The sequence below is a fragment of the Taudactylus pleione genome, unplaced genomic scaffold, assembly GCF_031769625.1.
Source record: "Taudactylus pleione unplaced genomic scaffold, aTauple2 ptg000207l, whole genome shotgun sequence".
Classification (NCBI taxonomy): domain Eukaryota; kingdom Metazoa; phylum Chordata; class Amphibia; order Anura; family Myobatrachidae; genus Taudactylus; species Taudactylus pleione.
In genome coordinates, this window is record NW_028284609.1 from 5,470,167 (window position 1) to 5,614,345 (window position 144,179).

The 144,179-nt window shown below is 44.1% G+C and overlaps 1 protein-coding gene across 1 annotated transcript; it reads right to left on the reverse strand.

Annotated features, from left to right (window-relative positions):
* Nucleotides 1–29,117: 29,117 nt before the first annotated feature.
* Nucleotides 29,118–112,222, reverse strand: LOC148517859 (CD276 antigen homolog). Its single transcript, XM_088478133.1, has 5 exons — nucleotides 112,105–112,222; nucleotides 96,265–96,336; nucleotides 76,406–76,741; nucleotides 39,164–39,289; nucleotides 29,118–31,041 (listed from the first exon to the last, which is right to left on the reverse strand). The coding sequence occupies exons 1-5, from the start codon at nucleotides 112,115–112,117 to the stop codon at nucleotides 30,995–30,997; spliced, it is 594 nt and encodes a 197-aa protein (XP_088334259.1). The 5' UTR covers nucleotides 112,118–112,222; the 3' UTR covers nucleotides 29,118–30,994.
* Between the last annotated feature and the right edge of the window lie 31,957 nt (nucleotides 112,223–144,179).

Sequence of the window (144,179 nt, forward strand, 5' to 3'; positions counted from 1 at the left end):
GTTTAGGTGCGGACGTAGATTTCACAAAATTTGCTAATAATCTACCAGGGCGGTTGCCCCATCTAAAATATTTATTGTTATGGTAGGTGAGGTCTAGTCGGGCCTGTTCCTCACATAAAGTGTCATAGACAGCTTTGGCGTCTTTGTAGGATAGTCTATTGGATTCCGAGGGGTTTATCAAAAGGGCAGAGTATTTAGCAGTTACTATTGTAGAAGCTTGGAAAATCTTTGCTGTAATTGTTTATTTTTGGACGCAACATATGAAATCAAATGACCCCTTAGGACCGGTTTTGATGCCTGCCAAAAGAGATTTATATCTTCAATATGTACCTGGTTGTCAGTGGTATAATTAAGAAATATCTGCTGTATATAGTTTTGGAAATCCACTGAGGAACCCAAGTAGTCAGGAAAGCGCCAGTTATAGGATGAAAGCTTTGGGACATCTAATTGTAGCCGTAGATTTATGGGTGTGTGATCAGAAATTAGTATATCTTCAATAGTTGCGTCCACTACTCTGTGTAATAAAGTATTTGATGTTAACCAATAGTCCAATAAATAATACTATTTTATCTTTAGGATAAAGCCCATTTGTCATACTATACTTTACTGAACAAATTTACATGCACACAAACACGCCATCAACATGTACCAATGACCTTATTAGTTGTTTGTGGCTACTTACTCTGACCTCCTTAACAGGAGTGGTGCTGGCTGTCTTTCAGTTTGTCCAAGTCTTGTGGTAGCTCTACATCTGACAGTGAATGACTGTCTCATTGTGTGCCGATTCTGTTGGTGACCTGGCTGCTCAGTTATAAACAAAGTTCTGTGAACTTGTGAACCAATCACTAGTCATAACCAATACCTGCTGCTTCACCACTCACAAGTTACAACCAATACCTGCTTCAGTGAAGGTGCCTTAGCACTTGCTACATTAAATGTGATAAAGCTATCTTAGGTGACAGCTGCGGAGTTAAGTACTGAGTCATTCATTACACAGATGTGACACTAGTGCTAGTTGGCAGTGTTAATCAGAGCCAATATATATTGGTGACCTGGGCGAGAGAGAGCATCGGCACCCCCGATATTTTTTGTATTAGTGATAGCTAGCAACACTGTAGCTGTAGCACTGTGGCTAGACACTCCATGTATTATTTAAGGGTAGCTACAAATGAAGAGGCATGTGGAGGGATCAGTTGGCATATCAGGGTCACCTGCAGGTGACTTAAGGTACATAATAGGCATGTGGACGGGTCTGAGGTCACATAAGGGTCATCTGGTGGTGATATAGGTCACATAACAGGTATTTGGAGTGGTCTGATGCACATAAGGGTCATCTGGAGGTGACTAATGGCTCTATTTACTACAATCTGCATTTAAAATGCGGTTGTAGTGTGATATTTCCATCTAACTTATCACAATGGATGTACCAACATTTGCATGCAGGGAGAGAGCTTGCGATAAATCTCTGTTCCTGCGAATCCCCTGCACATACTTTGCACTGTATGTTTCCGCAAAAAAAAAACCAGTATGTGTCTGCACTACCGCTTCTACACCCCCAGCGATACCACCTCTGTTCCTGCGAATACCCTGGACATACTTTGCACTGTATGTTTCCGCAAAAAAAAAACTATGTGTCCGCACTACCGCTTCTACACCCCTAGCGATACTACCACCGCCAGCCACTTCTACACCCCCAGCGATTGCCCCCCACAAAATTGAACACACACCCCCCCCAACCCCCCTTTCTCCCAGCTTACACTAACCCCTGGTGATGTCCTCTAGGGCTTCGGTCATCTGGTCTCCCGGCTCCTGCACTGTGACCCCGGTCAGCTGTTTTATGCAGCAGCTGACCAGGGTCACAGTACAGGAGACCAGCTGGCCGGAGCCCCAGAGGACCTTACTGGAGCACCAATCACTGGCCGTCAACAGGTGTTTTTGGGGGGGGGGGTTTATTTTTATTTTTTTGCAGTGATCAGCTTGTGGTCTATTTAGAACACACAACTGATCACTGGGGCTCGGCTACCGTCTCTGCTCTGCCTGGTCTGGGAACCGAGTGAAACCCTGGATAACGCCATCTCCAGGTGGCGTTGTTAATATGGGAACATTTCTGGACTGCACACCCTGAATATATATATATATATAGTGGGAGGTGCTACCTGATGAGACTAATTGCAGGCACAAAAACAGACAAATCTCAGGTGCACAACTCCAAATTATTAATAATATATAAATGCAATAAAATTTTGCAATCAATAGAGGTTTTTGGCATAATCTTGGCCAAGGTTACGGGCCTACCCACCATATCCAGGTAACCTCTGTAGGGTAGGTCCCTAACATACTACGATTCAAATCCAGAGCGCAGGACACCCCCAAACTAGCCCAGCTAAGCCGCCCCAGGGCACCGCCATATTGAGAAAAGTGCAGTGTGAAAGAGATAGTTAGGAGCAGCTACTGCTGCATATAAAGAATGAAAATGAAAAGTGAGATACATATATAATAAACAAACAGTGAAGGGTTGAAATGTGGGATTAGCACCCCTACCTTATTGGTTTAAAAGCATGGAGTCTTGTAATGAATATGCACACTAGTATTAGGCACAATTCTAGGTAAGTCCTACAAGTTTTTTATACTGTAGTGCAACTTTGGTTCATTTTTGGGGCGTGGGTCCCCCTGGATTGCCTTTGTTGATCTGTTTCAGGGCACCGCATTATAACACATTTTTCTTTTATAACACATTTTAACCCTTCACTGTTTGTTTATTATATATGTACCTCACTTTTCATTTTCATTCTTTATATGCAGCAGTAGCTGCTCCTAACTATCTCTTTCACACTGCACTTTTCTCAATATGGCGGTGCCCTGGGGCGGCTTAGCTGGGCTAGTTTGGGGGTGTCCTGCGCTCTGGATTAGAATCATAGTATGTTAGGGACCTACCCTACAGAGGTTACCTGGATATGTTGGGTAGGCCTGTAACCTTGGCCAAGATTATGCCAAAAACCTCTATTGATTGCAAAATTTTATTGCATTTATATATTATTAATAATTTGGAGTTGTGCACCTGAGATTTGTCTGTTTTTGTGCCTGCAATTAGTCTCATCAGGTAGCACCTCCCACTATATATATTCAGGGTGTGCAGTCCAGAAATGTTCCCGTATACTCCATTTAATGTGCTTTATTGCACACCTGAGGGAAAGGAGACGCCCTCAGTCTGGATTAGCACCCCTACCTTATTGGTTTAAAAGCATGGAGTCTTGTAATGAATATGCACACTAGTATTAGGCACAATTCTAGGTAAGTCCTACAAGTTTTATATACTGTAGTGCAACTTTGGTTCATTTTTGCGGTGTGGGTCCCCCTGGATTGCCTTTGTTGATCTGTTTCAGGGCACCGCATTATAACACATTTTTCTTTTATAACACATTTTAACCCTTCACTGTTTGTTTATTATATATGTACCTCACTTTTCATTTTCATTCTTTATATGCAGCAGTAGCTGCTCCTAACTATCTCTTTCACACTGCACCTTTCTCAATATGGCGGTGCCCTGGGGCGGCTTAGCTGGGCTAGTTTGAGGGTGTCCTGCGCTCTGGATTTGAATCATAGTATGTTAGGGACCTACCCTACAGAGGTTACCTGGATATGGTGGGTAGGCCCGTAACCTTGGCCAAGATTATGCCAAAAACCTCTATTGATTGCAAAATTTTATTGCATTTATATATTATTAATAATTTGGAGTTGTGCACCTGAGATTTGTCTGTTTTTGTGCCTGCAATTAGTCTCATCAGGTAGCACCTCCCACTATATATATATATATTCAGGGTGTGCAGTCCAGAAATGTTCCCGTATACTCCATTTAATGTGCTTTATTGCACACCTGAGGGAAAGGAGACGCCCTCAGTCTGGATTAGCACCCCTACCTTATTGGTTTAAAAGCATGGAGTCTTGTAATGAATATGCACACTAGTATTAGGCACAATTCTAGGTAAGTCCTAAAAGTTTTATATACTGTAGTGCAACTTTGGTTCATTTTTGGGGCGTGGGTCCCCCTGGATTGCCTTTGTTGATCTGTTTCAGGGCACCGCATTATAACACATTTTTCTTTTATAACACATTTTAACCCTTCACTGTTTGTTTATTATATATGTACCTCACTTTTCATTTTCATTCTTTATATGCAGCAGTATCTGCTCCTAACTATCTCTTTCACACTGCACTTTTCTCAATATGGCGGTGCCCTGGGGCGGCTTAGCTGGGCTAGTTTGGGGGTGTCCTGCGCTCTGGATTTGAATCATAGTATGTTAGGGACCTACCCTACAGAGGTTACCTGGATATGGTGGGTAGGCCCGTAACCTTGGCCAAGATTATGCCAAAAACCTATATTGATTGCAAAATTTTATTGCATTTATATATTATTAATAATTTGGAGTTGTGCACCAGAGATTTGTCTGTTTTTGGCGTTGTTAATATCACAGGGACACATCCTAGCTGAGTCATTCTGATGTTTTCTGGCAAACTCCAGACATTACGACATGGCTTATTTCTAGGGGTGAGCGGGTTTGGATTTCTGAAATCTGAACCCCCCCGAGCCCTCCCGATCCGAGGCCGATCCGTGTCAGGCTCGACTTTTCCCGCCTGACTCGGATCTGAAATCGAGGCAAAACGTCGTCATCCCGCCTTCCGGGTCTCGCGGGTTTTGGATCCTATATAAGGTACCCGCGTCGGCGCCATTTTCTCACTCGGCTGTGGACAGTGAAGAGGGAGGGTGGGAGTTAGGGCTAGCTGGGCTGTATAGTGTAGTGTAGTGTTGTAGTGTAGTGTAGTGTAGTGTAGTGCAGTGTAGTGTTGTGCTGTGCTGCTGTTGTCCATAGGGACTGTGTCCACTACTTCAAAGTCCATAGGGGCTGGCTGGACTGTGTTGTGCAGTCAGTTGTCCATAGGGGCTGTGCCACTCCAAAGTCCTGTGCAGTGTCCCAGTCCTAAAGGGGTGCTGTAGTGTTGTCCAGGGGGTGCTGTGTCCATCAGGGGTGCTCCCCCCAAGTGCTAAAAAAATATATATTTTTTTCTGTGTTTGTGAATTGTGTGCACTGTGGCTGCACGTGCATCAATAAAGGAGCAGCGCCAAGTGTGCGCCTGTGTACCATAAGTAAAAGGCCGGCTGGCTTGTCCGTTAAAGGGTGTTGTAACCCCCAAAGGGCACTCCAAACAAAATAAAAAAATATATTTTTTTGTGTTTGTGAATTGTGTGCGCAGTAGCCGCACGTGCATCAACAAAGTAGTGCCAAGCCGGCACCTGTGTCATAAGTAAAGGGCTAGCTGGCTTGTCCGTTAAAGGGTGCTGTAACCCCCAAAGGGCACTCCAAACAAAATAAAAAAATATATATTTTTTGTGTTTGTGAATTGTGCGCGCAGTAGCTGCATGTGCATCAACAAAGTAGTGCCAAGCGTGCGCCTGTGTCCCATAAATAAAGGGCCGGCTTGATTGACCGCTAAAGGGTGCTGTAACCCCCAAAGGGCACTCCAAACAAAATGAAAAAAAAATTTCTGTGTCTGTGAATTGTGTGCACTGTGGCTGCACGTCGAAAGCACAGATAGACAGGCGCTAAAGATACTAATATTTAATAAGAAGACCACAGTAAATAGTAAATTAGACACTCAAAAAATTAATAAAAATACATATAGGATAGGAAATGCTAAAATGACATAATAATGGGATAATGAAAATAAAAATAAAAAATAAAGAATAAAAATATATATATAAATAAATTAGAGAATTGCTTCAACTAAGACAATAAAAAATGAATAGGAAAATAAAAGCAATACTTGTTGTAATTGCATACAATCTGCATCAAGCAGAGAATAATAAACCTGCAAGATAAATTGTAAATATGTAGCAACAATGGCAGTGTATAGTGGCTTGCATATAAACAATCACAAATAACATTAAAGGTGTTGATGTTTACATAGCTCTTAGATGGTCCGTGTAGACATATATATATTAATGTCTCTCACACATCTGAGACTGTAGGAGAATGTTAATTAGTACACCATAATAAAGGTATTCCAGCCTATGTGGCACAACGGATTTTTAGGGGGACTGTTGATGTCCAGTGATATTCTGAAAAAAAGTTAGAATATAGATTGAGCCCTTAGGAGCTGGGCTTATAGATTGTTCATCTAGTAGCATTGGCTGTTTCTACCATTTGAAGCCACTCCTAATACGTGTAGACCGCACAGCTGCAGACAGCTCTGTTCAATATATCAGAGAATAAAAATGTAAAAATTTTTTTTAGAATAGTGCACATTCAAGCATGCATGCTTTATAGGGTCTGTCACTCACGATCCAGTTGTGACCATAAGTCATACCGTACTCCCCACTTATCTTTCACATGCAGTGGCCTCACAGTAATCCACGGAGGAGAGGGATCGGCTCCGGTGCAATCACCCGTCGGTGTGCAGCGTGCAGCGTTATTGTTCTTCCTCCGTGTAAAGTGGTCAGTGTAGAGTGGTCAGTGACTCACTTGCCCGGCTTGCGGTCTCACGTCCCGTCCTTCTCTCTACGCGTTTCTCCGCCTTAGAAACATCGGCGGCTTCTTCAGGAGACAGAGTACTATGGTACTGATGTAGTTCCGTTTATATCAGCATAGCTCTAATTTGCTCAGCTGATTGTTAATTAGAGACATTATTCAGATGTCGGGTGTGTCAGCTACTGCTGCATTGCAAGCCAGATTTTTCTGACATAGATTTCAATCTTTTCTATGTCTAGATATATTCGGAACAAATAGCTATTTAGCCATTTTTATACATTGTATTAAATATATAGTTACAACAATTTAACACTTTTAACATATATCTTTTGGGACACAAGATATCAGGTGGTTTAGAGCCTATAAATACTGGATATTTGTAATGATGATTATCAACATACTTATTCCATCGTATCCAGCCCATATATATTTCTATTTAAAGACCAATACACAACCTGATATCAATATAAATCCCACTAATCATTACAATCATCAACCCATTTTAGATGTATATATATAATTCAAATAACAGGTATTTGACACTCTTTAAAATATCAATCAAAAATTCCTTAAACAACATATCACACAGTTATTTTACTAATCCTTGCTATTTTCCCCTCTTCACCTACTATAATAATTTAGGTCATTATTTTCCCTATAGCTATTACATAGAGCTTGAGTTGCTACAAAATGACCGCCTATCTAGTCTGCTTAATCTAGATCTTCTGCAGACTTCAACCACAAAATATAATGCTCCACCTAACAGAACAGCATACTAAAAATCTGTTCTATTTCAACATATGTATTGTAATGATGACACTAACAATACTAAGTGATAAATATACATGAATTACAATAACAAAGAAAGAAGAGATGAGGCAGAGAAAAAGAAAATGTCCATATCAAAATATACGTTCCAGAGACACGAAGAGGGACATCATTCTAACCCTAGTCGTATACCTCATTGATACAGCCTAAAATCCAAAATGCTGTTGGATATACAGTCTAACCATACAGCAAACATAACACCACAGACTGTGAGTATTTTGACCACCTGACCTATATATATTCCCAACCAATGGGGACAAATAGCCTCCTCTACCTCACTAGGGGAGGGGGCTATTGAAAATACTCATTCTAGGGTTGATCTATCTATATTTAACTATTTTACATCACTCGGACATTTAATAGATATTATTTAGTTCAACTGTATTGTTTAGTCCCTGAGGGTATAGAGTTTGTAATCGGAAAATCCAATATGCTTCACGTTTACATAAAACATTAAATCTATCTCCTCCTCTTTTGGTCGGTTTTATAAAATCTATAGCTATCACTGTAATCCCCTGCATACCTCCCCCTTGGCAGTGTCCCACGTGTCTAGATAAAGTGTGTGTTTTTAATTGGTTACTTATGTTTATTTTATGCTCCATAAACCGAACATGCAGGGTTCTTGTAGTGCGGCCCACATATTGCAGGCCGCATCTACACTCAATCACATAGATCAAAAATGTCGATCTACAATTCAAAAAATCTCTAATTTGAAATGTTACCCCTGAGGTGATGGACTTAAATTGTACTGTTTTCCTCTCTGTATATTTACATGTGATACACGCATCTTTGCCACATCTGTGGAAACCCAATGGTTTGGGAGGGAGCCAGGTATTACATATTTCTGTATATTTTTTGTCCCTTTTAAAATGACTAGGTGCTAAATTTAATTTTAAATTGGCTGCTTTTCTAAAAACTATTGATTTGTGAGGTACAATGAATGGACCAATATGATAATCTAATTTAAGAATAGGTAAATTCTTTTTAAGTACTTTTTTTATTTCATATGAATATGAATTAAACTGTGTCACAAAAACACAGGATCTATCCTCATTTTCTTTTTCTCTCTTTTTACCATGCATCAATTGCTTCCTATCTAAATTAGCTACTCCATTATAGGCATCATCTAACACCTGTTGGGGATATCCCTGTTCCAAGAAAGAGCCAAAAAGGGCCAAGGCTTGTTTCTCATAGGTCTTACCCTCTGAGCAATTCCTTTTTAACCTAAGTAGCTGCCCTTTTGGAATATTTTCTTTCCATCTACATAGATGGCTACTTCCATAGTTTAGATATCTATTTTGATCAACCTCTTTCATATAGGTCTGTGTGTGAATCTTAAGGTCATCACCTATTGTTAACGCAATGTCTAAGAAATTTATCGAGAGCGGATTGGTGATATTAGTGAACTTTAACCCAAAATTATTGTGATTAAAACTCTCCAAAAAAGTGTTAAGTGATAATGCGTCCCCATCCCAGATAAAAAACAAATCATCTATGTACATGCCATAGAGAACCAGGTCCGCCCCAAGCCCCCTACCCCACACATACTCCTCCTCGAACCTACCCATGTAAAGGTTAGCGAAGCTTGGGGCGAACCTGGTTCCCATGGCAGTACCAAGTGTCTGTAAAAAAAATTTGGAATCAAAGGTGAAATAATTGTGTTCAAGAATAAATTTAATAGATGCCAAAATAAAATTCCTAAGTACCACAGTCATGCTTGAATCTCCCTCGAGATAGTATTCTACAGATTTTATTCCCTTATCATGTGGAATGTTGGAATATAATGATTCCACATCACAGGTTGCAAAAATATAGCTTTCTTTCCATTCGATATTTTGAATTAACCTCAAGAAATGGGAGGTATCCTTAATGTATGACTGAAGCATTTGGACATGTTTCTGTAAAAAAGTGTCAACAAAGTAAGATAAATTATTCGTGAGTGACCCTACACCAGAAATAATAGGTCTCCCTGGTGGAAAAGAAAGTGTTTTGTGAATCTTTGGTAAATAAAAAAAAGTGGGGACAACCGGATGTGTGACATTCAAAAAATGAAAAGTGTCTTTATTTATTACACCATCCTTCAACATATCACATAACAATAGATGTAGTTTTTTCTGAAAAAGGGCGGTGGGATTTCCAGGCATAAGTTGATAGTGCATACCATCATTAAGTTGACGGTATGCCTCTTTGATGTAATCATCGGTATCCTGTATTACAATCCCACCGCCCTTATCTGCTGGTTTGATAGTGATTGTGGGATCCGATCTCAATTCTATTAGAGCATTGCGTTCATTCCTTGTAAGGTTATCTCTCAGAGGTTCTCTTTCTGCTTTTTCACATAAGGTTCTTAAGCCTTCCAATGTAGATTTATAAAAACTCTCAATATAGGGGCCCCTATGTTTGAGAGGATAAAAATCTGATTTATTTTTAAACCTTTTTTTAGTAATAGGCTCCCTATTCATATCATACACACAGACACTTTCAGGGCTATTCCCAACATCTAGTGATTCTATATTTAATGATTCTAGGATGTTCAGTGCATCCTCATCAAATTCATCTAACACTATAGGAGTGCCATCCATATTTTGATGGTTCAATGATTTAATTGCAAAAAATCTCTTTCTACTCAAATTACGCACATATCTATTTAAATCTACAAAAAGATTAAACAGATTTGGTTTTGATGCGGGAGCAAAGTTCATTCCTTTGCCTAATAATTGGGACTCTGCATCTTTAAGAGCTCTTGAGGATAGATTATATACCCCATTATGACCTAATCTGTACGTAGGTTTTTGGTTGGATTTTCTCCTACCTCCTCTTTTTCCCCTTCTTCTCTTTCTCGGCCTCTTTTTGTCATCCATGTAGACCTTTGGTTTCTTCTGGGATTGTCTCGAAACCTGTGGCCGTCCCCAAAAAAACTCTGTTGGGTCATACGTGGTGGACTGGAGTAATCTCTGTTTTTTCTACTCATCTGGTTGATCCTCCAGTTTGGAGTTTCATTCCAGGCAGAGGTTTCCTCCTCATTATGAAGAGCATCAAATTTGTTTGTATATATTATACCATCTGACCTCTCTTCCTGCTGTTTCCAGCTAGTCTTTCTCCACGGATATATATGATGTTTATTACCTTGTAGTGGATAAGTCCTGGATTGTTCTAATTTAGACTGTGGTTGATAGTTCCTAAATTTAACTGCTTTATGTCTATCATTAGACCTACTTCTATGCCTAGAGCCAGACTCGTTTCTTCTTTGTCTATTAAAAGACCTAATTTGCCCTCTTGCATAGTCAGATCTATCTCTGCTTAATTTATCGTCTTTTTGTTGTATTAGTGATTGCTCAAATTCTTCTACTTTTTTATTAACTTTTTGATCTCGTGTTGAGAAATTTGGATCATCTGAAAAGACTTTCAAGAGATCAGTGGTCTTTTCAATTTCGTTCTGTATCTCATATACTTTTGCTTCTCTATGTTTAATAAGAAGTCTCATTAGGTTTTTTGAACAACTATCCAAAATTAAGTTCCATTCCTCTGTAAATTTGTCATCTTCTTTAAAAGCAGATGTTTTCAAAATCCTGAGTCCTCGTGGGATCATATCCCCATCCAGATATTCTGGAGGGATATCTGGTCCCACCAGTGTCTCGTCTCTGCCATGCATAGGCTTTCTAGTTTATTGAACAGCCTCTGCATGTCCACACTCTCATTATTCTCTACTAACTCTCCTGTATGAGTCGTCCCTCTTAGATATAGGTTTCTTCTTTCTAGACGTTCTGTCACACATTTTAATGAGGATGACATATCTAGACAGTCCTGCAGCCTACCACCAGTATTCCACAGTAGACACACACACAGACAAAAAATAGGCGCTGGACTATAACCACCTCAGTGGACCAGGATAAATGTAGGGAGTGTGTAGAGGACCAGGGGATTAATTAGTATAAAGCAGCCATCATAGAGGTGGAGGAATCTGGACCCTCCCAACAATTACCAAGAAATCGAAAGCACAGATAGACAGGCGCTAAAGATACTAATATTTAATAAGATGCACGTGCATCAACAAAGGAGCAGCGCCAAGCGTGCGCCTGTGTCCCATAAGTAAAGGGCCGGCTGGCTAATTTCTTAAAGGGTGGTGTAACCCACAAAGTGCACTAGTCTTAAACAAAAATAAAAAATTATTTTCTGTGTTTGTGTGCACCTTAGCCGCACGTATATATCAATATAACATAAATGGAGGACCAAACTTTCTCCGATAAAAATAAAATAGGGAAAGATCTTGAACCACTTCCTCCTAGTGCTGAAGCTGCTGCCACTAGTCATGACATAGACGATAACATGCCATCAACGTCGTCTGCCAAGGCCAATGCCCAATGTCATAGTAGAGGGCACATACAATCCCAAATGACAAAGTTCAGGAAAACGACCTTGAAAAAAACATTTAAATCATCTGAAGAGAAACGTAAACTTGCCAATATGCCATTTACGACACGGAGTGGCAAGGAATGGCTAAGGTCTTTCCCTATGTTCATGACTAGTGGTTCAGCTTCGCATGACGATGGAAGCCCTCCTCCCGCTAAAAAAATCAAGCGAGTTAAGCTGGCAAAAGCACAGCGAAGAACTGTGCGTTCTAAGAAGATATCACAAATCCCCAAGGAGAGTCCAAGTGTGGTGGCGGTTGCGATGCCTGACCTTCCCAGCACTGGACGGAAAGAGGTGGCTCTTTCCACCATTTGCACGCCCCCTGCAAGTGCTGAAAGGAGCACCCACAGTCCACTTGCTGATATGCAAATTGAAGATGTCACTGTTGAAGTACAACAGGATGAGGATACTGGTGTAGCTGGCACTGAGGAGGAAGTTGGCGAGGAGGATTCTGATGGTGATGTGGTTTGTTTAAATAACGCTCCGGGGGAGACAGTTGTTGTCCGTGGGATGAAAAAGCCCATCACGGTCATGCCTGGGCAGAAGACCAAACATTCCACCTCTTTGGTCCGGCAATATTTCTATCCAAATCCGGACAACAACTGTCTTGCCATATGTACCATATGTAAAGGTGAAATAAGTAGGGGTAGGGACGTTAACCACCTAGGAACATCCTCCCTTGTACGGCACCTGCAGCACGTTCATAAAAAGTTACTGTCAAGTTCAGAAACTTTGGCTAAGACCGTAAGCAGTCCAGGGACACCTAAATCCCTTTTTCCTGTTTTATCCAAGGAATCAGTGGATGAGGAGGATGAGGACGACATCTTGCCTCCGTAGAGCCAGTTTGTGCAGGGACACATTAATTGCCAGCTTGTTTTGTGGGGGCCCAAATGAACCAATCATTTCAGCCACAGTCATGTGGCAGACCCTGGCGCTGAAATGATTGGTTTGTTAAAGTGTGCATGTCCTATTTATACAACATAAGGGTGGGTGGGAGGGCCCAAGGACAATTCCATCTTGCACCTCTTTTTTTTCTTTGCAGTATGTACTGTTTGGGGCCTAGTTTTTCAAACTGCCATCCTGTCTGCCACTGCAGTGTCACTCCTAGATGGGCCACGTGTTTGTGCCGCCCACTCGTGTCGCTTAGCATAGTCATCCAGCTACCTCGGTGCAATCTTTTGGCCATCAAAACAATATTGTGAGGTGTTCAGAATAGACTGGAAATGAGTGGAAATGAAGGTTATTGAGGTTAATAATTGCATAGGAGCAGAAAAACCCACACATTCTGTGATTTTAGCTGTTTTTATGCTTTTTTTAAAAAAAATACAGATCCAAAACACAAAACCCAGAACCCAAAACACGGAAGGGTGGTTTTGGCAAAACCAATCCAGATCCAAAACACGAAGAAAGATCCAGATCCAAAACCAAAACACAAAACACGAAAAGTGGCCGGTGCACACCCTTACTTATTTCTAGCCACCCTAACCTACAGGCATTTGTGGCACAAATTTTGGTTACATCCCTTATTTGGAAAACCCTCATTCTATAACATTCTTGATGATAGATCACTTTACTGTACATATTAATGTCAGACTATTTTAGTTATTTTTCATCTGGTTACGTAACATGTAATTGCTTTCTATAACAAAACATAAGTAATATAAACAGTGAAGGAGTTTCACAATCATTACTAAGAATTACAATTAAGGAGTTTCACAATCATTGCTAAATATTACAATGATGCCGGTGTTTAAAAGACGATAAATGTTCTATATAAACCTCTCTCGTGTACGACCTAAATGATTTTAGTAATTGTTTCCCTACAAGCAGTTAGGTTTACGTCTTAATGACTTAGCAAATTGTACAGAATCAGCAGATTGGCAATTCTGAAATAAAGTAAAAGGACCCAATTGCATCTTTATTAAATATGCTAATTATTACATTTTATGCTTTTTATGATTCTCAGCATGAGAGAAGTATAAATTACAATATTTCCATTCTAAGCATCTATAAAGTTTTGGAATAAGATTATAGCTTTTATTTACGTGATACTAACAGAAGATAGTATAATCAGTGCTGATATATACTATTAAAATATGCAAATATTACAGCAAGCTTAATAAAAATTGATGGAATGTAGAATATTATGTAAAGCTACTATAAAAGAGTAAATTTCCCTATGCCTTAGCTTTCCGCATTGTACAGTTTGTGCATCTTCTTAAAGCAAAATGCATATTCTGTGATGTTATTGTATTGAACAAATTTTGTATATCTCAATAATTGTAATTTATGTTGAAGTGTCTGTAAACACTAACCTGTCTATATTTCCAATTTTCTGCAAGTCCTACAATAGCATACATACTGAGAAAGTTCTTGGTGACCCTCAAGGTGCTGGGAACTGACGGAAAGAAATACAGAACACACGTATGGTTTCAGTATCTTTTCAACTTTTTTTTTTTTTAAATTGAGTTTATTTATAAAACTTTTTTTTTCCATAACAAAACACAATACAAGAAACAGATTCCCCCCACCACTAAAAGACCCGAAAGACAAAAAAAAAAATCATAATAATAACCAACCATTAACATATAATCTCATTAATACAAATACACAGTCAAATCCGATATATACATTATACAGAACAAAAATATCTGCACAAAATAAAGCTCAGCCATTCAAATTAACAGAAAGATCACAAACAAAAACTCAGAATATCAACACAGGTCGCCAACCCATCAGCGTCTGAAATCTCCCCCCCTCCAGTAACATAATGGGAAGAAAAAATCCATGGGCCCCAAATACGCTCATATTTGAGAATACAATTACACTAAGCACATAAAAATCGTTCATGCCCCACCACTTCATCAACCCACACCATTCAGCAAAAGTAGGGCCCCTAGATGCCATCCAAGTGTGGGCAGTACAAACCTTTGCATTACTCACATATTGGACCATTAAACAATTAGCCCTGTCCAAGAGACCCAAACCAAAGATACACATTTTAGGGAACAAAAGGGGGATACCACATTCCGTGTTGGTGACACAGTTGGTAACTTGGGACCAAAACACCTGGACAGCAGAACACTCCCAGAGGAGATGCCAAAATGAGCACTAGGGAGTAGAGCATTTAGGACACCTATCAGAAGCACCAGATTCAAATCTAGTCAGTAATAGGGAGGTAAGATACACCCTGTGTAATAAAAAAAATTGTATCTGTTGAAATCGTACTACAGAGGTGGCACTTATGACTATTCAACATCACAGACCACTCTTCATCATCTAATGGACCCACCCATTTAAGTCTAAGTGGTGCTAGAGTGTTATCAAAATTAACGGTTAGGAGGTAGGAATAAATTTGGGAAATCAATCTCCTACCACTAGTCGCTTGCAGCACAGCCCTAACAGGATCAGGAGTAAATTGCGGAGGTCCAGTAGAAAACTGGACGGATAGGGCATCTCCAAGCTGTAAATAGCGGAAAAACATAGAATTCAGGACCCCAAATTCAGTCCTAACAGTGTCAAAGGTTTTGAAGACCCCATCACTATACAACTGTCCGAGGGAGAATACCCCCCTCCTGGACCACAAAGAGCTACAATCTAATAGGGCCAGCTCTCCAAGAGCAGAAGAATGCCATAAAGACATATCAGGATCAATATTTTCTGCCCCCACTAAAGCACGGGTCTGTTTCCCCAATGTATGAGCCCATGTGACCAATGGAGCTCCCCCCGAAGGGCACCTATCATCAAGTAAGAGTTGCAAAGGGGAACACCTTCTAGAAACAGTATGTACCAAGAAAGTAGGCAAATCCTGGCTCTCCTCACCCAAAATCCACCCGCGCAGATGAACCAATTGAGAGGCCAAATAATAAAGGCGGAAATTCGGCAGTGCGAGGCCACCCAACACTCTAGGTCTATATAGGATCTTAAGTTTTATTCGAGGACGTTTATCTGCCCAGACTAAAGAGGAGATATAACTATCAGTCGAAATATACGAGGAGAGATATAAACAGGGGCCTGCTGAAAAACATACAAAAATTTGGGGAGAACAACCATTTTTACCAAATTCACCCGACCTGTAACGGTCAAGGGAAGTTTATTCCAGACGTTCAACTTGGATTTCAGGGAGTCAACTTGTGGCTGGACATTAAGCGGGACAAAGTCCGACATAGATGACGTTACCCAAATTCCCAAATATTTAAACCTGGAGGTCCATTCCAAGGGAGTATTCACAGCCCCAACAGGAGTGGAAGGACCTTGAACAGGAAGAAGGCAAGATTTGTTCCAGTTAATGTGCAGCCCAGAAAACCGTCCAAAAGAATCCACCACGGAGAGAAGGGTGATCAAAGACTCCGGTGCATCACAAGAATAACAGCATGTCATCCGCATAGAGAGCCACCTTGTCAACCCTTTGCTGTATCTGAATCCCCCGTATTCTGGGGTGACTTCTGATAAGACATGCCAAAGGCTCGATGGCCAGGGCAAAGAGAGTCGGAGAAAGAGGACAGCCCTGTCTAGTACCTCTAGAGAGGCGAAAAGAAGGAGAAACATATCCATTAGTACAGACCTGCCCTAAAGAGGAAGAATAAAGTAATTTAACGCAAGCTATAAATCTAGGTCCCAGCCCAATCTCTTCAACTTTAATGTCCCAACCGCTCACATATTTATACTCTTTCAAGTTGCTTAGGCAACACATCTGTTCAGAATACATGTTAAGCCATCAGCTATTCACAGAGAGGCCCATCATTCATTAACAGCAGAGTACCTTAATATAGTATTCAGGGCTGCCATCAGAAATTGTGGGGCCCGGGACTGACAAATAGGCAGGGCCCCCCAGCCCCCATTATATATAGCACAATGAGAAAATGGAGGCATACTAAAAATAGCTGGAGCCAAAGGAGTGGACCATCACAGCACATCACATCACAACACTGGCTTCAGTAATCTCCTCACAGCAAGTCCCCCCTTCAATAATCACCTCATAGCAACCCCCCCCCCAACACACCAAAGATACAGACACCAAAGACAACTCACCTCCTAGTATGTATATGCATCACTGTGCCCCCCTCCTAGTATGTATATGCATCACTGTGCCCCCCTCCTAGTGTGTATATGCATCACTGTGCCCCCCTCCTAGTGTGTATATGCATCACTGTGAGCCCCTCCACTCTGTATATCAAATGTGCTCCCCCTCACCTCCTAGTCTGCAAAGATATCATTGTGCCCCCCTCCTAGTGTGTACAGAGTACAGACATCAATGTGCTCCCCTCCCATCCAAGTGTGTAAATGCATTATTGTGCCCCTACTCCCCACCTTCCATCTCTGTTTTGTAGTTTTCTTCCTGTTCCAGTAGTTAACTTACCTGCTCTTTTCTCTTGCAAGTTGCACCTCTCTGTAGCTCGGCTCCACCCTTTCAATCTCTGTCTGCAGCAGCGGTTCCCTCTGCTGTCTCCACTAACTGACAGCCATCAGCCAACCTACCCTGAGCTCTGAAGATCCTCCGGCTCTTCAAGTTTGCGCTGGTAAGGCAAGTCACGTATGATGTCATGCCATCAACATCCGCTACTATTGGGTACCGTGTCTGCAAATAATGCTTCGCGACAGCAGGGATCCAGGGGCCAGTCAGGAATAGCTGCTGCTGGGTCCGCCCCCAGGGCTGTCGTGTGCAGACGCGGTGGTGCTCTTGTGGGGCTTTGAGCCCTAGGTTACTGTCCTGAGTACACCTTTGTTATGGTCCTGACCTTTTGTGGTCAGGAAAGCAGACACCTCCCCCCATTACCCTGGTCTCAGATTACCGCAGCGCCGGGGTTGATGACAGGAATCTGGCTGCGGGGGTGGGTGAGAGGAGACATAGGGAATAGTAGTGGGCGCAGGCAGCCACTGTGCACTGGTAGGAGTGGCCGAACCTGTCAGTGACAGTAACTTTGGCTGGGGGCAAGTAGTGTGTGAGCGGGCCCCCTGAGTGTCCGGGCCCGGGACTCCAGGCCCGGCAGTCCCCCCCTGATGGCGGCCCTGATAGTATTTGAATAAACATTCCTTATCACATAACCTTGTGTGTAGATGTCACATTTTCCGAGCTCAAAGACAAAAACTCTATTTAGAATTGAAATGAAAAAAGACTATTTAGAACAAGATGGTTTCCATACTATTACAATACCCAACACACCATTACATTTATTATATGCTAGTGTAGGAACTTGCCCAGAATTGTGGTCCCTTGATGACAAGCTGCAAGCTTAAATGTGTTGATCAAAATATAAACAATATCCCCATTCTTTTATTTGCTAGATACACAAAGCTTTGCAGTATGTTATTGTTAGTGCCGATAGCTGTTTTGTATACATACATGGCATTAATACCGCCACACAGTTGGTACCATGTACAATATGTATAAAACTGGTCGAATGGTCCTGCGGTTCTGTATAGTTTCTTTTTTTATCTCTCCTTATTATTGCAATATTTGTATCCTGATTATATGTATGGTATTCACGTTCTGTACCTTATCTTTGTGATTGCTATGCCACCTACTGGAGGTTTTGGAAATTACTTCATATTCACTAATTATTGGATATTTTTTTGGGGGATGTGTTGCCTTCTATATTTATGTGCCTTCGTTTTATTATAATTGTTATATTACAGGCTAGGATTGCCTCTATAAATACTGTTTTCAGATAATATAGCCGCAGCAGGCTAGGAGCACCTAGCCATTATTTCATTTTATATTGTTAATTGTTTATACCCATTTTGGAAACCTTTACCAAAGTGGAAATGAAGGCCCAGTTGCCTATGGTTTCTTGGCCTCATTGGTACTTTTATGGGGTTTTTTGTTTTTTATTTTATGTGTATTTTGTGACTGTAATTTCCTGCTTTCTGTTGATTTTTTTACTTTTTATTTCCCTTTCCCGAGGGTTGGGTCCATTAGGTGTGCTGTTATTTTCTGGCTACATGCTAGATCACTGTATTATTATTGGGGCCTATTAATTTATTTTCTCCTTGTGTATTTTCGTAAATGGTCTCTTTGAAAATAGGTTTGTGGAATATAGGAGTTAATTCACCGGTAAAAAGGAAGCGTATTTTCACTTATCTTACAAAGTTGCAGATTGATGTGGCCCTGCCACAAGACACCCATCTCACCCCTATAGACTGCTAAGCTCAATATGGGCAACAAAATTGTGCTTGATCCTGCTTCCTTTAATTTTAAAGCTAGGAGTTGTAATCCTTTTAAATAAATCTCTCCCATATGTGATTCACTCCTCCGATGCTGACCCGAATGTCACTCTGTCTTCCATTTGGTATGTTATTTGTAATTTATATGCCCCAAATGTGTACTCTAAGCGGTTATTTAAACGGCTCTTAGCCAAACTTTCTGCAATATCTTCACCTAATTTAATTGTTGGTGGTGATTTCAATATAATCTCTTCTAAGATTATGGACAAATAATCAGCGGGTAGTAGACGACATTCCCCCCCCCCTAAACTTTGCTCAACAGTTTCTGCTTGTTTGGAGGGTTCAACATCCATTAGACTGGAAATTCACTTGACTTTCTGCTGCGCATGGTACATTGTCTGGTATAGACTACCTACTCTTAGTTACACATTTACTACCTAGAGTCTCTGCTTCGGCTATTTAACCAATCTGTATTTCAGACTATGCAGTATGGTTTACGCTTACTCCCACTGTAGATCGAGGTCCTTATCGTCAGTGGCGATTTCCTACTAACCTTATTAATTCTTTGACATTTAGAAACATGGTGGAAGCAACATGGCAGTCATATCTACATGATAATATGGAACATTCGCAGCAGAATCCTCAGGTGTTTTGGCAAGGCTCCAAGCCAGTGCTCCGTGTGGCCATTATGTCCTTTGTCAAACATTATTATTTAGATGTAAATGCTTCTTATGTTGCAGTTCAAAAAACCCTTACAACAGCATATGAGGCATATAAACAGCTTCCTAACCCTTCAACTCGAGAGGTTTATCTACACTCTAAACTGGAGTTTGATACTGTTCTATCTCAAGTTTGGGATAGCTTTGCTTTTCAGCTTAATTTTCATTTCCATAGACATGGTAATAAGGCGGGCCATTTGGTCTCCAATTTGTTAAGGGGACATTTATTCACCTTCTGTAGTTATATCTTTAAAAACTGCGGATGGTACTCACGTTCATGCTGGAAAACAAATCAGACATATTCCGAGATATTTATACTCGGATATATGCCGCTGACACCATTAACATAGACCTTAAAAAAGCTTTCTGGGATGACTTATCCCTCCCTCAAGTAGTTTCTGCAGATCAAGCAACAGCTTTACTGGTCTAATATCTTTAGAGGATGTTACAGATTTTATAAAATCTCTAAAAATCAAAGCCCCTGGCCCTGACGGGTTTTCGCTAACGATATGCTTTTATATTTAAGCAACCCTGTTCTATCTGTCCTGTCTGTAATTGAAGTTTTAACTTGTTTTGGCTCTTTTGCGGGATATAGGGTTAATTTTCATGAATCAGTATATATATATATATATATATATATATATATATATTAGGTTCTCCTGTTTTTAACCCTTCCCCTTTCCAGGCGGCTCAGCTTTCTAAGGTGGGTGCAACCATGAAATATTTAAGTATTGCCATTACTCCCCATTTATATGACCTATGTAAGACCAGTTTTATACCTATGCTCTCTAAAATCGAACATTTATTAGATAGCTGGCAATTGCTCCACCTATCAGTGACGGGACGTGTTGCAGTGCTTTTTCCCTAAGCTTTCATATTTAATGCATGTTACCTTTGAGCTTTTCAAAAAATGACCATAAGCTCTGTTTGAAATTATTTTTCAGAGGTATCGTTAGCGAAACTACAACTCCCCCATACTCTAGGTGGATTAGGGGTTCCTGATTTGATTACCTTTAATAGAACAGTTGTTTCGTTATATTTTAGATTGGATATATAGACGTAGCTCTTATACTATGGGTATTGTTGCTATTCGCAACATTTTTGATCCAGGTGGTTCTTTGCTTTCTTTTCAAGACCTTAAAGAAAGATATAATATTCCTAATGATCATTTTTTTAAGTATTTGCAAGTCCGTAATTTTGCATGCCCCCCTTCCTCCTCTTATGAATGATCAAATGTTATTGATCACTTGGCTTCTTTGATTACTTCTTCTGCCTCTTTGACTTTAGAAGTAGGAGGCTTCAATATTACTTCAACGTTGTTCAAAATCTTTTTGGGCTTCTACAGTTTATAGTTGGAAATACTTATCATGACCCTCTTATTAAATATTATGACACTTCGCTATGTGGCACTAATCTTATGGCAAATGGGAGTTTGGAATATTCAATGTTAACTTTATTTTTTAATTCTCAGTTTTTGTTACACAGAAATAACAAATCTTCTAAAGCTGGCCATACACGCTACAATTATCGGGGCGATCCGCCTGATATCGGCGGATCGCCCTGATAATTGTAGCGTGTGGGGGGCGACCGAGGGTTAAATATTGCTCGGTCGGGCATGCCGGATTGTCCATCATGCCCGTCCGATGCGATATTTACCGGTAAACTGTCGGCCGCATCGGGCAGTGTATGCCCAGCGCAGCCGACAGAAAGAAATTTCTTGTGTTCCTTCCTACGGAAGGAACAGGGAAATGTCTCCTCCCCCGGGGGCGGAGTGCAAATGTCGGACTGATACACTGTGAGAGAAATCTCACAGTGTATGCCGGCAACATCTGCGGCTGGCAGCTGCCAGATAAAATGTCTGTCGGTCTGACAGACATTTTATCTGGCCGTGTATGCCCAGCATAAGTGACTGGTTTGTTCTTTCCAGACCATTAGATCTGAAAAAAAACCCATTATTCTTGTTCCCCTTCATCCATTACGCATACTTACATAGCACGTTAAACAGCAGATATGTTGTGTCCAACTTTATCTTCACCACCCACATGGTAGCTAAAATAAACTAAGCTTGCAATAGCTTCTGCGTGACTGGCCATTGTGATTGGCCATTGTGACTTCACTGTAAATTGTCCATAAATATAGAAAAAACTTTTTGGTGAATTTATATATGCTCCATTTAAAAATATTTCACAAAACAAATACCACACTCAAATTAGACAACATGCCACTGCAGCTAATAAACCAAAACTATCTCCTAAAGTAAATGTTTGCATTGTATTTGGTTCAAATGTAGACAAATTGAGATCCACTTAACACAGATAGGGCTGGGTCAAAATATTAAGTTATTAAGTTATTTCACATAACAAATATAAACTGGAAATAAAATGTAATTTTTATAAATAAATTCAACAAGAAGGGCCCATAGATTGATTACGAAGGGCATTGTTCATTTTGAAGCATTTTCAAGTGTTAGATGTGATAGAACATATTAGTGTCATATTCTGAATCAGCACTTACAAGTTAACAAAAAACGACAGTTTTCATCAATCGTGCTGAAACCTTGATGACTAGTGTAAATGCATATAGAAAATCATTCTCAGTATTGATAAATGGCCATTCAACCTGGTCATTAAAGCATAAAACAGCAAGCTAGTGAAACTTTATAAATTAAGAAATTATAAAAAATAATAAAATGGCACATGCATTTCAGTGCTTATTTTATATGTTCACATAGCATTTTGATATTTCTGTAAGTATTTGTATAATTATCATGTTCTGAGTTGAAATACATCAATTGTATATTGATGCTCTCTGCCTCTAAGTTTGTATTACAGGTTGAGTCTCCCATATCCAAAATGCTTGGAACCAGGGGTATTTTGGATAACGGAATATTCTGTATTTTGGAATAATTGCATATCATAATGAAATATCTTGGGAATGGGACCCCAATATACACACAGAATGCATTTATGTGTTATATACACCTTATACACACAGCCTGCAGCTCATTTTATACAATATTTTCAATAATTTTGTGGCTCAAGCAAAGTTTGTGTACATACATGAAATAAATTTATGTTTCATTTACACCCTATACACACAGCCTGAAGGTAATTTTATACCATATTTTTAATAATTTGTGCCTTAGACAAAGTTTGTGTACATTGAACCATCAAAAATCAAAGGTTTTATTATCTCAGTCATGCCAAAATTATTCCGTAATTCGGAATATTACGTATTTCGGAATATTTGGATATGGGAGACTCAACCTGTATTTCCACTTTGTATCTTTTCCCTTTTTCTCTTAGTTTTTTCTCCATTATCCCCTCTCTATTGGCTCTTTTAATTTTTTGTTTATCTGCAGCTCTGATGTTTCTTGCTATTTATCTATCCCCTTGACGTTCCTCCTTTCACACTTCCTATTTCATACCTCTGCTGTTTCCTTCTTCATTTTACTGCTTACCTGCAACACTTAGCAAGACCTGACAAACACACCAAATGATAACGTCCAGCGGCCCCAATGGTGACATAGGTGGAGGTCACCGGGAGGTGTGAAGTCTGTGGTTAGCAGCTTTAAGTTAAATTGCTAACTGTATGGGCATTTATATTACTGATCGTGCAACCAGGGGCGAGGTGGGAGAGATCCAGACATCAGACGTGGGAAATTGAGGAGAGTGAGATATTATCAGCAGAGATGGAGAGGGCAGTATGATACAGAAAGTACATATCCATACCAAAATATATCATTTGGAAAAAAAATATGAGCAGTATTCTAGTCACACATGGATTTTTTTTCCATTTTGGAGTGGGCTATCAATTTATTTGTTGTGTTTTTTTCTGTTGGGTAAACACAGCATCTGGCAATAGTGTGTAATACAAAATTATTATTTATTTATTAACATTTACTTACATAGCACCAGTATATTCTGGTGAGCTTTACAAATGGGAACAAAACAGTAATAAAATAACACTGGGTAATAACTAGGGGTGAGCGGGTTCGGATTTCAGAAATCCGAACCCCCCCGAGCCCTCCCGATCCGAGTCCGATCCGAGTCAGGCTCGACTTTTCCCGCCTGACTCGGATCTGAAATCGAGGCAAAACGTCATCATCCCGCCTTCCGAGTCTACCGGGTTTTGGATCCTATATAAGGTACCAGCGTTGGCGCCATTTTCTCACTCGGCTGTGGACAGTGAAGAGGGAGGGTGGGAGTTAGGGCTGTGTAGTGTAGTGTAGTGCTGCTGTTGTCCACTACTTCAAAGTCCATAGGGGCTGGCTGTGTTGTGCTGTGCTGCTGTTGTTAATAGGGGCTGTGTCCACTACTTCAAAGTCCATAGGGGCTGGCTGGACTGTGTTGTGCAGTCAGTTCTCCATAGGGGCTGTGTCCACTCCAAAGTCCTGTGCAGTGTCCCAGTCCTAAAGGGGTGCTGTAGTGTTGTCCAGGGGGTGCTCTGTCCATCAGGGGTGCTCCCCCCAAGTGCTAAAAAAATAATATATTTTCTGTGTTTGTGAATTGTGTGCGCAGTAGCCGCACGTGCATCAACAAAGTAGTGCCAAGCGTACGCCTGTGTCATAAGTAAAGGGTCAGCTGGCTTGACCTTTAAAGGGTGCTGTAACCCCCAAAGTACACTCCAGTCCAAACTAAAAAAAAAAATATTTTCTGTGTTTGTGAATTGTGTGCGCAGTAGCCGCACGTGCATCAACAAAGTAGTGCCAAGCGTGCGCCTGTGTCATAAGTAAAGGGCCGGCTGGCTTGACCATTAAGGGTGCTGTAACCCCCGAAAGTACACTCCAGTCCAAACCCAAAAAAAAATTATTTTCTGTGTTTGTGAATTGTGTGCGCAGTAGCCGCACGTGCATCAACAAAGTAGTGCCAAGTGTGCGCCTGTGTCATAAGTAAAGGGCCGGCTGGCTTGACCGTTAAAGGGTGCTATAACCCCCAAAGTACACTCCAGTCCAAACCAAAAAAAAAATATTTTCTGTGTGTTTGTGAATTGTGTGCGCAGTAGCCGCACGTGCATCAACAAAGTAGTGCCAAGCGTGCGCCTGTGTCATAAGTAAAGGGCCGGCTGGCTTGACCGTTAAAGGGTGCTGTAACCCCCAAAGTACACTCCAGTCCAAACCAAAAAAATATATATTTTCTGTGTTTGTGAATTGTGTGCGCAGTAGCCGCACGTGCATCAACAAAGTAGTGCCAAGCGTGCGCCTGTGTCATAAGTAAAGGGCCGGCTGGCTTGACCGTTAAAGGGTGCTGTTACCCCCAAAGTACACTCCAGTCCAAACCAAAAAAAAAATTATTTTCTGTGTTTGTGAATTGTGTGTGCAGTAGCCGCACGTGCATCAACAAAGGAGCAGCGCCAAGCGTGCGCCTGTGTCCCATAAGTAAAGAGCCGGCTGGCTCATTTCTGAAAGGCTGGTGTAACCCACAAAGTGCACTACTCTCCAGCAAAAATAAAGAAATATTTTCTGTGTTTAGCCGCACGTATATATCAAATCGATATAACATAAATGGAGGACCAAACTTTCTCCGATAAAAATAAAATAGAGAAAGATCAAGAACCACTTCCTCCTAGTGCTGAAGCTGCTGCCACTAGTCATGACATAGACGATAACATGCCATCAACGTCGTCTGCCAAGGCCGATGCCCAATGTCATAATAGAGGGCACATACAATCCCAAATGACAAAGTTCAGGAAAATGACCTTGAAAAAAACATTTAAATCAGCAGAAGAGAAGCGTAAACTTGCCAATAAGCCATTTACGACACGGAGTGGCAAGGAACGGCTAAGGTCGATCCCTAGTATGTTCATGACTAGTGGTTCAGCTTCACATGACGATGGAAGCCCTCCTCTCACTAAAAAAATCAAAAGAGTTAAGCTGGCAAAAGCACAGCGAAGAACTGTGCTTTCTAAGAAGATATCACAAATCCCCAAGGAGAGTCCAAGTGTGGTGGTGGTTGCGATGCCTGACCTTCCCAGCACTGGACGGGAAGAGGTGGCTCTTTCCACCATTTGCACGCCCCCTGCAAGTGCTGAAAGGAGCACCCACAGTCCACTTGCTGATATGCAAATTGAAGATGTCACTGTTGAAGTACAACAGGATGAGGATACTGGTGTAGCTGGCGCTGAGGAGGAAGTTGGCGAGGAGGATTCTGATGGTGATTTGGTTTGTTTAAATCAGGCTCCGGGGGAGACAGTTGTTGTCCGTGGGATGAAAAAGCCCATCGCGGTCATGCCTGGGCAGAAGACCAAACATTCCACCTCTTTGGTCTGGCAATATTTCTATCCAAATCCGGACAACTACTGTCTTGCCATATGTACCATATGTAAAGGTGAAATAAGTAGGGGTAGGGACTTCAACCACCTAGGAACATCCTCCCTTATACGGCACCTGCAGCGTGTTCATAAAAAGTTACTGTCAAGTTCAGAAACTTTGGCTAAGACCGTAAGCAGTCCAGGGACACCTAAATCCCGTTGTCCTGTTGTATCCAAGCGCCTGCAAACCACACCGTCAACTCCCTCCTCGTCAATTTCCTCCATAGTCAGGATCTGAAGTAGTCCTGCAGGCCATGTCACTGGCATGACTGACTCTCCTATCCGGGATCCTCCGGAGGATCCTGCATTGCTACGCCTACTGCTGCCGCTGCTGCTGTTGCTGCTGCTGGGAGTCGTTCATCATCCTAGAGAGGAAGTAGGAACACCACTACTTTTACTAAACAATTGACCCTCCAACAGTCCTTAGCGAGGAGGATGAAGTACGACAGCAGTCATCCTGAAGCAAAACGTATAACTGAGGCCTTGACTGCTATGTTGGTGTTAGACGTGCGTCCGGTATCCGCCATTGGTGCAGTGGGATTTAGACAATTGATGGAGGTAGTGTGTCCCCGGTTCCAAATCCCGTCTAGATTCCACTTCACTAGGCAGGCGATACCGAGACTGTACAGAAACGTCAGAAAAAGTGTCCTCAGTGTCCTGAAAAATGCCGTTGTACACAATGTCCACTTAACCACGGACATGTGGACAAGTGGAACAGGGCAGACTAAGGACTATATGACTGTGACAGCCCACTGGGTAGATGTATCACCTTACGCAGCAACAGCAGCAGCGTCACCAGTAGCAGCATCTCAGAAACGCCAGCTCGTTACAAGGCAGGCTACGCTGTGTATCCCCGGTTTCAGTAAGAGGCACACCGCCGACAACCTCTTAGAGAAACTGAGGGAAATCATCGCCCAGTGGCTTACCCCACTTAGACTCTCCTGGGGATTTGTGATATCTGACAACGCCACCAATATTGTGCGGGCATTACATCTGGGCAAATTCCAGCACGTCCCATGTTTTGCTCACACAATAAACTTGGTGGTGCAGAATTTTCTGAAAAGCGACAGGGGCGTGCAGGAGACGCTTTGGGTGGGCCGAAAAATTTCTGGCCACTTTCGCCATTCAGCGACTGCGTGCCGAAGACTGGAGCGCCAGCAAACACTCTTGAACCTGCCCCGCCATCACCTGAAGCAAGAGGTTGTGACGCGGTGGAACTCAACCCTCTATATGCTTCAGAGGATGGAGGAGCAGCAAAAGGCCATACAAGCCTATACATCCACCTATGACATAGGCAAAGGAGGGGGTATGCACCTGACTCAAGCGCAGTGGAGAATGATTTCTGTGTTGTGCAAGGTTCTCCAGCCCTTCGAACTTGCCACACGTGAAGTCAGTTCGGACACTGCCAGCTTGAGTCAGGTCATTCCCCTCATCAGGCTTTTGCAGAAGCAGCTGGAGAAAGTGAAGGAGGATCTAAGATGGAGCGATTCCGCTCGGCATGTGGGACTTGTGGATGAAGCCCTTTATTCGCTTTGCCAGGATTCCAGGGTGGTCAATCTGTTGAAATCAGACCACTACATTTTGGCCACCGTGCTCGATCCTAGGTTTAAAGCCTATGTGGTGTCTCTCTTTCCGGCCGACACAAGCCTGCAGAGGTGCAAAGACCTGCTGGTGAACACACTGTCAGCTGAAGCGGAACGTGACACGTCAACAGCTCCTTCTTCATTTTCTCCCGCAACTGGGGCTGCCAGGAAAAAACTTAGGTATCCTAAGCAACCCGCTGGTGGTGATGCAGGGCAGGCAGGACCAAGTTTGGACATCTGGTCTGGACTGAAGGACCTGGCAACAATTTCTGACATGTCTACTGTCACTGCATATGATACTGTCACCATTGACAGAATGGTGGAGGATTACATCGGTGACAGCATCCAAGTAGGCATGTCAGACAGTCCATACCTGTACTGGCAGGAAAAAGAGGCAATTTGGAGGCCCCTGTACAAACTGGCTCTATTTTACCTGAGTTGCCCCCCATCCAGTGTGTACTCCGAAAGAGTGTTTAGTGCAGCCGAGAACCTTGTCAGCGAAAGGCGTAGGAGGTTGCTTCCACAGAATGTGGAGAAGATGATGTTCATCAAAATTAATTATCAGCTCTTCCAGGGAGACCAGCCTCCAGAACGTACAGAGGGACCTGTGGTGGTGGATTCAAGTGGGGACGAGTTAATACTTTGTGAGGATGAGGATGTACACACTGAAGAGGGTGAGGAATCGGTGGATGAGGAGGATGAGGATGACATCTTGCCTCCGTAGAGCCAGTTTGTGCAGGGACACATTAATTGCCAGCTTGTTTTGTGGGGGCCCAAACGAGCCAATCATTTCAGCCACAGTTGTGTGGCAGACCCTGGCGCTGAAATGATTGGTTTGTTAAAGTGTGCATGTCCTGTTTATACAACATAAGGGTGGGTGGGAGGGCCCAAGGACAATTCCATCTTGCACCTCTTTTTTTTCTTTGCATTATGTACAGTTTGGGGCCTAGTTTTTCAAACTGCCATCCTGTCTGCCACTGCAGTACCACGCCTAGATGGGTCACGTGTTTGTGCTGCCCACTCGTGTCGCTTAGCATAGTCATCCAGCTACCTCGGTGCAACCTTTTGGACATAAAAACACTATTGTGAGGTGTGAGGTGTTCAGAATAGACTGGAAATGAGTGGAAATTAAGGCTATTGAGGTTAATAATAGCATAGGAGCAGAAAAACCTACACATTCTGTGATTTTAGCTGTTTTTATGCTTTTTTTCAAAAAAATACAGATCCAAAACACAAAACCCAGAACCCAAAACACAGAAGGGTGGTTTTGGCAAAACCAATCCAGATCCAAAACACGAAGAAAGATCCAGATCCAAAATCAAAACACGAAAAGTGGCCAGTGCACACCCCTAGTAATAACAGACAAAGAGATTAGAGGGCCCTGCTCACAAGCTTACAATCTATAAAGAAATAGGCTGTAGAATGCACAAGGACAGGTGCTACATATTGCAAATTGGTCCAGCCAGATTGCAGAGGTTCTTGGTGAATTATATGCCCCAGTCACACAGTAATGCTGGCCTTTGGGATGTTGAAAGTTTTGTGTGGACTGTGTAGAAGGGAGGTAATTAGTATAGGAGCTTATGAAAGTTTTGTGGGTGGTTTTGATAAGCTTGTCTGTAGAGGTGGGTTTCAGGGAACGTTTTAAGGTTTGGAGGCTAGAAGTAAATCTTGTTGTGCGAGTGTGGGCATTCCTAAGATTGTGTGCAGCCCAAATCAAGTCCTGTAACTGTGTATGAGTGTGGATAAAAGAAGCAGAACTTGCGCAGATCATAGGGGGTATATTTATTAAACTGCAGGTTTTTAGAAGTGAAGTTGTTACGTGAACATTACGCCAGATATTATACACATTATGCATGTCAATTGTCTGCTCATTACGCTCTATATCAGTGAATTATAACAACATTTGATACATTATTCAGGGAGGATGGTCCTCTTCTGTCTATTGGTCACTCTGGCAGCAGTAATGGTGGGTACACACTGGGCGATTATAGTGGACGACTGAACGATAACGATATCGTTATCGTTCAGTCGTCCACTTTATCGTCCATTTTTATAACAAAAAAGATGAACGATAACGACGACGCGCGTTCCCGCGGGTCGTTCGTCATCATCGTTCATCGGGTTAACATGCAGGCCAACCTGACGATGTCGTCAGGTTGCTGCATGTTGGGGAATGGGGGACGAGAGCCCGGCGCTGAACGATATCGTTAATGATATCGTTCAGCGGGTGTGCTCAATGTCATGAACGACATTGAGCACACCCTGCCGGGGACACACTAGACGACATCGCTCAGGGAACATATCGTCTAGTGTGTACGCACCATAACAGCTGCTGATTGGTTGGCACCACCATCAGTCACAAAAATGTGAGGTGGCTGGATTTGGTGGTGGCTGATTGGCTGTTGCTGCCATCATTCAGACCAGCTGGGAGGAGTGGCTATTAGCCAGCCTGCAGAGCTGTCACACAGGAAGTAGGACTGGGGAACCTCCAAGCTGTCCCATGATCACTGTGGCTCAACATGCATCCAAGAGATAGACAGAAGACGCTGTCCAGCTGCTCTGATTGTATTAATAACATAATTGGAGCGGCCGGGGACCTTCTTCTTCTCAGGACACCAGGCATGTGAAGCAGCATGTTGTTGCAGTCGGACGGTGACCCCTAACTGTTAAATTTTAGCGGCCCGAGGGGCAGGTGCCACTGTGCCCCCTGGCCGAGCCCAACCCTAGAGCCGTTTAGTTCCCCAAGAGAGGTGGTACAGTTAGAGAAAAGCATAGTTAGGAGTCACTGAACCTAAGAAAACAGAGAGGAGGTGAATCCAGAGAAGCAAACACTGAAAGGGCAATTTGATAAGTAGTACGAGAACCAGGATAGGACTGTTTCCTGAAGACCAAGGGATTTTAGCATTTCTATAAGAAGACAGGTTCAACAGTGCCAAATGCTGCAGATAGATCCAGGAGAATTACAAGTGAGTAATGGTCTTTAGACTTAGCAGTGATCAATTCATTGAGAACTTCAGTTAGTGCAGTCTCTGGAGTGTTGAGAGACCAGAACTAAAGTGGATCCAATACAGTAAGTTGTGCAAGTCAAGAAAGTGTGTCAGGCGAGTGTAGCAAAGTCTCAAGCATATTGGAAGGACATGGCAGCTGAGAGATGGGACAGTAATTTATGAGAGAGTTTGTGTCAGGATTGTAGATAAATGGATAACTTTAGATATCATGATGTAAAGATAACTTATACAGCTATTTTTAAAATGGTCAAAAATGATAATCAAATTTATTATTTCAATTAATATGTGACAGTCATGTTGTTGGTGATGTAGCTCATATTTAATCTTCCAATCCAGCCTTCAAAAATATTGTTTCCTTCATCACGATAATTGCACAACAAATTTTGAGATTCATTTTTTCCTTTTTCTTTCATGTGGGTTGTAGATAATCAGTGTTGTGTATTGTGTAATTACAAGGTCTTTTTCATTCCTTGCTTCTGGTTACCTAATGACATCCCTGAAAACAAAACAGATATGTTAACTTTTCCTTGAATATACTGACAGCATAACTTTATAGAGCTTAGAAAGAAGTTTAATAAGGGATCACTTCCTGGTAAGCAGCATTTAAGGCTCTATTTATCTATCTATGTTTTACCAAAATAATGTAAAAAACGTGCTTTCACACCTTTTTCACATTATTTTAGTTTTACTGAAATGTATTAAAGGGCTTTTGGAGCATTTTTCGCGAAACACTTCTCTAAGACATTATATTCACATTTGTTTAGAAAACATATCGCATTTCCCATACTTGTAATGGGAAATGTGATCTGCTTGAAATGAGGGGAATTGTGAATAAATACCTGCTAGGAGCCCTGCTATAACAATGCCATCTGGAGATCGCGTTAACGAGGGTTCCCCCCGTTCTCCTGCTCCACTCTGACAGACAGAGCAGAGCTGGGAGCCGGCCCCCTGTCATCTGCTTTGTGGTGTAAATAGATCACAAAATGATTTACTGTTAAAAAAAAAATAGTTTAAACGAAAAAAAACCTGCAGCTGGGGGTCCGCTGATTGGCGAGCTCTCTCCTCCGGTCAGCTGGTCGCCGGGGCTCCTGCACTGTGACCCCGGTCAACTGTGCTGTAAACTGGCATCTCAGTTTGTTTCTTTTTAATTAAGTAATTTTTATTAATTTTCAGAGAAAAAAATAAACAAATCAAACAGAGTAAGTGAAAAAACAAAAAACAAACCATAGAAAAAAAAAAAAAGAGAAAAATATACAAATAACTTATCAGTTGATGTCATATTACAATGGGCAAAAATGGCTAGTATATAACCAGTATTTATAACAAAAGTCATACATATACATTGAGAACACTTCATTATAAATATGCAGAGAAAAACAGGTTGCAAATAAAGAAATGCACATACTAACAAGTAGTTGTGTATCGTTATTTCCCCCCCAAGGGCTGCTACATATCAGACCTAGAAGTAGAATTTTTGACAGATTGTAGCTCATGTGAGGTCTGAGCATATGCGGAGTTAAGCCATTTGGCCCATATGTGGTCAAACTTAGATTCAGCATTTCTAGCCATATAAGCATATTTCTCATGCGCAATTGTGGTGGAGACTAGGGTTAATCAATCATAATACTCTGGTCCTGTAGATGCCATCCAAGAGCGGGCAATACAAACTTTGGCCAGCATACAGACATTCAGTACATATTGACCAGTGTGCCTATCAAGCAAGTGTTCGTCTATAATTCCAAGTGTGCAAACAATAGGAGTAAGAACAGTCCGTGGGACTCCTGTACATGAGATTACTCTGAGTATTTTTTCCCAGAATGACATAATTCTAGGGCATTCCCAGAGCAAATGCCAAAAGGTGGCCAAGGGGGCATTGCATTTAGGGCAACTGGAATCTGAACATCCCTCAAACTTGAACAGGCGATCAGGGGTTAAATAAACTCGATGCAACAGAAATAACTGGTTATGTTGGAAGCGAATTGAGGTGGTAGCCAATCACGGATATCCCAGTGCATCCTGCCATGATTCCTCCTGTATTACACCCAAGTTAACCTCCCATTTAGCTCTGAGAGCTGGCATATCATCATGGTGGTGAGCTTGTATTACAATGGAATAAGCACAAGAAATAAAACGACGAGATCCGCTTATAGACATACATTTTTTAACAGGGAAATCCTGAATATTCGGGGGAGCTTCAGGGAATTAGGTCGCTAATGCATGTCTGAGCTGCAAATATCTGAAGAAATGCGACTGTGGGAGGCCAAATTCAAGTTGTAACTGACTAAAGGATTTAAGCACACCTGCAGTGTACAGCTGGCCCAAAGAGACCACTCCCCACCTGCCCCAAGTCTCCCTGGTCTGCAACGCTGAAAGCTCATGCAAGGCTCGAGAGCACCGTAAGGGAGTAGCCGGATCTATGCCCTGTGTTTTAAGAAGTTTTGAGACAGATTCCCATATTCGGACAGCTTGATTAAGTAAAGGTAACATATTTTTGGAGATTTTACCGCTAAGTAATGCCTGCAGAGGAGTATGACCCGGGGCAACTTGCGAAATCATAAGAGCATACAGGATCTGAGGATCGGAATCATTGATTCAGTGCCACAGATGTGCCAATTAAGACGCAAAATAATACATGCGAAATTGGGGAAGTGCAAGACCCCCTTGTGTACGAGGCCTAGTTAGCACATTTAGTTGAATGCGAGCTCGACAAAAAAGTTTCTGGAGAAGGAAAATCTGGGAATTATTAAATACATATAGCAGTTTAGGTTGTAACACCATTTTGATTAAGTTAACCCATCCGGTGAGCGAAAGCGGAAGTTTACTCCAAATCTTCGGCCGTGTCCGTAGATAGTCCACCTGAGGCACCACATTTAAGGTCAGATAGTCTTTGGGAACATTGGATACCCATATACCAAGATATTTAAAGGTATTGACCCACTTCAGCGGGAGTGAGATACCTGGATTCCCAGGGCATGGTCCACTAAGAGGGAGAATACAGGATTTATCACAATTTATAATTAGTTCCGAGAAACTACCAAACCAGGTAATGAGATCAAGTACGTGAGGCATGGAACTGGAATAGTCAGAAACAAAGAGCAACATGTTGTCAGCATATAACGCCACCTTATCTGTTCTGGCCCCCAGCTCCAGACCCCCAATACCCCTATGTGCCCAAAAGAGACATGCTAAAGGCTCAAATAGCAAAGAGAGCAGGAGACAAGGGACATCCCTTTCTCGTTCCACGTGACAAAGGAAAAGAAGATGAGATAAAGCCATTAACAGATACCCTAGCTGTTGGGGGTGAGTATAGGAGTTGAACACAATTAACAAACCCAGGGCCAATCCCAAAACAATGCATGGTCTCCCATAGAAAGGGCCACTCCACAGAATCGAAAGCTTTTGCCACATCCAGCGAGACAACAACAGAAGAGGACTCCTGTCCATGAGAGATCAGCAAGTGAGTTGAAGAGACGACGTAGGTTAATGGATGTGGATTTGCCGGGCATAAATCCTGTCTGGTCTGGGTGGATAATTGATGAAATCACCCAACTTAACTGAGTAGCTAGCAATTTGGCTAAAATCTTAATGTCAGTAGGGAGAAGGGATATTGGTCGGTAAGAGTCAGAAAACCTCGGATCCTTCCCCGGTTTAGGCAAGACTACAATAAGAGCCTCTGACATAGATTGTGGGAGAGCAGTGCCCTCATATAGCTGATTAAACAAATCAAGGAGGTGTGGGAAATAAAATTGATTGTGTTTTTTGTACAACTCAATTGGAGCTCCATCTAGCCCGGGTGCCTTACCGCCAGGGAAGGAGCGAACAGCCTCATCTACCTCCTCTAGGGTCAGGGGAGAGTCTAAATAATCCCTGTCTTCCATGGTCAGAGTGGGCAGTAATATATCTACTAGGAAGGATTGTATATCATCTAATGTGCAATCTTGAAGTATACAAAGCCTTGTAAAAGTGTACAAAGACTGCAGCAATATCTGGGGTCTGTATCCGGGCCATCCCGTCAGAATCAAGAATTTCAACTACAGCTACAGGAGACCTCTCTGCACGTGCCACATGAGCAAGGTAACTTCCCGGCCTGTCAGCAAAGGCATATTGGGAATGTGCAGCAAACAACAGCCTGTACTGAGTCTTAGCCAATAGTTGGTCATTCAATTCTTCTGAGTGGCAAGCCAAGCAAGTCTGGAAGAGTCTCGCCCATCATACAGATATGCTGTTTCCAAAGCCCTGCAGGAGGATTTCAACTCTTTCTCCTGGTGTTTGTAGAAAGATTTAAATTCAGATACTCGTCTAATCAGGGTACCCCTTGAGAAGTATTTAAAGGCATCCCAAATGACCATAATGGTGGCTGAGCCATGATTATTTGAGAAAAATTCACCCCAGGTAGCCTCTAGTTCTGACCCCGCTTCCATACGAGTTAACCAAAAGGGGTTGAGCTTCCAGAAGGAATGCCCACGTTGGCTAGCCAGGTCCAACCCAAGTATAAGTGGGGAGTGATCTGAAATCCCTCTGGGTTCGTATATAACTGACTGAAGTTTAGGCAACAAATTGGGGGAGATCAGGGCAAGGTCAATCCCAGAGAACAAGTGATAGGTGTGTGAAAAACAAGAGTATTGTTTCTCTGTGGGATGTCTCGTCCTCCAGGCATTCACCAAACCAAGCTCTGCCACGAGGAACTCGAAACGACCACTACTGGAATAAGAGGCGCCGGAAGCATTGCTCCGCCTATCAAGAACAAGGTCCATTACATTGTTAAAGTCCCCCATGCAAACTACAGGTGTATCTGGAAATATAGCCATAAATTCTGCTGCTTTTTTCATAACCTCGGGGGAGTACGGTGGCGGGATATATATAGCCAGTAAAAGAATGGGGGCAGCATTTATTCTACACTGTATGAAAATATACCTTCCCCAGGGGTCACTTTGTAACAAGCTCAAAACCAAGTGATCTACGTATAAGGATCGAGACACCCCTGGATGATGAAGTATGTGAGGTATGATAGGCCCAGCCAACCCACGACTTTTTCAGCGACATTAATCTACCCCCCAATAAATGTGTTTCAGTGAGGCATACAATGTCAGAGCCATATTGTCGGAGCTGCCATAGGACTACGGATCTTTTAATTTTATCGTTAAGCCCTTGAACATTCCATGACACAATTTTTAACAGCCATTATTACAGACTTAAAAAAAAAAACACGGATATTTGTTCCAATAAACACCAGAGAGCCGGCATTGGGGGCCTTAGGGTGTGCGAGACGGCCAGACAAATAAAATAAAAATACCACTGTATATGTAAGAAAAAAAAAGTGTTGCGAAACAAAAATAAAAAATAAACATGACATCACTATAAAAAAAAGATCCTTTAGAAAAAATACAGAAAAAAAAGTTCCAACCCCTATTACCTCCCCGTATACCTAACCGCAACTTTGGCATACCTAAATCCCGAACTATAATAATTAACAACTATTCCAATACAATAGCCCCCCTAAAAAATTGCGGAGCAAAGAATTTAAATGACCCCTAGACATGAGTGAGCTCTCCAGCCGAGAGTGCCCTTGGTGACTCTGAACAAAACAATAAGGTGCACATACCCAAACAAAGTAGGTACAATAGAAAAAAATTACAAACTTATATAGTGCATTCAGACTACAATATAGTAACTAATAAAAAAATATACATTAATTAGTGTTCGCAATTATTATTGAATATGAAAATAGTGAGCTCATATTACTAGCAGAATATCTGACGACAGACAGATATTAACTAAAAGAGCACAGCAAAACAGAAACAGAGAACACCCGAGATACATGAAATCAGCAGACTGTAACCAGAATATAAGCATAGTTATGTGAGTCCAAGACAGATTATAATGGAACTTAATTAATCTTCAACCACCTTTCTGCGACCCGGACTAGTGTGGTCAAGCCATAGGGCAGCCTCTTTCGGAGAAGTAAAGAACTTGGTTTCCCCGTCAGCAATGACTCTTAGCTTGGATGGAAATAACATTGCATATGGGAGATTTAAGTCTCTTAATTGGCATAAATTGAGCCCTCTCCTTTTGCACATCAGTAGAAAAATCAGGAAATACTGAAACCCGGCAGCCATTCCTCTCCATAGGGCCTTTGACCCGAACAAGCCTAAGAACTGCGTTGCGATCTTGATATTGCAAAAATTTGGCTATAAACGTGCGGGGAGGTGCTCCAGGCGGAGGTGCTCTAGTAGGGAAGCGGTGAGCCCTCTCCACTGCAAAATGAGTAGTAAAAGCATCGCTACCATAGACCTCCAGAAGCCATTTTTCTATAAATTCTTCAGGGTTAGCCCCCTCCTCCTCCAGCAAGCCCACGAAGCGAACATTGTTGCGGCGTAGTCGTCCCTCCATATATGACAATTTGCTTTGCATGGCCGTCATCTAAGAGTCCAATGTATTAACTCGTACTTTAAGTGGGGACAACGACTCCTCCAAGGTGGAGATGCGTGTCTCAGCCTCTCCAACCCTCTCACGGTCGGTCTTGATAAATAATGGACAAATCAGATTGTTCAGAGCCAATTTGGTCAGCCAGACGCTTCTCACTGGTAGTTACAGCATCCAACACATGTTGTAGGGTGATATCCGGAGTCTGTGCCTCATGAAGAGCTGCAATTGAAGGAGGCATTTGTTTGGGTGGCGCCACAGAATCTTCCGTCGGCAGTGTATTAGACACAGAATTCCGAGCAAGGCGCTCCAATTTAGCAGCAGCTGTTGCATGGTATGTTTTCCCCATAGCTGAAGGGCAGCACCAGTTAATGATATATAAGGAGAGTTACTGCAGCTAGGGAGATGAGTGGTTAACTTTTTTTAGATAAAATGGCCGCCTCCAGATAGTCAGGATGCAATTTCACAACCCCAGAGACCAGCATGCAGCCTCACAGATCCTGATATATAGAGAGATGAGCGCTAAGCAGGGTACAGATTCACAGCCCCAAAGATACCAGTTCTAAATAGCATGCAGCTTCCCAGCCCCAGTGAGATCAGCGCTGAACAGCAGGGGGAAGGGCAGACCAGCACCGCAATCAGGAGGTCCGAAGGCAGTGAGGAGGGCGTCAGGCACTCACTTTCAACTGCTGCTAGTCCCACAGCTATCTCCAGCAACTGCGGCAACTCAGCGGCAGATGCGACAAGCAGCAGCCACAGGCTCATATACAAGTCACTCCCGACAGCAGCCGGACAGGAGGAGGAAGCAGGAGATGGAGCCACTGCTTCCACAGCGGCTGTACACCTTCCCACAGCAGCCAGGTATAGTGGGCACCGCAGGGCAGAAGGCAGGATGGTGGATCAGGATATTGCGGCTGGAGAGCTCAGCAAGGTACCAGCTACTCCATGTCCGCCGTGGCCACGCCCCCCCAAACTGACATCTCAGTTTACATGACACACCAGATGACTTAGGTCACAGATCAGGAGCCTGGAGACCAGCTGACCGGAGGAAAGAGCTCACCGATCACCGAGGTAAGTATCAGCAGTCAGGTTGTGGGGTTACGGGCGTTCGCTGGGGGGGGTAGCAGTATCTGGTGGTGGCGCATGCGCAGACACCTTCTCACTGTATTTTTTGCGATAAATACCATGAGAAGTGTGCAAAGAGGATACGCAGGGACAGAGCTTTGTTGCAAGCTCTGTCCCTGCATGTGGATGTTAGTACACCAAGTGATATTTCTTAAATTCGCTAAATCTTTTTCCTAAAATCTACGATGGTGTAATATACAGGAAAGGAACCAACAAATATACAGAAAAATGTTTAGTATAGCAGTAGATATATACAGAATAGTCTAGTGCAATCACAAAAAAAGTGCACAAGGAGACTACAGGACATACTACTAAAAGGTGAGCTGGTGCTGGCAAGGAAACACAAATTTTATTGTGACTCTGCAAGAAAGTAATAGGGAGTCAGAGCTCTGGACTATGGGCCTGATTCAGCTTGGATCGCAGTTGCTAATATGTACGCAATCGGCCGTTTGATGTGTACTGTGCATGCATCGCAGTGCGCGTGCGGGAACCGGCCACTGCGATCGGGACTGCGATCGCAGTGACTAGACAGACCCATCGCGGAGTGATTGACAGGAAGTGCTGTTTGTGGGTGGCGACGAGGGGGTGGTCGGGTAAAACGCAGGGGCGCCAGTGTGTTTGAACGCAGTTGCATGGGCGTGCATAAATTATCCACTGCGATGGCCTAAGCAGACTGAGGCCTGATAGTGTGCAATGAAGTTAGCAATTTCTGAGTACGGTCATGGCTTGTGCTAGTGTGCATGAGGCTGCGATGGTACTCGATTGTACCGATGGTTTTGCAGTCTTGCTAAACATTACGGATGTGTGTAAGGTAAAGTGGGCGTCCATTTGTAGTGCTGCGACGGCATTGCGATCTAAATGAATTAGCATATTATCGCAGTTGAACTGCGTGCGTAATCACTATTGCATTTGCAGTTGCGATCCGTAATGAATCAGGCCCTATGATGACAAATGTGTGGCCACACATACACACACCACACATGTACATGAAGAACCTTGTTTTTCTTTCTGTGGAGCCCACAAATTTCTAGTAATATCCCTGAATGTAATGTAACTATAGTGTTACTAACCAGTTCTTCCTCTGCTCCTCTTCTTTCTCCGTAGTAAGACGCATAAGACTGAGATGGCACAGATAATTACCACACCAAGCGAAAGTTTGGTTAGTGGACTGTCATTTGCATTTCCATATGTTTTATCTAAAATATAATTGAAAAGTCATTTTAACATTTTTTCTTGGACAGCAGTTGAATTTATATAGGGCCATTTTGTATAGTATTGCAAATTACATAAATGGTTATTATCATATAAATGTTTGAGATATGTGAATACAATTTAATTCTACTTTAAATACAAAACAGAAATAAAACAAAACAGGAAACTTGACTTGTGAGACTGCAAGCAAAACACATGGTAATTGGATGCACTTCTGCTGATTTCCTGGTGATGTTATACATAGAATAACATACTTTATGAAATACCAAATGATAATAACTTCCACAATCATATTATCACGCAAATGATCTTAATTTGTTTGAAATAACAGAGCACACATTAAAGACAAATAAACAACAGCAAATTCACAGGACATCGGATATCTAATAGCAAGGAATCCGTCAAATAAGAATCCAAGTGAGGCACAACAAATCAAGTGTGCATGTGTTGGAAAGGGTAATGGGGACAGGGAGGTTGTTTGCCAGCAGTTAATGATAGGCTGCAGTAGAATCGGTGGAGGCTGTGAAGAGTGATGGAAAATTACAGAGCCGCAAGCTAGGAGCTATTACTCAGAGGGCAAGAGGGCCTAATCAGTAACCAAGTCATTTAAAAGGCACAATTTCTTATTATGCATTAGCTGCCTGACTCAGAAAACCCCCACATTCCACCAATGCCTAAATACCCCAAGGTTCATTATGGATTTCAAAGGAATAACATCAAGGGAGAATCATGTAGGAAATCAATTGCTTCATCCTATAAATTTCCAACAGTTAAAACTAAGTGGGAGTGTTAGTGGGGTGAGAAAGTTTAGGTAGGACTAAAAGCCATGGCATGATGGTCGCTGGGATGTGTATAGCCTGCTCCTTAATCCAGATCCATATTTTAGTTACATCACCTCTGATACACACCAATAGTGCATGGAGTACAGAGGCTTGTTAGTAACTCTGTATATTAGGCAGTTGGAGGCTCCTTTGTTGCTTGAGCCTATAGTGTAGCTAGCTTTAATCGAGGATGTCTGCCACGCTAGACAATACCTGTAATCAGGACATGTATATACAAAAATCACTTAAGCGGGTACGTTACAATTTAATCCAATTAAAATATCCTTTATTAACTCCAAATATTAAAAATGGGGATGGGATCCTCAACTGAGACACAAAGAATAGTGACACTATGTTTATATATGATTTTACTTTGTTTATCTTAAAAATGATAGAAGAAACCAGCAAAAGCAGCTCAGCTGGCATTTACAGCCCTCGACGGATCTTGACCGGTTGACTTTGGATCCAGATTCTTATCAACAGAGGTTCCACTCTGAGCATTATGAGTCTACTGTAAGGCCACGGGCTTTGGCACAGAGATGGATGGACTATGTTTTTAAGTGTCTGCAGCCAGCTCATAATATGCCTAAACAATTAATGGAGGTGATTGTGCTGGAAAAGTATATGTACCTACTTCCACTGTGGCTGTCATACTGGGTCACGATTCATTGCATGGAGAAATTGACCATGGCAATCCATTTGGTGGAGAATGCAAGGACTGCTGGTGAGGTCAGTCTACCACCAGCACTGGAAGATCCTCAGTTTGGACCCCAACAGTTGTATCAAAAGTTATTGATGGTGACTTGAAAGCATTCACCTATTGCTATGACTCTGCAAATGGGATTTTTATCGATGACAGATTCAGGAAAGATCCTGTCCCACATGGAATGGAGTCAAGCCAGAGACTGGTAATGGCTGTTGCTGAGCTGATGGAGTCTTTTGAGTGTCCTGTCAGGAAAGAGGGCATACTGATACTAACTGCCCTCAGATGGTTTGTTTCATTTCAGAAGACTATACCACTGTAATTTAGAGATGTGCGCCAGACCATTTTTGCTGGTTTTGGTTATAATTTGTCATCCGGTTTTGGTTGACAAAAATTTACAAAAAAAGCTAAAATCATATAATAATCGCTTTTTTTGTTCCAAGAGTATTATTAACCACAATAACAATAATTTCCACTCTTTTCCAGTCAATTTTGACCACCTCACAGCTCACAATATTGTTTTCATCCAGTTTAGGCCAAGAGGTTGCACCAAGCTAGCTGGCTGACTAAGCTAAGAGACAGCAGTGGTCAGCACAAACATGTGGCAGTTCAACTTCAAACATGGCATATGGCTCACACTGCGTGGGGTCACAGGGCTTATATATGCACTTGAACAAAGGACATTAGGGCACTAGTGTAAAGCGCACCAAACAGTACAAACAATAATAGATCTGTATTTTTTTTAACTTTGCAGCTAGGTTCAAAACTGTGGAGTCACAGGGCTTATATGTGCACGTGAACAAAGAGTAAAGCGCACCAACAGAGGTATAACCAGGTTCTTTGACGCCCAGGGCAAGTTGAAAAATGACGCTCCCCCCAACTGTGTGTGCGTATCAAAAATTGGGCATGGCAACTGAAAAATCGGGGCATATCAGCATGACACGCCACCTTTTCTCGTCACTCTGGGTACATTCCTAATCTTTTTTCAGTCTGTATTCATTATTCATGTAGGATATCATGGTCTGGAAGATGCCTATTTGTGTAGGAACATTACCAAGGTCATCATCATACAACAACGAATCAACCAGACTCATGTCCCGTGCCACTTCCTGCCCCTGTGTTTCTCAGCCACATCATCTCCCCCTGCATCTCTCAGCTACACTATCTCCCCCGTGTCACTCAGCCACACCATCATCTTCTCCCTACATCGTGTCTCAGCACAGCATCACCTCCTCCCCTGCGTCGTCTCTCAGCCACACCATCATCTCCCGCCTGCGTCGTCTCTCAGCACACCCTCATCTCCCGCCTACATCTCTCTGCCACACCATCATCCCCCTGTGTTGTCTCTAGGCCACACCATTATCTCATCTCCCCCCTGCATCGTCTCTCAGCACACCATCATCTCCCGCCTGCATCTCTCTGCCACACCATCATCTCCTCCCTGTGTCATCTCTCCTCCCTGCACCGTCTCTCAGCACACCATCATCTCCTGCCTGCGTCTCTCTGCCACACCATCATCTCCTCCCTGTGTCATCTCTCCTCCCTGCACCGTCTCTCAGCACACCATCATCTCCCGCCTGCATCTCTCTGCCACACCATCATCTCCTCCCTGTGTCATCTCTCCTCCCTGCACCGTCTCTCAGCACACCATCATCTCCTGCCTGCGTCTCTCTGCCACACCATTCCCCCCTGCATCTCTCTGCCGCACCATCAGGTTCCACCTGCGCCATTCACCATCCCCCTTTACTCTGTGTCTCTCAGCCTTCCCCCTTCACTGTCTCCCCCTCCCTTCACACTGTGTCAAACAGCCACCCCCTTCATTTTGTGTCTCTCTGTGCTCACCCTTCATTCTGTGTCTCTCTGTGCCCACCCTTCATGCTGTGACTATGCTATCTGCTCCCCATATAAAAAATTTAATATTTAGTTAATTCATGCCACATTCCCCAACCACCATCACCTCTTTCCCCTTCACTTACATTGCTCCTCCGCATTTCACTGTTCAGTCCTTTTGGGCGGCTGTCAGCGGCACAGCTTCTCCTTTTGGGTGGCATTCATCTTCTTGCAGGCAAGATCCGGTTCATCCTCATTCTAAAAGACCTCCTCACTGCGGTCCGCATCAGATGGCTAGTTTAGTGTGCTTATCATGCCGTCTGTCAACCCCGTCTGGCACCAGTACCGCCCATTATGCAGGGGAGCCGGAGGCATGACACCAGACCAAACCTATGATGCCTACAGACACCCCGCCCACCCAATGATGCTGGCTCCGCCTACTTCTTTGCCCCATCCTGCCCCTATTGGCCCGGCGGCTACCTCCCCATCTCCTAGTGACATCCAGATTCCTGTCCCATGCTCAAAACCCACCCCTGGATGGTCTGGATCAATGAAAGCAAAGTGAGTTAGTAAACACCCGGTGGGATGTCCAGCAGCGGACACCCCACCAGGTACACTGCCCTGGTTAGTGGCGCCTCCCTCTGTTGGTTCTACCATGGCACCCAGGGCACATGCAGCGGTTGCCCCGTCCCAGTTATGCCACTGCGCACCAAACAGTACCAACAACAATAGATCTGTATTTTCTGAACTTTGCAGCTTGGTTCAAAACTACATGGAATCACAGGGCTTATATGTGCATGTGAACAAAGCGCACTAGGGTAAATCGCACCAAACCGTACAAACAATAGATCTGTATTTTTTTTAACTTTGCAGATCGATTCAAAACTGCATGCAGTCACAGAGCTTCTATGTGCACGTGAATAGAGCGCTCTAGGGTAAAGCGCACCAAACAGTACAAACAATAGAACTTAACTACTGTTTATATATATAAAACAAGAAGGCGGCTAGCACTCCACATAAACCTTAAAACGCCCAGGTGCCAACAGAAGTATATAGATACTTGATATATAGAGAGCAATACTGCGGCACTCACGGGTCTTGTAAGCAAAGAATGACTCCAACTCAGGGAATGTTCGTTCAACGTTTCAGTCTTGTGGACTTTTATCAAGAAAGTCCACAAGACTGAAACGCTGAACGAACGTTCCCTGAGTTGGAGTCATTCTTTCCTTATAAGACCCGTGAGTGCGCGGGATTGCTCTCTCTATATATATATTTGATTTTTTGAGGTCACAGCTCAATTCAAACTGCGTGGAGGCACAGGGCTTATATATGCACATGAACGTCTCTTTACATGGACATAGCCAGTTTACAGCAGAGTACAGCACAGCATACAGCAGTGTGCCCCCACCTTATGCACATTGACTAAGAGCAGCACAGCCACTTGTGAGTCTGGACACAGCACAGCCTATACAGCAGAGTACAGCACAGCATACAGTGGCGTGAGCCCCCTATACGCTGACCAATATACAGAGCAACACAGCCACTTGTGAGTCTGGACACAGCACAGTCTTCACAGCAAAGTAGAGTGCAGCATACAGCAGTGTGCCTGACAAGGAAATGGCCCTGAGTCCTGGCCGCAGCACCTTATATAGAATCCAAAACCCGAGGATGATGCTTCGCCTTGAAGTGGAATCCGAGTCAAAGGGTAGACACGAGCCGCTGCTCAGATTAACTCGGATATCAGAAGTTCGGCCGGGTTCGGATTGCAATCAATCCAAACCGTTCATTTCTACTGTGATTATGGGGTTACCAATGATTCAATAGTTATCTATTTCAGATTCAAGGCAGTCAGGGGCATGGTCAACTCGGGCTCTGCAAATGCTTAATTATGCAGGGTCTGCTCCTAGAAGAGAAAGTTTATGACAAACCTATTCATACTGGCTTTATATATATGAGACTGTGAAAACATATCCAACTACCCTAGTGCCTTTGACTATTAAAGGAGAAACTGCTATGTTAAGTGTAGGGGTTTGGCCATATTTTAGGTCCCCTGTGTGACTTGGATGGGACTGGCCATTCTCTTTTGTAACAAAAAGTACAGTCCACTGAGATTGAAATCTGAAACCCTTGGAGAGATTTTCCCCTTTCTTCTGATCTATTTTCTAACCAGGTAAAGATGGCAAAAAAGAAAAGACAGAATTCCGCGCTTGCACTATAGTAAGCTCAATATACAAATGTAATAGGAAAGCATGAGTTCTAAAATAAAACAATAAAAGCAACGACAGATACTGATTCAAACTTATATACTGAATGCAGTGCACAATAAGAGCGTCCCGGCAGATATTTTCACAGATATTTTCTTTAAATGTGGTCCGGCCATTTGGACATAAGCCCTGTTTACGAGCTGCTTGTGGACATTCACTTTATATAGTTGAATGATCATCTGAACCTTATCTGCCTAGAGACTGTATTTAATCATACTCATATGATTCAATATACAGAGACTGTTATTTGATGGCTGTAGTCACGCATGATATATGGTGGGATTGATCATTCGAAGCTAACAATACTTCTACTGATATCAGGTTATCCCTGTTTCATCCAGCTAATTCAATCAGCGGCATCATTTGTCTGCGGAAGCGCTAATTAGCTCCGTTTGAAGAACAAACATACAGCCTTTAAATACAGATCACTTTTTTCATTGTATGCAAAAGGAGCAGTGTTCAACTACAGCATTATTTACAAATGTTATGGTGCATACACACGGTCAGATTTTCCTTCAGATCTGTACAATGATTTTAAAAATCGTTCATATCTAAAGGAAAATCTGACGTTTGCCAGATGAACGATGAACGTTCCCGCTTGTCAGATAACGATATCTGACATCTGATGTGTTTGCAGTCAGATTTCATTCATTTTAATACAGGCAAAAATCGTTCGTAGTTCATGAAATCATTGGTAAAATCGTTCAAATCGCTCGTAGTTCATTGTTCGTAGTTCAATTGTCTGACAGATTTGACGGTGTTTATGCAGCTTTACAGTAGGGGTGTGCACCGGCCACTTTTCGTGTTTTGTGTTTTGGTTTTGGATCTGGATCTTTCTTCGTGTTTTGGATCTGGATTGGTTTTGCCAAAACCACCCTTCCGTGTTTTGGGTTCTGGGTTTTGTGTTTTGGATGTGTATTTTTTTTAAAAAAAGCATAAAAACAGCTAAAATCACAGAATTTGTTGGTTTCTCTGCTCCTATGCTATTATTAACCTCAATAACCTTAATTTCCACTCATTTCCAGTCTATTCTGAACACTGAACACCTCACAATAGTGTTTTCATGTCCAAAAGGTTGCACCGAGGTAGCTGGATGACTATGCTAAGCGACACGAGTGGGCGGCACAAACACGTGACCCATCTAGGAGTGACACTGCAGTGGCAGACAGGATGGCAGTTAGAAAAACTAGGCCCCAAACTGTACATAATGCAAAGAAAAAAAAGAAGTGCAAGATGGAATTGTCCTTGGGCCCTCCCACCCACCCTTATGTTGTATAAACAGGACATGCACACTTTAACAAATCAATCATTTCAGCGCCAGGGTCTGCCACACAACTGTGGCTGAAATGATTGGTTCGTTTGGGCCCCCACAAAACAAGCTGGCAATTAATGTGTCCCTGCACAAACTGGCTCTACGGAGGCAAGATGTCATCCTCATCCTCCTCATCCACCGATTCCTCACCCTCTTCAGTGTGTACATCCTCATCCTCACAGAGTATTAATTCGTCCCTGCTGGAACCACAGGTCCCTCTGTACGTTCTGGAGGCTGGTCTCCCTGGAAGAGTTGATAATTCATTTTATGAACATCATCTTCTCCACATTTTGTGGAAGCAACCTCCTACGCCTTTCGCTGACAAGGTTCCCGGCTGCACTAAACACTCTTTCGGAGTACACACTGGAGGGGGGGCAACTCAGGTAAAATAGAGCCAGTTTGTACAGGGACCTCCAAATTGCTTCTTTTTCCTGCCAGTACAGGTACGGACTGTCTGACATGCCTACTTGGATGCTGTCACCGATGTAATCCTTTAACAGACAGACGCACGCTTGTCGCTGCTGCTTTGAGGATTCAAGTGCGGCTACAGCCCACACAATTCACAAAGACAGAAAAAAAAGAATATTTTTATTGTTTGTGGAGCACACTTTGAGGGTTACACCACCCTTTAACAGACAGACGCACGCTTGTCGCTGCTGCTTTGAGGATGCAAGTGCGGCTACAGCCCACACAATTCACAAAGACAGAAAAAAGAAGAAGAATATTTTAATTGTTTGTGTAGAACACTTTGAGGTGTCACCACCCTTTAACAGACAGACGCACGCTTGTCGCTGCTGCTTTAAGGATGCAGGTACGGCTACAGCCCACACATTTCACAAAGACCGAAAAAAAAAAGAACAATATTTTAATTGTTTGTGTAGAACACTTTGAGGTGTCATCACCCTTTAACAGACAGACGCACGCTTGTCGCTGCTGCTTTAAGGATGCAGGTGCGGCTACAGCCCACACAATTCACATAGACAGAAAAAAAAAGAACAATATTTTAATTGTTTCTGTAGCACACTTTGAGGGTGTCACCACCCTTTAACAGACAGACGCACGCTTGTCGCTGCTGCTTTGAGGATGCAAGTGTGGCTACATCGCACACAAGTCACAAACACATTAAAAAATAGTTTTTTATTTTTTGGAACACTTTGAGAGTTACACCACCCTTTAACAGACAGAAGCACGCTTGTCGCTGCTGCTTTAAGGATGCAGGTGCGGCTACAGCCCACACATTTCACAAAGACAGAAAAAAAAGAAGAATATTTTTATTGTTTGTGGAGCACACTTTGAGGGTGTCACCACCCTTTAACAGACAGATGCACGCTTGTCGCTGCTGCTTTAAGGATGCAGGTGCGGCTACAGCCCACACATTTCACAAAGACCGAAAAAAAAGAACAATATTTTAATTGTTTGTGTAGAACACTTTGAGGGTGTCACCACCCTTTAACAGACAGACGCACGCTTGTCGCTGCTGCTTTAAGGATGCAGGTGCGGCTACAGCCCACACATTTCACAAAGACCAAAAAAAAAAGAACAATATTTTAATTGTTTGTGTAGCACACTTTGAGGGTGTCACCACCCTTTAACAGACAGACGCACGCTTGTCGCTGCTGCTTTGAGGATGCAAGTGTGGCTACATCGCACACAAGTCACAAACACATTAAAAAAATAGTTTTTTATTTTTTGGAACACTTTGAGAGTTACACCAACCTTTAACAGACAGACGCACGCTTGTCGCTGCTGCTTTAAGGATGCAGGTGAGGCTACAGCCCACACATTTCACAAAGACCGAAAAAAAAGAACAATATTTTAATTGTTTGTGTAGAACACTTTGAGGGTGTCACCACCCTTTAACAGACAGACGCACGCTTGTCGCTGCTGCTTTGAGGATGCAGGTGGAATCTAGACGGGATTTGGAACCGAGGACACACTACCTCCATCAATTGTCTAAATCCCACTGCACTAATGTCGGATACCGGACGCACGTCTAACACCAACATAGCAGTCAAGGCCTCAGTTATACGTTTTGCTTCAGGATGACTGCTGTCGTACTTCATCCTCATCGCTAGGGACTGTTGGAGGGTCAATTGTTTAGTAAAAGTAGTGATGTTCCTACTTCCTCTCTGGGATGATGAACAACTCCCAGCAGCAGCAACAGCACTAGGAGGAAGAGGTTCTTGATCTTTCCCTATTTTATTTTTATCGGAGAAAGTTTGGTCCTCCATTTATGTTATATTGATATATATACGTGCGGCTAAAGCGCACTCAAACACAGAAAATATTATTTTATTTTTGCTGGAGAGTAGTGCACTTTGTGGGTTACACCACCCTTTAAGAAATGAGCCAGCCGGCTCTTTACTTATGGGACACAGGCGCACGCTTGGCGCTGCTCCTTTGTTGATGCACGTGCAGCCACAGTGCACACAATTCACAAACACAGAAAATAATTTTTTTTTTGGTTTGGACTGGAGTGTACTTTCGGGGGTTAAAGCACCCTTAACGGTCAAGCCAGCCGGCCCTTTACTTATGACACAGGCGCACGCTTGGCACTACTTTGTTGATGCACGTGCGGCTACTGCGCACACAATTCACAAACACAGAAAATAATTTTTTTTTTGGTTTGGACTGGAGTGTACTTTCGGGGGTTACAGCACCCTTAACGGTCAAGCCAGCCGGCCCTTTACTTATGACACAGGCGCACGCTTGGCACTACTTTGTTGATGCACGTGCGGCTACTGCGCACACAATTCACAAACACAGAAAATAATTTTTTTTTGGTTTGGACTGGAGTGTACTTTCGGGGGTTACAGCACCCTTTAACGGTCAAGCCAGCTGGCCCTTTACTTATGACACAGGCGCACGCTTGGCACTACTTTGTTGATGCACGTGCGGCTACTGCGCACACAATTCACAAACACAGAAAATAATTTTTTTTTAGGTTTGGACTGGAGTGTACTTTCGGGGGTTACAGCACCCTTAACGGTCAAGCCAGCCAGCCCTTTACTTATGACACAGGCGCACGCTTGGCACTACTTTGTTGATGCACGTGCGGCTACTGCGCACACAATTCACAAACACAGAAAATAATTTTTTTTTTGGTTTGGACTGGAGTGTACTTTCGGGGGTTACAGCACCCTTAACGGTCAAGCCAGCCGGCCCTTTACTTATGACACAGGCGCACGCTTGGCACTACTTTGTTGATGCACGTGCGGCTACTGCGCACACAATTCACAAACACAGAAAATATATTATTTTTTTAGCACTTGGGGGGAGCACCCCTGATGGACAGAGCACCCCCTGGACAACACTACAGCACTCCTTTAGGACTGGGACACTGCACAGGACTTTGGAGTGGACACAGCCCCTATGGAGAACTGACTGCACAACACAGTCCAGCCAGCCCCTATGGACTTTGAAGTAGTGGACACAGCCCCTATTAACAACAGCAGCACAGCACAACACAGCCAGCCCCTATGGACTTTGAAGTAGTGGACAACAGCAGCACTACACTACACTACACTACACAGCCCTAACTCCCACCCTCCCTCTTCACTGTCCACAGCCGAGTGAGAAAATTGCGCCGACGTGGGTACCTTATATAGGATCCAAAACCCGCGAGACTCGGAAGGCGGGAAGATGACGTTTTGCCTCGATTTCAGAATCCGAGTCAGGCGGGAAAAGTCGAGCCTGACTCGGATCGGACTCGGATCGGGGGGGTTCGGATTTCAGAAATCCGAACCCGCTCACCCCTACTTTACAGTATATAAGTTTGAATCAGTATCTGTCGTTTTTATTGTTTTATTTTAGAACTCATGCTTTACTGTCTAGCCATATGGGCTTTTTATTGCTTTAGCGGCTAATAAACACTATTGGGGGAATTCAATATGGAGCGATAAGTCAGTTTTTTGCTTTAATATCGCACCTATGACGTCATTATCGCAGGTTTTAGTTTTACACTGTATTCAATTTCAAAGCCTTTTCGCAGGTTCGAAAAGTCTTTGAAAAAAAACGGGGATAACTTTTCACCACTGAATAGGTGGCGGAAAAAAGTGCAGAATTGGGGTTTAGGGGTGCAGGCTTAAAAAAAATTGCCTGCACCCCTGGGATTGACATTTTAAAAAGAACTGTCTAATAAAAAAAAAAAAAAAAGGGACACCCCAAAAAATTAATAAAAAAATTGGGGTGAAAAAAAAAATGGGAAAAAAGTGTTTAAAAATAGGGAAATAGGTTCAGGGCTATTCTGCAAGTATGCGGCAGGTGTATTCTAGAATAGACTATTAGCGGCAGGTGCATAGATGCAGAATTTTTAAAAACTTACTTTAGGGACATAAAAATATGCTAGTACCGATTTTCATGTACCCCAAATTTGATGGGACCTCTTAAAAAAACGAAAAAAATAACCTAAGTGCTCTTCTGCAACACTTCTTCAATGTCGAGAAAATAACACCTGCTGCGGCTATTTAAATCCCCGACTTTAATTTTCAGGCTAAAACAGGGATACCCATAGTGATCCCCCATGTTTTTACAGCTTTAGGGGGGTCCCACAAATTTTTAAAGGAAAATTTCGTAATTTAACGCAAATCCCACTTCGCAGGCTCCCGTTTTCGTAGGTTTCATACTGAATATGGGGATAAGCGGGCGCGCGCCCGATACTTTATCCCAGGTAAAAGCTCCGATATGAAACGTAAACTTAGACAGCGAAGTTTACGTTTCATATTGAATACCCCTCTATATCTATAATTATTCCATTCTATTCTCATTTCCTATTACATTTGTATATTGAGCTTACTATAGTGCAAGCGTTGAATTCTGTCCTTACATTTCTGTTGTCCACATTACAAACATACACAGACTTCGTATTCTGCTGCAACACTATAATAATATTCTCATATACTTATAAATAGCTTATTGTTAATTAGGTACGTGCGCCAGAATTTGGTCGTTGTCTATACTCTTAAAGATGGCAAAAAGCCAGAAAGAGAAATAGGGATCATAAGGATTGGGTCTCTAGTGAAGTGATAATGGGAGAGGATACTGATATGACTCTGATACTATTGTTAATTTACATGATGCAATGGACATCAACATTGGTATACATGAATCTGCTGATGTTGTCACTGCTATGCCTGAATCTGCTGATATTGATTTGGGCCTTGCTGCTATATTAGAGCTGTTATTCAAAGACTCAGCCTCTTTGTTTCTGGAAATTTCTCTTTTCATTTCTGCCTTTCTTGTTACTAATTTTCTATTTTCTTCTGCTCCAGTCACATAAGAAATTATGAATTATCCTTGCTGTCTCTTCCCTCCACCCTCCACCCTCCCCCCTTTTTTCTTTGCTCCTCCATTTGTTAATGGTTGCTGCCATGCCTCGCTGCACACTTAAGCGGTCTGCCAGCCCGACTCCCGCTGCCGTAACGGGACCAGAAGGGAGTCAAGTGGCCCGGCGCGTGTCACCAAGTGTGACAGCCGCGCAGGGGTTGCCCCGTCCCCCGGTGGCGTTTTGACCCGCCAACGGGCCCCATCACGGAAGATAATGATGAGAGACATGGCTCGCACGGCTACTGCGAGCGCGTCTCTAGGGGCCTTGCATCATGTGGCGTCAGCGGGGCCCCCACTGATGGCACGGGGAGGGTGGGCAAACTTCTAGTAGCTGCTGGCTCCAGACAGACAGAGTCAGCAGCTTTCAGCCCAAAGGGCAGGGCCACTGCGCAGTGACGCTCCGGCTCACAGGAGCACCAGAGTAGTGAGGGGGAGTAGGACTCCCGCTGTGTCCCCCGTAGGCCAGCATGTTGGTCAGGGTGAGGTGGGGGGTGGGGCAGGCTCCGGGCCTCACGTGCTGTAGGCAGTGTTGCCAACTCTGAAATGGAAAACAAGCAACCTATAAATAAAAAACAAGTTCAAAACAAGCCCAATCCAATCCTACAAAGCCCAATAAAAAAGCCAAATTAATGGGGGTGTCTATTTGTCCTCAATCTCTACCTTCCTTTATTCCCCCTCTTCTCTAACCTAAATATGTTAGTGTGTGCACAGCCTTATCTGCCTATATTGCTTTTCTCCCTCTACATCAGCTGCCATATTTATACCTCCTCCCTCTTTTCATACCTCATTCCCTTGCCAGTCTTCAGCTGGGTACACACTTGCTGGTGTGTGTACTAGAGATGAGCGGTTCGGATTCTGTGGAATCCGAACCGCTCCGAACATTGGGGATCCGAGTCCACCCGAACCCTGTTCAGGTGTTCACCGCCTGACTCGGATCCCCGTTCGGTGGCCGAACGGCGGCCGCCTGATGTCGTATTCTCGCTAGAGAATCCGACATCAGGGCTCCTATTGTGTAGGGCAGACCGCTGTGATAGCGGTCTGCCCTACACAGAACAAACACACAGCCGCCAGCGGCAGCTGTGTGTTTGTTACAGCAGCCAATGAGAGTCACACAGACTCTCATTGGCTGCTGCATGGAGGGAGCCGGCTTGAGCTCACTCAGGAGCTCCATCTTCCGGCTCCCTCCTCAGTGTGTGGATGCAGAGCGGACGGCGCGGGAGCGGGGATACAGGTAAGTTTTTTTTTTTTTTTACTTGTGTAAGGGCCGGGGGCGCTACTGGGGGGGGTCTGCTACTGGGGGGGTCTGCTACTGGGGGTGCGGAGGGGCCATACTACTGGGGGTGGCCTGCTACTGGGGGGGCCACACTACTGGGGGGGTCCTGCTACTGGGGGGCATACTCAGTGTTGGACTGGGGCATAAAGGGCCCACCAGGGAATGCAGTGGTAGGGGCCCAAGCTTGGGTGTGGCTAGCTACAACAGAGAGACCTGGGCAATTATTAGAGATGGCATGCCAAGAATAGGGCCCCTTTATTAATGAGGGGATAGGGGTGTGTCAGGACCACCCACATGTCAGGAGGGCTAATCTTGGGTGCTTGATTTGATTCTATGGAAACTACACCAAGTTCATCCATGATCCTGCTCCACTAATACAGGAGGAGGTTTGGCCCTCAGGCAGTGGGGCCCACCGGGGATTTCCCCTGTACCTCTGTGGGCCAGTCCGACCCTGGGCATACTACTGAGGGGCCTGCTACTGGGGGGAACATACTACGGGGGGCCTGCTACTGGGGGGGCCATACTAGTGGGGGGCCTACTATTGGGGCAGCCTACTACTGGGGGGGCCTGCTACTGGGGGGGCCATACTACTGGGGCGGCTGCTAATGGGGGGCATACTACTGGGGGGCAATCTACTGGGGGCACTGCATAGGGTACCCTACTACTAAGGGGACTGCATAGGGGGCACCACTGCTGGGGGAATTGTGTAAGGGACACCACTACTGTGGGCATTGTGTAAAAGGGGCACTACTGTGGGCATTGTGTAAAAGGGTCACTACTGTGGGCATTGTGTAAAAGGGGCACTACTGTGTGTCGTAACATAAATAAGAGACACTACTTTATGGTGTAATGTGAATCAGGCCCTATGTGCGGTGTAATATGAATAAGATTGTGCACTGTGACTCCTTGGGCCGTAGCCCACTATGTAAACAAGTACTGTGACTCTGCTGACCGTACCCCACTTGGTGGGTGCACTACTTTTCATTTCTGCCACTGCTGTGTGGCAATGTGTCAAGATGTATGACACTTTGCCACACAGCAGTGGGAAAGTGTCATACTGTGACACTTTGCCACTGCTACTGTGGTGTCTGTGTCGTTGTGCCCAATTTATGTGACTTTAGCTTTTTTTGTCAATTTTTGTAAAAAAATCCAAATCCAAAGCCAGTCACCGCAGTTTGGCAAATCCAAATCCAAAGCCGGACGACGAATTAGCACCAAATCCAAATCCGGCAAAAATGGTCCGGCGCACATCCCTAGTGTGTACCCATCGATGTGATGCCCGACCAAGCAATATATATCGGGCGGTTGATACATACTGCACGATGTGGTGAAGAAACATCCAATATGTCGGGCACAGGCTCCATCCACTATGCCAGCATTGGCATCTGGGTCGTTCCATCGGCCCTACATGCAGGCCGACGGAACAACCCCCGATGGACGAACCGCAGGAGTGCGCAGAGTCACGCATAGTGAGTACACACTGGCCGATTTGGACGATATGTCAGCCCAATCAGCAGGATCAGGCGACATGTCGTCTAGTGTGTACCCACCTTTCCTTTACCTGACTCCCCATTCCTCTCACCCCTCTTCTTTACCACCTTCATTCCTGTCACCTGTCTAATTCCATTATCCCCTCTTTTTAACAGCCTCAGTAATTTTAACTCGCCCCCATGTACATACCTCCCAACTGTCCCGCATTCAGCGGGACAGTCCCGTTTTTCTGGGACTGTCCCACCCGTGGGCCACAGTGTCCCACAGTTGGGGGAAGCATACACCGCTGCTCTGCTATGCAGAGCAGCGGGTATGCAGAGCGAAAATAGATGCATGCGCACAGCATCTATTCACAGCACGGGGGGGAAGCCTGGGAGATGCTGGGCACGCCCCTTAGTGATGTAAGGGCGTGCCATAAGGACACCCCCCCTTTACAATCAGGCCACGCCCCCTTTTTGGGCACGCGCAAGTCCCGATTCCCCGGGGGAGGTTGCATGTAAGTTGGGAGGTATGCATGTACCTGCCTCATTTCTATCATCTAGTTTACCTCTCCTTCTTGTCTGCCCCCTCCAACTTCACCCTGTCCACTGGCTACTGCCCTCTATTCCCCAGACACAACCTTCCCCCCCTCCCTCAGTCACTACCAGTGCAAAAAAAAATAAAAACACAAACACATTTACTTACCTCCAGGGGTGCCTCGGCAATGCACACAAAAAAAACAAGCCCAAAAACAAGCAACAAGCAAGTTCCAAAACAAAGAGGCAACTTGCAAAAAAACGAAGCCCAATTCCGCTTGTTATAAGCGAACTTGGCAACTATGGCTGCAGGGTGCTGCTAACACATAATGGGTTACTGTGATCGCTGGTCCTGTATATGCTGAAATTATGACACACAAACTTATTCTAACCCTCCCTTAGGGGTGCCTAATCCTAACCTCCCCCCAAGTGCCTAACCCTAATCCCCCCTCTAAGTGTCTAAATTTAACCCCCCCTTCCCCGCTACCTAAACCTAAATCCCCCAGGGGGGGTGCCTAACCTCCCCCTGGGGGTGCCTAACCCTAACCCTCCCTTCCCCTAGCCTAATCCTAACCTCCCGGGGGGGTGGCTAACCCTAAAACCCCCCCGGGAACCCTAAACCTAACCCTCCCCCCCCGCACGGCAATCCGCGCCCGTCACCCGGCTTACCGATCGAAGTGTTAGGCTCCCGGCATAGGGAAAATGACAGGTGTCGGGATTTCGACGGCTGTCATTTAACCCTTGCTTGGATTATACAGTCGGGAAGCCGGCGGTCGGGATTCCGTCCATCGGCTTCCCGAGTGTTTCCCCAATATACTATGTATGACACATATAATGGTTACTGTGATCGCTGGTCCTGTTTATGCTGGAATTATGACACACAGTACACTGTGTATGACACATACAATGGATAAAGAGGCCTATCCATTTATAGACTTGAAGGTCTGAACGTCTAGCATTCAGACCTTCAAGTCGTCGGGTGCTGAGCGGCACTGACAGACGTTCACTGAACATCGTTTCAATGCTGCCGCTGTTGCACGTCCAGCTTCCTATCTCCTAACATGCCGAACCTGACGACTGTCGTCAGGTTCACCGGCATGTTGGAGAGATAGGGCCGTATTCAATTAGCACTGAAAACGGCTGTTTTTTCGCCGTAGGTGAAAACGTACGTTTTCACCAAAAAACTGCAATATTTTTTCGCCAAAAAACAGGCGGAAACGCAATTGGAGAAAAAAAAATGGAGAAAAGTTTTCTCCATCCCAGATCAGGTGAAAAAAAATGCAAAGTCCCTATTTTTGGCTAAAAATGTGGGGATTTCTTTTAGAACCCTTTGGACAGCCCCCCTAATAATACTTTAGTGGGAAAAAAAATCGTAAGTTGCGCACTTTGGCGAAAAACGACCGATGAAATTTCGGCCAAAATTTTTTTTTTCCAGGAAAAATCAGTTTAACGTAATGGGGCTCGTATTTCGGAGAGCCATAAGGATGTGTCGAGTGTTCTAAACATCGCACGTGGCTGGCGCAGGTGTTTTTTTAGCGGTTATAAAAAACGCCTGCGCCAGCCACGTGCAATGTTTAAAACAATTGGCGCATCCTTATGGCCCTCTGAAATACCAGCCCCAATACGTTAAATGCATTTTTTGTGGGCTGTACGGCATGTCTGCATGATGATAAATGTCTAAACGACCAGCGGGATTGCGCATCGCTGGTCGTATTTGGACAATTTTGCAAACTATTTGCAAGCGATTTGCAAACGATTTGTGATCGGCAGTCAAAGTTGGGTGCTTATTGCAGTTTGAAATTCATTTGCTCAAATTGGCATTTGAAATTGCGTTTCACGGCGCATTTAGGTTTGGTGATTTGGTGTCTCCTGCGCACGCTTCGGCGTCTGCGGTGCTTCATCGGGATATTTGTGGGGCGAGGATTCTCTGTTGCACAAGATGTGTCGCTCTAAAACTGACCATATTAGATGGGGTCGCTGGCTAGCTTTGCAGAAGTGTCAGGACACCGGCATCTACCTGGTGTTTTTTGGCACATGAATATTTGCGTCAGCGTCCAGAGTGTGGGAAAGCATGTTTGGTACAACAGGATGGGGTTACAGTTGGGGTTGGGGATGGGGTTACAGTTAGTACATACCAATTTGGTCAGTTTTTGCAGCGGTGTATTGCAGCTCTCGGTCTACCTTCGCACGAACATGGCACTCATTCCTTCTGAAATAGGGCTGCCTCGTCTGGCTTTTTCAACGTCAGAGATTCAAGCTCTGGGTGGCTGGAAATCCAGATCATTCCGTCGTCATGCGCGCTTAATCGGCATGCTAACCAGGGGTTTAGACTACTCGCTTTCAGGGGTTTGGAGTAGGGATGTGCAGGCTCGGATAGGTTCGAGTTTGCACGTTGAGTTCGGATTTTTCCCTCCAAAAAAACGGAACTCAGAAAGAGGCTAAACGTCATCTTACATGGACGAACATCATCATTCCTGGACAAAAGTCCAGGAATGATGATGTTCGTCCATGTAAGAGGACGTTTAGCCTCTTTCTGAGTTCCGTTTTTTTGGAGGGAAAAATCCGAACTCAACGTGCAAACTCGAACCTATCCGAGCCTGCACATCCCTAGTTTGGAGGAATTTACATTTTTTCCTTCGGAGGCAACAAATAGTTTCCCCATATACTGTAAGTAGAAAATATCCTAGTAGGTTTTTGTTTTTACCTCCAGCCTGGTTAGCATGCTTGTGTTTGTCACTAACATCGTTATTGTTATTTTATGTTGTCCTGTCTGCGGTTTGCAGGTGTGCATGGTGTGGTTTGAAAGTTGTGGGTTCTTCAATACTTTTATTGGGGCGTCTGATGTCTATGGTGCGAATGTTTGGCCGGCCTACAGTGTTGATCGTGCACTTGAGTGGAGATGATGGCAGAGTTGTGGTTCATAGTGCAATCAGGTTCAATGAAATGCATTTGTTTTTAGGACTGATGGGGTCCTTTGTCAGAAGCAGGTTGGCTTATGTTTGTGGAGGCGTTGTTTAAGGTGATGGTGGAATTGGTTTGGTTTGTTTTGGTGGCGGGCTGCGGCTTGAGTTGCCTCGTTTTGGCGGAAAGAATGGTAGTGTGCTTTTAGTTTTACAAATAAGATGGGTGCACTCTCCTTGATCAATGATAGGCCAGAAACGTCCCTACTGGGAAATGACACAGCCCGTCCGGGCGTGCTTTTTGCTAGAGAGTTGAACACCAACGGTGATGTGTTTGGTCTGCGTGTGTTTTGTGGGATTGTCCGTTCTTTGTTTTCCGCCACTATACTAACTTTAAGCTCACAATCAAGGTCAATGGGCAACATCTAATTATCTAATTTGATAGCCCAAATTCAATATTTTATTAACTAATTATTAATAATATGCTGTCAAATAAATATGACCTTTAATTTTAAATCCAACTCCTGTTGTCCGTGTGTTCTTTTTAGATACGTTTTTAGTTGTGTTAAATCTGTAAGGTATAGTGCATGTATCAACCATGGGGAGTTTATATATTCATTTCATCGCTATACACATAAATATATTAGCAGCCATAATGTGCATGTAATTTTCAACAATAGTTATGTACTGTATAATAATCTAGAATCTATTCCTCAGTAGTTAAATAATGCATGTGAATTTATAATGGCCTCCAGCTCATTAGTTAGGATCACAATAATAAAGCATAGGTAGCATGCACAGACAATTGTTCATATTAGAATTTTAGAATCACAGTACAACATGGGTAGCATGCGTAGAAACTGGTCATATAGCTACTATGCAGATAACTATAATGGTGATCGTACTTTGTCGTGTAGGACAGGTATTGCTAGAAAAAAGGTAGAGGCGATAGTCCCCCCCACCTAAGTATGGAAAAGATGAAGGTAGATTGATAGAGAGGCATCTGTTGTTAGAATATCACAGCAGTGAAACTGTTAAAAAAGCACAGGTTCACTGTCCTGTAATAAATCTAATGAGAGTGCCTGATTAGAAATGAGATAGGAAGATCTGGCCTAAAGAAATAGGTGTGACAAGGAGAATTGCATCAGAATGCTGCTTCCTATGGTGTGTGTTAATATATACTAGAGATGAGAGGGCTGAACTGCGGGGAACCGAGGCAAAACCTCAAGATCCTGCTGTCGGATATTGAGGTTTTGCCTCGAGCGGCCATTTTCGAAGTCCCATTGAATTCAATTGTCTGTCACAGCTCTCAACCAATAAGCGCTTGCTCATAGACTTCAATAGAAAAGGAAGGAAGATGCCGCCCATCTCCCCGCACTGAAACGTCACTGCCGGCACCGTCGCATTGTCAACACCACAGGCACCCTGCACTGAGGACAATGCCAGCACCCTGCACTGCTGCCCACGTACAGAGAACACTATCAGCACCCTCACACTGCAGACACTGGCGACACCCACACACTGAGGACACTGCCAGCATCCCAGCACTTGAGGACACCGCCAACACCCACGCACTGAGGACACCGCATGCTTGCCCACTTTTGAAAAAGCATTTCAGGGAGATTGTGAAAGCAACACCTATGAGTGCGGAGGTAAAGTGGGTGTGTACTGCTACATCTGAGAGGTGTCATAATACTGACTTACATCCAAATGTAAATGAGCCCCAAAGCAGTTAGTAATATCTACTGGTACATTTCAAAACTGCTTGTAGCCATAGAGATCATTGTGTCTTATAGGGATGTGATGGCTCGGATATGTTCGAGTTTGCACGCCGAGGTCGGATTTTTCCCTCCAAAAAAACGGAACTCAGAAAGAGGCAAAACATCATCTTGCATGGACAAACATCATCATTCCTGAAGATGACATTTTAACTCTTTCTGAGTTCCGTTTTTTTTGAGGGAAAAATCCAAACTCGGCGTGCAAACTCGAACATATCCGAGCCTGCACATCCCTACTTTATAACCAATGCAGGGAAATTATACTAATAATCCCATTTGAATATATATATATATATGTTGTTTTTTTTAATATAACAGCTTCATAATGGGGTAAGATGAAATCAGGGAGATTGCTAGACTCTTCAGGGAGACAGGGAGATTGCTACTATTTCAGGGAGTCTCCCTGACAATCAGGGAGAGTTGGCAAGTATGGGACACCGCCCGCAACCCGCACTGCCGACACTGCTGGCACCCCCGCTCTGCACCCCACGCTGAGGACACCGCTGATACCTCTGCTCTGCTAACACCCTGCACTGAGGACACTGCCACCCCTCCTACTGAGGACACCATCAGCACCCCCGCACTGAGGACACCGCTGGCACCCCTACACTGCAGACACCGCCAACACCTCTGCACTGAGGACACCACGGACACCCTCACTCTGCCAACAACGCTGGCACCCTGCACCGAGGACACTGCCCCCACATACTGAGGACACCGTCAGCCCCCCACACTGCCGGCAACCCCGCACTGAGGACACCGCTGGCACCTCCGCCTCTGCTGACACTGCCAGCACCCCCGCACTGCCGCCTCCCATACTGAGGACACCGCCAGCACACTCGCACTGAGGACACCGCTGGCACCTCCGCTCTGCTGATACTGCCAGCACCCCCGCACTGCCAACCCCCGTACTGAGGACACCATAAGCCCCCCTGTACCGCCGACACTGCCGGCACTTCCACACTGAGGACACCACCGACACCCCCATACTGCCGACACCACCAGCACCCACGCACTGAGGACACCACCGGCATCCAAGCACTGCCGCTGTCACAGTAAGTGCACTATTGGTCTATCCAACCCACACTGTATCTGATCTGCACTGTATCCAACCCGCACTGTATACGACCTGCACTGTATCCCGCACTATATCCACCACTATATGCAAGCTGTACTGTATCCAACCCACAATGTATCCTGCACTGTATCCAACCCACACTGTATCCGACCTGCACTATAAACTGCACTGTATCAGACATGCACTGTTACCGAATTGCACTGTACCCCGCACTGTATCCGACCTGTACTGTATCCAACCCACAATGGATACCACACTGTATCCGGCCTGCACTGTATCCCGCACTATATCAGACCCGCACTGTATCCAACCCACACTGTATACAATGTGACAATGTGATTTGTTGCCCCAGTGACTTACATGTACAAGCTCCCGCTTGGGCCTCCTCCCACTGAGATGACCACTGTCCTCGTCATTACCCTTGCATAGCCATGTGATCTAATTATCACATGACTATGCATCTGCTGCCGTAATTTGGGGCTCCTCCCATGGAGATGACCACTGTCCTCATCATCATCTTCATGTAGCCGCGTGATTTATTAATCACGTGACTTTGCATTTGCTGCAGTAACTTGTCTCTGGCGGCCCATGATGGAGCTGTATATGATGGCGGAGTCATGTGACCGAGTGAGGTCATCACAGATGATTTTTACGTTATTCATTTTGAGGGTATCAATGCGTATAACATGTGATTGATTAATTTATCTACCATTTGGCTAATCACCTATGAGTGTAAAAGAGTCCATTAATGGACATGCTCTCATACTCCTGAAAAAGTTGGGTGGTTTATTTTGCCCAGTGAAATGCGTTGAGACGTTCTCTGCATTCCTGTACATACAAATGGACTATTATTTGGATCCTGCTGCATTCCTCCCTGAACCCATTGGCGTATGCTGGAACCATTCCATGTCTATTACCCTTACGGCCTACAAAGTTTTGCATCTTGGATGCTAAGGACTATGCTGGTGACAGTGATACCACTTAATGGTAAATAAGTGATTGCTTCCCATCTGACTTAATTATTTGGGACATATTGGAGGTTGTCCTAGGTCCAGCTGCTAACATTACAGGAGCAGATATTCACCTTGGTTCATTTTGTGAACTTTTTATTGTGTCATTTGATATGCATATGTGTTGCTTTTTAATAAATTCATGTACTTTTGTCATAAACACCGTCCATCCTTTATAGCGCTGGTTATTTTGGTTTATGTATTTTCTTGTATTTAGGGACTGACTATCCCTTGTTACCAGTTGCCTTGTGACAGCGCGTTTACACCCATTTGATTTTGTGCACACTGTATACCGCACTGTGGGGCTGATTCAGACCCGCTCGCGAGCGCTATGCGCTCGCAAGCGGGTCGATGTTTGGCCACTGCGCATGCGCACGCCGGAGCCGGCTCCGACGTGCGCATGCGCAAGACCCGGCTAGCGACGGGCGCTCCGTCACTCCGAGTCTCGCAAAAAAAAGGGGGCGGCTGTCGATTTTGATCGACAGCTCGCATTGTTTTGGAGGCGTGGTGGGGGGCTGGCTTCACAAACGGAGGCGTTCCCAAGCGAACGCCTGCCGTTTGTGGGCGGCCCCACTGACATCACCAGTGATGTCAGTGGGAGAGCTTCCGGCTCTATTAGAGCCGGAAACTCTCTGGGGCTTGCGGCCACGAGACCCTACCACAAGGGTCTCGTCGCAAGTCCCGATGGTCGTGATGGTCTTGACCATCGTGACCATCATCCTGACCACTCGCTATAGCTGTGGGTGGTCACCCACAGCTATGCGAGCGGCCAGGAGGCCGCACAAAAAAAAAAAGCGCCCTGATTCAGAGCGAGCGCTCTTTCAGAGCGTCCATCTCTGAATCAGGCCCTGTATCCGGCCTGCACTGTATCCTGCACTATGGCCCTCATTCAGAGCCGCTCGTTAACAGCAGTACGCTCGTTGCGTTCCGATGTTGACTAACCGCGCATGCGTCGGTGTTACACTGCGCATGTGCGTACGGCAGATTGCGAGCTTTTTTTGTCTCGTACCTAAAATAGCGTACAGGAAGTGACATGTCAAATGTGATTGACAGAACAGGGCGTTTTTGGGTGTTGACGGGGGTGGAGATGGAAAAACGCAGGCGTGGCGAGCCGTTTTTGGGGCGTACATACATTAGCAGATGCGAGCGTAAAATGTGTTCGGACCGACTCATACGTCACTGGATGATCCTCTTTCCCTTCAAAATGCTCGCACAGCTTAGGGTCTGGATTACTCGACCACATTGGCGATGGCCTTCTCCTCCGTCCCGGGACTCCACGATGTTGTTGCGATTAATCGCGGGTGGTCAGAAAAGCAATTAGTGTTGGATTGAAAACCGGCTTGGTATGTGTTTTGAAATCAGTTTTTTGGGATAGCACAAAAGCGTACGCAGGTGGAAATCATAGCTGCTAATGTCAGGATGACACAATCAATTTGCGTACATTTGTGGGGGTTTATTTTGGCCTCAATTTGGTGGTTAGGGCCTATTGTAACAATAATGTCATCATGTTTTAATTTTCTCACCTTTTTATTTTTGCCTGTTGAATTTGCCTCGTTATGTGAATTTTTAAACGTTCCTTAAAGAGCCCTTTTTTTAAAAAAAATTGTTTGTTTTTTTTTGCAAGTTTTTGCCTTTTGGGCCAGGATTAAATGTAACCCATTTGTACAATAATGTCACAATACAATGTCAGATTTTTGGCGTAAATTTATTGGTCAAACCAAAACTAAAATAATAAAAAATTTGGGGACATCTTTCTTTGGCAAAGATCATTCCCAAAATCAAACAAATTGGCCCAACATAACTGTAGACATAAACGTACAACAAAAAATTACAAACATTTCACAAGAAAGGAGAGGGAAGTTTTGACCAGAAAGGAAAATGAGCCAAGCACAGAAGGAGTGTGGGAAAAGTCGCCATTGCTGTCACCGTTTTTTCACCCGTTTGGATGGGGGAGGGAGGGCGCCAGACCCGGTCCGGGATGTTATCGGGCTGGCCTGTCCAGAGGCAGATGTTGTGGCCTCTGGACTAGGCACAGTGCTAGGCACATTTGGAGGATTGGCTGATGTTGTGCCAGAGGTGGAGGATCCTGATGTTCCGGCAGGAAGGGAGGTCGGCTCCACCATGTGCTGGCGAACGAGCTGCTCCAGGGCATTGGCGATGCGGATGTTGGCCCTGGTATTTTCCGCCAGGGCCTGACCAATGGTCACGTTGGCCGCAGCATTTTGCTCCAGGGCCTCAGCCACCCGTAGCAGACTGGCGTCCATCCTCTGCAGAATCTCCGTATGGAAATCCGATTTGAAATTGAGTTCTGTGAGGAGGGACACTGCCTGTGAGGGGGATTGCCCTGGACTGGCTTCTGCAGGGTCCTCAGCCGGATGTACTGGTTCCTCCCCTGCCGAGCCAGCAGAAATTCGGCGGCCAAGGCTCCCCTCTGGAGCAGACTCATCCGCCTGTGTCTCTGTTAGGAAAAATGAGAAAAGACTCACACTAGAATCTACATATTGGCCCACTAACATTTCAGAGTTGGTGACATCAAAAGATTTACCTGGGACAACATGAGGAGCCGCAAAGTCTGGCATGTCCGTAACCATGTTGGACACGCCAAACACCTCCACAGGCTGCACACACCCCTGTGCCAGCTCTTCTAAATCCGTCAACTCCAATGACACAGGGGTGGGACCCCCACCTGTCCCCCTTGCATGCCTAGCCCTGTCCGCGAGTTTTTGCTTTAGGCGATATTTGAAGTCGCCCCATCTGTGGGAAAAAATGGAAGCCATTATCCTTTTGTTTAAAATGGTGTTTGTTTTTAGGGGGGGGCAAGTGTTTACTTACCGCCGTTTGACATCCCGGGCTAGACGGACATAATCACCCACCCTATTGACGGCAACGGCTACCTCTTCCCACATTCTCCACTTCTGGCTTATACTCATATTCCTGTCTGCCTGTGGCAGGATGTCCACACACTTCTGAATCAAAACCTCCATCTCCTTTCTTGTGAAATGTGGCTGCCTTTTTTTTTTTGCACCTTTGGCCGGAATACTGGGCCCAGCAGCCTCTTCCATGTCATCCTCCTCACCTATTTGTGTAAATATTCAGATTTCTCTAATTCACAACTTGCCCAATCTTATGTTTCAAATTAATCATTGATACAAAATGCATGAAAGACTTACCGCCTGACTCTTGGCCATTGTTTCCCTGGTCTGTAGCCATGTCTGAGGTCCAAACAAGAAATACACCAGAATTTAAATGTGTTTTCATGACGTGTTTATACATGCGTCCTTATTTTGCGGCCGCATCATTGATTGTGCGTTCCTATGATCCCTCCTTAATTTGTGCGGGAAACGAAACACTATTTATGGCTTGTTGTGTCTCGAGTCGAGGTGGCGTTTTTGGATTGTTGGAGGTTACCTTGGTTGTAGTTTCTTGTTTGCGGATAAAGGAGTTGGCGTTTGGAGTTTATTTTGTTTGCTAGATTTGCGTTTTTATTTTCCGTTCTGTTTTTTGGTATATTTTTTTTTGGCCTCGTTTCTTGATTTGGTAAGTTTTGTGAGGTGTAACTTTGGTTCAATTGGTGTCTCATTGTGTTTCTTCTTGTTTTTAATTTTTTGAACCATAATTTCATATCTTTTAGCTTTTTTTTAATTTCGGACCCAAAGACCTTTTGATTTGGAATCTTATATATTTGCTCTTGGTAAGTCCATTTTTTATCTTGTATTTGCGAACTAATTAGCGCATTTTTCTCAGTTGGTTTATTAACTTGTATTTGCGAACTAATTAGCGCATTTTTCTCTGTTTGTATAGTGACTTGTATTTGCGAACTAATTAGCGCATTTTTCTCTGTTTGTATAGTGACTTGTATTTGCGAACTAATTAGCGCATTTTTCTCTGTTTGTATAGTGACGTGTATTTGCGAACTAATTAGCGCATTTTTCTCAGTTGGTTTATTAACTTGTATTTGCGAACTAATTAGCGCATTTTTAAATGCTTATTAATCCTGTAAAATTTTTTGTGGTTGCCCTTTCGCATTTTTGGCTTACATTTCAACCCATTTTGATGTACTGTGTGCAATGTCGTTTTGCTCTTTGGCCAAATGTGTGTTTCGCATATTTTAAGTTTTGTCTAGCACAAAATTTAGAAACATAAATGCACAGACTACAATTTTTCAAATTATTTTTGTGATTAATTTCAGTTTGGACGTATCATGACAATACCCCGGCATGTAAGCAGCAATGGATGGTATCATCAAGCTAAGTTGTTCTTAATTTTCTTTTGGGGTGGGTCCAAAGCCTTACATTCCAATCTTGCCATTTCAGGTTGATCTTGGGCGGATTGTTCTGGCCATGCTCCCGGAAGCCGACCAACCTCAATCTCGTCCCAGGCGTAGGCATCGTAGGCATGCAAGGCCCCAGATATTTCGAACACGTGTCACCCTTTTTGGAATGCCCGATGATGAGGTTTTAAGACGCTACCGTCTTCCTCCCAGAATCATCATAGACACTCTCTCATTAATAGAGAGTGATCTTGAGCGGCAAATTGACAGTCCAACAGCAATACCACCACTTACGCAAATTATGGCGGTGTTACATTTCTGTGCCTCAGGATCGTTTCAAACAACGGTGGGAATAGTGGCGGGCATCTCACAATCCTCCTTTTCCCGGATCCTGAGGGCAGTGATGGAGGCACTTTTCAAGCACCTCCATCATTTTATTCAAATGCCTTTGGATATGGGTGCCCTTAGTGTGGCCAAGGCCAATTTTTACCAAATAGCTGGCCTCCCACACATCATAGGGGTTGTGGATGGTACTCACATACCACTTCAGCCTCCAGCACGGCTGGAGGCCATATTTCGCAACAGGAAACACTATCACTCCCTGAATGTAATGGTGGTATGTGATGCCCCCCTCCAGATCCTGTCCCTGAATGCTAAATTACCAGGAAGTGCACATGACTCCTTCGTCATCCGGCAATCAGGGATATGGCACAAATTAACCAACCTACAAGCTGGTGATGCGTGGCTTCTGGGTAAGTGGAGACCTTTAGTACATAACAATGTTAAGCTTGATACACAGTGTTCCTGATGTCTATTATTTTTCACAGGAGACAGTGGACACCCTTGCATGTCCTGGCTGCTCACTCCTTATTTGGCTCCCACACCAGGCCCACAAAGTGAGTATAATTCCGCACTTACAGCCACCAGGCAAGTGGTGGAGCGCTGTATCGGCCTTTTAAAAGGCCGATTCAGATGCCTCCAACGCTCTGGTGGCGAGCTCATGTATTTGCCGGATATGGTGTCGAAAATTGTGGTCCTGTGTGGGATATTTCACAACATCGCCATAAGGAGTGGTGTCCCAATGCAGCCAGAGGATGCCTTACCTGAGGATGGCCCCCCCGAGGTTGGTCGGAGGTCAGTATGTGGGGGGGCCATACGCGATGATGTGGTGGCCAGATTTTTTAGGTAAGTTTTGACAAAACAACAGTGTTTATACCTAATGTGTTTGGGTTTGTTTGCGAACATCTAATTATTTAATGTTTTTTTCACCATCTTCTGTTGTTTCACATAATCTTTGGCACTCCAACGCTCACTACTTCCTGCTACCCTTACAAAACCTGGATGTGGACATTTTGGGAATATATTCGGGAACCCATATTGCAACGCCATGTTTGTGGAATCATGTTGGCATGGTCCTTCGTCAACCAGTTCTTGATTTGTTGTTTTTTGTTTTTGTTTGTTTGGTATGTGTTGTATTTGAGATTATCACTGTGTGTTTTTTTTGTGAGTGACCACTTTGATTTATCAGTTGTGTTGTGAATAAATGTTTGGAGAGTGAAATGTTCTTCCTTTTTTTGGACGTTACCAGCAAGTGTAACCAGGTTCACACACGTTACATTTGACTGAGGGGTAATCCAGTACTGACGCCAGTTGAGCTAAAATGTAATCTGGTTTCAGGTTCCAAACCCACACCAAAAGGAAACCTGTACAATCATTTGGCTTTGTAAGATTGGCCTAAGCAGCTTGCACACCAACTAGGAACCTGTAAAATGTAGAAATATCTAATTGACACTACACCAAAAAAGGGAAATGACATTGTTACTGTTATGTGTTTCTTGTGGCTGTTTTACATACAAATACAAAACACAATCTTACTGTAAAAAAAAGGAAATCCTTGCAGGAACAGTCTACTTATGTCAGGGTAAACAATCTTTGGGCCTGATTCAGACCCACTCGCGAGCGGCTGTCCGCTCGCAAGTGGGTCGATGTTATGCACTGAGCATGCGCACGATGGAGGGAGCTCCGTCGTGCGCATGCGCCAGACGCGACGAGCGAAGGAAAGTCCTTCGCTCGTTGTGTCCGATCAAAGGGGGCGTGCTGTCAATGTTGATTGACAGCACGCCCCCTTTGGTGGGCGTGCCGGGGGCGTGCCTCCCTGACGGGGGCGTTCCCACGGGAACGCCTTCCGTCAGAAGCCGGCCCACTGACATCACTAGTGATGTCAGTGGGAGTGATTTTGGCTCTGATAGAGCCAAAATCACTCCGGAGCTTGCGGTTGAAAACCTCAACCGCAGGCTCCGGCTCGCAAATTCGATGGTCGCGATGGTCTCGACCATCGCGGCCATCACAAAGCACGCTCGTATAGCCTGTGGGTGGTGACCCACAGCTATACGAGCGTCCAGGAGGACGCTCCATGAAAATGGAGCCCGGCCCTCATTCAGAGCGTGCGCTCTGCTTTTTTTTTTAAAAAACGAATGAGCCAGAACGTTACTTAGAAAAAAACAATTTATTTATAAAATGAACACAAAAAAAAAAAACTATTGACGAAGGAGGACCGACATACGGTCAAGGGCCACGAGCACCCCGATGATATTGAGGCGCATCCGGACCACACAGTCGGCTAAATCTTCCCGACGCCTCTGTTCCTCTGTGGGTGAGAAAAGTGTGTGGATTAATACAACAATAGGGAAACCACATTAAAAAATAAAAAACACAACGAAACCACCCAAATAAATAAAAAAATAAAAATAACAAAAACACAGCAAACTGAAATGGGGGCTGCAAAAAATACAAGGCCTATGTACAAATTCCCACAGGTGTGATATGTGTATGTTGAAATCAGCAGTAACAGGTAAAGGCAATCTGCAAAATCACCAAAAGTCTACCCAAAAACCACGAAAAAAGGAACGACACATGATTACATACAAACAGTTTGTGTTTAAAAAAAAGCCTAAAGAAAAACATAACGGAAGAAAAAACGCCAGCTCCGAAAGGCCCTCCATCGTCCTCCTCGGAGGTGCCTCCATTCCCCAAAGATCGGGGCGGGGTAATTACCGACTCCGGGGAGGGGGTAATTCGAAGAGGGGTGGTTGGAGGAGAGGGGGAAGTGGGACGGTGGGGAAGGAGGCCCGACATTTCAGGGAGAGGGTCTTGGAAGGCTGGGGAGGAGTGGGGAATAGGGGAATTATTGGGTGTGGAGTGTTGGCTGGGGGTTGGGGAGAGTGGCCGTGAGCGCCGTCTGGCCGGACGTTGACGGCGTAGTCTTGGCTGGCCCCCTAAAAGATGTTAAACAAATTGTGGTTAGTTTCAACACAAATCCTGGCCAAAAAACAAGTTCAAATCCCCCCCCCCCAAAAAAAGCATGCAGATATGAGGACAATGCAAACATATGAAATACAGGGAAAACATGGCCATGCAGATATGAGTAGAATGAATAAATAGGACAGACATGAAAACATGCACACGCAGATATGAGTAGAATGAATAAATAGGACAGACATGAAAACATGGCCATGCAGATATGAGTAGACTGAATAAATAGGACAGACATGAAAACATGCACACGCAGATATGAGTAGAATGAATAAATAGGACAGACATGAAAACATGCACACGCAGATATGAGTAGAATGAATAAATAGGACAGACATGAAAACATGCACACACAGATATGAGTAGAATGAATAAATAGGACAGACATGAAAACATGCACACGCAGATATGAGTAGAATGAATAAATAGGACAGACATGAAAACATGCACACGCAGATATGAGTAGAATGAATAAATAGGACAGACATGAAAACATGCACACGCAGATATGAGTAGAATGAATAAATAGGACAGACATGAAAACATGCACACGCAGATATGAGTAGAATGAATAGATAGGACAGACATGAAAACATGGCCATGCAGATATGAGTAGAATGAATAAATAGGACAGACATGAAAACATGCACACGCAGATATGAGTAGAATGAATAAATAGGACAGACATGAAAACATGCACACGCAGATATGAGTAGAATGAATAAATAGGACAGACATGAAAACATGCACACGCAGATATGAGTAGAATGAATAAATAGGACAGACATGAAAACATGCACACGCAGATATGAGTAGAATGAATAAATAGGACAGACATGAAAACATGCACACGCAGATATGAGTAGAATGAATAAATAGGACAGACATGAAAACATGCACACGCAGTTAGGGCCACAAAGACAAACATGAAAACCACAATACATAAAACTTACTTTCTGCGATCTGCATGCGAAAGCATGCCAGCAAGCGGGGCGTCCGCCGTTGCAGGTCCGACCACCTGCGCTCCAGCTGGCCGATGTTGCGGCGTGAGCCGAAGGAGCGCAGGCGGGCCCGTGCCTCCGCATATGCGGAACGCTTCTGCTGGTTGGTGATGGGTGGAGGCTGGCTGGTGATCCGCCTATCCATGACCTCCGTAAGCACAAGGAGCTCGCGCCTGGTGATTGCGGAGGCTCTCATGATGGCAATGGTGTTTTTCTTAAAAATCATTTTTGATAAAGTTTTCTGATTGGCTAATGTATTTGGGAAATTAACAGGAGCAATTCTATTGGTTAGTGTATGAGTCATGTGTTCGACAGGGCCAGAAATCTCTTGAGCGTTATGATAGGCTGGATGCAGTGACATGCGTAAGCAAATTTAAATAAAGAAATGAACCCCGGGAAATATGCGGGGATCCAAAGAAATAGAACAATTGTTTAATTGGGCTAACATGTTTTTTTGAGCAATAAAAGCGAATGCTTAAGCCGTACGTATTCTGCGGGTAAACACAAACACGGACAAGATTAAAGTTTCTTGCATTGTGTTAAAAAAAAAAAACAATTAAGCTAATTGATACATTGATTGGCATGATACGACTGAGGGAGGTAGGCAGAATAAAGGAGCAGGTAATCGACATCTGACAAGCCCACTTCCGGTTTGTACTTGTGCGTGCGTTCCCTTCAAGCCATTTCGGGGATGTACGCTCGCTATTTGGCACGCTCGTTAGGGGTCGTCTGAGTTTGGGGCGGATTTTTATATGCGTTCGAAAATACGAGCGAGGCCTTGAATTTAAATATTTTTTTACGTACACCTAACGTACGTTCGCCCACTTGCGAGTGGGTCTGAATCAGGGCCTATATCAGACCGCACCCTATCCGACCTGCACTGTATCCACACACTGTATACCGCACCATATCAGACTCACACTATATCCTGCACTGTATCCAACCCGCACTGTATCTGACCCACAGGTATGGAATTCTGTTTTTATGGTTGGTGAGATTTTGGGGAACTGCTCAACAAAAAGGCTGATTGAACAGGGCTTTACATGGGCACAGAGTGCCAGTCATCAGTGGTCCAGCAACCCCAGGAGAGAAATACAGATTGGGCACTGAGAATAGGCATGTGCTGGGGGCATGTGCACTTGTGCAGGGGGCATTCATGTCTGCTGTTGCTATTCACACATGGTTTAGGGGGTTTTTTTTTGCAGCTTGTTATCTATGACTACTTGTTTTGAGCAAGGTTATTCCACGCACAATTTTTAGTAAATTTCTGTTTTGTACTGTTTTCTATTGAATGTACTTGCGAGTCAGTTTGATTGGTTATTGCTAATACATTACTAATTTGCAAAACATTTGTAAACAGAAATAACTGCCGTGTGTTAACTTTGTGCCGCTGCTCTGTTGGTTGCTTAGTTTAGCCAGCCAGCTTTTGGTCTATGTTGGTGAACAATGTTATGAGCTATGAAGTGGTCAAAATTGACTGGAAATGACTGAAAATTAATGTTATTGAAGATAATAATACCGTAGGAACAAAAAAAAGCCCACATTTTGAGATTTTAGCTGTTTTTATCAATTATCAAGAAAATACAGATCCAAAACACGCAAGGCATACTTGCCTACCCTCCCGCTTTCTGCGGGAGCCTCCCGCTTTTAGGTGGGAGCTCCCGCTACCCCGCAATATAAAGGGAATCCCCCGCTTTCCCCACTGCCCCGTCAGAAATTCGGACTGCGCATACGCGACTCAGTCCGGATGTGACAGGCGCGGGGGATCTGAGATTGCATGACACGCGTGTGTGGAAGTCATGCTCACTATAAGCCAACCACCGCGGATTTGGGAGTGAGTAGCGGTGGCCGGCCGCCTAACCCAGCCCGATCTCAGTGTGCGCGGCAGTGTTGTGCAGTGGCAGCACTACCTTTACAGCCACAGTGCCCTTACCTCTTCTCCACAATCAATGCGGCGGGACCCGCTTCCTCCTCCGCGGCAGCCAGTGCCACGTGAACGCAGCAGTAGCAGCAGAGTCTTGTGTACCAGGCAAGTAACTGGAGACTGCACACTGGCCTGGGGAGGGGACACAGCTCCAATAAACACTTATATTATGTGTTGTTATTATTATTATTATATAGGGGAGGGGACTGTACAGTGATCTATGAAGGGGAATAACACAGCTCCCAGCACACATTATGTGGTATTATTATATAGGAGAGGGGACTGTACAGTGATCTATGAGGGGGAATAACACAGCTCCCAGCACATATTATATGGTATTATTATATAGGAGAGGGGACTGTAAAGTGATATATGATGGGGAATAGCACAGCTCCCAGCACACATTATGTGGTATTATTATATAGGGGGAGGGGACTGTACAATGATATATGAGGGGGAATAGCACAGCTCCCAGCACACACTATTGTGGTATTATATAGAGGAGAGGGAACTGTGTAATGATATATGACACATCCTGCACTGCTGCAACAGCATGGAGACATCAGCCAACACACAGCAACTGGACAGCCGTCCGTTACTCTTGCCCGCAATCCCCAGCACATGCATTTTGCAGTATACAACCCTGATCTCCCTTTATTGCTGGCATCTCACCCCTGAGTAGAAATAGATATGGTAGTGTATAGATCCCTTTCAGTAGATGTACCTGGAGGTGACGTAGAGTGGGGGCGGAAGTGCGGTTCCATGCACATAAAGGACACCAAAAGTAGAAATTTGTTCGCTCGCCACGCTTCACTCGTCACAGGTTTATATTTCCCCTCCATGTGCACATGGATAGTAACTAATGATGTTGGACAGTGAGTGATGACGACAGGGTACATCTACTGAAGGGGATCTATCCACTACCAAATGGATATGCAGATAGGTAAAGCTAGACACGCCCTTTGGGCAGAGCATGGCACACCTCCCGCGAAGGCACATATTACAACCGACTATAATCTCCCTGAAACTAATTTTCAAAAGTAGGCAAGTATGACGCAAGGGCAGTTTTGCAAAACCAAATCCAGATCCGAAATCTCAAAGGAGATACAGATCCAAAACAAGTGGGTCGGTGCACATATCTAATATATACACAGTGAACCATGGGTGAGCGATCCTGTGCCATCCCTGGTTCCCAGAATCAGAGTAGAAGGAGGGGATAATGTGTGAGTCAGTTACACCTCTCTGCCCTGATGCTAGAGCAGCATAGGGACAAGCAAAACGGGTGCACTCCGCACTGAATGGCCCAATAAAGGAGAGAAAGATACCTGTATAAAAGTATTGCTACCAGAGGTGGTGCAGCTGTGGGAGTTCTCCAGTGCACTTGGGAACTCCGTGTGATGCAGCCCAGACATGCATCTCGCCGGACCACCCACTGAGAAAGCCTCCTGGTGAGGTGTAGCTGACTCACATCGAATACCCTCCTTCTACTCTGATTCTGTGAACCAGGGATTGCACAGGATCACTCATCCATGGTTCACTGTACTATTATCACACATCATAGGGAGCAGCATCCTGATGCAATTCTCCTTGTCACACCTATTTCTCCACCTACAGTAGGCTATTTCTTCCTATATTCTTTTTAATCACACACTCTCATTAGATTTATTACAGGACAGTGAACTTGGGCTGTTATAGTTCCACTTATATGATATTCTAACAGCAGATGCCTCGCTTACTATCAGTCTACCTCCATGTACAGGAGAGGATCCGCTCACAGAGTATTCACTGCTTAGACATACACTGTGCAGTAGCCATCTTTTCCATACTTAGGTGGGGGCACTATCTCCTCTACCTTTTTTCTAGCAATACCTGTCCTACACAACACAGCATGATCACCATTATAGTTATCTGCATAGTAGCTATATGACCAGTTTCTACGCATGCTACCCATGTTGTACTGTGATTCTAAAATTCTGATATGAACAATTGTCTGTGCATGCTACCTATGCTTTATTGTGATCCTAACTAATGAGCTCAAGGCCATTATAAATTCACATGCATTATTTAACTACTGAGGAATAGATACTAGATTATTATACAATACATAACTATTGTTGAAAATTACATGCACATTATAGCTGCTAATATATTTATCTGTATAGCAATGAAATTAATATACTCTCTGTACAGTACGTGACTCATATTTTTCTGTGATTCTGAAGATATAAGTCTAATACCATTAATATATGTACCAATGAGGCCTAGATACCATGTTACTAGTACACACGATTAATGTTGAAAATAATCGTTACCTAAATATTGCTGCTCAGCTGTACATTTATGTATATTGCTGTATCGCAGCATTAATTTCTTTTATGCTTCATGTTTACAATTGATGAGGTGCACGCCGGTGCGTGACTTTGTGGGAAATGTATCTCACAAACACGCCAAACACCATGCACCGCCCCTACTCAGCTGTGTATTTCATGGGATTTTGCTGTTTTTATTACTTTGTGTTTCTCTGATATTACCATGTGCTACTTCTGCTCATAGCACTAATAATTTGATTTCTGTGTAAAACAAATACTGGAAATAAAATTGTTACAATGCATAAGGCAATCATGTTGTTCATAATACTAATGGTGCATACACACGGTGAGATTTTTCTTCAGATATGAACGATAACGATTTAAAAAATCGTTCAAGCGTTCATATCTGAAGAAAAATCTGACATATCTGACATGTTTCAAAGATGAACGATGCGCGTTCCCGATGGTCAGATAACGTTATCTGACATCTGATGTGTTTGCAGTCAGTTTTGTACGATTTCAGTCATTTTAATTCAGTCAAAAATCGTTTGTAGTTCAAATCGTTCAAATCATTTGCAAAATCGTTCAAATAGTCCATCTGAAAAAATGAACAAACATCGTTTACTAAAATCGTTCATTTACTACCGTATATACTCGAGTATAAGTCAACCCGAATATAAGCCGAGGTACCTACTTTTACCACAAAAAACTGGAAAAATGTATTGACTCGAGTATAAGCCTAGGGTGGGAAATGGCAGCAGCTGGTAGTGCCCCCAGTAGTAATTCCCCCTGATTGTGCCCCCAGTGGTAATCCCCCCTTTCAGTGCCTCCAGTAGTAATCCCCCCCTGGTAGTGCCCCCAGTGGTAATCCCCCCTTTTAGTGCCCCCTGTAGTAATCCTCCCCTGGTAGTGCCCCCTGTAGTAATCCCCCCCTGGTAGTTCCCCCTGTAGTAATCCCCCCCTGGTAGTTCCCCCAGTGGTAATAACCCCTTTTAGTGCCCCCTGTAGTAATCCCCCCTGGTAGTACCCCCAGTGGTAATCCCCCCTTTTAGTGCCCCCTGTAGTAATCCCCCCCTTGTAGTTCCCCCAGTGGTAATAACCCCTTTTAGTGCCCCCTGTAGTAATCGCCCCCTGGTAGTGCCCCCTGTAGTAATTGCCCCCTGGTAGTGCCCCCTGTAGTAATCGCCCCCTGGTAGTGCCCCCTGTAGCCCCCCCCCCCAGTAGAGAGAAAAGTAATAAGAATTAAAAAAAAAAATCACTTACCCGAAACCCCCGCTCCTGGTCCCGCCGCTAACAGCTCCTCCGGCCGCTTTGTATGGGAGAGACGTCATTACTCATGACGTCTCTCCCATTACCCACTGCGGGAGCTGGAAGATGGCTCCTGCAGTGGGAGCAGCAGCAGCAGCCGATGAGAGTCTGACAGACTCTCAGCGGCTGCTGATTACAGCAAACACGCAGCTGCCGGCTCCGGCGGCTGTGTGTTTGTGCTGTGTAGCGCTGACCGAACTCCGTCTGGTCAGCGCTACACTTCACTCGAGTATAAGCCGAGGGGGTACTTTTTCAGCACAAAAAATGTGCTGAAAAAGTCGGCTTATACTCGAGTATATACAGTAAATGTAATGAACGAATTATTTTTTTAAACTACAAAAGATTTTTGCATATTCCCTTACTGAAAATCGTTGAGTTGGTCAGTCTGGCTGAACTACAAACGTGAACGCTCATGAATGATAATTGTTCATCGTTTTAACTCAGAAAGTGAACGATTTTTGTAACGATTGAACGATAAACGATAATCGTTCAAAAAATCGTTGTGTGTGTGCACCTTAATTCATTCCCTACTGTAAATTATGTTGAAGTCACTGATTTATACACCTATTATTTAGGAGAGTTATTTATTAAGATCACCTGTGTATTATATACAATTTATCACTGATATAATATCACTTGTAAACTATGCCATATACATACTGTATAGATAACTTACCTTGGGTCACAAGTTCAATGCTTGTTTCAAAAATAAAAGACTCCTCGAGAATTACAAGACATTTATATGTCCCAGCATCAGATGATTGTACATTTTTTAGTAACAGTGACAAATTTCCCTTAGAAAACTCTTTAGAATAAAGCTGAGTTCTTCCTGTAAATCTGTCATCCTGAAGAGACTGTTGAAATTCTCCATAAAAGAAAGAGTGCACACGAAGGTCCTTCATGCTCCACAAAACATTCACTTTATTATATGAAAAGTCCTCCTTATGTGTGACAGTACAAGGCAGAATTACATCCTCACCTATAAGCCCAGAGATGACTGTGTAGCTACAGGCTGAAAAACAAGAAGTTTTCAATTCTTTAGAACAAGCTGAAGATGTCATACATATGTACAATATCATGTTTTCAGTGATATGTCTCTCATCACACACCCAATAAATAGCCAAACTGTATGTTTGTCAAAAAGAGAAGCCATAAAACAAGATTAGCTGCAAATAGACCCAGTAGCAATAACACCAATTATATGTGAAAAAATTAGTCTATTTTATTCTGATTACTTCAAATAGGCAACATATTGATAGTAAATTGTAAAGTGTTTGAAATGCAATAATATGAACTTTTCAAGTCTTCTGACGGCATTTACAAATGGAAATACACTGCCTTTGCGCTTGCATACCCCAATTTAAGACAGGATACATTGTGCACTAGAGTAGCTCACTACAATCAATGACTGTGAAAATAACTTGCAGACTATCTTTTAAATAAATATTCCTCCAAAGTAGGGGTGTGCACCGGCCACTTTTCGTGTTTTGTGTTTTGGTTTTGGATCTGGATCTTTCTTCGTGTTTTGGATCTGGATTGGTTTTGCCAAAACCACCCGTCCGTGTTTTGGGTTCTGGGTTTTGTGTTTTGGATCTGTATTTTTTTGAAAAAAAGCATAAAAACAGCTAAAATCACAGAATTTGTAGGTTTTTCTGCTCCTATGCTATTATTAACCCCAATAACCTTAATTTCCACTCATTTCCAGTCTATTCTGAACACCTCACACCTCACAATAGTGTTTTTATGACCAAAAGGTTGCACCGAGGTTGCTGGATGACTATGCTAAGCGACACGAGTGGGCGGCACAAACACGTGACCCATCTAGGCGTGAAACTGCAGTGGCAGACAGGATGGCAGTTTGAAAAACTAGGCCCCAAACTGTACATAATGCAAAGAAAAAAAAGAGGTGCAAGATGGAATTGTCCTTGGGCCCTCCCACCCACCCTTATGTTGTATAAACAGGACATGCACACTTTAACAAACCAATCATTTCAGCGCCAGGGTCTGCCACACAACTGTGGCTGAAATGATTGGTTCGTTTGGGCCCCCACAAAACAAGCTGGCAATTAATCTGTCCCTGCACAAACTGGCTCTACGGAGGCAAGATGTCATCCTCATCCTCCTCATCCACCGATTCCTCACCCTCTTCAGTGTGTACATCCTCATCCTCACAGAGTATTAATTCATCCCCGCTGGAATCCACAACCACAGGTCCCTCTGTACGTTCTGGAGGCTGGTCTCCCTGGAAGAGTTGATAATTCATTTTATGAACATCATCTTCTCCACATTTTGTGGAAGCAACCTCCTACGCCTTTCGCTGACAAGGTTCCCGGCTGCACTAAACACTCTTTCGGAGTACACACTGGAGGGGGGGCAACTCAGGTAAAATAGAGCCAGTTTGTACAGGGGCCTCCAAATTGCTTCTTTTTCCTGCCAGTACAGGTATGGACTGTCTGACATGCCTACTTGGATGCTGTCACCGATGTAATCCTTTAACAGACAGATGCACGCTTGTCGTTGCTGCTTTGAGGATGCAAGTGCGGCTACAGCCCACACAATTCACAAAGACAGAAAAAAAAAGAAGAATATTTTTATTGTTTGTGGAGTGCACTTTGAGGGTTACACCACCCTTTAACAGACAGACGCACGCTTGTCGCTGCTGCTTTGAGGATGCAAGTGCGGCTACAGCCCACACAATTCACAAAGACAGAAAAAAGAAGAAGAATATTTTTATTGTTTGTGGAGCACACTTTGAGGGTGTCACCACCCTTTAACAGACAGACGGCACGCTTGTCGCTGCTGCTTTGAAGATGCAAGTGCGGCTACATCGCACACAAGTCACGAACACATTAAAAAAATTGCTTTTTATTTTTTGGAGCACTTTGAGAGTTACACCACCCTTTAACAGACAGACGCACGCTTGTCGCTGCTGCTTTAAGGATGCAGGTGCGGCTACAGCCCACACATTTCACAAAGACCGAAAAAAAAAGAACAATATTTTTATTGTTTGTGTAGCACACTTTGAGGGTGTCACCACCCTTTAACAGACAGACGCACGCTTGTCGCTGCTGCTTTGAGGATGCAGGTGGAATCTAGACGGGATTTGGAACCGGGGACACACTACCTCCATCAATTGTCTAAATCCCACTGCACTAATGGCGGATACCGGACGCACGTCTAACACCAACATAGCAGTCAAGACCTCAGTTATACGTTTTGCTTCAGGATGACTGCTGTTGTACTTCATCCTCATCACTAGGGACTGTTGGAGGGTCAATTGTTTAGTAAAAGTAGTGATGTTCCTACTTCCTCTCTGGGATGATGAACAACTCCCAGCAGCAGCAACAGCACTAGGAGGAAGTGGTTCTTGATCTTTATCTATTTTATTTTTATCGGAGAAAGTTTGGTCCTCCATTTATGTTATATTGATGCACGTGCGGCTAAAGCGCACACAAACACAGAAAATATTTTTTTATTTTTGCTGGAGAGTAGTGCACTTTGTGGGTTACACCACCCTTTAAGAAATGAGCCAGCCGGCTCTTTACTTATGGGACACAGGCGCACGCTTCGCGCTGCTCCTTTGTTGATGCACGTGCAGCCACAGTGCACACAAGTCACAAACACAGAAAATATATATTTTTTGGTTTGGACTGGAGTGTACTTTGGGGGTTACAGCACCCTTTAACGGTCAAGCCAGCCGGCCCTTTACTTATGACACAGGCGCACGCTTGGCACTACTTTGTTGATGCACGTGCGGCTACTGCGCACACAATTCACAAACACAGAAAATTATTTTTTTTTTGGTTTGGACTGGAGTGTACTTTGGGGGTTACAGCACCCTTTAACGGTCAAGCCAGCCGGCCCTTTACTTATGACACAGGCACACGCTTGGCACTACTTTGTTGATGCACGTGCGGCTACTGCGCACACAATTCTCAAACACAGAAAATAATTTTTTTTTTGGTTTGGACTGGAGTGTACTTTGGGGGTTACAGCACCCTTTAACGGTCAAGCCAGCCGGCCCTTTACTTATGACACAGGCGCACGCTTGGCACTACTTTGTTGATGCACGTGCGGCTACTACGCACACAATTCACAAACACAAAAAATTATTTTTTTTTTGGTTTGGACTGGAGTGTACTTTGGGGGTTACAGCACCCTTTAATGGTCAAGCCAGCCGGCCCTTTACTTATGACACAGGCGCAAGCTTGGCACTACTTTGTTGATGCACGTGCGGCTACTGCGCACACAATTCACAAACACAGAAAATATATATTTTTTTGGTTTGGACTGGAGTGTACTTTGGGGGTTACAGCACCCTTTAACGGTCAAGCCAGCCAGCCCTTTACTTATGACACAGGCGCACGCTTGGCACTACTTTGTTGATGCACGTGCGGCTACTGCGCACACAATTCGCAAACACAGAAAATAATTTTTTTTTTGGTTTGGACTGGAGTGTACTTTGGGGGTTACAGCACCCTTTAACGGTCAAGCCAGCCGGCCCTTTACTTATGACACAGCCGCACGCTTGGCACTACTTTGTTGATGCACGTGCGGCTACTGCGCACACAATTCACAAACACAGAAAATATATTATTTTTTTAGCACTTGGGGGGAGCACCCCTGATGGACAGAGCACCCCCTGGACAACACTACAGCACCCCTTTAGGACTGGGATACTGCACAAGACTTTGGAGTGGACACAGCCCCTATGGAGAAATGACTGCACAACACAACACAGCCAGCCCCTATGGACTTTGAAGTAGTGGACAACAGCAGCACTACACTACACTACACTACACTACACAGCCCAGCCAGCCCTAACTCCCACCCTCCCTCTTCACTGTCCACAGCCGAGTGAGAAAATGGCGCCGACGCGGGTAACTTATATAGGATCCAAAACCCGCGAGACTCGGAAGGCGGGATGATGACGTTTTGCCTCGATCTCAGATCCGAGTCAGGCGGGAAAAGTTGAGCCTGACTCGGATCGGACTCGGATCGGGGGGGCTTGGGGGGGGTTCGGATTTCAGAAATCCGAACCCACTCACCCCTACTCCAAAGCAACCTCTAAATACCTCTCTGCACCATGGACCTGATTGAGAGTTGTACGTTTTTGCATTCGCAACTGCGATTGTGCTCGCAATTTATGTGGGAATATATGCTAATGCTTGCTAACAGACTCCCCACCCGAAATAGTGAGCAAATGTTGCTACTCCCACTTCTATCTGTGTTGTGTGCAGATCTTCTGGTGGTTGAGAACACACCACATCGACGCAACATTAGACGCACATCAACTTCTCGAGTTAGTCCTGGGTTGTGCAGATTCCAGATCAACTTGTCTCTAAAAATGGCCTGTGGCTCGGCAATTTGGGAACTCAGCCGCGAGCGCAGACATACCCTTGGAACTCCCATAACACGCTCAAGGTCCGGCCTCCATTTGCGTACACTTTCGGCAACCTCCCGACTTCACCCAGGAATGCCCATGGGCCGTGCGTTCATGGAGAAATTGCAACGCCATGTAAAACTACAGCTTGTGCATGCGCAGTGAGACTTTTCTCTGTGTTTCGCGTATGCGCAGTAGCAAAAAATGCTCAACCGCGTGAATATCTGCATAGCGAACAACTCTGAATCTGGTCCAAGACGGCTCTCAATGTGGATGCATTTATGTATGTGCCTTTATCAGGAGGCCTTACATTTGACAAAATCTATATGTGCCTTTATCATGAGGCCTTATAATTGGTTTATTTTACATTTGGGGTGAGCGTTTGGGCGTAGAGCCTCCGGGGCTGGGCTGGCTTGGCCCCCTCATGGCATCACCACTTAATACACATAGTTGCTTTTTACATCATGTTTGTATTTTTTTCATGTAATATTTCACATATATTTTTAACCCCTTTTTTCAACACTCATTAATTAGTCTTACACATCTATACTTTACACTGCACTGTCACTCTTTTTCCATTTTTCGTGTGATGCCCTGGGGGGGTCCTGCGCTGGACGTTTTTTGGGGTGCACTGCGCCGCGGACGTGAACCTCCTAATGTTAAGGACTGCTAGTGACAGAGAAGCCGTGACGAGGCCTAGCAGCTTTCCATGTATTTGCAAATGCATGCAACTAATATCTCTGAATTTCTATGACCATATAGTCTTGATATATTGTTGCAAGTACTATTCAGTGTGCTGAGGAACAATAGGGGGTTAAATCCCCCTCCTTTTTCTACTTAGTATGACCCCTCCCTGTCATGCACCTGATTAGTACTGCTATATTGATTGAGCAGCTGCCGTTATTGTTTGTCTGGTCCAAGATATGTAACCCCAAAATATTTATAAACTACACAATAAGGGATATATTTACTAATGCTTGGTTTTAATCAATGATCGATTTTAAATCAATCTGAATCGATATTGTGTTTCTGGGGCTAAATCACATATTTACTAACACTTTAAAAAATAAATAAATAAAATGTTTGTTAGTAAATATATGTTCCGCAGAGTTTTACAGAGAATATTTCGACCATTCACATCACTTTTTGCCCCACACACACACGCACGCAAAGTTATGAGTCAAGCAAGAAATAGGAACAATAGGATAGCTTTATTTATACACAGCAACTTAATGGGCCTATCCATTACACGACTTTGTGAACAATCTGACCAAAACCAGGAGGTTTTGGTTGCATTGTTCATAAAGTCAGGTAATGGACAGCCGACAAGGACCAGCGATGCGTGTGCACGCTGGGTCCTTGCCGTCCCCGACTATCTACTGAACATGCCTGTCAACCTGACTACGCTCGTCAGGTTCGGCATGCTCAGAGACAGGAGGTCGGGCTCTTTCACTGAATGATGTTCAGTGAACGCCGTTCAGTGCGGGCACCACACCTTGGCGACCTGAAGGTCTCAACGCTAGACGTTCAGTCTTTCATGTGCCCCTTTAGAGTTGAGCTAAAAACTCTCCCCCAACTTTAAATCTGTCTGAGACCTAATTCATACAGAGCTAATCTCAAGTAGCCAGAACTACTTCTGTCATACAAGTTTCTGAAAACACTTTCACATCTCTTTCAGCAGGCATGCACTTATAATGGCATTCCTCATTGTCAAGCAAACCTCCTATCACCTCACCATGCTTTAACAGGCCAAGACACAAATTCTACCAGTACTCTGCAATGGTCCAGGAAAAGAGACATCAATCTTACCTAATAATAAATGTAAAGTACTCAAGTTACACAAATTTTCAAACATATGATACGCCACCAGACACATCAAGGCATCTCTGCTCAGGTGGTCCTACACAATATAATAATAGCCCAACATTGGGTCATATATTCATGTCTTTCACGATCTACATTAAGAGCCAACTATAATGGAGGCACCCAAAGATCCTCCAATATGGCAATACAACTATCAGCATTCCTTCCAGCTATTGGTCCCATACATGCCTCCCATGGCAGTGATACACAGAATGGAAGTTGCACAAAAGCAATTTATTGACCCATCACAGGTGCATGTAGGAGGGGTTAATCTAGATAAGAAAAAATAAGACAAAAAATTCCCCTACACTCTAATGGGCCAACAAAAGAGACATGCAACCTACCTAATATTAATATTACATGGGACTCAGGCCCTGATTCAGAGCCGGACGCACTGACAGAGCGCTCACTCTTTCAGAACGGCCTCCTGCCCGCTCGCATAGCTGAGGGTGATCACCCACAGCTATAGCGAGCGGCCATGATGATGGTCGCGATGGTCAAGACCATCACGACCATCAGGCTTGCAACGAGACCCTTGTGGTAGGGTCTCATTGCCGCAAGCCCCAGAGAGCTTTCAGCTCTCCCACTGTGGGGCCGGCCCCAGACGGTAGGCGTTCCCATGGGAGAGCCTCCGTCTGGGCAGCCATGCCCCCGGCCCACCCACCAAAGGGGGCGTGCTGTCACTCAACATCGTCAGCACGCCCCCTTTGGTACGCATGCGCACTGGCCTACCATCGACCTGGTTGTGAGCGCACAGCGCTTGCGACCGGGTCTGAATCAGGCCCTCAGTTCCACACATTTGCAAACATATGATAAGCCTATATATCCCCTCACTGGATAATGGTAGAAGCAGGGGCCGGGACAGTGGCTATTGCATGCAGTGTGATAGCAGCTACAGCTTTTAGAAGCACTTCCTGAGTGACATATAAATTGTGTTTTCAATTGAAATGTATCACAAGGGGTGTAACTAGAAATATGTCGGCATGAGGCACCAACATTTCTAGGTAGAAACACACTCCCTCATCTCCCCTCACTGCAAAATTGGTAAAACAGTCTGCTTTCCGTGTAAACTTAATCTGATATATATTACATTTTATTTACCTACTTTTTCATCCTTTGGGCAAAAGGTTTAAAAGGCCATAAAATAAAATAATATTTGTCTCAAAGTAATACTTAACGAAAATCCAACCTGTCCTATCATAGGCAGAATCAGGAGGGGGGGCACCAAGGCACTGTCGTTTAGGAGAATTTTTATGCAGCAACACAGTGGGTACAGTGAAATCGGTGCAAGTATAGCGGTACTGTCTGTTAAGGCTTCCCGTTAAGAATATGGCCTACTTTGGACCCGCCGCCATTACCCAGGAACTGCGCCACCGAGCAAGACCATGGTGCTCGGTGGCGTGACAGTTCCTCCTACCTCTAGTACTACCATGAGGCTGGAAAGAGGAGGGGGCAGGAGGCTTGAAAGAGGGGGGGAGGCTGGAAAAACAGGGGCAGGAGGCTGAAGTGACACGAGGCAGGAAGCTCAAGTGACATGGGGCAGGAGGCAACACGGAGCAGCAGGCTGGAATGACATGGAGTAGGAGGCTTGAATGACACAGTGAGCTGGAGGTGAAAAAGAGAGCAGGAGGCTGGAGGTGACACAGGGTAGGAGGGGACATAGGGCAGGAATCTGGATGAACCTCTGTTGTATGATAATGACATTGGTTGTATTTTTACACAAATAAGCATCTTCTGGGCATTGGGATATCCTACATGAATAGTGAATACCGACTGAAGACACCGTCTGCCCATGGAGGATCAGTTTCTTACAGAGGTTCCCCATCGCAGAGAAACCACCATATGCTGTAGGTAAGCTAAGGTGTATTTTTATTTAGTACATTCACATTGTGCCTGTGCCAAATATATTAGAAGAATTGCACATAGGGTGGGAAAAATATATAATTTTTTTTTTCTAATGGAAATATTCTATTTTACAGTTGATATTGTTATATGTTATATCGACCTGTTTTCATAATATTTTGTTCTCATTATATGAGTCGGGGTTAAAATTTAATATTACCGGTATTTCATTTACATTTATTTAGCTCTGATGTATATATTTTTTTCATAATGATCAGGTTTTCTCTTATATGGTTTCTGGGGGAATCTTTCCCCTATTTTTTCTGGTCTTCGACTTTTCACCTTTTTTCATTTTTTATTTTATTTTATTTTTTGCTATTTCCCTTGTCTCTATTTCCTTCTACCCCTATGTCTTTCACACTTTCTATTATGCCTGTTGGATGCCTCTAATTGTTTTTCAGATTAAGTGGACTATATTAGGATATACAATAAATTTGCCCTGTTTCTGACCTCTGCGATATTATCTAACTCTACCTTATGCCAGATATTAAAATTTCTTCCTGGATTGTTCAGGGCATTAACTCACCAGCAAAAAGATGCAAATTATTTTCTTATTTGAGTCTCCAAAAAGCAGATGTTACTTTTTTACAAGAAACACATCTGACTGATTCTGAACATCGGAAGCTTTCTATACTGGGACAACGTGAAGTAGCTTTTGCCTCATTTAATTCGAAGTCACGTGGAGTTGCCATATTAGTTTGGAAAAGTGTTCCTATAACAGTTACTCAGCAAAGGTCGGACCCACACGGGCGTTATGTATTAATTACAGCTGATATATTTGGAATGTCCTATACTTTCTGTAATGTATATGCTATTTGTTTCTCACACCAATACGACCCAGTCGGAGATGACCCAATCAGCTCAAGCCGCCCTGACTCGGGCCTAAGTAACTTTTTGACAAACCCCCTCGTCTTTCAACAGGCAAAGGTTTGAAGAATGTAAGGTGATTTTTGATGCTTTGATACAGCAGGTCGGTGATCGTAAAATCCATAATAACAAATATGCATTTCAGGTATATGGCGACAAAAATAGCAGACTTTTGTCTAAATTACTTTGAGGAGAGAGAACGATTTTGGCTCTAGTTGATGATAATGGCTCCTTACAAAATGAAGGTTCAGCCATCTTAGATATATTACATGCTTTCTACTCTAAATAATATTCTTATGAACATATTAATACGTCAAACAGACAGGCTTTTTGTGATGCTGGCCCAACCCATAACGGTTTTGGAAGTCAATATGGCTATTAAATGCCTTAAGCTATGTAAATCTCCTGGCCCCGATGGATTCTCTGGAGAATTTTATAAGGTTCTCCAGGCCTCTGTAACTACTACTCTGACAAATCTTTAAAATTCTGTTCTTTCTGGTGACCCCCCACCTGCTTATTTTAATGATGCTATTCTAAAAGTACTACCTAAACTGGGTAGATAACCCACTCTACCCCACTCTACCTACTTCATATAGCCCAATATCATTATTGAACGTAGACTATAAACTTTTTACAAAAATAATAGAACGGTTTAAATTGGAACTGCCTTCTCTGGTGCATCCTGACCAAATTAGATTCATATGGGGACGCAGCTACATTACCATACCTGGAGAAGTTTCATGAGAATGATTTACACACTCTTCTCTCACTAGACGCAGAAAAAGCGTTTGACCTAGTGGTATGTGATCACCTGTATGAATCTTTATGCAGATTTGGGTTTCCTCGTCAAATTGTATCCCTTATTATTATTCGACGTCATCATCTTGTATTATGGCTAATAATTTTTTATCTTCTTCATTTTCAATTCACAAAGGCACCCGCTAAGGTTGTCCTCTCTCTCCATTATTATTTGCTCGTCTTAGAGATCCTGGCTATTGCTCTTAGAGCTATCACGTCATTTCATGGAATTCAGGTAGGAAGTATAGAATTAAAGATCTCTCTGTTTGCCGATGATATGCTTTTATTTATTTCCCAGACTTTCTTATTTATACCTGCAATACTGGAGGAAATCTCCTTTACCAGACCCAGTCACTCTGTCCCCTTTACTTTCTATTTTCACTAGAATCTCTAACACTAAATATAAACTTAAGTATTTATACAATGATTTATTACCTAAAGGTGTATTGGGTTTATGGAAACAAGTGTGGTTGTCCTGGAACCAGGATTTCACAGACTTCAATTTCTCGGAACGTATTATGACTTTATTCCCATCTGTTGTGAAATGGGTAAATTCAGTGAAATTACAAGAACTCCATATTAAGCTCTTAAATAGAGCATATGTTTCTCAAGCACAACAAAGTCATATGTTCCCAAACGAACCGAGCACATGCCCACAATGTCATACAACATCGGCAACTTTTTACCGCAATGTTTGGCAGTGTACCAAGATAAAAAAGTTTTGGTATAAAGTGCATTCTTTTATTATCCAGATTACTAAAATTAGATTACCGTTTTCATGGGACGCATTTCTCCTTGCTGATTTCACCTCTTTGTCGCCTTTGTATATAACTCCTTCTATGCAACCCCTACCTACCATATTGATCACTCTGGCAAGGAAAATTATTCCTATTGAAAAAATATCTAGACTAGAGCTAGACAAGAAACTCCTTTGTGGGGGCACACTTATGTTAATATTTATTATATGTTATATGAATTAATGATAATATTAAAAATTAACCTTTATTATTGTTTGTAAAATAAATAAAGATTTGTTAGTGCATATTTCCCATTAATAGGCACCTATTAATGGGAAATATGCACTAACAAATCATTGTATAAAGCACAAACTGCCATTTGAATACCGTTTACAATTATGATTGACAGGTTACAATACCTGTTACAACTATCTGATAACTATTTTTCAATAGGGAGTTTTTAACTCCCCCGGTATCATTGTCACAGCACTCACGAGGTCTGAGAGCCTGCAATTGTGGTTATATATTTTCGAGTGCTGACACATATATAATTAATAACAATATACAAATTATTGTGTTTTAATATAAGGGTTATTTCGTGATATTATATCTTGGATTACAGATTTAGAATCAATTCAAATACCCCCACCCCTCCTTTCTTTTTATCATATTTATTTTACAAACAATAATAAAGGTACATTTTTAATATTATCATTCATTCATATAACATATAATAAATATTAACTTAAGTGTGCCCCCACAAAGGAGTTTCTTGTCTAGCTCTAGTCTAGATATTTTTTCAATAGGAGTATACATTTTACTTAGTACTTCGGGGAGCACCACCAACATATAAAACCATTCCCATTTAGGGATTATTGATTAAATAGTTGGTCTGTATTATAATTAGTTTATAATTAATGTGACAGAAATTACCTTGTGCGGGATCAAATCTATATTTTCTAAGGAAAATTATTCTACAGAAATGGATTTCTAAAGCAGCTCCTTCACTGGAACTGCATAAAATGGAATTACTTACTATTCTTTATTATGATAGATGTGCAGCAATGTAAGATTTTGAAAAGGGAGTGTCTAAATTTTATAATAAATGGGAATCTCAATTATTTACCAAGTACAACTTCTGATCAGATTATGAAGGTGTTTGAACACACCTCTTGGTCGTTACTAAGAACTATTTGGTGATCCTACTTTAATTATGGTTGACTTATCTTACCCCCCTACTCCCCCTCTCCCCCTCCCCCTATAATTCTTCTTATTATTATTTTTTATTCTCTCTCTTTTCTTTTGAATATCTTTTATTTGGATTCAGTTTAATATTGTTTATTCTCTAAAAATAAAAATGGAATTCTTAAGGGAATAGTATGATATACAGCTCTAATTGAACGATTTAAATGTATCATAATAGGAGTTCCTAAATATTTTGACGGTTTACTGCAGAAATTATGTTCTATGTGATGTATTGTGAATATTATATAATATTTGCTCTATATGTTTTATTCTGCACCCTGTTGAATCTAATAAAAATAGTAAAAAAAAAAAAAAAAAAAGAATAGTACATGTGCTGGGGTTTTGGAATTGAATTGTAGAGTCCAATGAGCTGCAAAACAAAAATGTGAAAAAGCAATACCACATATGACATCTTTTGTGTTGCAGCTCATTGCTCTACTCTCTCTCTACAATTCCAAAACCCCAGCACATGTACTGTGTGCAATTCTATTTTGCACAGATACTATGCAAACAGTCCATTCACAGTGATCTCACCCTTTTCTCATTGCCCCCTTCCCATCCTACCTAGTGCCCCTATTCACAAAGTCATCCAGCCCAGTGTCCCCCACAATCTCACGGACTCCCATCCCAGTGTCTCCCACCCTGCCAGCCCAGTGTCTCCCCCCTTTCCTTCCCCAAACCAGCCCACTGCCCCATCTAACTGCGCCTCAACAAGAATCTCAGCCAGTCCAGTCACAGTGTACCCATCATTCAGCCCATTGTACTCCCTTCTCCAGCCTAATGTTTCTCCCCTCCCACTATATCTCACTGCCCGTTTCCTATGCAGCCCAGTGCCTCCCTATATATCACCCACTGCCTCTCCCCATCACCCTTTCCTTGTCAGTCATTGCCTTTCTCCCTCTACCTGGCATCACCCACTGCCTCTCCATGTCACCCTCTCCCTCACTGACTGTCACCCTCTCCCTGTCATCCACTGCCTCTCCTTGGCATCACCCACTACCTCTCCCTGCCACCCTCTACCTGTCACCCTCTCCATGTAACCCACTGCCTCTCCCCATTACCCTCTGCCTAGACTCCAAGGCATTCCCCTCTCCCTGTCAACCTCTGCTTCTCCCTGTCACTCACTGCCTCTCCCCATCATCCACTTCCTTCCCCGTCTCTCACTATCTCTCCCTGTCACCTCTCTCTCCTGTCACCCACTGCTCTCTCTCTCATGTCACCCTCTTCCCCTCTCATTTTGGATCCACCCTGTGTCCTGTCCTGAATTACATTTTTCCCTATGGTTGGTGGAGTTCACAGTAGATATATCCCATTTATTGTATTGGGCTAGCATCTGTTGCTAGGTAGGTTGTTGCGGCATGCATCACAATATAGGTTCTATAGAACTCTCATAGGACCAACTTGGCGCATACCTGCCCACCCCTTCCACCACCAGGGTTAGTCTGTCGCTGATGCTTAGAATTTTACACAGGGTATGTGTAAGATATTGCTGCTTCTCTTCACAACTAGTGACACTTCCAGTTTGCCCTTGTGTTGTAAAAACATATTTCTATGAGATCACAATGATTTACTCACGTACCTAGATAAATATAGATGCTAATGTGCCTAGGTACTATACTAAAAATAATTATTTGAGTCAGTCAGCGTGCTTTTAAAAATACACTGGTTAATATTAGAGATGTGTGTGGACCTACAGTAATTGTTTTGTTTTTATGGTTTGAGTTTGGAAAAACTATCCTCAAGTGATTGGTTTGGATACGGTTTTGGATTTCTTTAAAATTGCTAAAACAGCTCAAAATCATGTAATTTGGATCTGTTTACATGCAATTCAGTTTTTAAATCGATTTTTCAAACTTACAGCAGACCAAGGCTCGGACTCAATTCTACTCGGAATCCCACTAGTGATCCGAGCTGGAACGCGGTTCGACTTTTCAGGAAAATCGAACCGCACATATCTAGTTAGTATTACAATTTATATTTGTGATTTTATACCTATATACATTAGGGGTGAGCGGGTTCGGATTTCTGAAATCCGAACCCCCCGAGCCCCCCCGATCCGAGGCAGATCCGAGTCAGGCTCGACTTTTCCCGCCTGACTCGGATCTGAAATCGAGGCAAAACGTCATCATCCCGCCTTCCGAGTCTCGCAGGTTTTGGAACCTATATAAGGTACCCGCGTCGGCGCCATTTTCTCACTCGGCTGTGGACAGTGAAGAGGGAGGGTGGGAGTTAGGGCTGGCTGGGCTGTGTAGTGTAGTGTAGTGTAGTGCAGAGTAGTGTTGTGCTGTGCTGCGCTGTGCTGCTGTTGTCCACTACTTCAAAGTCCATAGGGGCTGGCTGTGTTGTGCTGTGCTGCTGTTGTTAATAGGGGCTGTGTCCACTACTTCAAAGTCCATAGGGGCTGGCTGGACTGTGTTGTGCAGTCAGTTCTCCATAGGGGCTGTGTCCACTCCAAAGTCCTGTGCAGTGTCCCAGTCCTAAAGGGGTGCTGTAGTGTTGTCCAGGGGGTGCTCTGTCCATCAGGGGTGCTTCCCCAAGTGCTAAAAAAATAATATTTTTTGTGTGTTTGTGAATTGTGTGCGCAGTAGCCGCACGTGCATCAACAAAGTAGTGCCAAGCGTGCGCCTGTGTCATAAGTAAAGGGCCGGCTGGCTTGACCGTTAAAGGGTGCTGTAACCCCCAAAGTACACTCCAGTCCAAACCAAAAAAAAAATTATTTTCTGTGTTTGTGAATTGTGTGCGCAGCAGCCGCACGTGCATCAACAAAGTAGTGCCAAGCGTGCGCCTGTGTCATAAGTAAAGGGCCGGCTGGCTAGACTGTTAAAGGGTGCTGTAACCCCCAAAGTACACTCCAGTCCAAACCAAAAAAAAAATTATTTTCTGTATTTGTGATTTGTGTGCGCAGTAGCCGCATGTGCATCAACAAAGTAGTGCCAAGCGTGCGCCTGTGTCATAAGTAAAGGGCCGGCTGGCTTGACCGTTAAAGGGTGCTGTAACCCCCAAAGTACACTCCAGTCCAAACCAAAAAAATATATATTTTCTGTGTTTGTGAATTGTGTGCGCAGTAGCCGCACGTGCATCAACAAAGTAGTGCCAAGCGTGCGCCTGTGTCATAAGTAAAGGGCCGGCTGGCTTGACCGTTAAAGGGTGCTGTAACCCCCAAAGTACACTCCAGTCCAAACCAAAAAAATATATATTTTCTGTGTTTGTGAACTGTGTGCGCAGTAGCCGCACGTGCATCAACAAAGTAGTGCCAAGCGTGCGCCTGTGTCATAAGTAAAGGGCCGGCTGGCTTGACCGTTAAAGGGTGCTGTAACCCCCAAAGTACACTCCAGTCCAAACCAAAAAAAAAAATATTTTCTGTGTTTGTGAATTGTGTGCGCAGTAGCCGCACGTGCATCAACAAAGTAGTGCCAAGCGTGCGCCTGTGTCATAAGTAAAGGGCCGGCTGGCTTGACCGTTAAAGGGTGCTGTAACCCCCAAAGTACACTCCAGTCCAAACCAAAAAAAAATATATTTTCTGTATTTGTGACTTGTGTACACTGTGGCTGCACGTGCATCAACAAAGGAGCAGCGCCAAGCGTGCGCCTGTGTCCCATAAGTAAAGAGCCGGCTGGCTCATTTCTTAAAGGGTGGTGTAACCCACAAAGTGCACTACTCTCCAGCAAAAATAAAAAAATATTTCCTGTGTTTGTGTGCGCTTTAGCCGCACGTATATATCAATATAACATAAATGGAGGACCAAACTTTCTCCGATAAAAATAAAATAGGGAAAGATCAAGAACCACTTCCTCCTAGTGCTGTTGCTGCTGCTGGGAGTTGTTCATCATCCCAGAGAGGAAGTAGGAACATCACTACTTTTACTAAACAATTGACCCTCCAACAGTCCCTAGCGATGAGGATGAAGTACGACAGCAGTCATCCTGAAGCAAAACGTATAACTGAGGCCTTGACTGCTATGTTGGTGTTAGACGTGCGTCCGGTATCCGCCATTAGTGCAGTGGGATTTAGACAATTGATGGAGGTAGTATGTTCCCGGTTCCAAATCCCGTCTAGATTCCACCTGCATCCTCAAAGCAGCAGCGACAAGCGTGCGTCTGTCTGTTAAAGGGTGGTGACACCCTCAAAGTGTGCTACACAAACAATAAAAATATTGTTCTTTTTTTTTCGGTCTTTGTGAAATGTGTGGGCTGTAGCCGCACCTGCATCCTTAAAGCAGCAGCGCCAAGCGTGCGTCTGTCTGTTAAAGGGTGGTGACACCCTCAAAGTGTGCTACACAAACAATAAAAATATTGTTCTTTTTTTTTCTGTCTTTGTGAATTGTGTGGGCTGTAGCCGCACTTGCATCCTCAAAGCAGCAGCGACAAGCGTGCTTCTGTCTGTTAAAGGGTGGTGTAACCCTCAAAGTGCTCCAAAAAATAAAAAACTATTTTTTTAATGTGTTTGTGACTTGTGTGCGATGTAGCCGCACTTGCATCTTCAAAGCAGCAGCGACAAGCGTGCATCTGTCTGTTAAAGGGTGGTGACACCCTCAAAGTGTGCTACACAAACAATAAAAATATTGTTCTTTTTTTTTCTGTCTTTGTGAATTGTGTGGGCTGTAGCTGCACTTGCATCCTCAAAGCAGCAGCGACAAGCGTGCGTCTGTTTGTTAAAGGATTACATCGGTGACAGCATCCAAGTAGGCATGTCAGACAGTCCGTACCTGTACTGGCAGGAAAAAGAAGCAATTTGGAGGTCCCTGTACAAACTGGCTCTATTTTACCTGAGTTGCCCCCCCTCCAGTGTGTACTCCGAAAGAGTGTTTAGTGCAGCCGGGAACCTTGTCAGCGAAAGACGTAGGAGGTTGCTTCTACAAAATGTGGAGAAGATGATGTTCATAAAATGAATTATCAACTCTTCCAGGGAGACCAGCCTCCAGAACGTACAGAGGGACCTGTGGTTGTGGACTCCAGCGGGGACGAATTAATACTCTGTGAGGATGAGGATGTACACACTGAAGAGGGTGAGGAATCGGTGGATGAGGAGGATGAGGATGACATCTTGCCTCCGTAGAGCCAGTTTGTGCAGGGACAGATTAATTGCCAGCTTGTTTTGTGGGGGCCCAAACGAACCAATCATTTCAGCCACAGTTGTGTGGCAGACCCTGGCGCTGAAATGATTGGTTTGTTAAAGTGTGCATGTCCTGTTTATACAACATAAGGGTGGGTGGCAGGGCCCAAGGACAATTCCATCTTGCACCTCTTTTTTTTCTTTGCATTATGTACAGTTTGGGGCCTAGTTTTTCAAACTGCCATCCTGTCTGCCACTGCAGTTTCACGCCTAGATGGGTCACGTGTTTGTGCCGCCCACTCGTGTCGCTTAGCATAGTCATCCAGCTACCTCGGTGCAACCTTTTGGACATAAAAACACTATTGTGAGGTGTGAGGTGTTCAGAATAGACTGGAAATGAGTGGAAATTAAGGTTATTGAGGTTAATAATAGCATAGGAGCAGAAAAACCTACAAATTCTGTGATTTTAGCTGTTTTTATGCTTTTTTTAAAAAAAAATACAGATCCAAAACACAAAACCCAGAACCCAAAACACGGAAGGGTGGTTTTGGCAAAACCAATCCAGATCCAAAACACGAAGAAAGATCCAGATCCAAAACCAAAACACAAAACACGAAAAGTGGCCGGTGCACACCCCTAATATACAGTAGCTAAGGGCAATTACTGAAAATAAAATGTTTTGCATCAGTTAGTTTTTCTACACCTAAATAGCTGGTTTTTACTAATAGTGTGTACAGTATTAGTGTCAAACATGACATATATGAATATAAATCAGGAAATAAATCATAAAGTACTGTGTGTATAGCTATGTAGTAACCGCTACTAATTGTCACATCCACATCCACCCTAGTACAATACAATCCAGGAATAATGAATGTCATTGGGCTGTAAACGTATTTTATATTATAAATCTATAGACAACACATTTCTCAAAGCTTGCTGATCAAGGGCCTGATTCACTATGGATCGCAACTGCGATTACGCACACAGTCTCATTGCGATGATATGCTAATCCATTGTGATCGCTATACTGTCGCAGCACAACATAAGGACGCCCACCTTACCTTACACACATCCGTAACACTTAGCAAGTCTGCGAAGCCATCGCTAACATTGAGTACCATCACAGCCTCATGCACACTTGCACAAGCTCTGACCCCCCCCCCCCCAGTCACCTCCCACAAACGGTACTTACTGTCAATCATACAAGAAGTTTTACCAGGCATAGTTCACTTGGTTTCAGCAGCATGTTTTCTCTCATAGAGACACAATAGACTCTCATTTCCCCAGGTACTGTGTCTCACAATGATCAACCTAACAGCCTTAAAATACACAAGTGAAAGCCCTAATTTTCCAAAAGCCCAAAAACCTGAACTGGGTATATTGAATGGAGCCCGCCCTCTTTCTCCATTCATAAACCCCAGGAACCCTTTTCCAGCTTTTTTAAAAAGCCCACAAAGCTGTTACCAACACATACATTTTCCAGGGATTTTTAGAACACAGAGGGGCATTCAATATGAAACGTTAACTTCACTGTCGAAGTTAACGTTTCATATCGGAGTTTTTACCTGCGTTAAAGTATCGGGCGCGCTCCCGCTTATACCCGTATTCAATATAAAATTAACGAAAACGGGAAACTCCGAAGTTGGATTTGCGAAAAGTTACAAATTTTTCCTTTAAAAATTGTAAGACCCCCCTAAAGTAGTAAAAACATGGGGGAACACTATGGGTACCCCCGTTTTAGCCTTTAATTGAAAGTCGGGGATTTAAATAGCCGCAGCAGGTGTTTTTTCCGACATTGAAGAAGTGATGCAGAAGAGCACTTAGGTTATTTTTTTCGTTTTTTTAGGTGGTCCCATCAAATTTGGGGTACATGAAAATGGGTACTAGCATATTTTGATGTCCCTAAAGTAAGTTTTTAAAAATTCTGCATTTGTGCAACTGCCGCTATAATTCTATTCTAGAAAACATCTGCCGCATACTTGCAGAATAGCCCTGAACCTATTTCCCTATTGTTAAATAATTTTTTCCCATTTTTTTTTTTCACCCCAATTTTTAAATAAATTTTTTGGGGTGTCCCTATTTTTATTTTTATTTTTTTTACACAGTTCTTTTTTAAATGTCAGTCCCAGGGGTGCAGGCTATTTGTTTTACGCCTGCACCCCTAAACCCCAATTCTGCACTTTTTTCCGACACCTATTCAATGGTGAAAAGTTATCCCCGTTTTTTTATCAAAGACTTTTCAAAACTGCGATAAGTCTTTGATATTGAATACAGTGTAAAACTAAAACCTGCGATAATGACATCAAAGCTCTGATATTAACGCAAAAACGATGTTATCGCACCCATATTGAATACTCCTGTTAGGGGCATATGTATCAAAGCTTGATGTGAGATAAAATTGTGAGATATACAGTATATCATCAATCAGCTTCTAACTTGCATTTTGCAGGCTGTGTTTCAGAAATGATAGTTTGGAGCTGATTGGTTGGTGATATATATTTCACAATTTTATCTCACATCAAGCTTTGATATATATGCCCCATAGATTAGGAATCTAGAAGCAATATAGCAACCTTCCAGCACTATACCAGTGACCTTAACACAATAGATAGATAGATAGATAGATAGATAGATAGATAGATAGATAGATAGATAGATAGATAGATAGATAGATAGATTTTTTACCTGGGGCCAGGATGAATACTAGCAGTTGAAGCTTCATATGGAAATACATTGATATTTTTGTATTACTTCTGCCTGTAAAAATTAAAATACATTAAAAAACACTAAAAAAACACATATTGTAATAAGATGAGATGCAATAAGGCATGCATTTTATATACTCAAATACTGTAGTTATATTGTGAATCAGTGCATCCTAAAATGAAGTAAATATGTAAATGTGATACTTGCCAACTCTCCCTGTCTCCCTGAAGAGTCTAGCAATCTCCCCTGATTCCACCTTACCCCTATTATGTAGCTGTTATATTAAAAAAAAACAGAGATATATACATTCAAATGGAATCATTAGTGTAATTTCCCTGCATTGGTTATAAGGCACAATGATCCCTATGGCTACATGCGTTTTCTGAAAATTATCAGTGTGTTTTCATCAACAAATAGATCTTACTAAAGGTGCCTACACACATAGCGATGTGCTCACAATCCCACGATGTGTACAATTTCCCATGAACCCTCCCCCGGCAGCTCCCCGGCAATCCTACACACGATTTGGAGTAAAAAATGTCCAATCTGACTTAAGATCTATCGTGCATCCAGTGCATTGTGTCCCAGGTTAGTAAATCTGCCCTAGAGCACGGCAGATCTGAAGATGAGTTGTGCGACGAGTGGGGACGCGCATTGGCATCGTGACCGTTAGTGTACACTCACGATTTGGCCATACTTTACACGATTTGTCGTCACTATTCGTCAAAGTCGGCCAAATCGGGTAAAAAAATCGCTGTGTGTGTGGGCAGCTTAACTGCTTTTGGGCTTGTTTACATTTGTAGCAGTACACAACCACTTTACTGCCCTGCTCATAGGTGTTGTTTTCACAATCTCCCTGAAATGCTTTTTCAAAAGTAGGCAAGTATGGTAAATGTTCATTGATAGTAGCTGTAGAAGATCACAATTCTAATGTTATTTTTTACAGCATGCGACTCATATAGTCCGGGTAAATTGCTGACAGACAGGGCACAACCAGATAAGCAGGACAAACAGAAATTTACATTTGTTTGAGTTGCCACTGGTCCATATGCTTTGTGTATTATGTATTGGTGACTGCATAGTGATATTTCTTAGGTATTATGCAAAATGTGACAACACTTTGGGGTCAATTCAAGTAGCTGCGAGCTGGGTGAAGTGTATTTGTTGTTTGTTCTAATGAGCTTTGTAGTTGTTTACCATGAAGACATATTTTTTGAAGATGTCTGCATATAACACAGCCCTCCCAGTTTCTCGCTGGAATGCACTTACACTTTAGCACTTATGCTCATTCCAGAGGTTAGTGCAGCAAGAATTTACAGAGAGAATGAGTGTTCCAAAGTCAGCTCACTGCATGTTATTGTTAAGTCTGTGACTTATACTTCGATAGGGGTTCTTAATAACTTGGACACAGTGTCAGTGAGTATGCATGCTTCTTTACCATACCTCCCAACTGTCCCGAATTCAGCGGGACAGTCCCGTTTTTATGGGACTGCCCCGCTGTCCCACCCGCGGGCCGCGGTATCCCGCAGTTGGGGGGGCAGTTGGGGAAAGCATACACCGCTGCTCTGCATAGCAGAGCAGCGTGTATGCAGAGCTAGAATGGATGCACAGCATCTATTCAGAATACGGGGAGAAGCCCGGGGGCAGCCCAGTATCTCGGAGATGCTGGTCACGCCCCTTAGTGATGAAAACGGCACGCGGATGTCCCCACTAGAGATTCTAAAATGTTGGAAGGTATGTCTTTACTGAAGAAGTGTAGGAAACCAAAGACACAGAATAGAGATTCATACACCAACTAATACACACAAAAAATAAGATCCGTTGTACCCTTCCACCGGAATACATACACAGCAATGAGAACTATATAAACCACAGGTATGACATTTCAATGGTTGTAGCAGGACACTTAGGGGCCTATTCATGATGTTAATTATCGGGGTCCGAACGGACCCCGATAATTAACATTCCAACTCGCCGCGGCCACCGGAGCAATTCAACATTGCTCCTGCGCGGTGGCAGCTGATGTGAAATCTGCTGCCCCCGCGAGCGGCTTTACTGCTCCTTTTCGGAGCAGTGAATCTTTTCACTGCTCCTGTCGGAGCACTGACGGCGGTGCGCATGCGCAACCTACAGGTCACGCATGCGCATAAGATCCCCGACGTCCGGCGGAAGGAGCCGGACAGGGGCGGAGGGATCCGAAAGGATCCCTTCTCGCAACCCAGCCCTTCTTCCCATAGGGAAGAACGGGTTGCGAACTTCAAGCGGGGGTATTCGCCATCTGAAGATGGCGAATGCCCCCGCAGTCAAGCTCCGAAAATTCTGTCCGAAAAAGCTCAGATGAATTCTGTCCCCATACTTGTGTATGTGGACAATGGGCCATTCTGCAAACAAAATGTAATCAGGTACTGGATACCCGCCTTAAGGTTTTCAGCCAACCTGACTTAAGTGCTAGTGGGATTCAAGTTCAAATATGCTTAAATCCCTCTGTAAACCTTCAAGAAATAAATGTACAGCCCCTATCCCAGGGGATAAATTTACTTAGAATCGTGCCTGGCTGAGATTGCTTCCCGTGCGAGTTTTCCCTGATTTTGCATTGTGGAGATTTACTAAAGGCAAACACCAGTGCAAAAACATGATCATGCACAGAAACAGACAACCAAACATGTAAATAGAAGTCAATAGGCATCGAACCAACATGCACACTGATCTGTGGAGTGCTCAGTGTAGTCTATTTAGAAGGGACAAATATGCATGAACTCGCACACGATACAATGCAGTCAGTATCACCACTTAATCAAAATAGACAGGCAAACTTGATTCTTAGTAAATCCATGTGTTGGAGCGTGAAAAACATTAATCTATCGAGGCTGCCCGATAATTATCAAGGGCCTATTGTGAGAAGCTTAGGAGGTGTGATCTGCGCTGTGTGGGTGTGACCAGTGCCATTTGAGCAGGTATTACACTGGGGAACAAAAAATATATATTTTTTCTTGCCAAGGATTTAAGATCGGTTTGAGAGTACTTGCAGGTCCTATTTTCGCATTAGATTTTCGCTATAGCTGAATTGGCTCCAGTTGTCAAATTAATTAAAAATTATAAAATTCAATTATTTTCTCCATTTGAAGACTAGTCTAGGTCTGCTTTACTTAACAGAATCAACTTAGTTTTGCTTCATTTACCTTACTAGTCTAGGTCTGCTTTACTTAACAGAATCAACTTAGTTTTGCTTTTTTAACAACTAGCCTCTTTCAACAATAACAAGAATTTGTTTTATTTGTGATAACGTAGCTGGTAGTCACGTTTGAGACACAACACATTCAAATCTCCTCACGAACACTAGTAGGAGGCGTGGCAGTGCACTGCTGAGCCTGCTGGGACATCCTACAGCCACGCATCCTCCCAGCATACAGAGAGAAGCAACGGAGAGGACCGAGTGACGCAGTTACCACACCTCCTGTTCCTTTGTTCGACCTCTCTCTGTCCCACCACAACCAATTTCCTGCCGTTTGGGCTTGTTTTTTTCAATACGTCCTCGGCTTTTGTTGGGAGTTAGCACTGAATGGGTTAAACAAAACGTTTTCGCTGTAAAAATTAGTTATTCTCGGAGATGGTGTACTAACAACCCTGAAGTTTTTTGTTATATTTGTGTCAAATATAGTGTTGCAAAAGAATGAAAAAATATAACTGTATTTGTAAAACAAGCGTATCAGGCTTATTTTGGATGTCACACAAGTCAGCAAGACAAGATTTGGGTGCCTCACAAAGTTTGTAAAACCTGCGTGGGGTCACTCCGCAATTGGACTAAAGGTGATCGAACTGCACTTAATTTCGGCATGCCTATGATGTGGTGTGAGCCAAAAGATCACTTGAGTGACTGCTATTTTTGTGCTGTAAATGTGAAGGGTATAAATCGATTTAAGAAACACAATTGGGAAAACCCAAGTATGAATTCTGCAAAACAACCAATACCACATGGCAACGATTTACCTGTACCATCATTCAGTGCTTTGTGCAAAGTTGAATGGGATGATATGGAAATGTTAATTTCATCCAGTGCAAGTGAGAACACAGATGAAAGTGAGTTTGAAGAAAGTTCCTCTACTCCAAACAAATTTTCTGAAAAGAAACTAACCGATTTAATCTGTCACTGAATTTATCGAAAAAAGGAGCTAAGCTTTTAGCATCCAGACTTCAAGAAAAGCAGTCTTGAGCCTGATGTTACTATAACGTCGTATCGAAATAGAGAAAAAGCCATACTGCCGTTCTTTAGCCAAGATAACAATCTTGTGTATTGCAAAAATATTCCGGAACTTCTCCAGATGATGGGCTTACCACAATATCCAGCAGAAGACTGGCGGCTCTTTTTGGGTAGTTCTAAAAGGAGCTTAAAATGCATATTACTGCACAATGGGAATAAATTTGCATCGATTCCCATCGGTCATTCAACAAAACTTAAACAGAATGAAAATATCAAGTTAGTCTTAGAAAAAATTGCTTATTTTCAGCATCAGTAGTCTGTTTGCGTCGATTTAAAAATGGTAAACTTTCTTTTTGGGCAGAAAAGTGGATATACTACGTATCCTTGTCACATTTGCTTATGGGATAGTCGTGCAAAACAAAACCACTGGCAGCAAACCGCATGGCCTCCAAGAGAAGTTATAACTGTAGAAGTCAACATAATTCATGAGCCCTTAATTGACAGGAAAAAAGTCATACTGCCGCCTCTCCATATCAAACTGGGTTTAATGAAACAATTTGTAAAAGCACTGGACAAGTCAGGCGATTGTTTCACGTATATTTGTTGAACATTTCCATCTCTTAGTAGTGAAAAATTAAATGCAGGAATTTTTGACGGCACACAGATATGTGAAGGATCCAAATTTTACCACATCTATGACTGAACCCGAATCTGAACCATGACTGAGTTATGTGTCTGTAATTCAACATTTTTTAGGCAATCACAAGGCAGACAACTATCATGAATTAGACCACAACATGCTAAATTGTTCGCGAAAGTAGGTGCCAACATGAGTATTAAAGTACAGTTTTTGTATAGCCAAAAACTTATAGACTTCCCGTTCAATCTAGGAGATTTAAGTGAAGAACAGAGTGAACGGTTCCACCCGGATTTCCAGGTAATGGAAGAAAGCTATCAAGGAAGGTGGGATCGTCACATGACGGCCGATTACTGTTGGAGTCTGCAGAGGGACTGCCCGCAACAAAAATACAAAAGAAAATCCAACACAAAAACGTTTCTCATAGCTTCCTAACACTTATGTATGTAATTATCCTGTGTCTTTTTATAACGTTTTACGAATCAAATTTAATCAGAATAAAAAAAATATCTTTTTATCTATTTTTAACATTGTTTAATTACATTTTTCATAAATATTAAAGACATATGCATATCTCAAAAACTAGAGGCAACTGAAAAATATGCATGGCATATTCATGATCAGGAGCACAAAATTAATCGAAATCGACTCTTAAATCCCTGGCAACAGATTGACTGTTCCCCAGTGTTATACACCAGTATTTCTGAACAGTTCCCATTTTCCAGACAACCTAGATGGCCACAGGTGTTATTACCAAATGTCACATTTTAAATATTCAAAGGTGCCCTGAATAACATGAGCCTGAGAACCATTAATATTCACTACCTACAGTACACTATCAGCCCCAATGTCTCTCTAAATATATAAAACATTGAAAAATTGCATAATTTTGTGAGAAAACTAGAAATACAATTTTACTTCTGATTTATGGCTACCCGTGTAGCCTGCTTGCTTGCATACGTACCTAGTCTCCCAGAACCTCAGAGAGACTCCTGGATTGGGTGGTTCTCCTGTATCCCGCCCATATACTAGTGAAGTTGGCAGAATGGGGAGAATAATGTAGGAAATCACAAATCTGTGAGAGGGGGCTGGATCAAAAGCGATTCTATGGTAATTGTGCCCGTCCCCTATCAGTGCTCACCTGCATTTCCTCTCTGGACGTCTTCTGGAGAGTGGATTATTAAAGTAGGCAAGTCATACAGGATGTAGTTATTATACTGACATGCGGCATCCTGGCTAGAAGTCTGGCGCCGGAATATTGACAGTAGGTGACATCCCGACACCGGAATCCCGACAGCCAGGATGCGGAACGTAAGTATAGCGGGGCTTGTTAGGACTTACTAATGGGGAAAAGAGGGTTAGGTTTAGATGTCACTTAGGGGATGGAGGGGGGTTAGGGTTAGGTACCCGCGGGGGTGGGTTAGGCACCATTGGGTTTAGGCAATAAGGGGGAGGGGGAGGTTTAGGCACCAAGGGTGGATGTATCCCTAAATCAATCAGTTTTGTAAATCTGTTTCTGTATACTGTATATCTAGCAAAATGAGTCCTCAAAATCCTGCAAACCTACACTGACATCATGCTTAAATAACAATGAATTGCAGTCAGAGGGTCTGATTCAGCAAGGAACGCAGGTGCGAATTCGTACGCACCCACCCGATGTTTTTGCATTGCACATGCGTATAAGCTGCACTGTGCGTACACGAACTAGCCACTGCGAACGGGTAAGGGATCGCAGTGTGGGCCTGATTCAGAGCCGGACGCTATTTGCGGACGGTCATTCCAAAAAAGGGGCCGGCTATTTAAATTGAGCACTCGCTCTTTGCGTTTTGTTGATGCCTCTATGTCTGGGCGAGCGAACGAAAAATGCGGTCGCTATTTTGTAAAGACGCCCCTTTGCCGTTCACATCACACGTCATCTCCGGTATTTATTAGATTAATCGGGTACATCGAAAGGCATCTGAACTGCTCGCAGTGCTTGTGGTAGCTTTTTCCTACCGCTATCACTGCGAGCAGTTCAGGCTAAAAGACAACCAAGTGACGTGGTCGATGACGCTCCTTTACTAATTATGCACTCTCATTAAACGCCCTTTTGACCGTTAGGCACGCCTGCGTTCGGATCTCCACTCCCCCGTTTTCAAGCACCTTCCCCTGTTACCACCCACAAACGGTACATTCTGTCAATCAAATTAGCAGCCCCTTGCTGTTTTGCAAGCGCACGATTTCCGACCGCAATTACTGGTTTGCGCATGCGCATTACGACCCATATGCATGCGCAGTTGTGCGAACATTGCTTAGAGCGAACGAGTGGCCGCTTACGAGCAGCACTGAATCAGGCCCTGTGTACGCAGACCATTCCAATAAGTATTGACAAGAAGTACCATTTGTGGGTGGTGACAAGGGGGTGGTTGGGCGAACACAGGCATGCCTGTGCGTTGGGATGCGGCATACGCAGCCAGATGTCTAGTTGCACAAATCCTGAGTGAGGAAAGGTCAACCACTATTATGCTAATGTGTTCGATGGTTCTCGATATTACCGATGTTTACGCTACCTTGCTAACTAATGTGGATGTGTGTAAAGGTAAAGGGGCGGATTTATGTAGTACTGGGTGTCTGCATATTATGCTGTGGCGGCAGTGCGAATGCATTTATTAGCATATTTTCACAGCGACTGGGTGCGTGCGATTGCGGATTTGCATTCCGTGCTGAATCAATTGCACTCACATCAGTTATAGGGGTGACATGCAGCAGGCTGACTTGTAAGCCCCACACAACGGGGCTGATACAGAGTTGCTCGCTGTTGTAACCACTTCAGCGTCTTTTACCAAAGCCCATTCTGCGAATTTATGCAAATCCAGCCCTTACCCTGGCGTACAAATGTACATCTGACTGTGCAAAGACTGAGACACCCACTTTGAGCGTTTTTAGATGCAACCATGGGTTGCACCATCGAAACTTACACCAGCCCTATGCTAGGTGCAAAGTCTCTGGGTCTCATTCAGACCCGCTCGCAAGCGCAGGACGCTCACAAGCGGGTCGATGGTACCCAAATGCGCATGCGCACGACGGAGGGAGCTCCGTCATGCGCATGTGTGAGACCTGGATAGCGACAGCCAAGCTGTCGCTCCGGGTCTTGCACCAAAGGGGGCATGCTGTCGATGGTGATTGACAGCACGCCCCCTTTGGTGGGTGTGCCAGGGGCTTGGCTGCCAGACGGAGGCGTTCCCATGGGAACGCCTACCGTCTGGGGCCAGCCCCACTGACATCACTAGTGATGTCAGTGGGAGTGATTTTGGCTCTGATAGAGCCAAAATCACTCCAGGGCTTGCGGCAGCGAGACCCTACCGCAGGGTCTCGTTGCAAGCCCGATGGTCGCGATGGTCTTGACCATCGCGACCATCATCATGGACACTCGCATAAGCTGTGGGAGGTAACCCACAGCTATGCGAGCGTCCAAAAGGCCGCTCCAAATTTAAATAGGACGGCCCTGATTCAGAGCCTCTGTCAGAGTATGGCTTCCAATGTGAGTGATTAAGAGTCTGAGGGCCCAGTTCAGACATGTACTCTAATGCAACTGAAGCTGCGATTTAGCACAGTTCGCAACTGCTAAAATATGCTAATGCTTCTAAATCGTACCTGAGCATAGGGATGCGAACTGCTGCCTTCTCATATAAGTCCGATGTCACGCACCAGCGCAAACATCCTTAATATCGACGCAGATCGTGCAGCCATGCAGCATATGCAGCACGTCTGACCTGTTTCAAACGCAGCGTCTCTCCTGACACACAGAGAGCTCTCATACTGTAAGGAGTCCACGTTGGCTAATTCGTGTACACCAACGAAACAGCGTTTAAAAGGTCAGACACACCTGCAGTTGCCTACCCATCTCCCCATTACCTCCCCTAAATGCTGACTACCTGTCACTCACTTTGCAATTGAATCCTCTGTGCAAGCTCAGTCGAAAAACAAATGCTGCAAGTGCACAGTGCAGTTTACATGCAGGGCCGGATTAAGGGAGGGGCGACAGGGGCGGTCATCCCTGGGCCCCCACACCCAGAGGGGTCCCCACTAGAAGCGGTGCGCTGTCTGCACCCGCCGCTAGTGACCCCTCCGCTAGTGTAGTGTAGACCGCGCAGTGAGCGCAGTCTACACTACACTGACATACACAGAGCCGCCGCCGGCTAGCCAATGAGAGTCAGACAGACTCTCATTGGCTACTGCACAACGGAGGGAGCCGGCCTGAGCTCACTCTTGAGCTACGACTTCCGGCTCCCCCCCGCATCTGCAGATAATGGGAGAGACGTCATGATGCTGACGTCTCTCCCATAGTGCAGTGGAAGAGCCGGGACTTGGAGCGAGCAGCGGTGGCCGCGTCAGGAGCGGGGATTCAGGTAAGTGGTGATTTTTTTGTGTGCATAGGGGAGGGGGCCGCTACAGAGGTCACTGCATGGGGGGACAGCTACAGGGGACACTGCATAGGGGAGGGGGCCACTACAGAGGTCAGTGCATGGGGGAAGGGGCCGCTATAGAGGTCACTGCATGGTGGGGGGCAGCTACAGGGGACACTGCATAGGTGGAGGGGGTCACTGCATAGGGGAAGGGGCCGCTATAGAGGTCACTGCATGGTGGGGGGGCAGCTACAGGGGACACTGCATAGGTGGAGTGGGCCGCTACAGAGGTCACTGCATAGGGGGGGGGCAGCTACAGGGGACTGGTGATGTTCTCCATGCCTCCGGTCAGGTGATCTCCCATACTGCACTGGGACCCGATCACCTGATGACCGGGCAGCAGACCGATCTGCTTTACTAAAAATAAGTGATACTTAGGGGTTGGAGTAGAATTTTACGAATTCTACTCCAATTGCCCTATAGTAACTGTAGGTGATACTAAAATAATGTGAAAAGGGTGTGAAAACACCCTTTTTCACTTTATTTTAGTCAAAATAATGTTAATAACTAGAGCCCACAGGAACACAGGGGCCATGAAGAATAAGTTGTGGCTAATCACAATCTTAAAATGCACTCTAAAAAAAAACTGCATTTTTGCCACTAATGCAGACCTGCCCCGAGCACAATACAAGGGGGAAATGTAATAGCCTGCATGATGCAAGCAGGGACAGATTGGGAATTTATAGTGGCCCTTGAAAAATTTCTGAAAGTGGCACTATGTAGGAATGGCCGAAAGCGTAAGGTTAGTCGACCATTAGCCCTAGTACTGGAGGAATCTTAGCGAACACCATACATTATACCTCCTAATTTTCTAGGAGTGGAGATTGGGACCCGAAAAGGGGACATGGCCTCATGCAAAATGCTGTGGCCGCAAATCTCTCCCCCTGTTTTCGTCACGCTTGGGGCATGCCCCCAGTCTCTATCTCCATTGAATTTAAGCCATGCCCATATATATGAGTCTTCTTACTTATATGATTTTTCTGGAACAGGGAACCTCTGAAGAAATTAATGGTCCCTGGACAGGCCGTGTCGGTATTCACTATTCATGTAGCAGGTCACATGGTCCAGGAAGCTGGCTGTTTGCATAGTAATAAAACCAATGTTATCATCATGCAACAGATAAATACATACCGTAGTAATATAAGTTTTGAGGCAGGACAAAATGTGAGTTTTCCTGATCAAACAATTTTATATTAATTATTAATTATTATTATTATTATTATCCTTTATTTATATGGCACCACAAGGGTTCCGCAGCGCCTTACATAGTACATAAACATAGTGCACAAACATAGTACATAAACATAGTACATAAACATCGAGCAGAACAAGAAAACAGTGTCATACAGTTTAAGACACTACAAGGCAAGTACATGGTATATAAACACTGCTGCAACAGAAGCAGGATGGCAAAAGTCACGGGTTAGGTGCTTTTGCGTATAGAGCAGATAATATAAGTAAAGAAAGGATAAGCACAAGAGGAAAGAGGGCCCTGCTCGTGAGAGCTAACATTCTAGAGGGGATGGGCAAACAGACAGGGGTGACACGGATGGGGTAGACAGTGAGCATTGGACAGAGGGTTAGGATGACAGATGGGTGGATTCCTATTTTACAGTATGTGTGGAAGTCATTTGAATTAAGATTTACACCACTGACATTCTACTTTAAGAGGCAGTTTTTGTAGGTGTCTGTGGAAAGCCATGGCTGTTATATCAGTTTACGTGAAGTCTGACGGGTAGCTGAAGCCACTTCATGAAGGGCTATTTAGAGAGTTTGGTTAACGTGTGAACCAGCAGTCTCAGGTAAATGTAGAAATTGGTGAAAGTAGTTATTGTAAAGAGATATTCAGATGTAAAATAATAAGTTGTGATCAAGTGTGAATTCTATAAGGCACATTTATTGATTTGGAGGGTGATGGGGGACACATGAGGTTTGCAGGATATTTATTCCATAGTAAATCCGCTGTATGTGTGGGGCCTGGATTTGGTGATATGTCATTGGTGTGCGCCATCCTCAGATTGTAAAAACTTCTTTATGCCTATGGAGGCATTCTCACAAGAAAGGGCTCTTACAATCCCTCTCCCGCAGTCTCTGTCCGGCTCCAGAAACTAACACTGTGCACATGGCATTCGCAGATTATCACAAGGAGTTTTTTTGAAAATGTTAAAGACTCCACCAATATGCAGGGAAGATAACTTGCAGGGACAGCAGTCATCGCTGCCGCTTTCCCTGCGAGTTACTTAGAAAGTCTGTCGCAATACACAACCCTTTTAATTAAACATGTACCACAGAAGTTTATCATTAACATCTATAATATTCTGTTGGACTGGAATTTTGCTAACTATTAACAGATGTACATAGTACAATGCTTAACTATGAACTTAAACTATATATAACAGTAACAAATTATCAAAAAGCATTATATTAGAAACAGAGTAAGGAATTACACTTCTTAATGTAGCTGACGTATATAAGCAATATTACCACAAGTTAATAAGATATATTATAGAGTTATAAAATAATTTACAATTCTGTATAATTCTTGGATACAAGGAACCATTTTGCCTGGGTCTTTTCTTATATATAATATATGCAAATGATATGCATATGCCTCTTGTCATAGAACAATTACCATAAATTAAACAGATAAACACATTAGCTATGTCAATGTTTTAGGTAGTTTAAAATTCATAGGATACCATGAGGCTATGACCAAGCTACTAACATATCCCAACTTTACACAATATCATTGAAATTCTCTGGGTGCATGATAGGGACAGCAATTTTAGGAGAGTACCATAAAACTAACACTTCTATACAGGAAAAAAATTGAAATTTAAACACATGAAACATTTATTTCTATCATTTTCTAAATTTAAACTTAACATGTTAATAACTTAACCCTTTGTGAGTGCTGTCACTGTTGGTCATAGCTAAGGACCTCATTGAGGGCTTCATTTATCAACGAGTTTTATAATTCACAATGAGTGATAAAACTTGTTGCATATGATAAATGGTACTTAAGCCAATCAGCTGCCAACTGTCATTTTTCAAACAGAGGGAGCACCGTTATCATACACAATGAGATTGATCACTCGTTGTGATTGATAAAACCCGTTGATAAATGAGGCCCTTAGTAGCCTTAAGGCACCAGGCTCACATGCAGCAAGCAAGCAGGTCCATCTGGACACCTCACTATTTTCTGCACAGTAATCTCTATGACATGATTACTGGGATCTACTGTAGTGAAGACAAAACATGGGATTACAAATAACTAGACCACCAACTACAGTGCCTCTACTGGTTAGAGCATGTCATTGGCGAATCGGCAGTCTGATCCATTGCGGACGATTTTGGTAACAACGGTGCAGTTTTTCACCTAAAAACTGGCGAAAACTTTTCTCCACCTTAGGGCAGATGAAAAAAATTACAAAATCTCTATTTTTGGGTAAAAATGTGGGGATATCTTACAGAACCCTTTGGACAGCCTCCTAATGATACTAAAAAATTTAAGTTTTGTACTTTGGGGAAAAACGACTGCTGAAATTTCGTTCAAAATGGTTTTGTTTTTTTTTTTCGTGGAAATGTTTAATGTACTGGGTCTGGTATTTCGGAGGGCCATAAGGATGCGCCAAGTGTTTTAAGTTTTTTTAAAACCTCTAAAAAAACACCTGCGCCAGCCACGTGCGATATTTAAAACACATGACGCATCTTTATGGCCCTCCGAAATACCAGCCCCAATACATTAAACGCATTTTTTTACAAAAAAAATAAATACATTTTGACCGAAAGTTCAGCAGTTGTTTTTCACCAAAGTACGCAACCTACAACAAAAATGTTCGCTAAAATATCATTAGGGGGCCTGTCCAAAGGGTTCTGTAAGAAATCCCTACATTTTTACCCAAAAATAGGGATTTTGCACATTTTCCCCCTTTTTTAAAATGGAGAAAAGTTTTCTCCATTTTCACATGATAAAGATGCGATAATATCGCCGCTAATTGAATACAGCCCATTGTGTAATATGCCTAATTAGGAAAGCAAGGAGTTTAAAAAATTCACAAATGCAATCCCTCCATCATCACCCTGTCCAACAGGTACATCCAGGGCCATCGAAAGCTAGGCACGGGTACTGGGAGGAAACGGGGGGGGGGGTGGAGCGAACGCAGGCGTGTCTATGCATCTCAACGCCGTTTCAGAGGTGTGCATCATTCAGATGGAGCGTCATAGTACACGTCACATGGTTGAATTACACACTGATGCACTCGCAGTGCTTGCGATAGTGTATGGTCAGCAATAAGTGCTGCATATGGGTCCGATGGTTCTCGATGTTACCGATTGTTTAATACACTTCCTGGAGATGACGTGTTTTACTAAGTGGGCATCTTAAGACAGGCTGGTGGGCGTCTAAATACACACCACGATCGCATGCCAAGACATAGTGGGCGTGCTAATGCCTTACTTTGCGAATGCGGGATTTGCATTCTTTGGCTGCGAGCAAACGCATCTAGCGAGCGGGTCTGAATCGGGCCCAAAAGATCCTTAATAAAGTACACCAAGTACGAAAATGTGCTGGAAATTACCAGTGCCATGGACTGAATACCCCCAAGACTATCCAGCCTCGCCCGTCTCTCACCAAGCACAGAGACTGGAAACATCAGCAGGGAGAAGAGAACATTATCACTAATCAGCAAATAATTTTATTGCTTTTATTAGTTTTTATTGTTTTATGGACTTATTGCTTGTTGATACAGCTAACATGTTATTGCTACAGTAAAGACACACGGTATATAATGAGGGGTATCCACTTAGCGATATACAAACGAGAGCACGATTGCGACATTGCAATCGTGCTGTCGTTTGTATAGCTAGTGATGTGCCTAGACTGAACGTTCACTCGTTCAGTCCCGGCACATCCCTCATCCCCGCACATGCTGAACCTGACGAGATCGTCAGGTTGACCTGCATGTACGGGCGATGTCGACTGTCGGAAGCGACCAGCGGGCACGCGCATTGTGGGTCGCTTCCTTCCAAAACATCCCCGATGCATGCACGATGCATGCGCGACTTGCAAGCGATTGCACGATAACTACATCGTTATCGTGCAATCGCTTGTTTAAATCGCTTAATGGATACCCCCCATTAAACAGGCAATAGGGTAGACAAGGACCAAGAGTCGACAGGGACAAAATGTCGACACCGTAAAGGTCGACATGGAATAAGGTCAGCAGTAACAAGTGGTTCATAGGGTCAAAAGGTCGACACAAAAATGGTTGACACACAAAATGGTCACCACATTTACTGTCTATCTTTTATATCATAACCAACACACACATAGCAGTCGTTTTTCACAACCATAGTATCTCTAGATCATTTATCCTAGATCTGTCTGAGTTGCATGTGTTACTATTTATTCTCTTGTTTTGAACTATTTAAAAAAATACCCTTTTTATGCTATATTGCACATAGATATTTTTCACTACAGTAGTACAGTAGGTATCTGTTTTGCGCCTATTCAGATACACGAACCCGGGTTTCTATGTTACTTTAAAAAGGAAAGTTAGGAAGGACTACCAGTATCTAAGGCAGCAACAGATCTAACAATACACACGCCTACTCTCCCGGGAACTGTGGGAGGCTTCCTATTTTTCAGGTAACCCCCGCACCCCCGGAAGAATAGGCACCGCTCCCGCATTCTACCCACTTCCTCGTGACGTGGGCAGAGCAGGGAGAATTTTCCTGGGCATCGGCGGTCAGGCGAGTAGAGGCGGAGCTTAATAACACCCTAGTTTGCAGCGTAAATTACTGTGAGGGGGGCGGTGCTTAGCAACGCAAACCATCTGGCCCCACCCCATCACCGCTCACCTGCTTCTCCTCCCTGGGATTCTCCAGCAATTATGGCCCACAACACCCATCTAGATATAGGAGCGCAAAACACATTTTACAGATGTTCTTAACATATTAAATTGGTGTGTTGCAGCACTGAAGTATACAGGGCTTATCTTTAAAGAAAAGAGGATGTGATGTTATTGCATTAGGTATATGCTTAATATTTGTAGACACTCCCTTACATAATGTGGAAGTCTGAATCTTTAGTGATAGTCCCTAAGACGGTAACCATGGATGAATGCTGGGAAGTGGGTGTAGTCCAGTATAGAGTAGTAATGGCTCAATAAAGAACAACTACTATAGTTATTACTCGTGCTCCAGTGTTCTTATACAGATCAGCTTTCCTGCTTTTATATTTATATTCAACTGCACAACATTGCTTCACATACTGTACCTAAGAATACAATAACAGTATCATGTATAAACTTTTTTTATGTGTTTTTATTGACTTTGCCAGCGTGTTATAAATTAGTACATTGTTCAAGTGCTTAAATTATACAAAAAATATATGTTTAGCTGTGTATCGGAAAATTATATACATGCAAATAAATATTTTGTCTAGTTCTATTAGAAATGTGAAACCATTGTTTGATATAGTACTTTCAGCAGAAGTTTATAAAAAGACCATTCAATGACAATTTTTCTATACTCACATTTAGAGTTCATCTATTTCCTCTCGCAAGTCTCCCTGTAGCACTCAAGATACTGGGAATACAGCACTTTTCATGTTTTACACTCACTGTCCCTCGCCTCGTCTGTCCGTACTACTACTCACCCAGTCTGTGTTAAGATAGAGAAAATAAACTCAACACTATTTAGTTTTACTTTCACTTTTATGGTTGCGAAATATAATACCATGTAAAGACAATCTGCATTGTTTCAGCTTATATATCTATAGATCTATGTGCGAGTATGTGTGTGTGTGCATGTATGTGATTCTTTAATTGCTCAATTTAGTATTACTTTAATTGAATTTATGTTTTAATATAGAAATGTGAGTGGACCACTTAAGTTTCTTATGTTTTGAAACTAAATATTGGAGGTATTTTTCTGCACTAGATCGTTATTCTATTTATTCTTTTTATCAAGAGATATATTAAAAGGCCTAATTTTTCATGTACATTACGAGTAATTAAGGGTATATCAATCAGTTGGTGTATGGTTGATCTACTATTGTTCCCTGTCTGTAGAAGGATATAATCAACACTTCCCAAGAGTTTCCTACACAAATGGACTGTCACCTTTATTATATTGGGGTTGAATTAGGGGTGTGCACCGGCCACTTTTCGTGTTTTGTGTTTTGGTTTTGGATCTGGATCTTTCTTCGTGTTTTGGATCTGGATTGGTTTTGCCAAAACCACCCTTCCGTGTTTTGGGTTCTGGGTTTTGTGTTTTGGATCTGTATTTTTTTGAAAAAAAGCATAAAAACAGCTAAAATCACAGAATTTGTAGGTTTTTCTGCTCCTATGCTATTATTAACCTCAATAACCTTAATTTCCACTCATTTCCAGTCTATTCTGAACACCTCACACCTCACAATAGTGTTTTTATGTCCAAAAGGTTGCACCGAGGTAGCTGGATGACTATGCTAAGCGACACGAGTGGGCGGCACAAACACGTGACCCATCTAGGAGTGACACTGCAGTGGCAGGCAGGATGGCAGTTAGAAAAACTAGGCCCCAAACTGTACATAATGCAAAGAAAAAAAGAGGTGCAAGATGGAATTGTCCTTGGGCCCTCCCACCCACCCTTATGTTGTATAAACAGGACATGCACACTTTAACAAATCAATCATTTCAGCGCCAGGGTCTGCCACACAACTGTGGCTGAAATGATTGGTTCGTTTGGGCCCCCACAAAACAAGCTGGCAATTAATGTGTCCCTGCACAAACTGGCTCTACGGAGGCAAGATGTCATCCTCATCCTCCTCATCCACCGATTCCTCACCCTCTTCAGTGTGTACATCCTCATCCTCACAAAGTATTAACTCGTCCCCACTTGAATCCACCACCACAGGTCCCTCTGTACCTTCTGGAGGCTGGTCTCCCTGGAAGAGCTGATAATTCATTTTGATGAACATCATCTTCTCCACATTCTGTGGAAGCAACCTCCTACGCCTTTCGCTGACAAGGTTCCCGGCTGCACTAAACACTCTTTCGGAGTACACACTGGAGGGGGGGCAACTCAGGTAAAATAGAGCCAGTTTGTACAGGGGCCTCCAAATTGCCTCTTTTTCCTGCCAGTACAGGTATGGACTGTCTGACATGCCTACTTGGATGCTGTCACCGATGTAATCCTCCACCATTCTGTCAATGGTGACAGTATCATATGCAGTGACAGTAGACATGTCAGAAATTGTTGCCAGGTCCTTCAGTCCGGACCAGATGTCCAAACTTGGTCCTGCCTGCCCTGCATCACCGCCAGCGGGTTGCTTAGGATACCTAAGTTTTTTCCTGGCAGCCCCAGTTGCGGGAGAAAATGAAGAAGGAGCCGTTGACGTGTCACGTTCCGCTTCAGCTGACAGTGTGTTCACCAGCAGGTCTTTGCACCTCTGCAGGCTTGTGTCGGCCGGAAAGAGAGACACCACATAGGCTTTAAACCTAGGATCGAGCACGGTGGCCAAAATGTAGTGGTCTGATTTCAACAGATTGACCACCCTGGAATCCTGGCAAAGCGAATGAAGGGCTTCATCCACAAGTCCCACATGCTGAGCGGAATCGCTCCGTCTTAGCTCCTCCTTCACTTTCTCCAGCTGCTTCTGCAAAAGCCTGATGAGGGGAATGACCTGACTCAAGCTGGCAGTGTCTGAACTGACTTCACGTGTGGCAAGTTCGAAGGGCTGAAGAACCTTGCACAACACGGAAATCATTCTCCACTGCGCTTGAGTCAGGTGCATACCCCCTCCTTTGCCTATGTCATAGGTGGATGTATAGGCTTGTATGGCCTTTTGCTGCTCCTCCATCCTCTGAAGCATATAGAGGGTTGAGTTCCACCGCGTCACAACCTCTTGCTTCAGGTGATGGCGGGGCAGGTTCAAGAGTGTTTGCTGGCGCTCCAGTCTTCGGCACGCAGTCGCTGAATGGCGAAAGTGGCCAGAAATTTTTCGGGCCACCCAAAGCGTCTCCTGCACGCCCCTGTCGCTTTTCAGAAAATTCTGCACCACCAAGTTTATTGTGTGAGCAAAACATGGGACGTGCTGGAATTTGCCCAGATGTAATGCCCGCACAATATTGGTGGCGTTGTCAGATATCACAAATCCCCAGGAGAGTCTAAGTGGGGTAAGCCACTGGGCGATGATTTCCCTCAGTTTCTCTAAGAGGTTGTCGGCGGTGTGCCTCTTACTGAAACCGGTGATACACAGCGTAGCCTGCCTTGTAACGAGCTGGCGTTTCTGAGATGCTGCTACTGGTGACGCTGCTGCTGTTGCTGCGTAAGGTGATACATCTACCCAGTGGGCTGTCACAGTCATATAGTCCTTAGTCTGCCCTGTTCCACTTGTCCACATGTCCGTGGTTAAGTGGACATTGTGTACAACGGCATTTTTCAGGACACTGAGGACACTTTTTCTGACGTTTCTGTACAGTCTCGGTATCGCCTGCCTAGTGAAGTGGAATCTAGACGGGATTTGGAACCGGGGACACACTACCTCCATCAATTGTCTAAATCCCACTGCACTAATGGCGGATACCGGACGCACGTCTAACACCAACATAGCAGTCAAGGCCTCAGTTATACGTTTTGCTTCAGGATGACTGCTGTCGTACTTCATCCTCCTCGCTAAGGACTGTTGGAGGGTCAATTGTTTAGTAAAAGTAGTGGTGTTCCTACTTCCTCTCTGGGATGATGAACGACTCCCAGCAGCAGCAGCAACAGCAGCAGCGGCAGCAGTAGGCGTAGCAATGCAGGATCCTCCGGAGGAATCCCGGATAGGAGAGTCAGTCATGCCAGTGATATGGCCTGCAGGACTACTTCCGATCCTGACTAAGGAGGAAATTGACGAGGAGGGAGTTGACGGTGTGGTTTGCAGGCGCTTGGATACAACAGGACAACGGGATTTAGGTGTCCCTGGACTGCTTACGGTCTGAGCCAAAGTTTCTGAACTTGACAGTAACTTTTTATGAACGCGCTGCAGGTGCCGTATAAGGGAGGATGTTCCTAGGTGGTTGACGTCCCTACCCCTACTTATTTCACCTTTACATATGGTACATATGGCAAGACAGTTGTTGTCCGGATTTGGATAGAAATATTGCCAGACCAAAGAGGTGGAATGTTTGGTCTTCTGCCCAGGCATGACCGTGATGGGCTTTTTCATCCCACGGACAACAACTGTCTCCCCCGGAGCCTGATTTAAACAAACCACATCACCATCAGAATCCTCCTCGCCAACTTCCTCCTCAGCGCCAGCTACACCAGTATCCTCATCCTGTTGTACTTCAACAGTGACATCTTCAATTTGCATATCAGCAAGTGGACTGTGGGTGCTCCTTTCAGCACTTGCAGGGGGCGTGCAAATGGTGGAAAGAGCCACCTCTTCCCGTCCAGTGCTGGGAAGGTCAGGCATCGCAACCACCACCACACTTGGACTCTCTTTGGGGATTTGTGATATCTTCTTAGAAAGCACAGTTCTTCGCTGTGCTTTTGCCAGCTTAACTCTTTTGATTTTTTTAGTGGGAGGAGTGCTTCCATCGTCATGTGAAGCTGAACCACTAGTCATGAACATACTAGGGATCGACCTTAGCCGTTCCTTGCCACTCCGTGTCGTAAATGGCATATTGGCAAGTTTACGTTTCTCTTCAGCTGATTTAAATGTCTTTTTCAAGGTCATTTTCCTGAACTTTGCCATTTGGGATTGTATGTGCCCTCTACTATGACATTGGGCATCGGCCTTGGCAGACGACGTTGATGGCATGTTATCGTCTATGTCATGACTAGTGGCAGCAGCTTCAGCACTAGGAGGAAGTGGTTCTTGATCTTTCTCTATTTTATTTTTATCGGAGAAAGTTTGGTCCTCCATTTATGTTATATCGATTTGATATATACGTGCGGCTAAACACAGAAAATAAATTTTTTTTTGGTTCGGACTGGAGTGTACTTTGTGGGTTACAGCACCCTTTAACGGTCAAGCCAGCCGGCCCTTTACTTATGACACAGGCGCACTCTTGGCACTACTTTGTTGATGCACGTGCGGCTACTGCGCACACAATTCACAAACACAGAAAATAATTTTTTTTTGGTTTGGACTGGAGTGTACTTTGGGGGTTACAGCACCCTTTAACGGTCAAGCCAGCCGGCCCTTTACTTATGACACAGGCGCACGCTTGGCACTACTTTGTTGATGCACGTGCGGCTACTGCGCACACAATTCACAAACACAGAAAATAATTTTTTTTTGGTTTGGACTGGAGTGTACTTTCAGGGGTTACAGCACCCTTTAACGGTCAAGCCAGCCGGCCCTTTACTTATGACACAGGCGCACGCTTGGCACTACTTTGTTGATGCACGTGCGGCTACTGCGCACACAATTCACAAACACAGAAAATAATTTTTTTTTGGTTTGGACTGGAGTGTACTTTCGGGGGTTACAGCACCCTTTAACGGTCAAGCCAGCCGGCCCTTTACTTATGACACAGGCGCACTCTTGGCACTACTTTGTTGATGCACGTGCGGCTACTGCGCACACAATTCACAAACACAGAAAATAATTTTTTTTTAGGTTTGGACTGGAGTGTACTTTCGGGGGTTACAGCACCCTTAACGGTCAAGCCAGCCGGCCCTTTACTTATGACACAGGCGCACGCTTGGCACTACTTTGTTGATGCACGTGCGGCTACTGCGCACACAATTCACAACCACAGAAAATAATTTTTTTTTGGTTTGGACTGGAGTGTACTTTCGGGGGTTACAGCACCCTTTAACGGTCAAGCCAGCCGGCCCTTTACTTATGACACAGGTGCACGCTTGGCACTACTTTGTTGATGCACGTGCGGCTACTGCGCACACAATTCACAAACACAGAAAATAATTTTTTTTTAGGTTTGGACTGGAGTGTACTTTCGGGGGTTACAGCACCCTTAACGGTCAAGCCAGCCGGCCCTTTACTTATGACACAGGCGCACGCTTGACACTACTTTGTTGATGCACGTGCGGCTACTGCGCACACAATTCACAAACACAGAAAATAATTTTTTTTTTGGTTTGGACTGGAGTGTACTTTCGGGGGTTACAGCACCCTTAACGGTCAAGCCAGCCGGCCCTTTACTTATGACACAGGCGCACGCTTGGCACTACTTTGTTGATGCACGTGCGGCTACTGCGCACACAATTCACAAACACAGAAAATAATTTTTTTTTTGGTTTGGACTGGAGTGTACTTTCGGGGGTTACAGCACCCTTAACGGTCAAGCCAGCCGGCCCTTTACTTATGACACAGGCGAACGCTTGACACTACTTTGTTGATGCACGTGCGGCTACTGCGCACACAATTCACAAACACAGAAAATAATTTTTTTTTGGTTTGGACTGGAGTGTACTTTCAGGGGTTACAGCACCCTTTAACGGTCAAGCCAGCCGGCCCTTTACTTATGACACAGGCGCACGCTTGGCACTACTTTGTTGATGCACGTGCGGCTACTGCGCACACAATTCACAAACACAGAAAATAATTTTTTTTTGGTTTGGACTGGAGTGTACTTTCGGGGGTTACAGCACCCTTTAACGGTCAAGCCAGCCGGCCCTTTACTTATGACACAGGGGCACTCTTGGCACTACTTTGTTGATGCACGTGCGGCTACTGCGCACACAATTCACAAACACAGAAAATAATTTTTTTTTAGGTTTGGACTGGAGTGTACTTTCGGGGGTTACAGCACCCTTAACGGTCAAGCCAGCCGGCCCTTTACTTATGACACAGGCGCACGCTTGGCACTACTTTGTTGATGCACGTGCGGCTACTGCGCACACAATTCACAAACACAGAAAATAATTTTTTTTTGGTTTGGACTGGAGTGTACTTTCGGGGGTTACAGCACCCTTTAACGGTCAAGCCAGCCGGCCCTTTACTTATGACACAGGCGCACGCTTGGCACTACTTTGTTGATGCACGTGCGGCTACTGCGCACACAATTCACAAACACAGAAAATAATTTTTTTTTAGGTTTGGACTGGAGTGTACTTTCGGGGGTTACAGCACCCTTAACGGTCAAGCCAGCCGGCCCTTTACTTATGACACAGGCGCACGCTTGGCACTACTTTGTTGATGCACGTGCGGCTACTGCGCACACAATTCACAAACACAGAAAATAATTTTTTTTTTGGTTTGGACTGGAGTGTACTTTCGGGGGTTACAGCACCCTTAACGGTCAAGCCAGCCGGCCCTTTACTTATGACACAGGCGCACGCTTGGCACTACTTTGTTGATGCACGTGCGGCTACTGCGCACACAATTCACAAACACAGAAAATATATTATTTTTTTAGCACTTGGGGGGAGCACCCCTGATGGACAGAGCACCCCCTGGACAACACTACAGCACCCCTTTAGGACTGGGACACTGCACAGGACTTTGGAACTGACTGCACAACACAGTCCAGCCAGCCCCTATGGACTTTGAAGTAGTGGACACAGCCCCTATTAACAACAGCAGCACAGCACAACACAGCCAGCCCCTATGGACTTTGAAGTAGTGGACAACAGCAGCACTACACTACACTACACTACACAGCACTAACTCCCACCCTCCCTCTTCACTGTCCACAGCCGAGTGAGAAAATGGCGCCGACGCGGGTACCTTATATAGGATCCAAAACCCGCGAGACTCGGAAGGCGGGATGATGACGTTTTGCCTCGATGTCAGATCCGAGTCAGGCGGGAAAAGTCGAGCCTGACTCGGATCGGACTCGGATCGGGGGGGCTCGGGGGGGTTCGGATTTCAGAAATCCGAACCCGCTCACCCCTAGGTTGAATCGATTGTTGGTGCCAGCGGCTGGCATTTCTGCTTACCCCCCTTACTGAGGAGGCCTGCAGAAATATTCAAAAACTCCATTGTTTGGGCTCCTTAACCAGGACTTTAGACGGGTTGTAACCGTATGACGCATCTAAACCTGGTCTAATTGGACGTGACAAGTGCGATAATAATGGATGCCTACAAACAAGTGAATTGCAACATTGGGCGTCCATTATTTACTGCAACTAATGGTGCATACACACGGTCAGATAGGGTGCGGGACTGTGGGCTGTAGCACTGCAAAAAAACAAAACATTAGCATGCCATCAGGGTGCCATTAGGAATTTAGGAGGACAAAGAGTTATTAATATAATAGTAGTAGGTAGATGGAGTAGGTGCCTGAAAAGTGTGACTGCAGGCATCACTGTCAGTGTATGTATGTTTGTTGTTTGTCACCAACACTGACTGCACTCACACACTGCAAACACACAGGCTACAGTACTGTGGGCCTGATTCAGACTCGTTCGCGAGCGCTATGCGCTCGCAAGCGGGTCGATGGTGGCCCAGTGCGCATGCGCACGACGGAGCCGGCTCCGTCTTGCGCATGCGTGAGACCCGGATAGCGACGGGCAAACCGTCGCTCGGGTCTCGTACCAAAGGGGGCGTGTTGTCGATGTTGAGTGACAGCACGCCCCCTTTGGTGGGCAGGCCGGATGAGTGGCTGCCCAAATGGAGGCGTTCCCATGTGAACGCCTCCGTTTGGGGCCGGCCCCGCTGACATTACGAGTGATGTCAGTGAGAGAGATTTCGTCTCTGTCAGAGCTGAAATGTCTCTGGGGCTTGCGGCAACGAGACCCTACCATCTTCCTGGCCGCTCGCTTTAGCTGTGGGTGGTCACCCACAGCTATGCGAGCGGCCAGGAGGCTGCTCTAAAAAACAAGAAGGCCGGCCCTGATTCAGAGCGAGCGCTCTGTCAGAGCGTCCGGCTCTGAATCAGGGCCTGTGTGTGGTGCTGCTGCTGCTGCAAAAAAAAGGCTCTTGTTTATTTGTTTGTTAATGTGAACCTGAACTTTTTTTCTCAAGGAAATCTGTAGTACCATGTTTTGTCAGTGTATGAGGGCAGAGACAGTGTTGATTTCAAGATTATCTGTCCAAAAAATACTTTGCTGTACCTGAGCTGCACCCCAAGAAGACCTCTTAAAAACTTGCAAAAAAAAAAAAATTCCTGTTGTCTAACAAAAACCTACAGTATTTTCTAGTTTAATTTTAAAATATTGTATATTTTGTGGGGAGTGGCCTGCCTGGCTAAGATGGTGGACGTATAATCCAGGAGCTCAACCGAAGCCTACAACTACGATTGTTGCTAGATCTAAGTTGGAGAAAGGACCTCTGACATCAAAAAAATGTAACCACTACGGCAGGGCTGGTCCACTACCAGTGTTGTTATCCACGTGGGCATAGACGGGGAATATAAACAGTGCCCAAAGTGTGGCGAGCTAAGCGAGCCCAAGAGGGGATACTTTTGGTCCCCGTTCTGAACCTTGCCCCACCCCCTTTGGTCGTGGGTCACGTGGTTGTGAGATCAGAGGTCCAGTACACCACCTCATTCTAGGTGTTCTTACATCTACCATCAGCTTCCCCGCTGCTGGGCTTCAGCAACTGCTCCATACCCATGGCGGTGCTCTTGAGCATTAGAGCCGTTGAGCCCTCTCCACCAGTTCTGGGCTATTCCTTCCACAGGAACGGGGCTTGGCTCGTCTCACACCAAACACTGACGACATTGTGGAATCACCCCTTGGCTCCTGACCTTTCCTTTCCGACACTCCGCTCAACTGTAGCTGCTCTGGGAACTGTGGTGTTTAGCAGCCCTCACTTCTGTACTCCACCCCTCTGGCTGTATGACAGGCCGTGGAGGCGGGTGAGACTGTGGACAGTCCCAATGCCTGTGCCATCTTCCCTGCTCATTTGCCAGCCCCCAGCTACAGCTCTGTGAGGCTCCGACCATCTTTTTTTTACACTGGGACCTGACCTCACAAGCTCCGGTGCCTGTTGCTCTGCTGGATCTGGGACACTTATCTATGTTGAAGACACTGCACTCAGGTTACAGAAATTGCCACCATGCTCAGGGGTGGATCGGTGATTGAACCAGGCTTGCCTACCCTCCCGATTTGGCCGGTAGCCTCCCGAATATCGGGTGCCGCTCCCGGGCCCCCGGAAAGGCAGGCAAGCCACCCAGCATCCACCAACCCTCCCGACCTCCCCCCAGAATAAACAAAAAATCCCTGCAGCGAGTGTGGAGGGGGGGGCAGTGATGCGATTCGTGCTGTGAAAATAACCGCATTGTGAAGAGAGGGCAGGGCCATGATGACGCGGTTGCGCTGTCCCGCCCCTCCCCAAATGTGTCATAACTGTCCGGACATGCCCCCCCCTGTTAGCCGACAATCAGCTCCCTCCCGCAAGGAGGGAGCTGATTGTTGGCAAGTATGTATTGAACTCAGCAGGAAGATTCCCGGTGGACCGGTTCTCTTATGGTGCCATCAGTCAAGCGGTTAATCTTTCTTTGTTTTATATGTGGCAATTACTTACATGACAGGCAGCCTTGCACCACATTACTAAGTACAAGAGGGGAGCCACGGCTGCAGTGCACAGTTAGATATGATTTATACCCGGCCCCAGGAAGATGACTGCAGTGGGGAGCCGGAGATCGTTCTCTGGATTAGGTGCAGCCGCGGACAGTGTTGCTGCAGCAGCAGTACCTGGCAGCCTGGAGATAGAGCAGCACATGCTGCAGAGGAACCCAGGAAGTGCTGTGCAGACTTGAGGTACAAGTAGCTGCGCTGACTGAGTAGCATGGACCTGGATAAGCTGGTGGTGGGGAATGCGGATCACCCGGAGCCCCAGCACAACCCAGCGGGCGTCAGCAGGAGGACCAGGTACAGAGAACAGAGGTGAGACCTGTGCAGAGACGGGTTTAGACCTCATGGTGCCCTAGGCAATATACCAGTTTGGGGCCCCCTCCCCCCAAACAGTCCATTTTTTTAATGTAACAAGTTATTCCACAGAAGACAAGTAAATACCAAGTAGTCAATACACATTGTCCACAGGAAAAAAAATATATACACAATGTCCGCTGCAGAGTAAAATGTACACAATGGCCCTCATTCAGAGCCGTACGCTCTGAGCAGAGCGCACGCTCTGAATGAGGGCCGGGCTCCATGAAAATGGAGCGTCCTCCTGGACGCTCGTATAGCTGTGGGTGACCACCCACAGGCTATACGAGCGTGCATTGTGATGGCCGCGATGGTCGTGACCATCACGACCATCGAAATTGCAAGCCGGAGCCTGCGGTTGAGGTTTTCAACCGCTAGCTCCGGAGTGATTTTGGCTCTATCAGAGCCAAAATCACTCCCACTGACATCACTAGTGATGTCAGTGGGCCGGCTTTTGACGGGAGGCGTTCCCGTGGGAACGCCCCCGTCAGGGAGGCACGCCCCCGGCACGCCCACCTAAAGGGAGTGTGCTGTCAATCAACATTGACAGCACGCCCCCTTTGATCGGACACAACGAGCGAAGGACTTTCCTTCGCTCGTCGCGTCTGGCGCATGCGCACGACGGAGCTCCCTCCGTCGTGCGCATGCTCAGTCCATAACATCGACCCACTTGCGAGCGGACAGCCGCTCGCGAGTGGGTCTGAATCAGGCCCAATATCCGCTGCAGAAAAAAAATACATAAACATTGTCAAACCACAGCAAAAAAAAATAAAATAAACATACTTTGTTCACCACAGAAAAAAAATTATCCACACTGTATCAGCCACAAAAAGAAAATATACACACTATGGCCCTCATTCAGAGCCGCTCGCTAGTGGCAGTACGCTCGTTCCGAGCGATGTTCGCACATCTGCGCATGCGTACAGTTTTTAGTACGCATGCGCGAACCAGTCAGTGCGACCGAAAATCGTTTGTACGCTATATAACCCCCCCTAACAGGCAAAGCTGGAAGTGTCAGATCCAAGACAGGTACATCTATATCCAGTACTATACAGTAGTTCTAGAGTTATACTGCGGTGGAGGCAGCTGTCTATAATAAGTTAGACTATACATTACTGTTCACATTTAAATGTATTTTAGAATTAAATATAATTTCAGAATTAGTTAGCATGTCAGTGGCCAATGATATAGGCCTGCCCACATTTGTTAAAGTCACCTCACTGAGCAGGTCCCTAACACTCTGGGGTTCACATACGGGTTAGACACTAAGGGAGGAGTGTTAGGTTTGGGGTGCGGGGAGGAGAAGGTTAGGTTTAGGCATTGGGGGAGAGGCTAGGTTAGGCACCGGGGAGGGAGGGTTAGGGTAGGGAGAGGGTGGTGGAGGGTTAGGAAACTGGCCAACAAGTGTCGGTATCCTAACCCTGTCGGGATGCTGCTGTCGGGATTATGACCACTGGGATCTTGAGCTCCAGCATCCTGTACCCAACACACTATGTGGATAGTAAAACTGCTAGCCCACTTGCCTTGCCCCACCACATGCTATCGCAGGTCACATGGGTGTGACATCAGAGGACCTTCAGCCACTTGGTTCTAGCATTAACCAGTGTGGTGATGTATTAATCCCGCCTGCTTTGGTGTTCGCTCCACCTACAGCTGATTTGGTGCCACCCACTTCTAGAAAATTTTCAAGGACCACTTTTAGTTCCCAATTTGCCCCTGTCCATGCTCCACACAGCTGCAGGTCAATGGATGTCCCTCCTTGGGAGTGATAGCTTGCTTCATGAAGTAGAAGCTCCCTGACATCTGTCATTACATGTGTGTCCACTGGTTCTGGGACATTCTGCTGGTCTCTAGAGACTCTGTGTCCCATCCCAGCTGCACTGGAGTGCCTTCCTTGAAGGAGTTCTTTTCCTATACTGTAATTTATTAGCCCCCTCCATTGTCTGCCTTCACAGCACAGTGAGTTTCTGTGGTCCAGCTACTTGCCTGCACTTCCTGTGACACCACTGACACCTGCTGACATTAACATTGCTCTTTGTTACAACAGGCAGAGGAATACAAAATTCTATTGCATGGTCTACTACACCTCCCAGCTTGATCTCTTCACCCATGCCTGGGGGTTGTACTGCCACTATGGTTGAGTAGCAAACCACTCTCTGATCATGTTTTGGTAGTCTCAAAGTTGGAGGCATGCTAGACCTATGTTATGCTGTAACTTTCTCTGATTACCTCTTCTTGTGTGACATGGCCTAGAGATCACACCCTTATCAAGACTCGTGGAACAAGATTGAAGTATAGTTATGGGACCTAAGACCAGGCATAACTAAAAGATCTAGCCACAACCCTACAATGACTTCTGTGTGTTGCAGCCCTGGTCGAGGCTCTGGTCATCGCTCTGGGTCACAAAGTGAATATGGGGAAATACTCCAGTATCTCAAATCACAACCTATCAAAGATAATTTTCTTAAAATGGAACAAAAGTTTTTCGACACAATCAAACCTAGAGTGGAGGCTTTACAGGCAGATATCTCCTATATCGCCACCTGTCTCTCTACGTTGGAAGAAAGTAAACAGGCGACAAATTATGTGATTGGACAGCTCCAAATTATTGTTAAACGATAGCTGACTGACCTCATGGTATTGGCTATGCACTCCCAACTTGATGACTTAGGGCCTGACGTAATGCCGATGTTTATGTAGTTCGAGTGATTATATGCATGTAAGTCGTACTGCACATGTGCAGCGATTGCACTGGGATTATGCATGTACAGAGTACACACTGACAAAGTGAGTGACAGGTAGTCATTGTTTGGTGGTGGTGGTGATGGGGGGGTAGAAAAATGCCTGTGTCAGTGCATAAATTAGGCATTGCGATCTCGTTAGCAGCAGGAGAGCTCACTGCATGTCAGGAGAGCTGCCGAGTCTGCGGCTGGTCAAGGGGGAAATTCTCCATAGATCTAGGTCACTGGACTCCTTCAAATTCCAAGGACATAATATAGAAATCTTTCAGGACCACGCTTCAACAACATAGATTCCTGAAACCGGTTCTGGATGAGCTGAGAAAGAAAAACATCAAAGATAGACAGGGATTCCCTGTGTCCCTCCAGGTCCTCCAGGATGGGAAATAACTTACTAACACAGAGCCTACTGACATGGGCGCCCTCTGTGAGACCCTCAGTATTGCCAAACCTGACTTCTTGGGGCCACGGTCCTGCACTGGGCCTTCGCGCCTTCCGCACATTCGAGGATGTCTCTGATTTGCTACTGTGCTTTTCTGTTGCTTCACTTTTTATTAGTGTTTTACATGCTACTGTAGCTCACCTAGTGAGAGTTTGTATTTTGCTACTTATTGCTATACCACTGTATCTTTCTAGGTCTAGTAGGTATTCCCCAAGGTTCTGTTCTTGGACCTCTCCTATTTTTCCTCTATACATCCTCTCTAGGTGAACTCATCAGCTCTTTTGACCTCAATTATTATCTCTATGCTGATGATACTCAAATCTTCCTTTCCTCCCCTAATATCTCCCCCTCTCTTCTGACTCGTATCTCCAACTGTCTCTCTGCTATCTCTTCCTGGATGTCCCAGTGATTTCTTAAACTTAATATGTGTAAGACAGAGCTGATTGTCTTCCCACCTTCCCACATAACCTCACTTCCCACTATTTCTTTATCAATTGGTGGTAACGCTATCTCATCTAGCCCCAAAGTGCACTGTCTTGGAGTTATCCTGGACTCATCCCTCTCCTTCAAACCACATATCCAGACCTCTCGCAGTCCTGTTGGTTCCATCTCAGAAATATTTCCAAGATCAGACCCTATCTCACCCAGGATGCTACTAAAACCCTCATACACTCACTGGTCATCTCCAGATTGGACTACTGTAACCTCCTCCTATTTGGCCTCCCCAAATCCCATCTCTCTCCTCTCCAGTCGGTCCTTAATGCTGCTGCATGGCTTATCTTCCTCTACAAATGACCTACATCTGCCTCCCCTCTCCTACAAGCCCTCCACTGGCTCCCCTTCTTTTTCAGAACCCAATTTAAGGTTCTCACGCTCGCTTACAAAGCCCTCACCCAATCTTCTCCCATTTACATCTCTGATCTCATCTCTCTTCACTCTCCCGTCCGCTCTCTTCGTTCAACTATTGCACGCCGCCTCTCATGCCAACTGATTACTTCCTCACTCTCCCGCCTCCAAGATTTAGCCCGCACTGATCCCCACCTTTGGAACTCTCTCCCACTCCCTCCCATCAGACTCTCTACCTCTTCAAACGGGCTCTCACCACTACTTCATCAAAGCCTTCCAGCTATCATCATAACTTGCTGCTACATACTCCTTCCTCCCCATCTACCCTATCTGTCAAACCTGTTAGTCTGCCCCTCCCTTTTAGAATGGATGCTCTTATGAGCAGGGCCCTCTATCCTCTTGCGCTTCTCCCTACTTTAGTTTCATCTACTTCTTACTCACTACTAGGGTACCTAACACTTGGTTGGTTATCTGGGTGTTCTTGTCGCTAATGTACTATAGCAATGTATATTATCCATGTCCTGGTCCTGTATTGTACTGTTCTGTAAGTCACTGGTCAACAATTTGTTTATGTACTTTGTAAGGCGCTGTGGAACACTTGTGGTGCCATAGAAATTAATGATAATGATAATAATATTTGTTCTGCTAACAAATTAGATTATGTTATATGTACACATATGGTGAGGGTCTCATGTTATAGTTACAGTTACTGTTTTCTTTGATTGTCTCCATTTTTTTATACAAGTGATATAAATTAGCTCTATAAGGGTCTTGGCTGTCATCATTTACCCAAGTTGATGTCTACCTGCCACACATGTTTTGCCTGGCCATGGGAAGGCTTAACCACTCATGTGCTCAGGGCGACTCCCTTTTTCATTCAACAATATTTTATTGTATACAATATCTTATTTTGCTTACTGTTATTCAATTTATATCTGAGGTTCCCTCTCACCTCTTGTCTGTATCCTTTCCCTCTCCTTTCACCCTGTTTCCCAGATGTCTGTACTATTTACTTACAGCATCTTATTGATATAACTGTGTACCTCCTCTACCGTGTTAGTGGCTACAGATAAATTGCTAATTATTTCTGGTAATGCAAAGGGTCTTAACATTCCTGAAAAATGGTCACAGGTGCTGTTTTTATGCTGCACGAGCCATTGTGTTGTTTGCCCGGGAGACCTACTGTACTTTAAATTAGGCACAGCTCCAATATTATCTAATTCCTTGACCCCCACATATTTACTATTAACAATCAAGAGGAGAAAGCAAAAGGTGTGGCAATTATTTTTTCTAAGAGAGTTCCAGTATGTGAGCTTTCCTCATATACATTGGATGCGGATCAGGCATTCTAGTGAAAGGGAAACTGTTTGGCCAAGATTTTACATTTGTGAATATATACTGTATGCCCATTTCACGGTCAGTTGGCATTCTTCAGGTGGAATTTAGAATTGGTTGAGTCTCTTCATCAAGGGATTTGTTGTTGGGAAAGACATTAATGGTTGACCCAACAGTTGATACCTTCAACATAGCTCCTCAACTCTCTTTTAGTAGCCAATGTCAAGTGCAACACCTGTTTCACCTCCACAAGTTGATCAACACTTAGGGCACTTACACCACCCATCTTACAGTGACTGTATCTTTTTCTCCCCCTGCATCAAACATGCTTATGGATAGACTATTTCTTGCTAGGTCCCAGACACTTGCACCTTTTACATGAGTCTACTATTACACCAACGACTTGGTCAGATCATACTCCTATTTTTTGTGCAGTTCTTGTCCCACATACTTCACCTAGACAGTGGTCTTAGTAGTTGAATGAGTATATCTTGCAAGGCTCAGTTTATAAATCACAATATAAATCCTCATTAGCTGATGCAATGATACCCCTGACATTTTAAGAGTTACATTGTGGGAAGCGCATAAATGTTTTATTGGGTGGATGTTCATTAAATTGGGATCCATTGCCAAGAAGCAAAAGATTACACAAACACAGGCTCTACTTGAAAAATGTACTTTGCTCGTAGCCCATCATAAGCGGTCATTGTTCCCAGCTATGAAGGCTGAGCTGTTGACAAGACCAAATTGGCCCTACACAAATGTAAACATATATTTATTCGGGGGGAATAAACCAGCCAAACTATTGGCCCATATGATTTACCAACAACGACCATTGACCTTTATTGCCAAGCTCAAGGATAATTCGGACTCGCTTCACCATCTTTCAGCAGACATAGCCAACACTTTCATGCCTATTATACCCAACTATAAAATTTGAATTTTGACAAGACTGTTATTGATGAGGCTCAGAGAACTAGACAACATGATGAATACATAAAGTCGGTAGACTTTCCAACTATGCCACAAGAGGTGGTGACTTTAATTTTAAACAGACCATTCACTCTGAGTTAGAAACTGTCATCATGACCTCCCCATTGGGTAAGAACCTTTGGCTATATGTTTTTACCATTGCGTCTTAAAAAGCTTTTAGGGACAAATTGGCACTGCTCCAGTTACAAGCCTTAAACCAAATCTCTAACACTTGTCCCTGGTCCTGTCAATCTCTGAAATTCGGGGAGTATATTCCTTCCATGATGTAATTACCCACTAAGCAGGGTTTTATTGAAATTTGACCCCTTAAGGAGGTGAAAAGTAGTAAAATGTTTCCTCTCAACTGTGGTAATTGGGTGACAAAGCAACATGTCCCAAGTGCTGTAGGACTATGAGATCATTGTCTGGGTCGAGTGGTGGGTTCAAAGGTGGGGCTGCAGCATAGTCCAATATTCAAATATGAGAGCCACACCAACTGCCAGTGATGTTTGGCAGCATTTGGGGTCACAATGGGGCAGCAGTTGGTGTGGCTCCCCTATTTAAATATTGGACTGCGCTCCAGCCTCACCTCTGAAGCCGCCACTAAGGACTTAACACCTTGATCATATTTTTTCCTTTGGATACTTCACTTGCTTTGTATTTATATTTTTAATTTTCTCGAACATGACAATTGAGTTTTGAATGTTAAAGGGCAGATGGTGACTTAACCCATTGTCCCCATCACAGGAGACAGAGCCTGTCTGTTCAAGTCCCTCTCCTATATCATGTCTCTCTCCTATGTCATGTATAATACTCAGCTTTTAGTTAGGGAGGTATGTGAACTAATTGTGAGGCATGTGGTGGACAATTGGGAGGGGTTCTCCATCATGTCCCACTACAGTAAGGCCACATTGTTTTTTTAAGGATGTTTATATACAATTACTCTATTGGAGTATTTTCAACAACCAGTGTCTTTGTATTATGTGTCTTTTACTTTAATGTAAAGTTTACTTAACTGTACTCCTTTACCCCAAAGGCATAAAATGAACTAAGCATATAAATTAAGTAAAGATGGAATGAAGAAAATGGAAATATCGAAGGTCTACCCAGGTTAAACTGGGTACATTAGCTAGTGATTAGGTACTAATATTATTATTCTTATAGTTTAAAATTCTGAGAAATACTAAATCTAGATGTCATTTTTCTTAATTTCTACCATGCTTTTACCATACTGTACATCTGTTCGGCATGAATCTAATAAAAAATTCTAATTTAGTTTCATGTTGTCTACAGGAATTGTGTGATACATTAATAAATAATAGTCGGGTTTTATTGATAGAAAAAAAAAAGACTTAACTTTTTAACATTTGTCTCTATGGGCCAGATTGAAACAGATGGAAGACCATGTTTTGCTTTAGCTGGGAATTTCTAAGTTACTGGTAGTAATTCCATTAAATTTACCACCTGTACAAGTGACCTGTATAACATCAGGCTGATAGACACAGAACAAATGTGTTCATATAAAAGTAGTTCTTTAATTGTAACTGGTTGTGAATAGAAATATTGAATCAATCTAATAAATGCGAGACTAAAGTCCTCTCTCTCCAAAATGGAGAAGAGATGTGACCATGACACCGTATCAAATGCCTTAAATGTGTCCAATCCCAATAGTATCCCTTCAGGATTGAAACTTTGATATTGCGCTATTACCGCAGCTATAGCCGCTCGTATTGCTCTCACAGAATGTCTGCCATGCACAAAGCGCATTTGATGAGGAGTCAATAAATCTGGCAGCATATACTGTAATCTATTGGCTATAATCTTGGACGGAATTTTAAAATCATTATTCAAGAGAGAAATGGGACAATATGAATCAACTAAAAGTAGGTCCTTCCCCGGTTTAGGAAGAAGCGTAGTATATGCCTCTGTAAAAGAAGGGAACATGGGATTATCTGTTAACATTTTGTTATACAGTTTGTCGAAGCCGGATGATTGGCTGAGGCAGAATCTGTTTACAATCGGAATCTGCAAGACGCCATTTTGCGACTGATCACCCAGCGCCATTTTAAGTTACAACTCACAAGCTAAGTACAGATGGCAATGTTTTTGGTAATCCTTTTAGAAGCCATGACAAGCCCATTCTGGGGACAACCTTGCATAGAAAAATACCAAAACAAACACAGTATCAGTTAGTAACTAGAAAAACAGCTTCCTGAGAAAAGTAATTAGAAAAAACAATACACCAGGAACTGTGGGTGTTTTTGCATGTAAATTAAGAGACCTCACATGTAGGCAGGTAAAGCTATGGCAATTGAAATATAACCCGGACAATGATCTGCACAATTGAATTTGTAAATAGGCAGAAGAAAACCTTTAGTTTCACTGTCAGACAGACTGGCACCAGCAAACAGCTGGGGGTCTCCACCCTGTTTGGGTGTGAAACTCATTACTAATTACACATTGCATTGCAGTTTAAAAATGTTAGTAAGGGATGATATATATATATAAAATCCATCATAAATAGACTCACATGCATAAACACCGCACAGTACACACAGTTGCGCTGTTAACATGACGCACATTAGCGAATGCATAAAATCCTGCAGGCGAACGCTGTTTATTAGCTTCATGCGTACGCATATTGCCTAAGTTACATATAACTAACTAGCGTCTTTTCCCAAACCCCTCATACTTACACAGTGCACACTCACATAAAAGGTTCCATAGCTTCAAAGTGTAATATTTAAGGTTTACTCATTTATTACTAATGTTGTGAAATAAAGACTATTTTGATATCTAAGGTTTAGTACATGATAAGCAAACATTGTTTGGTGTTGTACTGATCTACTCTGTCTCAACAGCTTTTCGGTGTCATCGGTGAGAAGATCGCAATATGCATTCTCAACTTATGGACTGTAGAGAGTTAAACCACCAAAATGTACTTTGTAATGTTAGCAGTTGCATGCAGGGGGAATAGAGGAGACAATAGGCTGTCGGAGGCTGACCTGTGTCCATTTGCATCAACCTGGTAAATATCCTGTAACAGATGCACCCGCACTGGGAACCAATGAAACCATGCCAAACTTTTCTATTGTATTGCTTATCCCTGTAAGGGTATAAATGTGCTTACAGACTCCAATCTGGAGTCTTCATGCTGATGCTGTTGATGGAGGTTTCTTATGGATGCCGGTAACTGGTCCCAGTGCGCGTGCATATGTATAACTGTACCTTGGGTCTCTATAATTTCTTTGCGCTAAATTGTCTTTAGATCACAGCGTATAACCTACTGTTTTTATGTTGAATAATATACTTTGTGCTTTGGAAACACATTTTCAAGGTCTGAAGGTTTTTATTTTACTGTATGACTGCGTACGCAAATAGCGTCAATTTTAGAAGGTATAGGCAGGTTGTAGAAGGTATAGGCAGGAGCATATAGAAGTTTAAATCCAGTATCGTTAAGTTCCAACAATGTAGGAGTCAATTCAGGCTGTAGTAATTTAAAATAGTCTCCTGTAAACCCATCAGGCCCAGGGGAATTGTGATTTCACAAGATAAAAGGTCACTTTGTTCCTGTGTCAGGGTAGGGAGGTTGGCAGTGGAGAACCACTGGAGGTGGCTATCTACCTCTTCCCCTATTTTATAATTCCCCTCCCTCACCTGTGTAGAAATATAATCCCTCCCTCACACCTGTAGTAACACTTTACCCCTGCTGCCCTGTAGTAACACATTCCCCTCCCTCACCCGTGTTGTAACACATTCCTTTCCCTCACCCTGTAGTAGCACATTTAAAATTCCCCTACCTCCCCTGTGTAGTAACACATTCTCCTCCCTCACCTGTGCATACGCATGCGTATTATGGAAACATCAGCCAAGTGCGTGCATTCTCTACTGTGCGTTCCTTGCTGAATCAGGCCCTCTGTCATATTAACCATACGTATGTTCTGGGTTCAAATTGGTGAAATGTTCGCCACGGGCATACTAATAACTGTTACAAAAAGCAAACATTTGAGGATTACTACATACAGGAAACTTTCCTTTAATGCAGTTATAGTGCTTGATTCAGAGATGTATGCTATTCTGATGTTTACTCAGTTGAGCGATAATTATCAATCTGCACATGCGTTTGAGTCACACGCTTGCGTCAAAGTACATTACCATGGTCGCTCCCAGAGACTATTTACTCGCAGTGTGATTTACAGTCAGGAAGCATTTGTGGGAGGTAACGGGGAGTGGCAGCAAAGACTGCAGGCAAGGCGCAACCATTTCGGGGGAGTGTAACATCCTGCATCTGCAAACCTGTATGCAAGTTCCCGCAGTCATCCTGTGCAATCATAGGGTTACTCAAAAGATTTATAATTGAAGGATCTGTGACTGATGCTGCGTCTTCATACACAGATGCTTGGATTTGCAAAGTCGCACGTGGGTATCTCAATACATTCCTCGGCGTCTACGACATTTGTATCTTTTTGCACAGCAGCTACGTATGGGTTCACAGCTGCAATGGCATAATCGTACAACACTGAATCAGGCCCATAGCTCACTGCATTTTATTTATTTTTTGTTGTGATAATTCTAGCCATTACATTTATTTCTGCTAGTTCAGAAGCAATGCCTTTATTAGATCGGTAATATAGGAATGGAGAGGTATCATACATTTGAGAGAGATAAAGTGAAATTGCAACTAATCCGCTTCTAGTTATTTATCTAGCATAGTCTGTATAAAGAAGCTGATTGGTTGCTATGGACAACTTCTCCACTTTATCTATCTTGAGGGTTTGATACATCACCCCCTGGGCAGTCAGACATTGGGATCCCAGTCCCTGTTACTGGTGCTGTCACATCATGGCCACCCATGTCCCTCCGGCCGCAGGTGGCATCCCTGAGAACTGTACTTGCCAACCATCATGGTGGCTGGCTTTCTCTCCAGATTCATTCCCCATGTTTGCTGAGCATGGGCGCCGTCATCTTGGTAGTGATCACCTGACTACACTGACCGACCAGAGTCCAGCAACATTGTTCAACTGCTCTGCTCAGCCTCTCGGTGCTCAGAGCACCCTAATTAAACCAGGATGTGCACTGTGATCATTGCCAAAACAAATTGTCTACCCTGAAGGTCAGTCTCCTGGGGGTAAATTTAATGAAAGTAATCTTTTGGCAGAGTTGAAACATGACTGGCATAGTGTGTGTCGTGTATGCAATCGTGTTTAATCATGTTTTCTCTCCCATGTTGTCTCTGTCTGACTGTAGCCAAACACTCTCGAACATGAAGCCTGCACAGATCAGTGTGATTAGTGTAGGCTTCTGTGTCTGTAGAAGTAAAGAAAGTGTTAAAAACCAGAAAAAAAAATGTGTGGGGTCCCTCCCCCCAACCATAACCAGCCCCAGGCTCTTTGAGCCGGCCCTGGTTTAACATTTACAGGGAAAAAATTACATAGGGTCGTCTGTAAGTACTGAACCAGCACTGGGCTCTTGGAGCCGGCCCTGACTCTAAAAATTACAGGGAAAAATTACATAGGAGTCCCCCGAATTTTTAGAACCAGCACCACTAGCAGGGAGGTAATGCCACAGCCAATGGACACTCTTAATGGGGTCTCCCAGCCAAAGCATTAATCCCCTAAACTAATCAGCCCAGGCAATAAAGGGGTCCCCTTCTCCAGGTATCCCAAGGCCAGGGCTGAAACCCGGGGCTATCCCCCGCACTCCCGAGCAGTGGGTGCGAAGTTTATAGTGGTAAAGAATAGATTTAAAGTAATATTGTCCTTTACATGGGAACTATAGGTTCCAGCAAACCTACCTTGCATGCCGGTACTTGGAGAACCACAAATACCAGCATGAAGGACATTAAGGGCCCACTATTACCTATAGCCCTCCTGTAAAGGAAATAATAAAATAATAGCACACGCACCCCATAAAAAGTTAAAATTAATACATACTCACAGTTACACTATACTCAACTTGTCCCCAGTGCTGATCGGTCCTCTTCTTCAGTAGAATCTTGTTATATGGTTGCAAAAAAATAACATACTAGCAAATCTTCATGGCAGAAAAACAGGCTAAACTACCCCGTGAATGGCATCTCGGCCAAGCACGAGTCTTAGTAAATTTTCCCCTTGGTTTCTGGTTCCGTTTTCATTCTGCTCCTGATCCAGTCACCTGTCTCCTCTTGCTATAGAATATTCAGGGGTAAATTTACTAAAGTGCAGGTTTTTATAAGTGAGGTTGTTGTCCATAGCAACCAATCAGATTTTAGCTATCATCGTCTAGAAGATGCTAGATGAATGATAAATAGAATCTAATTGCTTGCTATAGGCAACAACACCACTTCTAAAAACCTGCACTTTAGTAACTATACCCCTCAGATCCAAACATCAGCAGCAGCCTGATTCAGTGTGCACAGCACTCAGCTTCAAACATTGCCTGCAATCTGCCTTCAGTGTGCACAACACTCAGGGGTCGATTCAGACCCGGACGCTAAGCTGCGCTCTCTCACAGCCAAAAGGGGCCGGGTATGCAAATTCCACAATCACACTGTCTGGTGTAAGGACGCCCTGTATGTCTTAGAGAGCGACGGCAGAGCGAACGCACGCCAGTCTAAAGACGCCCTATTTTCTTTCTTAACACATGTCATCTCCAGGAAGTGTATGATTAATCAGAACCATCGAGAGCCATCGGAGCTGCTCGCAAGCCCTTGAAGTCGACCCTACCCCACCGCAAGCACTGCGATCACTGCAGGCTGAAATACAGTCAAGTGACGTGTACAATGACGCTTCAATGCTAATTATGCACACCCATAAGACGCCATTTTGATGCCAGAGCACACGCCTGCGTTCGCACCACCACTCCCCCGTTCACAAGCACCTTCCCCTGTTACCACCCACAAATGGCACTGTCTGTCACTCAAAATAGCATCCAATCTGTGTACTACGAGCGCACAATTCCCGGGCACAATTAATGTTTCGTGCATGTGTATTTTGACGCATGCGCAGGCGGGCGACAATCGCCCATAGCGTGCTTTCACGGCTTAGAGTCCGGGCAGGGCCAGTGAAAGGCTTCTTGGCACCCTAGGCATTTTTTCATCCTTACACCGTCCCCCCACCCTCGATAGCTACACAAGCCCTTATACAGTGCCCCCAGTAGTGCCCCTTATACAGTGCCCCAGTAGTGGCCCCTTTATGCAGTGCCCCCAGTAGTGCCGGCAGTAGTGGTCCCCCCTATGCAATGCCCCCAGTAGTTGTCCCACCTATGCAGTGCCCCCAGTAGTGGTCCCCCCATGCAGCACCCCTTATGTAATGCCCCTTATACAGTGCCCTCAGTAGTGCCCCTTATACAGTGCCCCCAGTAGTGGCCCCCCTATGCAGTGCCCTTATATAGTGCCCCCAGTAGTAACCCTCTCTCAGCAGTGCCCCCAGTAGTGGTCCCACCAGTGCAGTGCCCCTAGTAGTACTCCTCCCCCCAGCAGTGCCCCTAGTAGTAGTCTCCCTCTATGTAGTGCCCCCAGCAGTAATCCCCCCTATGTAGTGCCCCCAGTAGCAGTCCCCTAAGCAGTGACCCCAGTAGCAGTCCCCCCAGCAGTGCCTCCAGTATCAGTCCCCCCAGCAGTGCCCCCAGTAGTAGTGCCCCCAGCAGTGCCCCAGTAGCAGTCCCCCCCAGCAGTGCCCCCAGTAGCAGTCCCCCCCAGCAGTGCTCCCAGTAGCAATCCCCCTCTAGACAGTGCCCCCAGTAGTGGTCCCACCAGTGTGCAGTTCCCGCAGTAGTCCCCCCAGCAGTGCCCGTAGTAGTAGTAGTAGTAGTCCTTCCCTCCTGGCTAGACAGACACACACACATGGAAAAAAAAAACCCTCCACTTACCTTAATCCCTGCTCCCGGCATCTGCTCCTCTGTCCGGCATCCTCCCGGGCCGGCCCGCTCTGCATAATGGGAGAGACGTCATGACGTCTCTCCCATCACCCACTGTGGGAGCCGAAAAATGGAGCTCCGGAGTGAGCTCCAGCCCGGCTCCGGCAGTGGGCACAGCAGCTGATGAGAGTCTGTCTGACTCTCATCGGCTGCTAAAACAAACACACAGCTGCCGGCGGCGGCAGTAGTGTGTTTTTTACTAGTAGTGTAGTGCGGACTGCACTTATTATACAATCCAGCGGAGCCCTGCAGCTGCCTAAGTTTGCCTAGTGGTAGCGCCGGCCCTGCGTCCGGGTCTGAATCAGCCCCTCAGTTTCAAACATTGCCTGCAATCTGCCTTCAGTGTGCACAGCACCCAGCTTCAAACATTGCCTGCAATCTGCCTTCAGTGTGCACAGGGCCTGATTCAGAGCCGGACGCTATTTGCGCTCGCTCGTCCAGAAAAAGGGGCTGGCTATTTAAATTAACCGTTCGCTCTTTGCAGTCTGTTCACGCCTCTATGTCTGAACGAGCGAACAAAACATGCGAACGTAATTTTGTGGTTGGCTTTTCCTACCACAATCATGCAAGCAGTTCTAACTATAAAACAACCAAGTGACGTGGTCGATGACGCTGCTTTAGTAATTATGCACACCCTTAAAACGCCCATTTTGACCTTTAGGCACGCCTGCGTTCTGATCTCCACTCCCCGTTTTCAAGCACCTTCCCCTGTTACCACCCACATACGCCTCATTCTGTCACTCGAAATAGCAGGCATTCGCTATTTAGCGAGCACACGATTTTCGGCCGCACTGACTGGTTCGCGCATGCGTATTAAAATCCGTATGCATGCGCAGTTGTGCGAACATCGGTCAGAACGAACGAGCGGCCGCTTACGAGCAGCTCTGAATCAGGCCCACAGCACCCAGCTTCAAACATTGCCTGCAATCTGCCTTCAGTGTGCACAGCACCCAGCTTCAAACATTGCCTGCAATCTGCCTTCAGTGTGCCCAGCACCCAGCTTCAAACATTGCCTGCAATTTGCCTTCAGTGTGCACAGCACCCAGCTTCAAACATTGCCTGCAATCTGCCTTCAGTGTGCACAGCACCCAGCTTCAAACATTGCCTGCAATCTGCCTTCAGTGTGCACAGCAGTTTCAATTCAAACACCATCTGCAACCTGCTTCAATTGTGCAAAGCACTCAACTCTAATACCATCTGTAGAGTGCCTCCCGTGTGCATGGTACCAACTCCTATATCAGCAGCAGCCAGCCTCCGCTGTTCTACCTACAGTATAGTCCAGCCCTCCCGCATATTGACTTTGTCGTGCTTCCGGCACTCTTTCCAGTGTTACTGATCTGCTGCCTCTTCAGGATATCCAGATACCTGCCTCTGCTCAGTGCTCTGCAAATTATATATAATACTTGCTACTTACAAGTTTCATATACTTCTCTCTCTAGTGCAGTTGGCCCCAGGTGCCCCAATCCCCATCACCAAAACCCTTTCTCTATCCCCCTCACTCCCACTCTTTTCCACCTAAAAGAGTGGGCTGGTGGACGAGTGGGGAACCTCTGAAGCATAGAGCCTACTGCCACACTTTAAGCTTTCCACTGGCCGTGTGTAGAGGAGGATCTGGGAAGGACAATCACTATGATCGCCCCCCCCCCCTCCTATTCCTGTGCATACCACTTCTCAACTGTACACTACCAGTGGCCGCTGTATTGTAGCACAGCCATGGCGGCACATCATGCAGAGAGAGAGAGGACAATGCTGCTGCTCAATAGCAGCAGCCTTCCTGGACCCTCCGCAGCTCAGTACATAGCAGTGTGTGCGGTCTGGGGACAGCAGTCTCCTCTCTCTCCCTGCATGATGTGCTGTTGTGGCTGCGCTGCTATACAGCAGCCAGTGGTAGTGGGCAGGGGGGGAAATCGCACTGATTGTACCCACACCTGATTTCGCCATTAGCCCTATGCAGAAGAATAGCCATCAATCTCTGAGTCCAAGGGGATCGTCTGAGAGAGGGGACCTGGAGCAGTCATATATATTTATTTGCTCTATTCAAGTGCATAGCATGTACAGTACTGTATATGTATACTGTTGTTCCAGTATGCTGTTAAAAACACATTATATATGCAGCAAATGTTTGTAGAGAATGCTTAATATGTGGATGTTCTCGTTCATATACAGTAGATCAAAAATAAATCACTGATTCTGTATTGTGGTTTTGTACAGGAGATCAATACAAAAAGAGATATCAGCCATTACAGAGCCATTTCTCCCTTGAAATAAATAGCATTTCACAAGTGTTCTGTTTATACTGGTAGCTGACATTTGATCTATTGTTTTCCAATAGTCACTGGCTATTTCAGAAAACATTTTCTTAATCATTGGAGAAATTGGACATTTTGAGAAATGAGGGTACTTGTTTTTACATATATTTTAATTATTATTTACTAGCTAGTTTTTAATTTAAAGCTCTTTTATTGGCAAATATATATACATGTACATTCACAACAGTAAATAAAGCGAGCTGTCATACTGCAATGTCTAACATGAAACATACAAATAACCCTTGTACACTAATACAAAGGTTCTCTTGTTCTTTTGAATTTTAACCCCAAACTTCGATAAAGAACTTTGTTTTCACATTTGCAATTGTACTGCATTACTTCATTTTTGCTTCAATATTAACACAAGATGGTACTTAGATCCTGTGCAGTTTGGAAGGACCAAGCTTAATGTATGTTCGAGACACGATCTGTTTGACAGGATTGTCCTTAACCACTTAAGTGACGGCGTCGCTTGTGATGCGACTGCAGCCAGCAGTGCTTCAGCTGGCAAGGTCGCATCACATGCGATCGTGCTGCCATGCTGCTTCCCCCGGCTTTTATAGAGGAGATCCGTTCTGCACTAGTGATTATAAGGTCTATGATCATCAGCCCCTCCTGACACATGGCCTGCTGCGCTCTGCATATGGGGGAGGGGGGATGTATGCCCATGGGTGTGGGGGGGGTAACAATAATAAAGAAAATATGACTCTGGAGGGGGGGTAAAATAATAATCAAAAAATGATACTGGTCACAGGGGAGGAGGATGAGGGGGTGGGGCAAAGAAAAAGGGTCTTTTTTACAGGGGGGAGGGTTGGTTTAGAAAAAAGTGATATCTTTTACTATTAATGAGGGGGTTTTATTATTAGGATTTACGACTCCTGGGGGTCTATTGCCTATAGGAGGTGGGCAGTTATTTTATAATGGGGCCTATGAACACAGGGGGATGGAGGGTTGCAAAACACCCCCTAAATATATATATATATATATTAAGAAAATATGCAAGTATATTATTAAAAATAATTTTTAAACTATATTAAATCAAAAAAAGACCATTTCTGAGTGGTTTTCTGGATAATTCACCACTGTTCTTGAGTACTAGTGACTTACATAGTTTTAGAATTATAGAGTCTCCCCTAAAATGGCCACCATGGTATAACAGTGAAAATCTCTCCCAAAATGAGCGCCACCGATACAACAGACAGATATTATAACAGATACTTTCCACTAGTACTCAAGAACAGTGGTGAATATCCTCTCTAACTATGGGCGCAAGTATAACTGAGGCTCAGAAAAAACTCCAGCATAGGATGTAAACAAACGAATCGGTCTTGACGTCACTTTCGGTCTCTAATGGGAGCTGGAAGGGGATTGAAAACTATATGCAGAATGGAAACCAGAAGTAGATGTCGCTTTCAGGTAAGAAGGACTGGAGAAAGTCAGGTTATCCTGTGAATTGAGTAACAGCGAACATTTTGGAGGGAAAACAGAGGCATCTTGGAAAACTGGGAAAAGTGGATTTGGGTATTTGTTTTATGGGAGACTTAGGTTAAGGATTGGGTTAGTGATTAGAAGGTCTATGTCTGGAATTAGGTTTTTCATGTATTTGATTATATGAGGTATAAATATTCTGCTGCGTAACATCTCATACCTTGAAAAAGACACATAAAGTGTAGAAACGTGTCGGTGAGCAGGTGACTTGGATGGACTCAACTACATGGGGATGCCTAGTTGCTATTTACTTTAAGTCTTTTATGTCTACTGCCATGAGTAGCCTATCCATCTGGCAGGAGTCCACCATTGCTTACAAGTTTTATATGGATGTTTTTTTGGATGTTTCTTGTCTTGGATGTTTTTAAAATAAAACTGTATCACAATATTAGAGGTCTCTTTTCTCTTTAAAATTTTGGGGAAATGTATTCTGTTTTTTTGTTCAGCATACCAAGCAGTGATTTATCAGGGGGATGATTGCCTGAAATGGGTTTTCCCCTCTCCATATAGTGCACTGTTTGTCTACTAACTTCAGTAGACTTATCTTTCTGTAGGGGTCAAAATTTCTACCTACCTGATGTTTATTTGTCATAACAGTATTACACTATGATATTGATCTTTTTTCTATATATGGTTGGGTGAGAAAACAATTGAGGATTACAGCATACAGATAAAAGCATTCTGGAAGATATGATCCACATTTAAGGGAAGTCTTTTATTCCTCTGTGAAGTGCTCATGTGCCTATATGAGTTATAAGGGTTGACGTTTATATGTCTTTACACAATTTGGGTTGTTTGAGCTCCTTTATTTGTGCCCCACTATACACTATTTTTTAAATTTCTTTTATTGAAGTATCTTTAGAGTTTTTAAGAAATTATTTAACAGAAGCTTATTATTATAATTTTTCTGGAAAGTTAAGGTTACAATTCAAGAGCTGTATGTGTGAGACAGAGAGATTACCTGTAAACATGTATGTTCAGAGTGAATAGACATTCCCTGAATTAAAGGGTTATCTCTAATTGTTTAGCAAGAGCAGGGGCATCCAAACTTTTTCCTTGGGGTACTATATTAAAAAATATTATTTTCAATGGAGAACCCAAAACTGTTGTTCAAAAGGAAGAGATTTTCATCACTCAAATTGTGCCCCCAGTTGAAAATAAATTAACACATCTGTTATACCCCTTTTCCACCAACTGTATAACCTGGGTTATTGCTGGGGCAACCCGGGTCGAGGTTTGTTGTGAAAGGAATCCGACCCTGGTAGCTACCAGGGTTGAACCCAGTTCAGTTCCGGGTAATAATGCGTTTTGAGCGGTGTGACCCAGGTCGCCGAAAAAGCAGCTGATAATAGCTTTTGGTGTGCTCAGAGATGATGTCATCTTTAAGCGCCCCGCAGAGGACACAGCATGGCTAATTGGGTGGATGCAGAAGACAGGATGATGCTGGTAATAAGGGGAGAGGAGGAGATCTGCAAACAAATGACAGGTAGTGTCAAAGATGCTGTCACAGCAGTACTCTGCAAAAATTCAGGAACTCCGGGCAACACAGTGGTAACTTGTCGGCCGTGATTAATGCAATGCAGTGTTCAGTCACCACCCATTTTTTATGACCTCATCTTTGTGAGGCTGAAAATGTCAGTTTCTAATGCCATACAAAAGTTTTGCGGGGCAGACATGGGTTTCAGTGTGAATGTGGTCTACCCAGGAATAACCTGGGACCAAGGTGCAGTGTGAAAGGGGTCTGACCCTGCTGTGACACGGGCTGGAACAATATTCAAAAACCCAGGTCGGACAAGGCATTTTGGTGGAAAAGGAGTATTATACACAGATATCTCCTAGTAGGCAGTACAGTGGCAAACGCAGGATTTCTAGAGAAGGGTTTCCAAATGCTTGATTTTAAAGCAAGTGTGGCCAGCCCATGAAGAGGGTATAATCAGCACTTAACCAGCTATACAGGGGCATATCTATAATGGGTCCAGGGGGCCCCGAACCGCACACCCTGCACCCATAGTATTACTTACCTCTCCAGAGTCCCACGTCGGCGTGGGGGTCCAACGCTGTAAAAACGACTGAAAAATAAGTATGTGTGAATGGGTTGGTGTGTGTAATAAACTTATACTGGTCACGGTGTGTGTGTTTTGTCTTTATTTTTACTTTATTTTACAGTGAAATTACAGGTGCCGCATGTCTGCTGCCACTTGTAGCTCCACAAGTGCAAAATGGCAGACATGCTGGCACTTGTAGTTCCACTGTAAAGTACAATAGTCTTACATTATTTGGCCCCACTATTACCCCCATACCCACCGCTCCAGGGGTATAGGGATGAGCCCCAGGCTTCAGCGTAAGCCTGTGGTGCTCGGGAGAGGGGGGACCCTTTTTTGGAGGGTCCCCAACTACCCCGAGATCACCGGCTTGCGCTGACCGACTTCGGGTGTAATGCTTTGGACCTGGAGCCCCGGTGATTGGGTCTCCGGGCTGTGGCATTACACCCCGGTCGGTTGGGTCTGGTGCTGGTCTTAAATATAGGGGGTACCCCACTTCGTTTTTGCCCCCTATATTTAAAACCAGCACTAGTCCCTGCAGCCTGGTGTTGGTTTCTAAAATACGGTGGAACCCTACACATTTTGTTCCCCGTATTTTTACTACTGAAGGAAATCGGGGTTTCTAATAGCCGCTGCAGGAAAAAACACCTGGCAAAGCTATTTAAAAACCCGACTTTTGCAGGCAAAAACGGGGTTACCCATAGTGATCCCCCATGTCTGGGCATCTTTAGGGAGTTCCCAGGCATATTTCCCGAAATTTTTTTTCCTTAAATGGGGTCAAGGGTCTTTTTTTTAAAAACAGGGATCATTTTCCAAAGCACTATAGCAAGTGAAAAAAAATGCAGAATAGGGGTTTGGGGGTGTAGGCTTATAAAAAATAGCCTGTAGTTTTGGGAATGTCCCCTTAAAAGGAAATGTTAAAAGAAAAGTCCCCAAAAAAATCGGGACACCCTCAAAAAAAAATAAAAAAATTTTTGGGTTAAAAAAAAAAAAATAGGTAAAAAAATTGGCAAACTAACGAAATTATTTCTGGTGGGGTCCCCAAGTATGGGGCAGGTGTCTTAGTCATTGCGCAAAGTAGCGGCAGGTGCATTTTTGCTGAATTTTTCAAAATTACATTTAGGAACTTAAAAATATGCTAGTACCCATTTTCATATACCCCAAATTTGATGGGACCACTTAAAAAAACGAAAAAAAAAAACCTAAGTGCTCTTCTGCATCACTAAAAACCCTATTTAAAAACCCCGACTTTCTTCTGCAGGCAAAAACGGGGGTACCCATAGTGATCCCCGAGGTCTGGACATCTTTAGGGGGCTCCTACAATTATTTCCAAAAAATTCCAGGTTTTTTTTGCCGATCCAAGTATTGCCGGGTCCCGTTTTCGACGATTTCAAATTGAATATGGGGATAAGCGGGAGCGCGCCCGATACTTTTTCGCAGGCAAAACCTCCGATGTGCGGTGAAAACCTCGCTGGCGAGGTTAACGTTTCATATTGAATACCCCTCTAAGAGGGTTTATTCAATATGAAAACGTTAACTTCACTGTCGAAGTTAACGTTTCATATCGGAGTTTTTACCTGCGTTAAAGTATCGGGTGCGCTCCCGATTATCCCCGTATTCAATATAAAATTAACGAAAACAGGAACCTCCGAAGTTGGATTTGCGTAAAGTTACGAATTTTTCCTTTGTAATTGTAATTGTAAGACCCCCCTAAAGTTGTAAAAACAT

Excerpts from the sequence above, each read along its gene's own strand:
- LOC148517859 (XM_088478133.1), bottom strand. Across the intron at positions 76,742-96,264 it reads AGTATTCATCCTGGCCCCAG|CCTGTAGCTACACAGTCATC; the intron begins GTAAAAAATCTA and ends CTTGTTTTTCAG. Across the intron at positions 39,290-76,405 it reads CATTGAACTTGTGACCCAAG|ATAAAACATATGGAAATGCA; the intron begins GTAAGTTATCTA and ends ATTATATTTTAG.